Source organism: Parasteatoda tepidariorum, chromosome 9 (assembly GCF_982258835.1).
Source record: "Parasteatoda tepidariorum strain Cologne lab strain chromosome 9, Ptep-v5.0, whole genome shotgun sequence".
Taxonomy (NCBI): Eukaryota; Metazoa; Arthropoda; class Arachnida; order Araneae; family Theridiidae; genus Parasteatoda; species Parasteatoda tepidariorum.
Genome location: NC_141763.1, coordinates 5685843 through 5830021, shown reverse-complemented (window position 1 = coordinate 5830021; position 144179 = coordinate 5685843). Strand labels below are relative to the sequence as shown.

The 144179-nt window shown below is 31.5% G+C and overlaps 3 protein-coding genes and 1 long non-coding RNA gene across 4 annotated transcripts; 1 reads left to right on the top strand and 3 right to left on the bottom strand.

Moving 5' to 3' along the window:
- Positions 1-26814: 26814 nt before the first annotated feature.
- amrt (TM2 domain-containing protein 2 amaretto) lies at positions 26815-47860 on the bottom strand. Its single transcript, XM_043050197.3, has 5 exons — positions 47501-47860; positions 42518-42605; positions 33758-33873; positions 31969-32202; positions 26815-26976 (listed from the first exon to the last, which is right to left on the bottom strand). The coding sequence occupies exons 1-4, from the start codon at positions 47662-47664 to the stop codon at positions 31989-31991; spliced, it is 582 nt and encodes a 193-aa protein (XP_042906131.2). The 5' UTR covers positions 47665-47860; the 3' UTR covers positions 26815-26976; positions 31969-31988.
- A 1296-nt stretch (positions 47861-49156) lies between these two features.
- On the top strand, positions 49157-122177 carry Spg7 (SPG7 matrix AAA peptidase subunit, paraplegin). The gene is made up of 20 exons (XM_087150724.1): positions 49157-49469; positions 54124-54231; positions 61548-61611; positions 62874-62951; positions 65644-65810; positions 68003-68083; positions 71829-72062; positions 74869-75018; positions 79788-79932; positions 83141-83249; positions 88206-88273; positions 95185-95249; positions 99426-99588; positions 100016-100126; positions 102570-102685; positions 105910-105993; positions 110251-110323; positions 112647-112819; positions 118001-118078; positions 121970-122177. The coding sequence occupies exons 1-20, from the start codon at positions 49395-49397 to the stop codon at positions 122108-122110; spliced, it is 2283 nt and encodes a 760-aa protein (XP_087006850.1). The 5' UTR covers positions 49157-49394; the 3' UTR covers positions 122111-122177.
- A 6223-nt stretch (positions 122178-128400) lies between these two features.
- Positions 128401-130973, bottom strand: LOC147803276 (uncharacterized). Its single transcript, XR_015428990.1, has 2 exons — positions 129751-130973; positions 128401-129527 (listed from the first exon to the last, which is right to left on the bottom strand). It is a non-coding gene; the product is annotated as an uncharacterized LOC147803276 (long non-coding RNA).
- A 1487-nt stretch (positions 130974-132460) lies between these two features.
- Positions 132461-135188, bottom strand: LOC107447653 (coiled-coil domain-containing protein 22 homolog). Its single transcript, XM_016062619.5, has one exon. The coding sequence runs from the start codon at positions 134613-134615 to the stop codon at positions 132789-132791; it is 1827 nt and encodes a 608-aa protein (XP_015918105.2). The 5' UTR covers positions 134616-135188; the 3' UTR covers positions 132461-132788.
- Positions 135189-144179: the final 8991 nt, after the last annotated feature.

The following is a 144179-nucleotide window of genomic DNA, read 5'->3' as shown; positions in this document are numbered from 1 at the left end:
TTCTACTTTGGGAAAGAGGGAATATTTGCTGAAAAACGGATAAATTTCGACTCTGGAGCTACGCAAACGACTCACTCCGTAACTCCCTTTAATATTAACTTATAATTTTCAAACTCTTCCAAAAATTAGAGTTTTATATTCCAAACAATTGTATTAAAGGGAATATTTATAGACTAAATATGGAGCACATAATGGGCCAAAACAGATTTTGTTAATTTACCGGAATGAAGCTCTTTAAGCTACATATTCGTGGAAGAAACGTGTGAGCCGTGGTGTGGTCGTTAACGCCACGGGGAGAGAAGTTTGTAGACCCGATGGGCAGAGGTTCGGTGCTGGTCACGCATTAATTTTTTTCATTTTATTTTATTTAACTTTATTTATATTTCATTTTTCAATATTTCATCGTGAATAAAGTGTTCTACATATATAAATAATTTTTCTACTTTGGGAAAGAGGGAATATTAGCTAAAAAACAGATAAATTTCGACTCTGGAGCTACGCAAACGACTCAGTCCGTAACTCCCTTTAATATTAACTTATAATTTTCAAACTCTTCCAAAAATTAGAGTTTTATATTCCAAACAATTGTATTAAAGGGAATATTTATAGACTAAATAGGGAGCACATAATGGGCCAAAACAGATTTTGTTAATTTACCGGAATGAAGCTCTTTAATTACATATTCGTGGAAGAAACGTGTGAGCCGTGGTGTGGTCGTTAACGCCACGGGGAGAGAAGTTTGTAGACCCGATGGGCAGAGGTTCGGTGCTGGTCACGCATTAATTTTTTTCATTTTATTTTATTTAACTTTATTTATATTTCATTTTTCAATATTTCATCGTGAATAAAGTGTTCTACATATATAAATAATTTTTCTACTTTGGGAAAGAGGGAATATTAGCTAAAAAGCAGATAAATTTCGACTCTGGAGCTACGCAAACGACTCAGTCCGTAACTCCCTTTAATATTAACTTATAATTTTTAAACTCTTCCAGAAATTAGAGCTCTATATACCAAACAATTGTATTAAAGGGAATATTTATAGACTAATTAGGGAGCATATAATGGGCCAAAACAGATTTTGTTAATTTACCGGAATGAAGCTCTTTAAGCTTCATATTCGTGGAAGAAACGTGTGTGCCGTGGGGAGGTCGTTAGCACCGCGGGTTAAAGAAGTTTGTAGACCTGATGGTCTGGGGTTCGGAGCTGGTCACGCGTTACTATTTAATTTTTTTTTCCTTTTTATTTTAATTAACTTTTTTTATATTTCATTTTTCGATATTTCAACATGAATAAAGTGTTCCATACATAAAAGTAATTCTTCTACTTTGGGAAAGAGGGAATATTTGCTGAAAAACGGATAAATTTCGACTCTGGAGCTACGCAAACGACTCACTCCGTAACTCCCTTTAATATTAACTTATAATTTTCAAACTCTTCCAAAAATTAGAGTTTTATATTCCAAACAATTGTATTAAAGGGAATATTTATAGACTAAATATGGAGCACATAATGGGCCAAAACAGATTTTGTTAATTTACCGGAATGAAGCTCTTTAATTACATATTCGTGGAAGAAACGTGTGAGCCGTGGTGTGGTCGTTAACGCCACGGGGAGAGAAGTTTGTAGACCCGATGGGCAGAGGTTCGGTGCTGGTCACGCATTAATTTTTTTCATTTTATTTTATTTAACTTTATTTATATTTCATTTTTCAATATTTCATCGTGAATAAAGTGTTCTACATATATAAATAATTTTTATACTTTGGGAAAGAGGGAATATTAGCTAAAAAACAGATAAATTTCGACTCTGGAGCTACACTACGACTCACTCCGTAACTCCCTTTAATATTAACTTATAATTTTCAAACTCTTCCAGAAATTAGAGCTCTATATACCAAACAATTGTATTAAAGGGAATATTTATAGACTAATTAGGGAGCATATAATGGGCCAAAACAGATTTTGTTAATTTACCGGAATGAAGCTCTTTAAGCTACATATTCGTGGAAGAAACGTGTGATCCGTGGGGAGGTTGTTAGCCCCGCGGGTTAAAGAAGTTGGTAGACCCGATGGTATGGGGTTCGGTGCTGGTAACGCGTTACTATTTAATTTTTTTTTCTTTTTATTTTAATTAACTTTTTTTATATTTCATTTTTCGATATTTCAACGTGAATAAAGTGTTCCATGCATAAAAGTAATTCTTCTTCTTTGGGAAAGAGGGAATAATTGCTGAAAAACGGATAAATTTCGACTCTGGAGCTATGCAAACGACTCACTCCGTAACTCCCTTTAATATTAACTTATAATTTTCAAACTCTTCCAAAAATTAGAGTTTTATATTCCAAACAATTGTATTAAAGGGAATATTTATAGACTAAATAGGGAGCAAATAATGGGCCAAAACAGATTTCGTTAATTTACCGGAATGAAGCTCTTTAAGCTACATATTCGTGGAAGAAACGTGTGTGCCGTGGGGAGGTCGTTAGCACCGCGGGTTAAAGAAGTTTGTAGACCCGATGGTCTGGGGTTCGGTGCTGGTCACGCGTTACTATTTAATTTTTTTTTCTTTTTATTTTAATTACCTTTTTTTATATTTCATTTTTCGATATTTCAACATGAATAAAGTGTTCCATACATAAAAGTAATTCTTCTTCTTTGGGAAAGAGGGAATATTTGCTGAAAAACGGATAAATTTCGACTCTGGAGCTTCGCAAACGAGTCACTCCGTAACTCCCTTTAATGTTAACTTATAATTTTCAAACTCTTCCAAAAATTAGAGTTTTATATTCCAAACAATTGTATTAAAGGGAATATTTATAGACTAATTAGGGAGCAGATAATGGGCCAAAACAGATTTTGTTAATTTACCGGAATGAAGCTCTTTAAGCTTCATATTCGTGGAAGAAACGTGTGTGCCGTGGGGAGGTCGTTAGCACCGCGGGTTAAAGAAGTTTGTAGACCTGATGGTCTGGGGTTCGGAGCTGGTCACGCGTTACAATTTAATTTTTTTTTTTCCTTTTTATTTTAATTAACTTTTTTTATATTTCATTTTTCGATATTTCAACATGAATAAAGTGTTCCATACATAAAAGTAATTCTTCTACTTTGGGAAAGAGGGAATATTTGCTGAAAAACGGATAAATTTCGACTCTGGAGCTACGCAAACGACTCACTCCGTAACTCCCTTTAATATTAACTTATAATTTTCAAACTCTTCCAAAAATTAGAGTTTTATATTCCAAACAATTGTATTAAAGGGAATATTTATAGACTAAATATGGAGCACATAATGGGCCAAAACAGATTTTGTTAATTTACCGGAATGAAGCTGTTTAATTACATATTCGTGGAAGAAACGTGTGAGCCGTGGTGTGGTCGTTAACGCCACGGGGAGAGAAGTTTGTAGACCCGATGGGCAGAGGTTCGGTGCTGGTCACGCATTAATTTTTTTCATTTTATTTTATTTAACTTTATTTATATTTCATTTTTCAATATTTCATCGTGAATAAAGTGTTCTACATATATAAATAATTTTTCTACTTTGGGAAAGAGGGAATATTAGCTAAAAAACAGATAAATTTCGACTCTGGAGCTACGCAAACGACTCAGTCCGTAACTCCCTTTAATATTAACTTATAATTTTTAAACTCTTCCAGAAATTAGAGCTCTATATACCAAACAATTGTATTAAAGGGAATATTTATAGACTAATTAGGGAGCATATAATGGACCAAAACAGATTTTGTTAATTAACCGGAATGAAGCTCTTTAAGTATATATTCGTAGACGCAGCGTGTGAGGCTTGGTGTGGTCGTTAACGCCACGGGTTGAAGAAGTTTGTAGACCCGATGGCCTGGGGTTCGGTGCTGATCACGCGTTACTATTTAATTTTTTTTTTTTTTAATTAACTTTTTTTTTATTTCATTTTTCGATATTTCAACGTGAATAAAGTGTTCCATACATAAAAGTAATTCTTCTTCTTTGGGAAAGAGGGAATATTTGCTGAAAAACGGATAAATTTTGACTCTGGAGCTACACTACGACTCACTCCGTAACTCCCTTTAATATTAACTTATAATTTTCAAACTCTTCCAAAAATTAGAGCTCTATATACCAAACAATTGCATTAAAGGGAATATTTATAGACTAATTAGGGAGCATATAATGAGCCAAAACAGATTTTGTTAATTTACCGGAATGAAGCCCTTTAAGCTACATATTCGTGGAAGACACGTGTGATCCGTGGGGAGGTTGTTATCCCCGCGGGTTAAAGAAGTTGGTAGACCCGATGGTATGGGGTTCGGTGCTGGTAACGCGTTACTATTTAATTTTTTTTTTCTTTTTATTTTAATTAACTTTTTTTATATTTCATTTTTCGATATTTCAACGTGAATAAAGTGTTCCATACATAAAAGTAATTCTTCTTCTTTGGGAAAGAGGGAATAATTGCTGAAAAACGGATAAATTTCGACTCTGGAGCTATGCAAACGACTCACTCCGTAACTCCCTTTAATATTAACTTATAATTTTCAAACTCTTCCAAAAATTAGAGTTTTATATTCCAAACAATTGTATTAAAGGGAATATTTATAGACTAAATAGGGAGCACATAATGGGCCAAAACAGATTTTGTTAATTTACCGGAATGAAGCTCTTTAAGCTACATATTCGTGGAAGAAACGTGTTTGCCGAGAGGAGGTCGTTAGCACCACGGGTTAAAGAAGTTTGTAGACCCGATGGTCTGGGGTTCGGTGCTGGTCACGCGTTACAATTTAATTTTTTTTCATTTTATTTTATTTAACTTTTTTTATATTTCATTTTTCAATATTTCATCGTGAATAAAGTGTTCTATATATAAAAATAATTATTCTACTTTGGGAAAGAGGGAATATTTGCTGAAAAACGGATAAATTTCGACTCTGGAGCTACGCAAACGACTCACTCCGTAACTCCCTTTAATATTAACTTATAATTTTCAAACTCTTCCAGAAATTAGAGCTTTATATACCAAACAATTGTATTAAAGGGAATATTTATAGACTAATTAGGGAGCATATAATGGACCAAAACAGATTTTGTTAATTAACCGGAATGAAGCTCTTTAAGTATATATTCGTAGACGCAGCGTGTGAGCCTTGGTGTGGTCGTTAACGCCACGGGTTGAAGAAGTTTGTAGACCCGATGGCCTGGGGTTCGGTGCTGATCACGCGTTACTATTTAATTTTTTTTTTTTAATTAACTTTTTTTTTATTTCATTTTTCGATATTTCAACGTGAATAAAGTGTTCCATACATAAAAGTAATTCTTCTTCTTTGGCAAAGAGGGAATATTTGCTGAAAAACGGATAAATTTTGACTCTGGAGCTACACTACGACTCACTCCGTAACTCCCTTTAATATTAACTTATAATTTTCAAACTCTTCCAGAAATTAGAGCTCTATATACCAAACAATTGTATTAAAGGGAATATTTATAGACTAATTAGGGAGCATATAATGGGCCAAAACAGATTTTGTTAATTTACCGGAATGAAGCTCTTTAAGCTACATATTCGTGGAAGAAACGTGTGATCCGTGGGGAGGTTGTTAGCCCCGCGGGTTAAAAAAGTTGGTAGACCCGATGGTATGGGGTTCGGTGCTGGTAACGCGTTACTATTTAATTTTTTTTTTCTTTTTATTTTAATTAACTTTTTTTATATTTCATTTTTCGATATTTCAACGTGAATAAAGTGTTCCATACATAAAAGTAATTCTTCTTCTTTGGGAAAGAGGGAATAATTGCTGAAAAACGGATAAATTTCGACTCTGGAGCTATGCAAACGACTCACTCCGTAACTCCCTTTAATATTAACTTATAATTTTCAAACTCTTCCAAAAATTAGAGTTTTATATTCCAAACAATTGTATTAAAGGGAATATTTATAGACTAAATAGGGAGCACATAATGGGCCAAAACAGATTTTGTTAATTTACCGGAATGAAGCTCTTTAAGCTACATATTCGTGGAAGAAACGTGTTTGCCGAGGGGAGGTCGTTAGCACCACGGGTTAAAGAAGTTTGTAGACCCGATGGTCTGGGGTTCGGTGCTGGTCACGCGTTACAATTTAATTTTTTTTCATTTTATTTTATTTAACTTTTTTTATATTTCATTTTTCAATATTTCATCGTGAATAAAGTGTTCTATATATAAAAATAATTATTCTACTTTGGGAAAGAGGGAATATTTGCTGAAAAACGGATAAATTTCGACTCTGGAGCTACGCAAACGACTCACTCCGTAACTCCCTTTAATATTAACTTATAATTTTCAAACTCTTCCAGAAATTAGAGCTTTATATACCAAACAATTGTATTAAAGGGAATATTTATAGACTAATTAGGGAGCAGATAATGGGCCAAAACAGATTTTGTTAATTTACCGGAATGAAGCTCTTTAAGCTACATATTCGTGGAAGAAACGTGTGTGCCGTGGGGAGGTCGTTAGCACCGCGGGTTAAAGAAGTTTGTAGACCTGATGGTCTGGGGTTCGGAGCTGGTCACGCGTTACTATTTAATTTTTTTTTTTCCTTTTTATTTTAATTAACTTTTTTTATATTTCATTTTTTAATATTTCATCGTGAATAAAGTGTTCTACATATATAAATAATTTTTCTACTTTGGGAAAGAGGGAATATTAGCTAAAAAACAGATAAATTTCGACTCTGGAGCTACGCAAACGACTCAGTCCGTAACTCCCTTTAATATTAACTTATAATTTTTAAACTCTTCCAGAAATTAGAGCTCTATATACCAAACAATTGTATTAAAGGGAATATTTATAGACTAATTAGGGAGCATATAATGGACCAAAACAGATTTTGTTAATTAACCGGAATGAAGCTCTTTAAGTATATATTCGTAGACGCAGCGTGTGAGCCTTGGTGTGGTCGTTAACGCCACGGGTTGAAGAAGTTTGTAGACCCGATGGCCTGGGGTTAGGTGCTGATCACGCGTTACTATTTAATTTTTTTTTTTTTAATTAACTTTTTTTTTATTTCATTTTTCGATATTTCAACGTGAATAAAGTGTTCCATACATAAAAGTAATTCTTCTTCTTTGGGAAAGAGGGAATATTTGCTGAAAAACGGATAAATTTTGACTCTGGAGCTACACTACGACTCACTCCGTAACTCCCTTTAATATTAACTTATAATTTTCAAACTCTTCCAGAAATTAGAGCTCTATATACCAAACAATTGTATTAAAGGGAATATTTATAGACTAATTAGGGAGCATATAATGGGCCAAAACAGATTTTGTTAATTTACCGGAATGAAGCTCTTTAAGCTACATATTCGTGGAAGAAACGTGTGATCCGTGGGGAGGTTGTTAGCCCCGCGGGTTAAAGAAGTTGGTAGACCCGATGGTATGGGGTTCGGTGCTGGTAACGCGTTACTATTTAATTTTTTTTTCTTTTTATTTTAATTAACTTTTTTTATATTTCATTTTTCGATATTTCAACGTGAATAAAGTGTTCCATACATAAAAGTAATTCTTCTTCTTTGGGAAAGAGGGAATAATTGCTGAAAAACGGATAAATTTCGACTCTGGAGCTATGCAAACGACTCACTCCGTAACTCCCTTTAATATTAACTTATAATTTTCAAACTCTTCCAAAAATTAGAGTTTTATATTCCAAACAATTGTATTAAAGGGAATATTTATAGACTAAATAGGGAGCAGATAATGGGCCAAAACAGATTTTGTTAATTTACCGGAATGAAGCTCTTTAAGCTACATATTCGTGGAAGAAACGTGTGTGCCGTGGGGAGGTCGTTAGCACCGCGGGTTAAAGAAGTTTGTAGACCCGATGGTCTGAGGTTCGGTGCTGGTCACGCGTTACTATTTAATTTTTTTTTCTTTTTATTTTAATTACCTTTTTTTATATTTCATTTTTCGATATTTCAACATGAATAAAGTGTTCCATACATAAAAGTAATTCTTCTTCTTTGGGAAAGAGGGAATATTTGCTGAAAAACGGATAAATTTCGACTCTGGAGCTTCGCAAACGAGTCACTCCGTAACTCCCTTTAATGTTAACTTATAATTTTCAAACTCTTCCAAAAATTAGAGTTTTATATTCCAAACAATTGTATTAAAGGGAATATTTATAGACTAATTAGGGAGCAGATAATGGGCCAAAACAGATTTTGTTAATTTACCGGAATGAAGCTCTTTAAGCTTCATATTCGTGGAAGAAACGTGTGTGCCGTGGGGAGGTCGTTAGCACCGCGGGTTAAAGAAGTTTGTAGACCTGATGGTCTGGGGTTCGGAGCTGGTCACGCGTTACAATTTAATTTTTTTTTTTCCTTTTTATTTTAATTAACTTTTTTTATATTTCATTTTTCGATATTTCAACATGAATAAAGTGTTCCATACATAAAAGTAATTCTTCTACTTTGGGAAAGAGGGAATATTTGCTGAAAAACGGATAAATTTCGACTCTGGAGCTACGCAAACGACTCACTCCGTAACTCCCTTTAATATTAACTTATAATTTTCAAACTCTTCCAAAAATTAGAGTTTTATATTCCAAACAATTGTATTAAAGGGAATATTTATAGACTAAATATGGAGCACATAATGGGCCAAAACAGATTTTGTTAATTTACCGGAATGAAGCTCTTTAAGCTACATATTCGTGGAAGAAACGTGTGAGCCGTGGTGTGGTCGTTAACGCCACGGGGAGAGAAGTTTGTAGACCCGATGGGCAGAGGTTCGGTGCTGGTCACGCATTAATTTTTTTCTTTTTATTTTATTTAACTTTATTTATATTTCATTTTTCAATATTTCATCGTGAATAAAGTGTTCTACATATATAAATAATTTTTCTACTTTGGGAAAGAGGGAATATTAGCTAAAAAACAGATAAATTTCGACTCTGGAGCTACGCAAACGACTCAGTCCGTAACTCCCTTTAATATTAACTTATAATTTTCAAACTCTTCCAAAAATTAGAGTTTTATATTCCAAACAATTGTAAAGGGAATATTTATAGACTAAATAGGGAGCACATAATGGGCCAAAACAGATTTTGTTAATTTACCGGAATGAAGCTCTTTAATTACATATTCGTGGAAGAAACGTGTGAGCCGTGGTGTGGTCGTTAACGCCACGGGGAGAGAAGTTTGTAGACCCGATGGGCAGAGGTTCGGTGCTGGTCACGCATTAATTTTTTTCATTTTATTTTATTTAACTTTATTTATATTTCATTTTTCAATATTTCATCGTGAATAAAGTGTTCTACATATATAAATAATTTTTCTACTTTGGGAAAGAGGGAATATTAGCTAAAAAACAGATAAATTTCGACTCTGGAGCTACGCAAACGACTCAGTCCGTAACTCCCTTTAATATTAACTTATAATTTTTAAACTCTTCCAGAAATTAGAGCTCTATATACCAAACAATTGTATTAAAGGGAATATTTATAGACTAATTAGGGAGCATATAATGGACCAAAACAGATTTTGTTAATTTACCGGAATGAAGCTCTTTAAGCTACATATTCGTGGAAGAAACGTGTGATCCGTGGGGAGGTTGTTAGCCCCGCGGGTTAAAGAAGTTGGTAGACCCGATGGTATGGGGTTCGGTGCTGGTAACGCGTTACTATTTAATTTTTTTTTCTTTTTATTTTAATTAACTTTTTTTATATTTCATTTTTCGATATTTCAACGTGAATAAAGTGTTCCATACATAAAAGTAATTCTTCTTCTTTGGGAAAGAGGGAATAATTGCTGAAAAACGGATAAATTTCGACTCTGGAGCTATGCAAACGACTCATTCCGTAACTCCCTTTAATATTAACTTATAATTTTCAAACTCTTCCAAAAATTAGAGTTTTATATTCCAAACAATTGTATTAAAGGGAATATTTATAGACTAAATAGGAAGCACATAATGGGCCAAAACAGATTTTGTTAATTTACCGGAATGAAGCTCTTTAAGCTACATATTCGTGGAAGAAACGTGTTTGCCGAGGGGAGGTCGTTAGCACCACGGGTTAAAGAAGTTTGTAGACCCGATGGTCTGGGGTTCGGTGCTGGTCACGCGTTACAATTTAATTTTTTTTCATTTTATTTTATTTAACTTTTTTTATATTTCATTTTTCAATATTTCATCGTGAATAAAGTGTTCTATATATAAAAATAATTATTCTACTTTGGGAAAGAGGGAATATTTGCTGAAAAACGGATAAATTTCGACTCTGGAGCTACGCAAACGACTCACTCCGTAACTCCCTTTAATATTAACTTATAATTTTCAAACTCTTCCAGAAATTAGAGCTTTATATACCAAACAATTGTATTAAAGGGAATATTTATAGACTAATTAGGGAGCATATAATGGACCAAAACAGATTTTGTTAATTAACCGGAATGAAGCTCTTTAAGTATATATTCGTAGACGCAGCGTGTGAGCCTTGGTGGGGTCGTTAACGCCACGGGTTGAAGAAGTTTGTAGACCCGATGGCCTGGGGTTCGGTGCTGATCACGCGTTACTATTTAATTTTTTTTTTTTTAATTAACTTTTTTTTTATTTCATTTTTCGATATTTCAACGTGAATAAAGTGTTCCATACATAAAAGTAATTCTTCTTCTTTGGCAAAGAGGGAATATTTGCTGAAAAACGGATAAATTTTGACTCTGGAGCTACACTACGACTCACTCCGTAACTCCCTTTAATATTAACTTATAATTTTCAAACTCTTCCAGAAATTAGAGCTCTATATACCAAACAACTGTATTAAAGGGAATATTTATAGACTAATTAGGGAGCATATAATGGGCCAAAACAGATTTTGTTAATTTACCGGAATGAAGCTCTTTAAGCTACATATTCGTGGAAGAAACGTGTGATCCGTGGGGAGGTTGTTAGCCCCGCGGGTTAAAGAAGTTGGTAGACCCGATGGTATGGGGTTCGGTGCTGGTAACGCGTTACTATTTAATTTTTTTTTTCTTTTTATTTTAATTAACTTTTTTTATATTTCATTTTTCGATATTTCAACGTGAATAAAGTGTTCCATACATAAAAGTAATTCTTCTTCTTTGGGAAAGAGGGAATAATTGCTGAAAAACGGATAAATTTCGACTCTGGAGCTATGCAAACGACTCACTCCGTAACTCCCTTTAATATTAACTTATAATTTTCAAACTCTTCCAAAAATTAGAGTTTTATATTCCAAACAATTGTATTAAAGGGAATATTTATAGACTAAATAGGGAGCACATAATGGGCCAAAACAGATTTTGTTAATTTACCGGAATGAAGCTCTTTAAGCTACATATTCGTGGAAGAAACGTGTTTGCCGAGGGGAGGTCGTTAGCACCACGGGTTAAAGAAGTTTGTAGACCCGATGGTCTGGGGTTCGGTGCTGGTCACGCGTTACAATTTAATTTTTTTTCATTTTATTTTATTTAACTTTTTTTATATTTCATTTTTCAATATTTCATCGTGAATAAAGTGTTCTATATATAAAAATAATTATTCTACTTTGGGAAAGAGGGAATATTTGCTGAAAAACGGATAAATTTCGACTCTGGAGCTACGCAAACGACTCACTCCGTAACTCCCTTTAATATTAACTTATAATTTTCAAACTCTTCCAGAAATTAGAGCTTTATATACCAAACAATTGTATTAAAGGGAATATTTATAGACTAATTAGGGAGCATATAATGGACCAAAACAGATTTTGTTAATTAACCGGAATGAAGCTCTTTAAGTATATATTCGTAGACGCAGCGTGTGAGCCTTGGTGGGGTCGTTAACGCCACGGGTTGAAGAAGTTTGTAGACCCGATGGCCTGGGGTTCGGTGCTGATCACGCGTTACTATTTAATTTTTTTTTTTTAATTAACTTTTTTTTTATTTCATTTTTCGATATTTCAACGTGAATAAAGTGTTCCATACATAAAAGTAATTCTTCTTCTTTGGCAAAGAGGGAATATTTGCTGAAAAACGGATAAATTTTGACTCTGGAGCTACACTACGACTCACTCCGTAACTCCCTTTAATATTAACTTATAATTTTCAAACTCTTCCAGAAATTAGAGCTCTATATACCAAACAATTGTATTAAAGGGAATATTTATAGACTAATTAGGGAGCATATAATGGGCCAAAACAGATTTTGTTAATTTACCGGAATGAAGCTCTTTAAGCTACATATTCGTGGAAGAAACGTGTGATCCGTGGGGAGGTTGTTAGCCCCGCGGGTTAAAGAAGTTGGTAGACCCGATGGTATGGGGTTCGGTGCTGGTAACGCGTTACTATTTAATTTTTTTTTTCTTTTTATTTTAATTAACTTTTTTTATATTTCATTTTTCGATATTTCAACGTGAATAAAGTGTTCCATACATAAAAGTAATTCTTCTTCTTTGGGAAAGAGGGAATAATTGCTGAAAAACGGATAAATTTCGACTCTGGAGCTATGCAAACGACTCACTCCGTAACTCCCTTTAATATTAACTTATAATTTTCAAACTCTTCCAAAAATTAGAGTTTTATATTCCAAACAATTGTATTAAAGGGAATATTTATAGACTAAATAGGGAGCACATAATGGGCCAAAACAGATTTTGTTAATTTACCGGAATGAAGCTCTTTAAGCTACATATTCGTGGAAGAAACGTGTTTGCCGAGGGGAGGTCGTTAGCACCACGGGTTAAAGAAGTTTGTAGACCCGATGGTCTGGGGTTCGGTGCTGGTCACGCGTTACAATTTAATTTTTTTTCATTTTATTTTATTTAACTTTTTTTATATTTCATTTTTCAATATTTCATCGTGAATAAAGTGTTCTATATATAAAAATAATTATTCTACTTTGGGAAAGAGGGAATATTTGCTGAAAAACGGATAAATTTCGACTCTGGAGCTACGCAAACGACTCACTCCGTAACTCCCTTTAATATTAACTTATAATTTTCAAACTCTTCCAGAAATTAGAGCTTTATATACCAAACAATTGTATTAAAGGGAATATTTATAGACTAATTAGGGAGCAGATAATGGGCCAAAACAGATTTTGTTAATTTACCGGAATGAAGCTCTTTAAGCTACATATTCGTGGAAGAAACGTGTGTGCCGTGGGGAGGTCGTTAGCACCGCGGGTTAAAGAAGTTTGTAGACCTGATGGTCTGGGGTTCGGAGCTGGTCACGCGTTACTATTTAATTTTTTTTTTTCCTTTTTATTTTAATTAACTTTTTTTATATTTCATTTTTCAATATTTCATCGTGAATAAAGTGTTCTACATATATAAATAATTTTTCTACTTTGGGAAAGAGGGAATATTAGCTAAAAAACAGATAAATTTCGACTCTGGAGCTACGCAAACGACTCAGTCCGTAACTCCCTTTAATATTAACTTATAATTTTTAAACTCTTCCAGAAATTAGAGCTCTATATACCAAACAATTGTATTAAAGGGAATATTTATAGACTAATTAGGGAGCATATAATGGACCAAAACAGATTTTGTTAATTAACCGGAATGAAGCTCTTTAAGTATATATTCGTAGACGCAGCGTGTGAGCCTTGGTGTGGTCGTTAACGCCACGGGTTGAAGAAGTTTGTAGACCCGATGGCCTGGGGTTCGGTGCTGATCACGCGTTACTATTTAATTTTTTTTTTTTTTTAATTAACTTTTTTTTTATTTCATTTTTCGATATTTCAACGTGAATAAAGTGTTCCATACATAAAAGTAATTCTTCTTCTTTGGGAAAGAGGGAATATTTGCTGAAAAACGGATAAATTTTGACTCTGGAGCTACACTACGACTCACTCCGTAACTCCCTTTAATATTAACTTATAATTTTCAAACTCTTCCAGAAATTAGAGCTCTATATACCAAACAATTGTATTAAAGGGAATATTTATAGACTAATTAGGGAGCATATAATGGGCCAAAACAGATTTTGTTAATTTACCGGAATGAAGCTCTTTAAGCTACATATTCGTGGAAGAAACGTGTGATCCGTGGGGAGGTTGTTAGCCCCGCGGGTTAAAGAAGTTGGTAGACCCGATGGTATGGGGTTCGGTGCTGGTAACGCGTTACTATTTAATTTTTTTTTTCTTTTTATTTTAATTAACTTTTTTTATATTTCATTTTTCGATATTTCAACGTGAATAAAGTGTTCCATACATAAAAGTAATTCTTCTTCTTTGGGAAAGAGGGAATAATTGCTGAAAAACGGATAAATTTCGACTCTGGAGCTATGCAAACGACTCACTCCGTAACTCCCTTTAATATTAACTTATAATTTTCAAACTCTTCCAAAAATTAGAGTTTTATATTCCAAACAATTGTATTAAAGGGAATATTTATAGACTAAATAGGGAGCACATAATGGGCCAAAACAGATTTTGTTAATTTACCGGAATGAAGCTCTTTAAGCTACATATTCGTGGAAGAAACGTGTTTGCCGAGGGGAGGTCGTTAGCACCACGGGTTAAAGAAGTTTGTAGACCCGATGGTCTGGGGTTCGGTGCTGGTCACGCGTTACAATTTAATTTTTTTTCATTTTATTTTATTTAACTTTTTTTATATTTCATTTTTCAATATTTCATCGTGAATAAAGTGTTCTATATATAAAAATAATTATTCTACTTTGGGAAAGAGGGAATATTTGCTGAAAAACGGATAAATTTCGACTCTGGAGCTACGCAAACGACTCACTCCGTAACTCCCTTTAATATTAACTTATAATTTTCAAACTCTTCCAGAAATTAGAGCTTTATATACCAAACAATTGTATTAAAGGGAATATTTATAGACTAATTAGGGAGCAGATAATGGGCCAAAACAGATTTTGTTAATTTACCGGAATGAAGCTCTTTAAGCTACATATTCGTGGAAGAAACGTGTGTGCCGTGGGGAGGTCGTTAGCACCGCGGGTTAAAGAAGTTTGTAGACCCGATGGTCTGGGGTTCGGTGCTGGTCACGCGTTACTATTTAATTTTTTTTTCTTTTTATTTTAATTACCTTTTTTTATATTTCATTTTTCGATATTTCAACATGAATAAAGTGTTCCATACATAAAAGTAATTCTTCTTCTTTGGGAAAGAGGGAATATTTGCTGAAAAACGGATAAATTTCGACTCTGGAGCTTCGCAAACGAGTCACTCCGTAACTCCCTTTAATATTAACTTATAATTTTCAAACTCTTCCAAAAATTAGAGTTTTATATTCCAAACAATTGTATTAAAGGGAATATTTATAGACTAATTAGGGAGCAGATAATGGGCCAAAACAGATTTTGTTAATTTACCGGAATGAAGCTCTTTAAGCTACATATTCGTGGAAGAAACGTGTGTGCCGTGGGGAGGTCGTTAGCACCGCGGGTTAAAGAAGTTTGTAGACCTGATGGTCTGGGGTTCGGAGCTGGTCACGCGTTACTATTTAATTTTTTTTTTCTTTTTATTTTAATTAACTTTTTTTATATTTCATTTTTCGATATTTCAACATGAATAAAGTGTTCCATACATAAAAGTAATTCTTCTTCTTTGGGAAAGAGGGAATATTTGCAGAAAAACGGATAAATTTCGACTCTGGAGCTTCGCAAACGAGTCACTCCGTAACTCCCTTTAATATTAACTTATAATTTTCAAACTCTTCCAAAAATTAGAGTTTTATATTCCAAACAATTGTATTAAAGGGAATATTTATAGACTAATTAGGGAGCAGATAATGGGCCAAAACAGATTTTGTTAATTTACCGGAATGAAGCTCTTTAAGCTACATATTCGTGGAAGAAACGTGTTTGCCGTGGGGAGGTCGTTAGCACCACGGGTTAAAGAAGTTTGTAGACCCGATGGTCTGGGGTTCGGTGCTGGTCACGCGTTACTATTTAATTTTTCTTTCTTTTTATTTTAATTAACTTATTTAATATTTCATTTTTCAATATTTCATCGTGAATAAAGTGTTCTATATATAAAAATAATTATTCTACTTTGGGAAAGAGGGAATATTTGCTGAAAAACGGATAAATTTCGACTCTGGAGCTACGCAAACGACTCACTCCGTAACTCCCTTTAATATTAACTTATAATTTTCAAACTCTTCCAAAAATTAGAGTTTTATATTCCAAACAATTGTATTAAAGGGAATATTTATAGACTAAATAGGGAGCACATAATGGGCCAAAACAGATTTTGTTAATTTACCGGAATGAAGCTCTTTAATTACATATTCGTGGAAGAAACGTGTGAGCCGTGGTGTGGTCGTTAACGCCACGGGGAGAGAAGTTTGTAGACCCGATGGGCAGAGGTTCGGTGCTGGTCACGCATTAATTTTTAAATTTTATTTTATTTAACTTTATTTATATTTCATTTTTCAATATTTCATCGTGAATAAAGTGTTCTACATATATAAATAATTTTTCTACTTTGGGAAAGAGGGAATATTAGCTAAAAAACAGATAAATTTCGACTCTGGAGCTACGCAAACGACTCAGTCCGTAACTCCCTTTAATATTAACTTATAATTTTTAAACTCTTCCAGAAATTAGAGCTCTATATACCAAACAATTGTATTAAAGGGAATATTTATAGACTAATTAGGGAGCATATAATGGACCAAAACAGATTTTGTTAATTAACCGGAATGAAGCTCTTTAAGTATATATTCGTAGACGCAGCGTGTGAGCCTTGGTGTGGTCGTTAACGCCACGGGTTGAAGAAGTTTGTAGACCCGATGGTCTGGGGTTCGGTGCTGATCACGCGTTACTATTTAATTTTTTTTTTTTTTTAAATTAACTTTTTTTTTATTTCATTTTTCGATATTTCAACGTGAATAAAGTGTTCCATACATAAAAGTAATTCTTCTTCTTTGGGAAAGAGGGAATATTTGCTGAAAAACGGATAAATTTTGACTCTGGAGCTACACTACGACTCACTCCGTAACTCCCTTTAATATTAACTTATAATTTTCAAACTCTTCCAGAAATTAGAGCTCTATATACCAAACAATTGTATTAAAGGGAATATTTATAGACTAATTAGGGAGCATATAATGGGCCAAAACAGATTTTGTTAATTTACCGGAATGAAGCTCTTTAAGCTACATATTCGTGGAAGAAACGTGTGTGCCGTGGGGAGGTTGTTAGCCCCGCGGGTTAAAGAAGTTTGTAGACCCGATGGTATGGGGTTCGGTGCTGGTAACGCGTTACTATTTAATTTTTTTTTCTTTTTATTTTAATTAACTTTTTTTATATTTCATTTTTCGATATTTCAACGTGAATAAAGTGTTCCATACATAAAAGTAATTCTTCTTCTTTGGGAAAGAGGGAATATTTGCTGAAAAACGGATAAATTTCGACTCTGGAGCTATGCAAACGACTCACTCCGTAACTCCCTTTAATATTAACTTATAATTTTCAAACTCTTCCAAAAATTAGAGTTTTATATTCCGAACAATTGTATTAAAGGGAATATTTATAGACTAAATAGGGAGCACATAATGGGCCAAAACAGATTTTGTTAATTTACCGGAATGAAGCTCTTTAAGCTACATATTCGTGGAAGAAACGTGTTTGCCGAGAGGAGGTCGTTAGCACCACGGGTTAAAGAAGTTTGTAGACCCGATGGTCTGGGGTTCGGTGCTGGTCACGCGTTACAATTTAATTTTTTTTCATTTTATTTTATTTAACTTTTTATATATTTCATTTTTCAATATTTCATCGTGAATAAAGTGTTCTATATATAAAAATAATTATTCTACTTTGGGAAAGAGGGAATATTTGCTGAAAAACGGATAAATTTCGACTCTGGAGCTACGCAAACGACTCACTCCGTAACTCCCTTTAATACTAACTTATAATTTTCAAACTCTTCCAGAAATTAGAGCTTTATATACCAAACAATTGTATTAAAGGGAATATTTATAGACTAATTAGGGAGCAGATAATGGGCCAAAACAGATTTTGTTAATTTACCTGAATGAAGCTCTTTAAGCTACATATTCGTGGAAGAAACGTGTGTGCCGTGGGGAGGTCGTTAGCACCGCGGGTTAAAGAAGTTTGTAGACCCGATGGCCTGGGGTTCGGTGCTGGTCACGCGTTACTATTTAATTTTTTTTTTCTTTTTATTTTAATTAACTTTTTTTATTTTTCATTTTTCGATATTTCAACGTGAACAAAGTGTTCCATACATAAAAGTAATTCTTCTTCTTCGGAAAAAAGGGAATATTTGCTGAAAAACGGATAAATTTAGACAATGGAGCTACGCAAAGGACTCACTCCGTAACTCCCTTTAATATTAACTTATAATTTTCAAACTCTTCCTGAAATTAGAGCTTTATATACCAAACAATTGTATTAAAGGGAATATTTATAGACTAATTAGGGAGCATATAATGGGCCAAAACAGATTTTGTTAATTTACCGGAATGAAGCTCTTTAAGCTACATATTCGTGGAAGAAACGTGTGTGCCGTGGGGAGGTCGTTAGCACCGTGGGTTAAAGAAGTTTGTAGACCCGATGGTCTGGGGTTCGGTGCTGGTCACGCGTTACTATTTAATTTTTCTTTCTTTTTATTTTAATTAACTTTTTTTATATTTCATTTTTCGATATTTCAACGTGAATAAAGTGTTCCATACATAAAAGTAATTCTTCTTCTTTGGGAAAGAGGGAATATTTGCTGAAAAACGGATAAATTTCGACTCTGGAGCTACGCAAACGACTCACTCCGTAACTCCCTTTAATATTAACTTATAATTTTCAAACTCTTCCAAAAATTAGAGTTTTATATTCCAAACAATTTTATTAAAGGGAATATTTATAGACTAAATAGGGAGCACATAATGGGCCAAAAGAGATTTTGTTAATTTACCGGAATGAAGCTCTTTAAGCTACATATTCGTGGAAGAAACGTGTGTCCCGTGGAGAGGTCGTTAGCACCGCGGGGTAAAGAAGTTTGTAGACCCGATGGTCTGGGGTTCGGTGCTGGTCACGCGTTACAATTTAATTTTCTTTCATTTTATTTTATTTAACTTTTTTTATATTTCATTTTTCAATATTTCATCGTGAATAAAGTGTTCTATATATAAAAATAATTATTCTACTTTATGAAAGAGGGAATATTAGCTAAAAAACAGATAAATTTCGACTCTGGAGCTACGCAAACGACTCACTCCGTAACTCCCTTTAATATTAACTTATAATTTTCAAACTCTTCCAGAAATTAGAGCTTTATATACCAAACAATTGTATTAAAGCGAATATTTATAGACTAATTAGGGAGCAGATAATGGGCCAAAACAGATTTTGTTAATTTACCGGAATGAAGCTCTTTAAGCTACATATTCGTGGAAGAAACGTCTGTGCCGTGGGCAGGTCATTAGCACCACGGGTTAAAGAAGTTTGTAGACCCGATGGTCTGGGGTTAGGTGCTGGTAACGCGTTACTATTTAATTTATTTTTCCTTTTATTTTAATTAACTTTTTTTATATTTCATTTTTCGATATTTCAACGTGAATAAAGTGTTCCATACATAAAAGTAATTCTTCTTCTTTGGGAAAGAGGGAATATTAGCTAAAAAACGGATAAATTTCCACTCTGGAGCTACGCAAACGACTCACTCCGTAACTCCCTTTAATATTAACTTATAATTTTCAAACCCTGGCAGTAATTAGATTTTTATATACCAAACTATCGTATTAAAGGGAATTTTTATAGACTAATTAGGGGGCACATAATGGGCCAAAATAGATTTTGTTATTAACCGGAATGAAGTTCTTTAAGCTATGTATTCGTGGAAGCAGCGTATGAGCCGTGGTGTGAGCGTTAACGCCACGGGTAAAGAAGTTTATAGACCCGATGGTCAGGGGTTCGGTGCTGGTCACGCATTAATTGTAATTTTTTTTTCTTCTTTTTATTTATTTAACTTTTTTTATATTTCATTTTTCGTTGCTTCAACGTGAATAAAGTGTTCTATATATATAAAAATAATTATTCTTCTTTGGGAAAGTGGGAATATTAGCTAAAAAATGGCTAAATTTCGTCTCTTGAGCTACGCAAACGACTCACTCCGTAACTCCCTTTAATATTAACTTATAATTTTCAAACTCTGCCAGAAATTAGAGTTTTATATACCAAACAATCCCATTAAAGTTAATTTTTATAGACTAATTAGGAAGCACATAATGGGCCAAAATAGATTTTGTTAATTAACCAGAATGAAGTTCTTTAAGCTATATATTCGTGGAAGCAACGTGTGCGCCGTGGTGTGGTCGTTAGCGCCACGGGTAAAGAAGTTCGTAGACCTGATAGTCAGGGGTTCGGTGCTGGTCTCGCAGTAATTTGTAATTTTTTTTTCTGTTTATTTTATTTTATTTTTGAAGTTATACTTCTTATGCGACTTCCTACAAGTTTGCTTTAAACGTTTAACGCTACTTTTTTATTATCCTGGAAATCACGTGGTTGGATTTTGTTTTCCCTCACTCATTTCCATATTGTTTTGGTTCTCACTAGCGTAAAAATAATAAAAGTCATAAAAGTATTGTTTTTCTTTAAATATTTTTTTAGTTTGTTTTGATACAAATATAATTTAATAGGGTAGTATTTTTTATTTTGTAATTTAGTGGATAACAATTGTAAAAAATGGGTGAAAACAATCCCACGGGCAATGCGACGGATTTATGGTTATGTCAAGGTACGTCTCTTGTGATTATCAATTGATTGTTAAGTTTTCTCTTCTGAAATTACATTATGACGCATTCACATACATTATTAATACGAATACATTTTCCAGGGCGAGACGATGAGGCAACCACAAGCAATTCCACTGGTTCAAGATGTCCACGAGGGAAAAATGCTCAATATTACCTTAATTACGGAGCACAGAAGCGAGCGGAGTATTGAAAAGAGTCGTTGAATAGAACTAGTGATCCTTCTACGGCTGCTGATTCTTCTACAATTAACAACGCATTTTGCGAAATTTAACTTCTTCCGCGTGGAGGGACTCCACGCACTATTTTTTTTTCAAGGCAAGAAAAGCTTGAGTGTTCCTCCACTGCTTAGTTTACCCTACAAGATGTTGAGAAATTAGTGATGTTGTGAAAGATGCTTAAAAGTGTTGACTACGTATTTTTATTAATGTTTATAAAATATATATTCAAGAAATTGATAAATATTTTATTCAAAATTTATTCTTACGTATGTATATTATTGAAATTGTATCAGTTATTGAGAAAAAAAAGCTAAAAACTCAAAAATAATCACATTAAAGAAGCACAATCTGTTGTATAATCATATTCTCTCAGAAGCATGCTTTTATAAAACTCGACATTAGCTGAATAAAATGTTTTTTATTCAATAAAATGTTTTATTCAAATTGCTTTACTAAATTGCAAATAGATTTTTAGACGACTAAAAATGAAACATCGTATTTTATGTTTTTAAAAAAATAAAAATAAGAAGATTAGCAAACGATTATTAGCGAAAAAAATATGATTGAAATTTTACACTACGCGCGCGAAGTGAAGTTCCTCGCAAGTTTATCACATTTTAATATTAATCGCCCCATTTAATTAATTTTTTATTGTCGCCAAATTATTTTTTTAAAATAATTAATTAAAAAATTTTTCAGCTTCTAATAAATTAAAACAGTTGAAACTTTAGGTTTTTCAATTGAAAAATATGTATATTAATATGGTATAAAAAAATTCATACCTTATAATTCAAAATTTTTTCATCCTCAATTTAATTAAATAATAAAAAATAATTAACAATTATTAAAAATTATTTTTTTCATGAAATTATCTTTGGATAAATGAGTTTTATGACTGGGTGAAATTTTCTTTGAATTGCTTTATTAGTTTTAAAAATATGACTAAAAACGTAAAAAGTGAAATTAATAATTTAAGGGGTACGAACTTTGGATCACTCTCCGGACTAAACTATGGGGACCATATTTCCCAGAATGCGGCTACCCCCTATATTTTGAAGGTTAAGAATCCAAATATGTGAAAAAAATTATATGTTTATTCAGAGAAAGCACGTTTTTGTGTCTGATTTCGTAACTTAATTAATAGTTAGCACCAATTAATTAGCATATTTGAGGTCACCCCCAGGAACCATTAAGATTGACACTTAGTTCGTGAAAATCCGATCATTAGAACGAAAGTTATTCAGGGTGATACCTTTTTTTTTTTTTTTTGCTGACTGTACATCAAAATTTATTAATAATAATTTTTGTTTTGTATTTTTCAATTGAAACAATGAGATTGCAATATTTTTAAAACTGGTATCTAACTTTATAGACTATCACTAAATTTTTTCTCGATTTGATATGAAGCGCCCCCCCTTGAAAAATGTAAGGTACTTTTGAGGTTCATGTGAGGTTGTTTTGAGGTGTCAAGTTTTCACAATGGGCTAATGGCCCTGGTCGGGGAATCGCCCCTGAGGATGACCCGACACATGCCATCACAATTTTGATCCTCAGAAGAGGGAATGGCTTCCCCCTTCCCTTGGCAGCCCGACTACCTGCACATGAAGTTGAGAATTTTGAAGGTAGAGCAGTTTAACTTTCACCAATACCGCGCACCCTCAGTTCATACGCAAGCCGAACAAAGTGGTCACCTACCCGCTCACTGACCGCCGCGACCAGTGATGCTTGGCGTCGGTATTTTACTGGAAACCGTGTCTTTATGATCCCACGACTGTGAGATTCGATTTACTGTGAATTGAATCCCGCTCCAAGTCCGCCACGGATTTTTAGTAGTAAAAAAAAAAAATAAATAAATAAATAAAATAAAAATGATATTATATTCCAGTTTCCATAATAATTATTCTGTTATACTTTTAATTACTGGCATAATTAAAACACAGAAGGTTTTATTCAAATCTCTAAAGTGAAAATATATCAGCCAACTTTTGGTCTTCCCAGAAATGCTCTTTTTCAAGTGGTAATATAAAAATTCAATAGCATGCAAAAATATTTTTATAATTTGCCGTTGTTTAAACACACTGTTAATCTGTCTTATTTTATAACCGTCGTTGAACAGCCGACCCAATTTTTTTATGGGTTTACGACTACTAATGTTCAACTCCGTAGCCTTGTCATTTTGAACCCAATCCAGAAGACAAGAGAACTCCTGGATCGAGTATTGGGAGAAATTCGCCTTCGTGGAGGACTTTTTGATGGAGCTAACCCGCATTTGCGTTACATGGAGAGGAAAACCACGAGAACCTCCCACGGTTAGCCAGACGGCAAGGGGACTCTAACCCATGATCCGTCTTAGGATATTTCACGTCAGCACTGCGGTCGGTGCAAGCCGGACTGGGATTCGAACCCGGTTCGCCTCATTGGCAGGCGAACGCTCTATCCCGTGAGCCATCGCGGCTCACTGTTAATCTATTATTATGACCACTACAACCATTCTAAATGAAATATATAAATATAAGAATGAGATAGAAAAGCAAATGCTTTTCTGTATTTTTAAATGCCTGTATAAAATCTTCTGGAAAAACCGGAAAAAATCGGCAGCTATGTAGCATGATTACTGTTTGAAGTTCATAACGTATCTAACACATGGCTTCTGCAAATTTGATTCAAAGCTTTATTTTCGAATTTTCGTAGTGAAATAAGATTTCAATTTCGCACAATTTCAATAAAAATAATTTTAACATGGAAAGTCATTACGATTAACCATATCTGTTAATTTTTATTCTTTTTGTTCTTTCACTATGTTGCATAGATCAATCTATTATTATAGAATTAAAATTGTTCTCCGACAAGATTTATAAAATAATCAGACATTTTCAAAATTCACATCAATTCAATCATATATTCAATCTCAATTCAAACAATATTTAACTTTTTTTAAGACTTACTTATAATAGATAAGTTATTGTAACTTAATTCAAGTCTGAATTCAATTGAAGTATTATCAGCTATAAATTGAAGGCAGAATTTATTAGCAAAAAGTTTATAAAAAAGCACGATGTTCTAAGCGAAGTTTATGAGTATGTGCTCGAAAGCATGAACATTTAATGCAGTAGTAGTAGTAGTAGTTAATTTACGCCACACTAGAGCTGCACAATGGGCTATTGGCGACGGTCTGGGAAACATCCCTGAGGATGATCCGAAGACAAGCCATCACAATTTTGATCTGCAGAGGGGGTGGCACCCCTGCTTCGGTAGCCCAACGACCTGTACGCGAAGTCGAGCACTTTACGATAGAACAGTTTAACGAGGACCAATACCGCACACTCTCGGTCCCTACGCAGGCTGATCCAAGTGATCAACCACCCGCAGCCAGCGATGCTTGACTTCGGTGATCTGCTGGGAACCGTGTCTTAACAATCAGTTCACTGCGGGACGAAACATTTAATGCAAAATTAGTTTTAGAATTTCTGGAAGGCTGCATTTAAAGAGCAGTGTAATTTATCAATTTTATTTGAATTTATAAGGGGATCGTTCGAATATTACAAAGACAAAGCTGAGAGGGATTTGAGATTATTTTGCCGACAAGGGTGAAGAGTATGAGCAATGCTTACGCATAACATTAAAATCACATTTTCAAAACTTCTTTAATTGAAAAAAAAATTTCACTTAGTAAACTTTATTTCAAATTTAAAGTTTAGAAATAAAGAATTTGACTGAATTTCTTTTCTTTTCCAGAGGTATCAACCACTGAAAGTAAACACAAGATCCCTAAAGAATATTAACACGTTGAGCGCCGCGTCTGCCATCGGTGGCTGACGCGACGAAAAAGATGACGTAGCTGCTAGATTGTGCGAGCAGTGAGATTAAGTTCATTTTATAAACTATCATTTTTTTTTATTTCCAATGGCAGGCCAATTTAAAAGAACAAAAAGAATAAAATAACAAGAAAAACAAGGCAAAAAGAGATAAATAGAGTAGAATGCATGACATGCTTAGCCCATACTGGCCCTAGCCTCCCAGTAGTGGAGATGAGCGCAAGACAGACGGAAATATGGGGCAGGTTCATGCACTCCCCAAGGCGTCAGAGCTTGCACTTAGGACAGTCAAAAATGTTTATACTAAAATGGTGTTTGGCCAGACAGTCATGGCCCGTTACAAGTCTAAAGAGAGCAACTGCCTTAAACCTGGGCTGATTTGGGATAGTTAAAATATGGTTGAACCAGGTTTTGTGTAGATTGCTTTTGCGGAAATTCTCTGAGAGCATGTTCCGGATTCGCAATTTAAATGAGTGCAGAGAAATGAAGCAACGAGATGCTTGGGCAATAGTTGTTCCTTTCTTGGCCAAGAAATCAGATTTTTCGTTACCCCAAATCCCGCAAAGTCCCGGGATCCACTGGAGGACGATTTGCTTGCCTTTTAGTGTCTTTCAGACAATCAATGCATTTCTAACTGGAGATGGATTGGGGAATCAGTGGAGAGTTAATATCAAGAAGTGCTGCCTTAGAGTCAGATAAGATGGCGGCTCTAGAAAATTGGTCAGTACGACACTGAAGTTGTTTTAAGGCAATTAGAATAGCCTCGATTTCACCGTCGTAGGCAGATGCATAGCAGCCAACAGAAGCGTAGGCAGCAGGGAACAGGTGACGAAATACTCCAGCACTCACCCGTTGATCCACTCGGGAGCCATCTGTAAAGATTCTCAACCAGGATATAGCTCATTCATAGTTGCGTAAGAGATTCCTTTAAGGAGATCACAAGCAAAATCTGATTTTAGGACTCTGAGAGCAAGGTCTGTGACCACATTGAGAGTCCAGTGGGCTACAAGGAGTGGGAAGAATTCCAGGCTCAATAATTATAAATTATCATTTAGGTTTAAATTTCGAAGTCGGTACATTGTTAACAAGGTAAAAATTGTTTTATTACGATTCTTTTTCTCAAATGACGATTCTTCTTTTAAACATGCAAATAATAAATCAGGCAACAAATATGAGAAATATTAGTTACAGAAGATAGTTTCAAGACACAATGATCATGTTTTGAGTAGAGCTTGACAAAGGTAGGGGCAGTTACCCTGCGCCCCCACATCAGAGGAGCCCTCAAATCGAATACAAAGTTTAGTTTACGTTTCTTTCTTTGATGAACTTTTTTTTTAAACAAAATGTCTGCACAGTGTAAAATCCATCGGTTTTAAGTTAGCTTCTTCATTAATTTATCGTAAGAACACGATCTATATTTCGTAAATCCATGGCTTTCTGTGGCTGAATTCAGCAAAATTTTTGCAATGACGATGGACAAATTTGACCAATCAAATGCCTGCACTTTTACATATCGCAAAATGCGATATTTTTACAAAGATACAGGCTTTTGATTGGCTTAATTGAGACATCGTAATTGCGAAAATTTAGCTGAATTCCACCCTAATGTCAGCAAGGATATGGATTTTTCGCAGCTAGATGACAAAGGTAACAATCAAAAAACTGCATTCCGCGTGATGGACATAGAATCAAAAAATGAACAACGATATTTCATCTGAAAATCGGAGGGGGCGGGACTTTATAGCTATTTTAGGTTCTAGTCAATTTTCTTGTTATTTATAATGAGGTGAGAAATTTAAATACCTCCATAAAGTTTGATTCTTTATTGCTGAAGTAGTAAAGCAGAGAGGGCCCTCAAAGAAGTTTTTGCCCCGGGGCCCCAATTAGGGTAAGTCGGGCCCTGGTTGTAAGCCAAATGCCTTCAAAATACAACGGAAACAGTAACCCGGAAGTAGAAAACACCATCCATCCGAATGATGCTTAATAAAGCTTATGAATCAAAACAGTTAAGACAAATAAGAAAACAAAAATTGATTTTCATGAAAAAAATAAAAAACCAACTCCATGCCATAATACAATATACACAAATTTATTCATTTTATACATAAAATATATTTTAAAACGACACATATATTACATAAGTCTTTACAACAACTTCCAATGAAGAATCCATTCCTTGGTCAATAAATAATCCAAGTTTCTCAGCTCTCGATGAAATAACATTAAAAAAGAAAACTGAAATGAAAATAATTAGAAAACTAAATTGCTGGTTAATTTGAGATTTTAATTTAAAAATGTAAAAAAATTAAATAATTTGTTAAACTTTTGAATTTCAAAAGTTGATATTCACTTCTTCAATTACATATATGCTTTTTAAAAATAAAAATACACCTACAATATTGATTAAAATATATATATATATATATATATATATATATATATATATATATATATATATATATATATATATATATATATATATATATATATATATATATATATATATATATATATATAATATTTTTAAAAAACATGTTTTTGTAGTACAGAATAATAATTAAAAAATTGAAAAACGAAAAGCGTGGGGCGCATGAAATACATAACAGTAATATTATATTAGTGTGTGTATGTGTGCTCATGAGAATATGTATATCTGTAATTGTAATTGTATCTGTAATTGTAATTGCATCTGTAATTGTAATTGTATCTGTAATTGTAATTGCATCTGTAATTGTAATTGTATCTGTAATTGTATCTGAATGTGTATGTGGAATATGTTTATGTATGTGTATGAGTAAGAAAATGTGTATATGTACTGTTACATATTTCATGCGCCCCACGTTTTTCGTTTTTCAAATTTTTATTTTTTAATTATTATTCTCTACTACAAAAACATGGTTTTTAAAAATATTATTTTTTATTTAGATTTTTTTTGCACTCACTTCCAAAATCTCAATTTTTTCACTCACTATACACAAAACTTTTCAACTGACATGTGACACTCATTTGAAATAATTAAATCGACAACAAAAGACTATCGCAAAAATACTAATTTTTCTTTAAGTTTATTTTACTTTGTATTTCTTTTTTCTCTTCATCTTCATGCATTGTCATCCAATTCTGAACTATGTGCCAAATTTGAAGTCTGTAGCTAGTCGGGAAAATAGTTTAAAATCGGTTACAAAATCCCCCCCCCCCCAGCACAGACATACACGGAGCGAAGTTAATATAAACGTGGTAAAAATAAATAAAATTTAAATATTTAAAAAACGACAACAATAAAATGGCCTTTTTAGAAGGGAGCTTTACAGTTTTCAACTGACCTAAAACTTATTTTTTGCAGTTTTTTATTGTATAAAGAAAATTTTCTTTCATGTGTAATGCTTTTATTAAATGCCAATGACAAGAGTGTAGTGGTTTCAATTATTTAACGAGCGATTTTACAATTTCAATCCCTCTGGTCAATATCAATTTTCACCACTGAAATCCACTATTCAAGTTATATTTACCATTCAATTAATTCACAAATATAATGTTGTTACTAAAAATGCTATTTTGTGAACAATGACTTATAAGTAACACAGGGTGAGTAGCCAAATCTTTCAATAAAAAATAAGCACCTTTTAAGTAATTTTTAAACACTGAAGAAATATTTTTAAGCACTATATTCATTAACAAAATGCAAAATAATTTTTAAAGACTTTACATGATCATGATAAAATAACTAGTTTCTGACAAAGAACTCTTTTCTCGATTGTATTAGCCATTATAAAAAGATGAAGAGGTTTTTTGGTTTGATATCAGAAGGTGAAAAAAGATGCCTGAATTTGAGAATATCTTGCAAAATGCAGCAGAGTTGCACATGAGAGTGCAAGAATCTCACCAAACCCAGCTCAGTAAACTTCCCAGCATTTAATCAAATATGTAAAATGATTGGCGCTTTCATACGCTATGGACCGACGGGAAGCAGAAATAGATTGTGATAGAATGAATTGTGAAAAGATTGATTAGAACAATGTGAAAAGCACGCCTTTGCATAATGTGTGGTGATAATCGACACGGTTAAGAAAGAAATCTGATTTTCGAAAAGGGAAAATTGAGCACTTTTAAAAACAGCCAATAAAAAAAGCCCCTTTAAGCACTTTTTAAAAACGCTATGTACCATAAAACAGAACACAAGTAAATACTAAAAGTAACGCCAAATAAAAAAAAATTATTTATATATATTTCAAACAACCAAAAATACATAATTAATGCTTTAATTATTAATTTTCACAAGTTCTTTTAAATAATTTAAGTTAAATTTGAGAAACAATTACACCTAAGTTTAGCTTTGGTCTCTAAACTTAGAGAGTTTCATAATTTATTTCGGATTATTCAAAATGTAAGAAATTGATTTAAAAAAAAAAGACTTCAGTTCATTCAATGTAAAATATGAAATTATTAACACTTTTAATCTTCTTCATTAGCACCAGGCATCAGACATTTTTAGATTTAAAAAAAAAACTATGGATATACTGAGAATTCTGTCAATGTATAATTATTTTAACTGTAACTCTTTCTTCTAATTTTTGTTTCTTTTTTTTGGGGGGAGGGGGGGGGAGGGTTGGCAAATTTCCAAGTGGAAGAAATCTAAGAAACTCTCTTGCAAAATGAAATATAAAATATTAAGGTTTTTTTAAACAATTTGTAACTGCAATCTAATGTAAGTGGCAACAAAAATGTGACAATTTCAAAAGAACATTTTTTTTAGGAATATCTTAGGAAATTAAAGTGACTGTAAATTTTCAATATTTTATGTAAATGAGTATAGTAAACCCCGATTTTATAATTATATAAAGAACAGTTAAAATTACATAATCAAATATTAAATTAACAAATCACTTACTAAACATAAACACTGTAATAAACACTCATTAAATTCCCGATACAAATTTTTAAAATTCTGTATAAAAGTAAGAAGAAGAAAAATAAAAATACTTTTTTAAAAAAAATTTTTTATAGATGGGAAAAAATTTAAATTTTCTGATACTATATTAAATTACAGTCGGACCTCCATTTAACGAAGTCGCTAAATCCCAATAACAATTTTGTTATATGGAAAATTCGTTAAACAGAAAATCACTTTTTGAAATACCTCAACAAAACAAAACATGTTTTAAAATCGTAAACACTAGACATAATTAAAATAACAATCGATACACCCTTATCTAGTATCTACTATTTATTTTATAAATCTTAACCATAAAAGAAATCTGCATGAAAAGCAAGAATAGAGCAAACCATTATCCAGTGTTACACTATCCTGCTACATTAATTTTCAACTGAAAAAAGCTAAATCTATGTACAAAATTATTGCTGCTTTTATTATAAAAGTAATTTTAAACATACATTATCATATGCTTTCTTAAGTTTAATTGCTACTGGTAAAATCCGTTAATTTTGTCTGAGTTTTTCGTTTGAAATACAAGTAAAAAGGGAAAGGGATTTTACTACTTTCTCTAAAAGTTAATTGACTTCGAAAATCAATTCAAGGCCATTTCCCCCATAAATTGCGTTAACAATTTTGAAATGTTCTGAAGTATTTTAGAAAATAAGGAAAGTGAATCTCAAAGAAAAGTTCGTTAAATAGAAAATTCACTTCGCTATTTGGAAGTTACTTTACGAAGAAATTTCCAAAATGTACTTGGTTCCTCGAAAAAAATCGCAAAATAGAGAAATTCGCAAAATGGAAGTTCGTTAAATAGAGGTTTGACTGTAATTTGTTGAAATTTACTCTTATAATATTTATAACTAAACAATTCTATTAGTCATTTTTAATTTCTTCTATTTTGTCCAATTACTTTCTTTTATATGAAACCCTGATTTTATTATTTATACCCTAAATAGTATACATTTTTTTTGTGATTTTGGTTTTGTTTAACTCTTTATGAAGAAGTAAACGAGCTTCATAATTTTTTAAATCTCGATGGGAAGCGATTTTCAACTACTTATAATTTCAGAAAATTACAAATAGTACATTACAAACAGTAAATCATCAAAATAGTCATCTCCACATAAAAAAGAAATTATCTTAAATTTCAACACTGGGAAGCTTGTTTGTTTATTTGATCATTTAAAGTTTATGTGTGTAGTAGTTATAAACACAGACGTCAATTCTTCACAGTAGGTAAAAATTTGGAAAATTTCCACCTATTACCTTCCCATAAAAAACCTGGTCTTAAAAATTAAATTTATTTTAGGTAAAGATATATAAATATCTACACACACAGTCGGACTTCTATTTAACGAACTTTCATTTTGCAAATTTCTCTACTTTGCGAATTTTTTCAAGGAACCAAGAACATTTTGGAAATTTCTTCGTAAAATAACTTCCAAATAGGGAAGTGAATTTTCTATTTAATGAACTTTTCTTTGAGATCCACTTTCCCTATTTTCCAAAATATTTCAAACTTGTTAACGCATTTTATGGGGGAAATGACCTTGAATTAATCTTCGAAGTCACCGCTTTATGCAATGCTTTAGTGCTTCCTCTAAAAGTTATTTTAGAGAAAGCAGTAAAATCCCTTTTTATTTGCATTTCAAATTAAAACCTCAGTCCAAATTAACAGATTTTATCAGTAGCAATTAAACTTTAGAGGGCATGCGATGTATGTCTAAAATTACTTTTATGATAAATGCCCTATAATTTTAGACATAAATTTAGCTTTTTTTGGTTAAAAATGTGTGTAGCATGATAGTGCAACACTAGATAATGTTTTGCTCTATTGCTTTCCATACAGAAAATACTTTTATGGTTAAGATTTATAAAATAAATTGTAGATACTAGTTTACAAGATAAAAGTGCATCAATTGCTATTTTAATAATTTCTGGTGTTTATGAATTTAAAACCTGTTTCGCGTTATTCAAATATTTTAAAAGGTGATTTTTTACTTAACGAATCTTCCATAAAACGAACTTATTATCGGGATTTAGCAACTTTGTTAAATAGAGGTTCGACTGTATATATATATATATATATATATATATATATATATATATATATATATATATATATATTACTCTAGAAGTTTTCCTCACTTTGATAAAAATTAATAGAAACTGGCTCTGCATTTGTCCCAGACATATTTTACACTGAAAAAAATTTAGAAGAAACAAAAAACTTTAAAAAAAAAGTTTTGTTTTTTTTCTTTTTAAAGAAGTGAGGTGATTGATTTTTTTTTTACCTGAACAACTGGGGGGGGGCTCAGGCATAAGGAACCCAATTGCTGCCATCCTCAGGAGTGAGATTTCCCGTGACTAGAAGGACTATGTCCACTATCCACCAGATGCCCACCCCTCCCAGAGTGAGCAGTTTGCCCACAGCTGTTCCAGTGTGTCCAAGGCAGAATCTGTCCATCCCCAGGAATCCAAGAAGCACAGAGTACAAGAGGGTGGTCAGAAAGTAATGGCCAGAATACCTTTAAAAAAAAAGAAGACATTACTGGAATGCAGAGTGACCTATGAGAATCCAAGTAAATAATTTAAACGTAGCAAATAACTGTGTGAGAACCTGAAAAAAGGGAAAAAACTCTCTTAGCTGATTAAGCCATAGATGTTTTTTTATTTTTTCTAGAAACTGTTACAGCAGATATAATAAAAACGCTTAAATAAAACTTTTAAAAATCAGTCATACTTGGGAAAAATATCATTTTATTTAAAAGAAATAATAAATTATTTAATTTCTGTATTATTGATTTAAAATAAAAGACAATTCAGATATTGTAATAAAAGGTAATTTTATTTACTGAAGGTAGTCTTATATTTTATAGTGTTATTTACTGTTTTCTACTCTATATAAAAAGCATATAACTCAATTATATATCAATTATTATCAATAATGTTCCTAGTTGTACTATTCTCATATTGACCTTTTAATTAAATTTACAATATTTCATTTTAATTGAATATTTCTTTAAAATAAAATAATCTTGTGATTTGCTTAAAAATACATCATGTAATTTGTGTTAAATGGTTTTTTAGTGATGAGTTTTGTCAATATAAAAATTAATTTAAGTATAAGAAAAAGAAACTACAAACATTTATCCCTACTTTTTATATTTTAGTTCAATAAATAACATTTTATTCATCGATATATTTATATAAAATAATAAGGGAGATAAATTTTAGGAATGCTAAATCTCTCAACCATTATTCTATACTTATACTAATTAGGAGTAAAAGATCTTTAATACAGATATAATTTATTTCAATAATTATTTATTTTCATGATTTTTGTTAAATGCATTTTCACGTTATATGTCCTAATCAAACTAAAGTTTATAACTTTAATTTATTAACAAAAAAAAAATTTACATTGAAAACAATTAATGATGCACATTTAATTAACAAATATATTTAATTAATATTCCTTTTTCATTTCGGTAAGAATTATTAAAATTCAGATTAGGAATATAATGATAAAACTAATTATATATCCTATTATTTAACCTAAGGAATAAAATATCTAAATCCTTGCTTAGAGTAATTCAATGAGTTAAGCATTTAATTTTTAATGGAGAACAAAACATAGTTTTTTTTTTTCTCAGAGCAGTTTTTCCCACAGAGAAAAAAACTTCAAGCATTATTCTATACTTATACTAATTAGGAGTTAAAGATCTTTAATGCAAATATAATTTATTTCAATAATTATTTATTTTCATGATTTTGTAACATGCGTTTTCACTTCATACGTCCTAATCAGACTAAAGTTTATAACTTTTAATTTATTAAAAACATTATTTTAAATTGAAAACAATCAATGATACATATTTAATTAACAAAAATATTTAATTAATATTCTTTTTTCATTTCTGTAAGAATTATTAAAATTCAAATTAGGAATGTAATGATAAAATAAATTATATATCTTATTATTTAACCTAAGGAATAAAATATATAAATCTTTGCTTTAATTCTTTCTCAAACTCGAAACAAAATGAAAAGGGAAAAAAAATTCTAAAAAGTTATCCATACTTGATGCATGGAAATCCTTCTTTTAAGAAAGTTCTGTCCCCATAGCACTCGATTCCCGACAGAACGGTGCAATTCGCAGCAGTAAACTGAACATCTTCATACTTCTGTCCTCCATACTAGAAACAAAAAAAATGAGTTTTTAAAAAAACAAAATTAAATAAATAAATAAAAAACTACCTAGAACAGGGCGCATATCCAAATTATTCAACAAAAAATAAGCACCTTTTAAGCACTCAAAAAATATTTTTAAGCAACTTAAAAAAATATAATTAGGCAGGGGTGGAAAGTTTTCGACAATTGACGGTTTTATCTTGTTTTAACCGTCATGTAAAAAAAAACCTCTTCGCAATGTTTTTGACAATTGTCAAAAATCATGAAATTTTTAATCTTGTAAAACGAATGGCGTTTTCATACACTACGGAATGACAATACGCCAAAATAGATTGGGGTTGAATTACTTATGAAAACGTTGAATAGAACAATGTGAACTGTGTCTTTTTGTATAATTCGAAGCGAAAATCAACATAGTAAAAGAAAAATCTCGTTTTGAAAAAGGGAAAATTAAGCACTTTTTAAAAACACCTAATGAACACCTAATTTAAAAAACGAAAATAAGCACCTTTAAGCACTTTTTAAAAACGCTGCACACCCTGTATAAATGATCTGAATTTTGACAATATAGAAAATTGATCATTTCGCCAAAATAAAGCAATATAAAGATTCTGAAATAGAAGTGAAAAGAGTTATTATTCAGCTATTACTGAAGAATATTCTTCAATAATTTAACACTAAACATAGCATAACCATTCGAATGACTGTTTAAGAACTTTTGCATCGAAAATGCGCTTATCATTTTTGCACATTTGACTTTTTATTACAATTATATACAGTTAATGTTCTATTATTATTTTTCTTTTTATGTATTTTCTTTATTTCGAATATTACTTGTCGTACTATACCTATTTCTACCACAACCGGTCATTTGATTGGGAGAACAAGTTAATGCTTTATTAGATTATCGGATCAGAATTTATGATGTAATGCGCATTCAACCGTTGTAGTCGATCAGTTGCACATTCCTGCAAAGACTGTTGTACAGTTAGTTCCATCAGAATAACTGTGAATTCAAATTTTCAACAAAGTACCCAAAATTTTAGATTTGCATTTTTATGTCAGAAAAAGTGACAAAAACTAATGTTTCGGTGAATAGCTTATATTTAATTTTGATAGCTTTACTTCATTTCCAACTAACTGTTAGTTTTTATCCAGTAAAATGTCGAAACAATTGAGACAGCACAAGTTCTTAGAAGAAATAATATTAATTATAAGAATAACTATAAGAATTAAAGAAATAATAATAATTAGAAGAAATATGTTTACGGAAAATGTACAATGGAATACCCCTATAAAATGTAAAAAATGTGTTGAGCAATGCACTAAAAATTTTTATTCTTTGTGTTTTTAATGCATAAAGATTGGCAATACACAATTTTGTTTAGTTATAATAGTTTTTTTAGTTTATTTCCTTCATAACATCCATATTCCATACATTTAATCAAAAAACATAAAGTCTAGTCATTGCAATATCTGGCAATGGTAGAAATAGGTATATATAAAGTGTTGGTATGCTTAGTGTTAATGAAATCTGTTAAACAAAGGTCAAAGACCAGAGAAGTTTTCGCAGGAGAGTGTCAATTCCGAGTTTCACATAAAATTATCTTGTCATCCATCGACACCCTTACATGCCAAAAATGAAAGCCAAAAAGGGTTCCAGAAATGAAAAGTGATTAGAATAGGCAAATGAATGAGCAGAGTAACTCAACATTAAATGATTTTATTGAAATACAGTTGAAATTTGAACCATTAAGGTTGCGTCTCAATGCATGAAAATAAGACTATTAGATTAAAAGTTATTCAGAGTACACAATTTTTTCTGCACTTTACAAATAGGTTTAATGTTAAATTTCAATTGGTCCCTTTTGGGCAAATGCATATTCAGGGTATCTGCTACATGTAGATTTTCAAATTCATGATTTTCCATGATTAATTTCAAAAATGTTTCATGACTTAACGAAGTTACTAATTTCTCCGAGAAAAACACAACAATACATTTAAAAAAGCATTATAATGACATTCATTGAAATGACAAGTATAAACAAAACTGTTATACTCTGCATCTTCATATTTATAGATTTTAAATTTAAAAAATAGAGTAAAGAAAGAGCTGAAGCAATAAAATAGCTGGAAAAAAATACAAAAGCAAATAATTATAAATTTTTTCTGCAGAATTAGATTCTAAAGATACTTTTTTTGTTCATTGGAAAGAAAGGAAATACTCTTGATTTTTCTGTTCTCATTTCTGAATATAAAAAAAAATTTGACAATGACTGGCTTGCTTCAGCTAGAATTTTAAATTGATAAAATAAAAATAAATAAATAAATAAAATAATTCTGAAATCACAGAAGTTTGAAAGATAATTTGTTCTAGAAAGGTTTTTCTCTCATCTTTTGAAAGAACACCATAATTTTTAAAGAACATGATAAAAACATTTTATATTGTAATAAAATAGGACTGTGAGTGGGGATTTTGTTACAAATTCAAATATTTGGAAAACCAAAAAATTGGAGGGGGTAATTCCATTTTAAAAATAAAATTTTTTGGTGACCTAAATCCATGACTTTACATGATTTTTTTTAAAAAAAATAGTTAAAATCATGACAAAATTTTGTTTAATACCAAAATTGTGACTTTCCATCATTTTTCATGACTTTCCAGGTGCGCGGATACCCTGTATATTGCCGGTTACTGGTTCAAAGAACCCAAAACTTTTTTTAGGTATCATTTTTAACGTTGTTTAGTATCCTTAAAAAATATTGTTTGTGCGCATTAAATTTTTTGGTATGGCCAATTAATAACGAAATAAAAGAATTGTTGCTAAAAACTTTTGTATCCTAAATATGCTAAGAAATTTTTCTAGAGAAAATGAGGGTCTCCCTTTCTAAACTTTACAGAGAGTCAAAATTCGCACATTATTACGTATAAACATACAAAAATTATCTTAAGCACTATTGTAAATTTATTCTAACAGACCTTTATTTTTTACGAAACATTTTTTTTTCTCCTGTGAAACTTTTTCCTGTATGACCTAGTCGAAAATGTTCTCATAATGAAAATAACTTCTAGTGCTAGTACTGTTAAATGCATGTTTTTATTAAATTCAAATCGAAATGTAACTATGGACAATGATTTTTATGGAACTTTAAAATTGGATGCAATTTCAAGCTCACAATTTAACAACGGCAAAATTATCTTTTTTATATGGGGAAAAATATATAGATGATTTGATGTCATAAATAATTTTTATTTGAAGTCACAATTTTTGAAAATATTTTTGTACTTTACCATATTTTTGGGTTGAGTTTTTAATATAATTTTTTATTTTCACAAATTATGCCTAAATTTTTACAAAATAGGTACCTCACAAAAAAACCCAGACAGACACCTGAATATATATATTATAATGTATAAATTATATATTAATACATTTTGTACAGAACAAGGGGCCATCTGATGCACAAATAGTTAATTTGTAGTTCTTCAACAAACACTAGAATGATTCGCAATGAGTAATTGGGGTGGCAAAAGATTCAAGCACTGAGGACAAAATTATCACAAACATAGTAAAGAAAAGACACCTAAAGTTTCACTTATTGTAGAATAATTGTAAGTGTTATTGCTTTGCTTCTACCCTCTACGCGTTCACATGAATACTATTCTTTAGTATTCTCTTTAGTATTCTCTTTTCCTTTCAGGGGTCTGTCGAGACATTTTGTGAAAGGTTCGTTTTTGTAAAATTGTGAAAAAATGACTCATAATTTGTGAACATAAAATAAACGTTAAGTCACATTCTTTCAACCAGGGTCCGCTTTTGTGAATGTGTGCAAATAGGGTACGTTATTGCAAATAAACTTTTTCAAGGAGTTTTTAAATTGTTAAGACATACAAGATTATGCGCAACACTGTAAAATTATTATTAAAAAAATTAATTTTAAAAAATAAACAGCAATTGAAGCTACTTAATTAGTGATGCAACATACAAATATTTGGCATTTAGCCTATACTGCTGAACGCAGAATATTCATTTTGGACGAATAAAGAAAAGAGCGTCTGCCGAAGGCAAAATTTAGTTCGTTTACATCTGTCTTTCTTTCCCCTTCCTGGGAAGGGTTTATTCGATTAACAAAACAATAATGAAGATAAACAAATTTGTGAAGGGTTCAATTAAAAGATAAATTATTTTGTGAAGGGTCCGTTTTTATGAAAAGATATTTTGTGAAGGGTCCGTTAACGGACCCAAATTTCTTCTAAACAGACTCCTGCTTTGTAACTACATAGTAAGTATTTAGTCTTCTTTTTACAGTGCAAAAGATAAATGCCATGACAAAAAAGTGACATTGAAATTAAGACATTTTCTTCTTTTATTTAAACTTAGTATTCATGAAACGTAGGATTTCTTTACGAAAAAAATTCTTCTGCAATTTTTACTGAAGGAAAAGTCAGTAATTCCGCTGCACCTGGAGTTTAGGTGCGGTCCCATAATTAGAGCAATATACTTTTCTCAGGTCGTAATTCATTTGCCCGTTTTTTAGAATACACAAATAAAAATAACGATTCAAAAAAAAATCTTTTTTGGACTTTATATTAGTTGAAATCAAAGTTACGTGGCTAGAATGTCATACATTAAGTATTCATGATTATTTACATGACAATAATTGTTCTGCAACAATACTATCTTGCCCAGGATTATAACAAATATAATCGCTTATTGTTAGCATATACAGGTGATTTTGTTCTTTCAGATCCAATAACAAAATTATAATTCAGTAGGAACGAAGCAGTTTAGTAAACTAAGCTACAATATTATTTGATGAAAACTGTTGCACTTTTCTTCAAAGCGGTGGACCCTAATTTCTTTTCTACAATTCATCTTCATTATGCTTGCAGTTCTACAAAATCAAAAACGAAAAAATCTATGTTTTTCTTATAGAGGTCAAAATGATCCCTTCTGGCTGTTTTAGGTAATTCCCTAATTATTTATTTTACTAATCAACAGAAGGAAATGAAATTTTGATAGAGCGCACTTAAATATAATTTACAGGGTATCTGCTACATTTTAGATTTTCTAATTCATGACTTTTCATGATTTTCCATGACTAATTCCAAGAATTTTTCATGACTTGACGAAGTAACTAATTTCTCCCGACAAAAACGCAACAATAAATTTAAAAAAGCATTATAATAACATTCATTGAAATGATAGGTATAACCAAAACTCCTCTCTTGATTAGGAATCATATCAGTATCTGAAACACAAATTACTACATTTTACTTTATTTTGTTTTATAACCGTCATTGAGCAGCCAGGTTCACGACGCAGGGTATCTGCCACATTTTAGATTTTCAAATTCGTGACTTTTCATGTCTAATTCCAAGAACTTTTCATGACTTAAAGAAGTTACCATTTTTTCCGACAAAAACCCAACAATAAATTTAAAAATGCATCATAATAACATTCATTGAAATGATAAGTATAACCAAAACTGTTATATTCTGCATCTTCATATTTATTGATTTTAAATTTAAAAAACAGAGTAAAGAAATAGTTGAAGCAAATAATAACAGAGCAAATAATTTTTTTTCTTTTTTTCTGCAGAATTATATTCTATAGATACATCCCAAGTGCCCGCCATAAAAAAAATAAAAGAAATATTTCATAAATATTTTTCTTGTTCATCAAAAAGGGAAGAAATACTCCTGATTTTTCTGTTCTCATTTTGGAATTAAAAAAATTTGCCAATGACTGGCTTGCTTCAGCTAGAATTTTAAATTGATAAAACAAAAAAAAGATGAATAATAATTCGGAAATCACATAAGTTTAAAGATACTTCGCTCCAGAAATAATGTTTCTTCTTTCATTTTTCGAAAGAACAGCATAATTTTTAAAGAAAATTATAAAAACCTTTATATTTTAATGAAATATGACTGTGAGTGGGGATTTTGTTACAAATTCAGATATTCAGAACACCATAAAATTGGGGAAGGATTCCATTTTAAAAATAAAATTTTTCGCCGACCAAAATCCATGACTTTCCATGATTTTTAAAAAAAAATAGTCAAATTAATGACAAATTTTGTTCAATACCGAAATTCATGACTTTCCAGGTGCACGGATACCCTGAATTTAGGAAAAGTAAAAATATATGAGCTTTGAAACTCACATGTATCTTCAAAAATAACATAAGAAATGGCAAGAAACAATCAAATTTACCTCAACTAGTGTTGATCATACAAATATCAGTATTATGCTTTCCTTGTTGTATTTATTTTAAAATTCATCTGAGTACTATTAAATTAGAAAGATGTTTCGTAAGTCAGTTTATTTTTTTTTTCTTTCTTATACCACACTAAATGAGATGAAAAGATGTTTTAAGAAATTGATTGAAGGAACATATATATTAATTATTATATGTTATATATAACAGTTGGGCTGAAAAGTTCGTAGGCTGACACATAGATGGGGCTACTATTATTTAATACATATGATTTTTAGTTAGTTCTAACCTCTGAAAGACACGTGTTTAAATTTGACAGCTGTCGGACTATTAGTTTGTGAGATATAGTATTTTTAGTGATGCAACTTCTGTTAGTTTAAAAACAATGGATAAAAAGGAATTTTGTATGTTTTTAAAGCATTGCTTTTTAGCGAAAAAAAAATACTCTTGAAGCCAAGGCTTGGCTTGGGAAACATTATTCGGACTCTGTACCAGGAAAATCAACCATTGAGAAGTGGTTTGCTAAGTTTAAACGAGGCGAAATGAGCACCGACGACGATGCACACAGTAGTCGCCCCAAAGAGGCTGTTACCGACGAAAACATCAAACAAGTCCACAAATTAATTTTAGATTACTGCAAAGTGAAGTTGATCAAAATATCCGAGACTCTAAAGATATCAAAGGAACGTGTTGAACATATTGTGAATGAATATTTGGGTATGCGAAAGCTCTAGGCAAAGTGGGCGCCGCACGAGCTCCCAATTGGACAAAAACAACAACAAATTGATGAGTCTGAGCTGTGTTTGAAGCTGTTTAATCGCAATAAACCCGAATTTAGGCAACAATACGGGACAATGGGTGAAACATGGCTCCATAATTTCACACCGGAGTCCAACCAACCGTCAGCCAAGTGACCTTCACGAGACGAACCAACTCCAAAGCATGGAAAGGCGCAACAGTCAGCTGGCAAAGTTATGCTATCAGTATTTTTGTTATCAGTATATTAATTATTATCTTATGTATATAAATATAATCTTCTTTAACAGCACTACAGCATAGTGCAGGTCGAGGCTTTCTTAGCCTGCCTTCTCCAGACATTTCGACTTGTTGCTAGATTTCTACATCATTCCCAACACTTTTACGCCCTTCTCAATTATATATATACATATATATTTCTAAAAAAATTATCTAATGCAAATAAATCGAATATATATATACATATACTAACTGTATATAATAAATATAATTGTTATTCAGGGGTCTGTTTAGAAGAAATTTGGGTCTGTTAACGGACCCTTCACAAAATATGTTAACTTAAAAACGGACCCTTTACAAAATAATTTATCTTTTAATTGAACCCTTCACAAATTTGTTTATCTTCATTATTGTTTTGTTAATCGAATAAACCCTTGCCAGGAAGGGGGGGGGAGAAAGACAGATGTAAACAAACTAGTTTTGTTTTTGGCAGACGCTTCTTCCTTTATTTGTCCGAAATTAATATTCTGCGTTCAGCAGTATAGGCTAAATACCAAATACTTGTTTTTTTTTATCTCTAATTTAGTAGCAGCAATTGCTGTTTATTTTTTTAAATTTTATTTTTTTTATTGTAATTTTACAGTGTTGAACAAAATCTTGTATGTCTTTACAATTTCAGGGGTGATTGTGAGCCCAAGTCAAAATTCCGGAAAATTTCTTGAGTAAAAAAAAGTTTAAATCGAAAAAATAGAAAAAAATTTAAACAAGGTTTTTTCCTTTTTCTCAATATTTCTAAGTTTACTTAAAATATATTTAAAATTTTACTCATACCTATACCATTTACACATACCCATGTCGACCTGGAGAAGTAATTGAAATTTACAAATATGTCTTTGTTTCTTGAGTTTATGATTATAAGAACTATTTACTAATAAAAAATGAATATTAATCTTGAATATAAGCTTACAAAGTATCTGGCTCTCTCTTACAAATAAAATAAACTGTGTTTTTAAGCTCCACCTTTGAAAATTTGATTTCTGGAAACTTTTGTGATCAATGATTTTTTGAAACGTCTGAACCTTCGATCTCAGGAAACTTCCGGATCATGGTTAGCTAAAAATCCGGAAATACGGATTTTTTCAGGAGCACAATCAGCCCTGCAATTTAAAAACTCATTGAAAAAGTTTCTCGTAGTAACAGGACACTATTTGCACAAATTCACAAAAGCAGGAACCTGGTTGAAAGAATGTGACTTAACGTGTATTTTAAATTTACAAATTACTAGTAATTTGTTTTCACAATTTTATAAAAACGGACCTTTCACAAAATGTCTGGACAGACCCCTGTTATTAGATATATATATTTGAAAAAAAAAATCAATAACTGCTGTAGAATACATTTTGTAGCATAACTTTCAATCAATATGGTAGTACAATACTTCTGAAAACATACTTTTGTGCAACCGTACCCGAGTTCCTCCCTGGCAGTTTCGTTTCCCTTCAAATCAATCGGATCAGAACACACAAGAAACTCAATACCTCTGAAAGAAAAACATTATAATTACTATACATACATGCATTTTTTTTTAAAATTTATAAGTATTTTAAAAAAAAAATTTATAATTTTTTTTGCCCCTTGTTTTCTATATATTCCATATATATATAAGTTCAAAATGTAGAGAAAACTAGGGAAAAATTACAGAACAATGAAAAAAGGGGGAAAAAAAGAAAAATAATAATCCTTGTGGCAGAATTTTTTCGAGCAATCTGTAACAAAACTCTTAATCACTATTATCTTTCTGCAAGATACTTTTAATAACAAACATATATGTTACTTGTTACAAATCTAAAATAACAAAAGCGCTGCGTTTACAAGAAAAAAAAACCTATTTTTTTAATAAAACACGTAATAATCTTTTTTTCTAATATTTTGTGGGGGGGCACACAAATTCTTTCCTTCTTCGCATTTTGTAAATAATTATTACAATAAATAATACAATTAAAAATCATGAAATCCATTGCTGTAATTGTCGAAAAAAAGATCGACGACGAAATCACGCTCCTGAAATGCGCGTTTAGTTTCGAGATTACGTTGTTGTTATAAATAATATTGCATTAAAAATATTGGATTCAAAAACTATGGAAAAATTAATAGCAATAACTGCCAAAAGTTCAATGGACTTAAAAAGTAAATATTCAAATGCACGATTCGAATTATATTGGGATATTTAAAATCCACGTGAAAATCAATATCAATAACTGCCGAAAATACAATCGTTACATCAATTAACGATTCTATAATCGAAAATTGAGCATGTCAAAAAGTGATTATCTAAACGCATGATTAAAATATTATGTGTCAATATCTGTAGGAAAGAAATACTTTTTTTCCCTTTTCAAAAGAAAAATCTTTCTGCAAGAACTCTGTAACGTTCTGCGACAATGTCATCGTGTCGCTGCGATTCTGCCACGGGGATAATAAGTAACAAAACACTGGAAAAAAAGGACAAAACATTTTCAAAAATCCGGAAAATGAAAGATATAATCTTTTCATCAGCTCACACGATTATATCCGTAAAAAAAGAGCGCTTTCTAATATTGCATCAATATAGCCTAAGCAAAATATATCAATACAATAGTGAGAAGAGCACTCAAAAAATTTCACAAAAAAATTACAACAAATAAAATAGAACACAGTAAGTAAAAATATATCACGTAAAAACAGAAAATAAAATATAAAGAAAAAACAGAATAGAACATGAAATGAAATCCATAAAGTGAGCAGCGAATTCAAATGAACTTACATGAACGGGAAATTTTTCAAGAATGATTTAAAATATTTTTGTAACGAGATTGCCAGATTGCAAAAAAAATGAAAACAAAAGCGTAAATTGAGCTAAAAGCGTAGAAAATTGTTTTTCTAATTTTCTTCATGCTTTTTTGTTTTTATTTATTATGCTATATATATATATACATACACCGAAGAGCCATTACATAGAAGCCCATAATCCTCATAGAACAATCCCTGACGTCTGTAAGCTACTTGAACATAGTTGCAGACCAGGTTCACCCATTCAGGGCAACAGTTTTTCCTGCGGGGGATGGTGCTTACCAACAGGATAATGCACCATGTTATAAGGGTCGAATAGTCATGGATTGGTTCGAGGAACATTCCAGTGACTTTCAAGTCCTGTCTTGGCCCCCAAACTCACCTGACTTTAATCCAATAGAGCATTTGTGGTCCTACTTGGAAAACCAAATTTGTGCTGACACGCTACCCCCTTGCAATGTGAGGAAATTGCAGGACCAGTTGGTTAGCGCTTGGTACCAGATACCTCAGACTACCTATCAGCACCTTGTGGAATCAATGCCAAAGTGCTAGCAGTTTTGAGGGCTAAAGGTGGTCCTACATGTTATTAGCAGGGTGCTCATAATGTAATGGCTCTTCGGTGTATACATATATATATAAGTTCGAATAAAAAAAAAACTGTAAAAAAATACTTCACCTAAAATACATTTGGCCAAATATTCAGCAAAAAAGCCAAATATCAAATAGTAGCTGAACATTGGTTAAATCCCTAGTTTTATTATTTCTCCTAGTTTTACTCTTCAAAATTTGCCAGCTTAGTGGACTCAAAAAATTTGAGAACCAACAAGCTTGACATTATGACATGGAAGTTTTAGCCTATAGACCTATGGGTTCAGTTTCCACACCACAAAGCTTTTGGAACCCGCTCTAGAATTCTTGTGGTTAATCAATCGTTTAAGGGTTGATACTTCATTAGTTATTCTTTAATAATAGCAAGATTTAAAATTTTCTTTTTCAAAAATTCACAATAAAAAAGTTAGCTCTTACAAAATACAGTAGAGAACCAATTATCCGGGATGCTCGGGACCATCGCTATCCCGGATGTCTGAATTTCCCGGTTTTCTGGATCAACCAAAAAGTGTCGTTAATCGATGTTTTATCGAACCCGGATTACAAGGAAAAAGTGTAATGCATAAAGTAAGAGAAAAAAGAAAGGCACTCCTAACTTTAAAAAGAAAAAAAAATGGTAGAAAAATATCATTTAAAAGAATAAAAAAATTTGCAAGTTTAGACAAGAAAAACAAGATTAAAAAATATAAAATTCTCGTATTTATTTTCTAAAAATAATTATAATTCCTAAATTAACTAATATAAACAAAACCAATGGTTAAATAACGCAATATATTTCATACCTAATTATACGGGGGAAACAATAAAATAAAAGGAAAACTTATTAATCTAAATAAAAACACTTGAAAATTATCGAACCGAAACGATAGTTAAAAAAGGCTCTAGCATAAATATTGAAACCCGGAACAAGGCAAGATCAACGGAATTTTAAAAAAAAAACCTAATGATAAAATTTATGAATAAAAAGAATTAATTTATTGAGTGCGAAATTTATCGTGAAAAGAAAAAAAAAATCAAATGTAGTGGAATCAGAAAAACAAAACTGCAATCTGCTTCATAAAATAATCCTATGTTTAAATTAAAAAACAATTCTCCTTTTTTTTTTTTTTTTTTTTGATAAAAACACGATATTTAATTACAGCAGATGTGATTCCACACCAATGAAAACTTGCAATTGATACCGCACTTACAAAGAATGAGAATTTATTCAAAAGAAAAAGATTTTATTTTTATTAGTCGATGTCAAATAAATATATTTTTCTCTTTTATTTTTCTGTTCACTGATATGCATGCAATGCATTTTCCCCACCCCCCTCGTAAATCAAGCAGAAAACGAAATCAGCATGCCACACACTTGAGTTTGATTGACGGCCTAAAGGAAAAAATAAAACATTCCTCCCTTCCCTGCCTTCAAGGTCACAGAGGAAATGACGTTTCTCTGGGTAAACGGGGAAAAAAATTCTCCCCTTCCTTACATTTTCCTCTACTCAACTGGATGAGTTCATTTCCGTTTTTTTTCATAATCGTTCTAGTTTAAAATGGCGGGAAAACTGATCAAAATTTTTCCCGGTTTTCTGGTTTCCCGGTTATCTGGATACCGGATAAATGGTTCTCTACTGTAATAAATTAAAATTCAAGTGTTTTACAAATTTAAGAAGCCTTCCCACTGAAAGTTTCTTCATGTTGCTATGTTGGTCTACTTCCAAGGTTGGCAAGTTTCAGCCGAGGTGGTTAAAATCACTGGTAGAAACCAGTTAAAACTGGTATGGCAGAAACTCTTTTCTGCACATAAAAGTAAGTACTGAGATTGACATACAACGGATAATTCATAGAAAAAACAATTAAATGTTAAACAAAGTTCAATTTATTTACAAAATTATCACCATTCAAAATCAAATATTACATTACACTCTGCATTAATCTATAACAAAAGACAAGTTTTGATGCAGTTTCTAAACCTAAACAATTTCTCAATTTGCTATGCACAAACGAGAAATTTGAGAAGATTCTCTCAAGTCCAGCAAAACTAACAGGCATTGCCATCAAGGAACAAGCAAGATTTGGGAAACTTTCATCTATTGCATATTTTTTAAAACTGGACCGCTATGTAGCAGCTGGGGTAGTTGTCAAAACTTGACTGGAAAAATAAGTTTCAGGAAATGGGGCCGATTTGTTTAATTTGCTTTGTGGGGTCGATTTGTTATAAATATTTGATATACTGCACTCTTTATATTTAATGTAAACAAAATAATATATATTTACAAACAATGAATTAAAAAGTTTGTTACAGTTATATGGAGTTACATTTTTCAGTTTACTTAAACAAAATGTCATTAACCAATTACTAGAACTAAAATAGAAGTTTTTTTAGTTTCTGCCAGTTTTTACCGGTTATAACCAGTTTCTGCCACTGGCATGGCAAAAACCTGTTTCTGCTGGCAAAAAGCCAACCCCGTCTACTTCAAATGCACCAATCAAATTCTCAATTTCTAAATGTGTAATTTAGATTATAAATTTTATTTTGATAAACGAATGACAAAAAAACAACGAATGACAAATTCTTTTTTTAAAAAAATAATAAGAACATCCCCACTCTTCTCTGAAGATGAAATCAGATTAAACTTAGTATGTCTTTGAACAGCAACGTCAGAACAGTTTAGAGCAAAATTTGAATCCCCCCCCCCCTGGAGATACTTCTGAATTGTGGCTTCTGAATTCCCGAGGCAGAATTTTTTCGAGCTTTCAGCGATATATCTTTCTAATACTAACATCTTTCTGCAAGATACTTTTAAAATAATAAATATACATATAGATCAGTGATTCTCACTCATGCTTCGAGTATTCGAAGTGTGAATGCAGTTAAGTCATAAATGCACATTTTAATATTTCGAGTGTAAATAACATGATCTGTTTTAAAGAAAACATTGTGGCAAGTAGAAGTAATAAAATGCACTTTGACTATTAAATTTCAAGAGGTAAAATGATTAACAATCCTACAAAGTGTAACATGGAACTAATGGTGAATAAGGAAGCAATCCTTGATGCATTTCTGCGCATTCATCCCTTGAACATTGATTCATTTTCGGTATCACATCACAGCCGCATGCATAAATCTTTGTTAAAAGAATTACAGTGAAAACAAATTTATCATGACCTATCATTTTTTAAATACAACCTATTCTGTTACATACAACTAGCTTCGATAAAAAATACATTATTAAATTTCAGAAACAACTTTTAATAATCCTAAATGTTCACATCGATAAAATCATAAGAATAAATTATATTCGTTCTTTTAAAATAGCCTAGTTTATCAGAATGGAGTAAAATAAACAAATCTTTGGTCCAAGCTAGTAACCTTAAAAATTAGTTTGTGAGTAACATTAGCTTATAGCTTGCAAAAAAATATGGGTCACTGCAGAGGACGCTGTATTTTTATCTCATGGAGTCAATTCATCACAAGATGTCGCTGTCACAAGCCTATTATAGTTTGTCTTCAAGAACTTCTATTGTTTATAAAAATTGGACTTGCTTTAGACAGTTTTTAGGTAATGGAAAGAAGCAACAACTTGATCTGAATGAACCAAGATGAATGTAAACTACACAAAAACATTAGTTTTATATAAAATTATTTCGAAATACATTAAATTTTAATTCAATCCCCCCGTTCCAAAAATCCAATCATTAAATTTTAATCAATTCTGTCCCGCAGTGGACTGATCGTTAAGACACGGTTCCCAGCAGATCACCGAAGTCAAGCATCACTAGCTGCGATCAGTGTGCGGATGGGTGACCACTTGGATCACTCTGTGTAGGGACCGAGGGTGTGCGGTATTGGTCCTCGTTAAACTGTGCTACCGTAAAGTGCTCGACTTCGCGCGCAGGTCGTCGAGCTACCGAAGCGGGGGTGCCATCCCCTCCGCAGAGGATCAAAATTGTGATGGCATGTCTTCGGATCATCCTCCGGGATGTTTCCCAGACCGTCGCCAATAGCCCATTGTGCAGCTCTAGTGCGACGTAAATTAACGACAACAACAACAAAAATAATGTCTAAAAATAAAATCGACACTCAAATTGCAATGTTAAGAGCTAGATGAAAAAATTTCAATTGCTTTTAGCAAGATTCAGTAAAACTTGCTTTTGGATGGATGCAAGACTCATAGGGAATTTTTTCTTCTTTTTTTAATCATGCGCACTTTTATTTTTTGGTGTTTCTTCTACTTTTTGTGAAAATGTTAAAATAGATTGGTAAATTGGTAAACTCCGTCCTTGTCTCCAGTTTTAAGCCTTTGAGACTTAGTTTTATGCAGTTCGGTTAAACACAAAAATGCGCAAATTAAATTAAATGCTAAAACGTTTCCGCGATTGAAAAATTTCATTGTTTGAACAAATTAAATTTTTGGTGCAACAGATTGCGTTTGCAAATCCTCCACGGATGTGATGCAAAGGGTCGTGTGGACCTGCGTGGGTCACTTGAGTGCAGTATGAATTTCTATGGATCTCACTCACCGTGAACCTTGTCGTTTTGTGTTACTGTTTTTTTTTTTTTTTTTTTTCTTCTTCTTTTTTCCTTGAAAGGATCTGGGTACTTAGGTATTTTTTCGAACTACTACTTTATACGGTTAACCACGGTAGAATGAGAATGGTTCTTACGAACAGAAATGAGCAGGCAAAACCTTATTAACCATGTCTGAATGACGCAAAGCCCTAGAGCACAAAGTCATTTCTATATTTTGATAGTGCTTCTTTAAAAAGTGGCTTGATATTCATTATGATAATTCTCTTGCCATTACGAATTAATTTCTAACTGGAAGATGTTATAAAATTAAAGAAAATATTCAGCAGAAAATGCACTCAAAGAGTTAAAGTGATTTTTCCACACTAGATAACTATGACGTTATCAAGATATTTGAGTATTTCAAATAGTCTCTCTTTAAAATTATCTGAACATCGTAAATTTTCGTTGGTAATTACTATGCATAAACTTTTGACTAATTGCATGAACTCAAGTGTTATTTTATTGAATCCCAATTCAGAATTTCGTAATTATTCTAACTTGCATTCATATATTATTCTTGTAGACAAATTCCATTGGTTGTTACTTTTTAGATATTGCTCTTTAACTATCGTTTTCGAGGGTATATATCGTTATCCATCGTATAACTACAATTTCCAAGGTGACAAATGGATTATAAACTTGGAAATTTAAGTTAACAAAAACATGTGGATGCATTTGCATTAATTTCTGGGACATTTTTCATTGCATGTATTTTTTTTTAACATTCCGTGAAAGGAAAATACTACAAATCAAAATTAAATCGTTACTGCCAGGTAGCAGTTCTGTTACCACTCTGCATAAATTAAGAAAATAAAAGTATAACATAAAATTTCTCAAAATATAAAAACTCACCTAAAAGCTGAAGAGGATTCCATTTTTACAATCCATCATGTAAAAATCCAATTGATGATATTTTGGGAAAATTATAAAAGATTTACTACATACATTCTTTTAATTTTTACCAGCTTTTGAAACTAGTTGACATATTATCTGCAGCGCTTACAATTTTTTTTATTTATTTATTTAAATTTAAGTATTGTATTGTTTCAAAGATAAATTTTTTATCAGTTTAGACTGAGAGGTAATTCCTGTATTAACCCTTTTGTGACGGGAAGCGCAAACTTGCGCTTATCGCTGAGGCCGGCAGTCTCTCTCGAAAGTTTCTGTTCACGGCCGGAGGGTTTTTTTGCTGTTAAGCCTAAATCCATGAAATACCGAAATATCAACGCATGGTTTAATAATATGCTGCAGAATATTTAAATTGCAAATGCTATATATATATTTCTATAAATACTTTATTTAATTAAGTTATTTCTTGTTTAAATTTATATTTTACACATTTTATTTTCATTATGTACTTACCATTTAATAACTTTCACCATTATATATCTGAAAACTAAATTATATGACCTAAAATTCTTTTATGTATGAAAAATTTGAAGACACTGACATTGCACTAAAAACTGAACCACAAATCGAAATACCCAATGCTGCAAGGGGAAAAAAACCTCCCCTGCTTACTGTACACAAATACCACGTGCGAATTTAAAGAGCCGTCATAAAACATTTCTTTCTCCTCCATTCCTTCTCCCTAAAAACTATGTGTATGTGAGGCATACTATTCTCATTTTGAGTAGGTCAAATCTACATGTATCTAAAACCATATGCAGGGGTCTGTCCAGACATTTTGTGAAAGGTTCGTTTTCGTAAAATTGTGAAAAAATGACTTGTCATTTGTGAATATAAAATAAACGATAAGTCACATTCTTGCAACCAGGGTCCTGCTTTGGTGAATGTATGCAAATTGGATCCGTTATTGCAAAAAAAACTTTTTCAATGAGTTTTTAAATTGTTGAAAATAAAATTAATAATTAAAAAAATAAAATAATGATTAAAAAAATTAAATTTTTAAAAAATAAACAGCAATGGCAGCTACTAAATTAGCGATGCGACATACAAATATTTGGTATTTAGCCTATACTGCTGAGCGTAGAATATTCATTTCGGACGAATAAAGGAAGAAGCGTCTGCCGAAAACGCAATTTAGTTCGTTTACATCTGTCTTTCTTCCCCTTTTGGGAAGGGTTTATTTGATTAACAAAATGATAATGAAGATAAAGAAATTTGTGAAGGGTCCGATTAAAAGATAAAGATGTAAGGTGAATACCCCATTGCATTGATGAAAATATAATATACAACAACTTCTTGACATTTGATAGTAAGAGTTTCAATTTATTTTCTTTTGTCCCTTTTTGAGGAAAAAGATTACAACAAGCAAAATACATTTTCTCTGAAAAATGGCAGCTGGTCATCATATACAAGGTATCCGCGCACCTGGAAAGTCATGAGAAATTGTGGAAAGTCATGAATTTCAGTATTGAACAAAATTTGTCATGAAATGTCATGATTTTAACTATTTTTTAAAAAAAATCATAGAAAGGCATGGATTTAGATTGCCGAAAAATCTAATTTTTAGAGTGGAATCCCCTCCCCCAATTTTATCTTGTTCCGAATATCTGAATTCCTAACAAAATCCCCACTCACAGTCATATTTGATTAAAATATAAAATGTTTTTATCGTGTTATTTAAATAGTATGGTGTTCTTTCAAAAATTGAAAGAAAAAACATGATTTCTAGAGCGAATTATCTTTTAAACTTCTGTGATTTCGGAATTTTTGTTATTTATTTTTTATTATTTTATCAATTTAAAATTCTGGCTGAAGCAAGCCAGTCATTGGTGAATTATTTTTATTCTGAATTGAAAACAGGAAAATCAGGACTCCAGAAAAAAAGGGAAAAAAATTATTTGCTTTTGTATTTTTTCCAGCTATTTTGTTGTTTCAACTCTTTCTTTTCTAGATTTAAAATCTATAAATATGAAGATGCGTAGTATATCAGTTTTGGTATCAGATGCGTTGTATACCTATCATTTCAATTAATGTTATTATAATGCTTTTTTAAATTTATTGTTGTGTTTTTGTCGGAGAAAATAGTAACTTCGTTAAGTTGTGAAAAATTATTGGAATTAGTCATGGAAAATCATGAAAAGTCATGAATTTGAAAATCTAAAATTAAGCAGATACCCTGCATCTAACTATGAACTAACCACACTTAAAAATTTATTGTTAGAAAATTTATGTCTTAAATGAAATTTTTTGTTAACATGACGACAAACTGAGTTAGAGGGGGGAAAATAATATATAAAATTATACTTGTGTGTAAGCACTTTGAAAAATTACTGTAATTTTAAAAAAATCAGAAAAATCTTGTTTATTCCAATGAAAAATATGTATTAAAAAGATTCTAACAGTTTTATAATTCTTTTTTCATCGAATATAAATTTCAAAAAATATCTATATCAATTAACAATATTTATCTAGTTGAAGGTAAATCATACCTGATAAGTATGTACAGATCAACTATAGAAATATTCTATTTTAAAGTATTATATAATATTATAGGACTAACTAACAAATACAAATTGTACTTCTTTCTTTCTTTTTTTTTTAATTAATGCAAAAATGGATGATAAAAATATGCAAATGATGTACATTTTGTATGCATTTCCTTTGTGTTGCGTTTGTATATACTGTCAAAATCTATTTAGTTTATGTAATATCGGGTCATTAAGTATGAAACGTCCGATTTGAGGCTGAAAGTTTGGTTTATTATATCTCGGGTAAGAAATAATATAATTGATCAAACTATGCACCTAAACTATCAATACAACATTGCCATTTTAACGATAGCTTACTAATATCGCTAGCGAAAAAAATTTGGAGAGCAGTTGGTGATGAAATCCCGAAATGCATTTTACACCGCATGTTGGGAATTAAATATTTTTCCTTGCAAAAAATTGTCCAAAGCTGGGAAAAAATGGTAATCAGTTGGCACGAGATCTGAGGAGTACGGTGGGTGACAAAAGGTTTCCAGACCCAGTTCCTGTAGTTTAACTAACGTGGATCTTGCAATGTGTGGTCGAGCATTGTCCTGCAGGAGGGTTGGTCTGTCCCTGTTGATCAATCTCGGCTGCTTGATTTGCAGCTGCCTCATCATTTCTTATAACTGTTCACAGTAGAGGTCCCCTGTTATCGATTGCCCAGGTTTCATAAAACTATAGTGTTTAACACCCGCGCTGTACCACCAAACAGACACCATTAGTTTTTTTTTTGGCGTATACTCCGCATTTGGGCGTGTTTTGGCACTTCATCTTTGTCCAACCATTGTGCCGAACGCTTGTGATTATCAAAAAGTATCCACTTTTCATCGCACGTGTCTATCCGGTGCAAAAATGGATCGCCTTTTAGTCTTGATGCCAAAGAACAGCAAGCCTCAAAATGGTTCCGTTGATGACGCTCGCTCAACTCATGCGAAACCCACTTATCCAGCTTTTTTACTTTTCCGATTGCTTTCACATGACTTAATATTGTTGGGATGGTAACTTCAAACCTTGATGCTAGTTCATGCGTCGTTTGAGATGGATTTGCTTCCACTACAGCTTTCAGTTGGTTGTCATCCACCTTGCTTTCAGGCCGCCAGCGTGGTTCATTTTGAAGATCAAAATCTCCAGATTGAAATTTTATGAACCATCGACGTACTGTAAGTTCGTTAGCTACATCCTTGCCAAACACTTTGTTGACATTTCGGCTTGTCTGCGCTGCATTTGTTCCATGACAGAACTCATATTCGAAAATAACTCTCATTTTTGTCTTATCAATGGCTTACAATATTTAACCTCCAGGGGACAATGCGATAGACTATTAAAAACTAAAAAGTGCACCTGAAAACCAGATGGCGTACCTTCTCAATGCAAAAATAAAAAATAAAGGACAATCCAAATGAAATATTGGAGACATCTGGTATCAAACTTGAAGCTTTAGGTAATCGGACATTTCATACTTAATGACCCAATATTTATTAGAGTTCTTGCAGAAAGGTCATAAAAAGATTTAATAACTTTAAAATGTTCTGATTTAAATAAAAAAGAACTCTGATTTTCATTAAATTATCTACATTTAGTATGAAAAATGTAACTTAATCAATTTTTTTTTATTAATTTAGCACCATTGGAGGATTTTTTCTCGACAGTATGCTATTTCGAACTCTAGAAAATCTGAATTGCTATGTGGTCTGAAGCCATTGTTTTGCAGGACATTCAGCTCATGTTTAGTAAGTATTGGTAATTTGTTCATGAAAGCTTGGATGTAGTGTTATACTAATTTAGTAACATTTGCATAATTATCTTGAAATTTGAATTGGAGAAACCTTCTAATCTATTTAAACCTTATTTTTAGATCCTAATAATTAAATAGTAAGGTAGTTAAGGCAAATAAGAACTTTATGGCTTTATTTTAGCCAACGTGTATTAATACTTCAGAGCTTCGTGTTATGCTTCTAGGGAAGAAAAGTTTAATAAAAAATTCAAGAGTCACAATTTTAGGTACTTAATGGTTACTGTGACCGCTTCTATCTCTCTCTCTCTTTCCCTGTGTATATATATATTAGCATATCGACGTATTAACTTAACATAAATTTTAGCCTCATTTTCTACCTTTCCCGCTCAAGACTGTTGGAAATATGATCAATGATCGCTGCAGAATGGCAGAATTTATGCTCGTTATTTATCTCACAGCACGAGTCATCACGTGCACAGGCTGCATGGAATGCGCATGCGCCGACAACAAAATTTTGCAACACAGCCAGGTGTAAAAAGAGATAAAAAGTCAAATTTTGTAAACCTTTTTTCATACTTTGCCTGGGACCTACTAATGACTTAAATATATTTTGCATAAATACCTTGTTTAAGAATTCTCTTGTGTGTATTTATTAATATTGATTACGGTTGCAACATTGATATTTTTTTTTAAAGAATTAGATGAAACTCAGTGGCTGCATTAGTTGTACACATATTTTGCTCATATTTATTATGATGCGGAAAAATGTTGCTTTATTAAAAAAATAAAACTTTGTTGAGAATGAAAGATAATGTAATCTGTATTCACTAAGAATAGAATTTCATTTTTGGAGACTATGTTTTTGTTGAAATCATTATTTTAGAAATCATAAATTTTTTTAAAATTACTTTTTCCTCCTTTAATTAAATCAAGATGAATTATTAAATATTGTGTAGAATAACTAAGTAATTACTAGATTTTTTTTAATATGATGTCATTTTTTTTAATACATAACTGATGTCATAGACAATTTTTTATTTTTATAATTGTGATCATTCATTGTACTTTTTCATTTCAAAGATATTTTTTATAAATTTTTTTTTCTTATCTTAAATCTAATTTTCTGCTTTAAATACAGTAGGGAACCGATTATCCGGAACGATCAGGACCATCGCTATTCCGGATAACTGATTTTTCCGGTTTTCTGAATCGCTACAAAAAGCCGTTTTTTTTATTGTTAAACCCAACTAAAAAAAAAAAATATTTAGAAATAATCTTAAAAAGAAGAAAAAACGATGAAGTAATACACTAATGATTATTTCCAAAATGATGGTAAGGTAAACATCTTTCAAAATAGAAAGAAAAATCCTAAAATCTTATGAGGAAAAAAACATTTTTTTAAAAAATGGCAGGTAAATTTATAGAATTTCGTTCCGGTTTTTTGATTTTCCGGTTTTCTGATTTCCGGATAACGGGTTCTGTACTGTATTAGCAGAAATACAAATAAAAATTTAAAACTAGAAATACAGTAGAGAACCAATTATCCGGGATGCTCGGGACCATCGCTATCCCGGATGTCTGAATTTCCCGGTTTTCTGGAACGACCAAAAAGTGTCGTTAATCGATGTTTTATCACACCTGAATTGCAAGGAAAAAGTGTAACACATTTTAAAGTAAGAGAAAAAAGAAAAGCACTCCTAATTTTAAAAAGAAAAAAAAATGGTAGAAAAATAACATTTAAAAGAATAAAAAAAATTTGCAAATTTAGACAAGAAAAACAAGTTGGAAAGATACGAAATTCTCATATTTATTTTTTAAAAATAATTACAATTCCTAAATTAACTAATATAAACAAAACCAATGATTAAATAATGCAATATATTTCATACCTAATTATACGGGGGGAGGGGGGACGATAAATTAAAAGGAAAACTTATTAGTCTAAATAAAAACAACACTTGAAAATTATCAAAACGATAGGTAAAAAAGGCACTAGCATAAATATTAAAACCCGGAACAAGGCAAGATTAATAAGATTAATGGAGTTTTTTTTATTAAAAGAACCCAATGATAAAGTTAATGAATAAAAAGAATTAATTTATTGAGTGCAAAATTTATCATGAAAAGAAAAAAAATCAAACGTAGTGGAATCAGAAAAGCAAAACTGCAATCTGCTTTATAAAATAATCGTATGTTTAAATTAATAAACAATTCTCATTTTACTTTTTTTTATAAAAACACGATTTTTAACGTAAGCAGAAGTGATTCCACATCAAGAAAAACTTGCAAATGATACCACACTTCCAAAGAAAAAGAATTTATTCAAAAGAAAAATATTTTATTTTTATTAATCGATGTCAAGATAAATATATTTTTCTCTTTCATCTACTGTTCACTGATATGCATGTGCAATGCATTTTCACATGCACTGATATGCCTTGTGCAATGCACAAAGAGAAAACTAAATCAGCATGCCACTCCTTTGAGTTTGATTGACGACCTAAAGGAGAAAATAAAACGTTTGTCCCTTCCCTGCCTCTTCTCGATCTAAAGATCTTCAAGGTCACGGAAAAACGGGGGTGAATTCTCCCCTTCCTCACATTTTCCTCTACTCAACTTCAAGGATGAGTCCAATTTCCGCTTTGTTTCATAATCGTTCTAGTTTATAATGGCGGGAAAACCGAGCGAAATGTTTCCCGGTTTTCTGGTTTCCCGGTTATCTGGATACCGGATAAATGGTTCTCTACTGTAGTTGTTATTTTATTGTCATTAAAAGAAAAGTTATATGGAAAGGGAGAAAAAAATTATTCAAGTCTACATTATTTAAATAAAAGTGATTTATAAAATGACGTTACTCGAGATAAACACCAGAAACGTAGTTAGAATTTAGACATATTTTCGAAACTGAGAAATATACTTCTAGTGATTTTGTTCGATTATTACAAATGAAATTTATAATATCACGTAAACAGTTTAATGCTTTCTTCTTTATTATTTGCTTTGTTAATTGATTATTTTTAATATACATTTATAATACGATGAACTCTCGCTACTACGATATCCGATACAACAATAACTCCCTCTATTACAATAATGTTTCGTGGTCCCGACGAACTTGCATATGAATTAATGTTATCCACCTCTCAATATTCTCTGAAGCAATAAACCCACCTGTAAAACGAAAAAAAATTTTCTTCAAATTTCAACCTTTTTTTTTAAAAAAAAAAGATAACGGCAGGCACTGAACTTTCGTTCTTCACCTTAGAAGATGCCGGAAATGTTGCTCATTTATTTTTATCCAGTGGGCACCTGTGAACCAAAGTCACGAAGGCAAGCAACATTACCCACGCCACACTGCCACAAATACCCGTTCATAGGGTGGGCCGCATTCATACATTCACACATCAAAAGACAACAGAGAGAGAGAAACCTTCATGCCCAGAGCGAGATTCGAACCCGCTGCCATTGGCTTCACAGTCAGGCACGCTAACCACTCGGCCACCTGGCCGGCCAAATTTCATCCCTATTTTCTCCATTTTTATTGGTTTCCAAATAATGTAAAAAATCTTATTTTATTATATTTTGCCTTTTTTTTTCTTCTTTTTTTTCTTGGTCTTTTCTGAGAAGAAAAGACTCACTGCTGATTATGTACTTATCTTATTTCTTTTAACCACAGTGAATGTCTGTTGTATTCAGACTTCAATAACCCATCCTTGATGTACATAGACCACCCCCAAGACATTCCATTCTTAGAATTGCTTCCCTTTTCTCTTAGGAAGTCACAGATGTAACATTCCTATCTGATTTTATATTTAACCATAATTACCACTCTGCAAATTATATTTTTATATAATCTAATGTATATAATTCTCTTACGTGGCTCCCAAATTTTGGCTGTATTTCTTTTCCGCCCATGGCAACGTTTGCTTTGTTTTGTTTATGTTACTATTTCTCTTACACGGCCACAAAAAAAGCCTCATTACAACTCCCCGAATGGCAACGCTAGAAAATCGACCAACGATTGCCGCTAAAAATGTCACATGCCAAATCTAGCTGAGGTGGCTCAACATATAGCGCTTTTAAAAATGGAAACTGAAATAACCAGAGAGCATCAGCTGCGGCAATCTCATACTATTAAGCTGGGCAGAAGTGAGTAGTCTTTGTCGATGGATCTCTATTTTAGTATTTTGTCTAAAGCACTTTTTTTCACGAATTTATATATTACAAATTTATTTGATGATTTTTGATTTATATCGCGAATTATACCATAGCACATTTCTAATAGGTTTAAGGAATTACCTGTTATTTATTTGAATTCAAATTTATTTTCATGACTTAGTATTTACTAAAAAGATGTAATTTTTTTTAAAAAAAAAAAACAAGTTTTTATATGGATTTGAATGATTGTTTTGAATTCTTAGAATTTTAAGTTAGTAGCGAGCAAAGCGAGCTTGGTTTGCAAAGCAAACCATATAAGATTGCATAGCAATTTTCGGGGGTTGGCGAGCAGGGGGCGCAGTTCACTAGTATATAAATAGATTTATAGTTTATACATATATAACATTAAAATGTAGGAGAAAACTTATTGTGTCCCCTAAGTATGTAGTTCTTCGATATGATAATTAATCCCTGTACAACAATATATTTATTTGGTCCCCAAAGTATTTTAGCGAGGTTTTACTGTACATATAATATATAATAATACTAATATGTATTTCCAATTAAATCATGATCAAAAGTATTATACCTGATTTCTTCATTTAGAATGCATATTAGCTATGACTAATTAATACCAACAAAAAGCAGTTATTACTGTGAGTTTACTGTAAATCCAATGGTGTGATTAGTAGGCATTAACAACTCACAGTCATGGCTATAATTGAGAACAATACTTGTAAAACTTATGGTAATACATTTTAATCAATGCCAATCGGCATGTGTAGGGGTCAAGGAACTGGCCTTGCATCAGAAAGGTTCTAGGTTCAAATCCCGGGCAACGCATGGATGTTCTTTCCTTTCCTGTACTATCTGTCCTTACTGTGGCAATGTTGACCCACCTAATATGGTGCCCCTGAAAAAATGGCCAACAAATCTGCCCTTCAGATGCCTGTATGACAAAAGGTCATTCTCCAGCTGGGCATTGGAAAAAAAAAATATTTTAATCAAAAACCAGTTTTTTTTTTTAGTCTCATAAAAAATACATATAATTATTAGAATTAATGATAGAAAAGAGAATGCTCCTCTGAGCACTATGCACCTACATATGCATATATTTTCATCTCAAAGATATTTTTCTTTTATCAAACATTTTTTAATTTTATATCTGCTTTGCTTTATTGGAAATATATAACTTCAACTATTTTGGCAATTAGACATATTTTTCAAATAACTGCCATGTAAATTATTGGGCAGTTTGTGTTTAGGTTTTACTATGATAATGCCTCATTTTATTAACTGTTTTAGATTAAATAATTTTAACTACTCAAAATCTGGTCTTAATTGATTATGAGGATAGTATTTTTACAATTAATATCTGTCACATGAAGTATAGTAAGAAAGGAGGAAAGTATACTCAGACTTAAAGGATGTATGTATTATTAAATCTAAGAAACATAATGTAATAAAATTTAACCTGTAGTACCTGTAATTTGTAAAATTGTTATTATTTTCGAATATAACTTTTATAAAAAAAATATTTAAAAAAATCCGAAACACTATTTATTATGAGATGCAAAGAATTTGGTAAATACTTACCTCATTACTTACATCCTGCTATTATCTAGCAAATGTTTTTTTGGAGTGCAGCTAAGAAAGAAGGAACAATAGAAGGAAATACTCTATATTAAAATAAAGAAGAAACCCACTGAGCTATTTTGCATCTTATAATTATATCCTTCAAGACAATTTACTCACAGATGTCAACAATTGTGCGTCATAGTTCATTTAAGTTCTATGTCAGGTGTTCATCAGGAGTGATGACAAAACTACGCTCGTAAGGCAATTTTTCCCAATGGAAGAAGCCAGTTACTTACTCAACTTTTCACCTACTTGTACAATAATTTATGTGAGGTGCTTGGTAGGTAGTTAGACAATTCAGTAGGTAGTAAGACAATTTTTCCCAATGGAAGAAGCCAGTTACTTATTCAACTTTTCACCTACTTGTACAATAATTTATGTGAGGTGCTCGGTAGGTAGTTAGACAATTCAGTAGGTAGTAAGACAATTTTTCCCAATGGAAGAAGCCAGTTACTTATTCAACTTTTCACCTACTTGTACAATAATTTATGTGAGATGCTCGGTAGGTAGTTAGACAATTCAGTAGGTAGTAAGACAATTTTTCCCAATGGAAGAAGCCAGTTACTTATTCAACTTTTCACCTACTTGTACAATAATTTATGTGAGGTGCTCGGTAGGTAGTTAGACAATTCAGTAGGTAGTAAGACAATTTTTCCCAATGGAAGAAGCCAGTTACTTATTCAACTTTTCACCTACTTGTACAATAATTTATGTGAGATGCTCGGTAGGTAGTTAGACAATTCAGTAGGTAGTAAGACAATTTTTCCCAATGGAAGAAGCCAGTTACTTATTCAACTTTTCACCTACTTGTACAATAATTTATGTGAGGTGCTCGGTAGGTAGTTAGACAATTCAGTAGGTAGTAAGACAATTTTTCCCAATGGAAGAAGTCAGTTACTTATTCAACTTTTCACCTACTTGTACAATAATTTATGTGAGATGATCAGTAGTTAGTAATTGGTTAATTGGTGGTTGGGGACAAATCTCGATGTCTAAAGGCCGAGACTTGAACAGAATACTCGCTCTCCCTTTGTTTTTTTAAAAGCTAATATCATGTAAGATTCTTCCAGAAGGGTTTCGGTAATGTGTAGCCATTACTATGTTCTGTTAACTTTTTCATCTAAATTATTCACGATTCATAATTTTCGAATAAATTTTTATTTCTGCAAGAGCTTTCTGCAAGAGTTAGTTACTGTGTAAATTACTCTGCGGTTTATTGACTGTTGGGAAAAAGTTCCATATCCAACAACTAAGACTATAGAGGCGCGATCCATAGCTTCTGCAGTTTGAAAATACGTGTATACGTTTTTGAAACATTAAATTTGAAAATAATCTTAAAATGTGCCACCCCAATGTTTATCAAAGGCTATATAAGGAGAAAAAAATTATTAGTTTGCTATTGCAATATATATATTTTTATTTCAGAAAATATCCAACCATTGAGTCAAAAAATATTTTGTTTGTGTGCTACTACTATGGATACTTTTAACTAATCCAATTTATTTTACATTTTAGAGAATAGTGTCCAGTAATGGATTTCATTCAAGGTTACACCTACAAAATGATCTGATGAATCATGGTAAATGTTTTTTTCTAATTGAACAAAATTTTTATACCAAAGTTTGTTACTGATGTGATAATTTTATTGGTTTCTTTTTTCCTGGAAATTTTATATTGTACTGTTACCCTTCAAACTTTGGTTAGGCTGTGATTGCTAAATTAAACTTTGGTAACAGTTACCCAGGTTCAAAAATAGACAAATAACCAAGGAATTACAGGAAACACTTAACATTTAAAACTAATTTTATTACAACTCTAAATTTTCAACAAACATAACTCCAATCATTTCCAAATGCTAACATGGGCATAAACATCTCCAAATTATACACTATTTCAAGTTCCAAATTTTTCTACACAAGATTAACCTTTTCAATGTAATGCAATTTTAAAATTCCAAGGCATAACATTCCATTAATCCAAATCAAAAAAAGACAATGAAGAAATAAAATGCAATCTCATTCTAAATCTACTAAAATCACTTAAAATTTAGATTATGATATCTCTATAACCTGTAATTAAGCTTAAATATCAATGGCTCTTCTTCAAATATGTTTCTAAAAACACAGTAGAAACAGTTTAAAATTTAGGGTAAATTATTCCTCTAAAATGGTATCCTAATCAAAATTAAAGTTTTATGAGTACTAAATGCATTTACTGATCACCTTCTGGAACGCCCACCGGAATTGCAGCTAAACTCGTGGACAACTAATGGAAAAAGTTTTATTTGAATATCTTAAAAAGTTTCAGGCAATTTTTTGAGTAGTTTTTGTACTTTTTAAGAGAAGGCTCAAAACAATCAGGGGTTTTCCACAAATTATATTTTGTTTCATAAAACAGAATTTAATAACCAACAGGGTTGCCACTCCACAGGGAGAACCTGGAAAATACAGGGAATTTTTAGTTCTTCTTTACAAACTGGGAAAATAAAGGGAATTTTGTTCCTTATTTACATCTTGTAAAAAATGGTGACCACTCAAAGCACAATCTATGGGATATTTCAGTTATACTAAACTACGAGGGTTGTAAATTAATTAGTGGCAACTTTACCTTGAAGCTCACAGAAGGGCGGACATGCGCTAATAGGATATGGGAGCGGTGGCGCTGTTGTTGATGTGTAGAGTGCAAAAAACAGTCGATCTGCTTAGAAGGGTAGTTGTTGGGTGGCGTTAAAGTGAGGAGTTTCTACAAAATCTACTAACCATTTTTCACAAATAATAAATCTTCCATTATAATTTCATATTTTAAATAATCTTGCATGATTCAGGCTTACATTCATTATAGGTGTTTTTGGAAGAACATTCAGAACATCTGCTGCTTGTTCTAATTCTGAGGATCCGAAGAAGAAAGGAGATGAAGAAGGTAAGTGCATTGAAAATACCCTAATACAACAGTTCATAATATAGCTGATGATGAACTTGTTGCTATAAGCAGATACACATATTTAATGTTAAAATAGCAGAGGGGAATTTATATTCATAAGCCCATCTTTTGTTTTGAACAACTGCACTATCAGACCAAAAGTATCCAGACACCCAATGGTATGGACTTCAGAGTGTACTGAGGTACATATTAACAGGATGTTGGTTCCTCTTTTGCATCAATGACACACATCTGAAAAGACTTTCAACCAGTTTTTAAATAGGAATTGACTTCCATCACGGCTTGCAGTGAGGATGGCTACGTAATTTGCTCTCTAATTCATCCCAAAAGGTGTTCTATCGAATCGCTGAGAAGGCCAGTCCAGTTTTTGAAAACCTATTTCGTCAAACCACGTCTCTGCAAGGCCACGATGTGTGAATGGAGCAGTTATCCTGCTGGAAGAAAAATGGGCCGAAATATTGCCATAGAGTTGGGAGTGCAGCACTATCCACATGCATCTCCAAGTTCATGTTTCCAACCACAGGAACTAACCAGCATAACCACGAGAAACACCCCAACACCATTATGCTTCCATAACCATAACAACCTGATACTATTGGCCGGATAGTGTATTTTGATTTTAAATACATATCTACCCTAGCAGCAAAATAGCTTGGGCCGTCATTGGACCAATATTCACGAATCTTGGCTCAATAAGGGTTCAAAGGGCCAATATTTTTCCGATATGGGCCCTGTATGGAATTGTCCGATTCACCCGATATTTTACTGCCACTTTGAAACCAATATCAGCCCTATATGGAATTGTCCGATTCACCCAATATTTTACTGCCACTTTAAAACCAATATCAACCTTATATGGAATTGTCCGATTCACCCGATATTTTACTGCCACTTTAAAACCAATATCAACCTTATATGGAATTGTCCGATTCACCCAATATTTTACTGCCACTTTAAAGCCAATATCAGCCCTGTATGAAATTGTCCGATTCACCCAATATTTTATAATCATTATTCAGCCAATACAAGTCCTATATAGGCCAATATTGAATCTGCATAGGACTAATATTAGAAAATCTAGACATCCCAATGTGGGTTTCTCGGAGCACGTTCATATGGGACCCATATCGAGCCAATTTTGAGGCCAACTGGGGCCAAGGTAAAATTTTTGCTGGGATAGAGTGGAGTGAATTTTCTAGCTGACAGGCTACCAAATCCTAACAACTTTTTGTCAGAAGGAAATGAAGTGCATTACCTTTTGATGACATTGATTACAGTGAATGTTGATTTTAGTTGTAATTTGTCAAGAAGAAAGTAATAGGGGGTCAACTAAAGGCACATTCTTTTGAGATGTTTTTTTCTTTCTTTTTTTTAAGAATAGCAAAAGAATCTTTTAACATGTTCTCCTACTAATATTTCACATACTGAGAGATTTGGTTTTCATTTTTCTTCTTTTGCAATTTTCTCTCGAGTATAATTGTTTTGTGTTATTTTAAACTTGATATAAGTGTCATTTTCAAAATTTGATGTCCAAAATTGAAAAAAAAAATTTTTTTTAGACAAAGTGTAATTTTAAAAAATAATTTAATATATTTACTACTTTTTTTGCATAATTGTAATTTTTTGTGCAGCTATTATTTTTTTTCCTTTGAGTAATTTTAGGTGATGCTTATCATGTCTGTCTTAACATGTTGGGTAGCGTTTTTAAAAAGTGCTTAAAGGAGCTTATTTCCGTTTTTTAAAAGCCCTTCAAGGTGTTTTTTTATTGAGTGTTTTTAAAAAGTGCTTAATTTACCCTTTTCGAAAAAAGGAATTAATTTTCTTACCATGTCGTTTTTCGGCACGTATTACGCAAAAGCGTGGTTTTCGCATTGTTCTATCGAACGCTCTTACAATTAATTTAATCAATGCATTTCGGCGTACAGTCGAACCATAGCGTATGAAAGCGCCAATCATTTTACAGGTTTGATAAAATACATGCGAGTCCGCGTATGCATGTACTGAGCTGGGTTCGGTGAGATTCTTGCACTGTCATGTGCAACTCTGCTACATTTTACAAGATATTCTCAATTTCAGGCTTCATTTTCAACCCCTGAAATCGAACCGAAAAATCTCTCGATTTTTTTATAATGGCTAATATAATAAAGGAAAGAGTTCTTTGTCAGAAACTAGTTATTTTATCATAATCATATATAAAATCTTTGAAAATTGTTTTGCATTTTGTTTATTTTTGATTTTGCTATACACCCTGAGCAATTTTACTAGTTTTACAAATTTTATGTAACTTTAATATAATTAATAGTATGTGAATTAGTTTATTTAAAAAAAATGCAAATAATGATTTGTCTGTAATTTATATAGGGTAAGGGGCATATCATTTTAATGAGCAGAAAGTCAGAAACCTTAAACGTTGAAATCCTATTTTATTTTAATTAAAACCTCTTAAACGCAGTTGAATATACATAGATATTTACCGCCAATTATGGCAAAATAGTAAGAAACAATCACTACTTAAAAGCTTCATCCACCAAATATAATTGTTAAAAGCAAGTTATAGTTGTATTTCAATTTTCTATCTACATTTTTTAACTTGATATATTTATTCATCCAATAACTTTTCAATAAATTTTTAACTTCACAATTCAGACATTTTTTTTCTCTCCATTTTCAGAAGAAGAATCTAAAACGTCGATGCTTGCAAAAGGTGTGCTTTGGATGATGACTGCCTACATATTTATTACTGTCATGTCTTTAATATTTCCAAGCAGTAACCAGCCAGAAGTATTGAGATATGTTTCTTGGCATGAGTTTGTTCACCACATATTAGCAAGGGGTGAAGTATGTTCCTTTCTAATTTTATCTCTGTATTATGATTTATTGATTATAGAGCAGTTCGATACTCTGATATAACTCATTGAATTGACGACTTGCATGACTCCTTTTCATTATTTTATTGAATATAACACGGATCGGAAGTTCAATATTCTGCTGTAGCTCATTGAATTGACGACTTGTATGACTCCTTTTCATTATTTTATTGGTTATAAAGCAGATTGTAAGTTCAATACTCTGCTATAACTCATTGAATTGACAACTTGCATGACTCCTTTTCATTATTTTATTGATTATAAAGTAGATTGTAAGTTCAATACTCTGCTATAACTCATTGAATTGACAACTTGCATGACTCCTTTTCATTATTTTATTGATTATAAAGTAGATTGTAAGGTCAATACTCTGCTATAACTCATTGAGTTGACGACTTGCATGACTCCTTTTCATTATTTTATTGATTATAAAGCAGATTGTAAGTTCAATATTCTGCTACAGTGTTTTCATCATAGAAAAAAAATGGGTGAGGATTTCTCACCCTTTCTCAAAAACAGGGGGAGATTTCAAAAAGTTAAGCGAGATTTCTAAAAACTAAAAAAACACAAAAACTCTTGAAAAAAAAAACATTTCTTTAATTATAATACATTTTTAACGTCTTCTATTTTTTAAAGCATTGAATATTTTTGGTGCATCATCATAGAAGATTTTGCTTTTACAAGGTATTTGTCCATCTTACATAAGTGCATAAAAAATTTTAACGTCTTACATGAAGAAACCTTACCTACGGTAAACATGTTGTTGCAGAGAATGTGTTCTGAAAGGGGTTCTGTGGTTGTGTTCTGTTGTTCGAAAAGGTTCTGAACTATACTGGTAAATAGGAAAGCTAGATAATGGGGCAGATGTTGAAAATAATGAAAGATCCAGGAAGAAAAGTGAAACGGATTTTATTCTAAATGTCGTAATTCGAAGCTTTTTCCAAAATACGAGAAATTCGCAAATTTTGAAATTTATTTATAGAATGCGCGAATTTCTCGCGGTAATAATTTTTTAATGCGAGAAAAGAAAAAAATATGCGAGATTCTCGCGCTGTAGTAAAAACACTGACTAATGAGAACTTCTGTTAAAGAATAAGTATGGTTATTACTTGTCATAACACTTATGTGAAACAGTATAGAAAAATAATTCAATGCACAAAATAACATCTGTTGTCTATCCTTTCACAAAACAGTTCACTTTTGGAACCTATTTTGTTAAGTCGATGTGTGGTTTTGCATATGACCTTGGTCAGATAATGTGGTTAGCATTAAACTGGTACCCCTCTCTCTGAGCTTCCACACAAAAAGCTTTCAGCCACAATCGATTTAACTGAACTCACCACCCCCAGATCCCTACCAGTAGAGTGATCGACGCCTTTACTGATTGCACTGTGCCTGAACTAAAAGTTATTGACTGTACTGTCTTAGCACAGTTATTACATTATTTGTATAATGTATTACGTTGCATTATTTGGCTGGTCAGATGGCCGAGCAGTTAGCGTTCCTGACTGTTGTTGTAGTTCATTTACATCGCACAATGGGCTATTGCCGACGGTCTGGGAAACATCCCTGAAGATGATCCGAAGACACGTCATCACAATTTCGATCCTCTGCAGAGGGGATGGCACCCCCGCTTCAGTAGCCCAACGACCTGCAGGCGAAGTCGAGCACTTAACGGTAGAACAGTTTAACGAGGACCCATACCGCACATCCTCGGTCCCTACGCAGACTGATCCAAGTGGTCACCCACCCGCACATTGACCACAGCCAGTGATGCTTGACTTCGGTGATCTGCTGGGAACCGTGTCTTGACAATCAGTCCACTGCAGGACGCGTGTCTGACTGCGAAACCAATGGCTGCTTGTTCAAATAACACTACTCTGGGCATGGATGCTTCTCTGTATGTGTTGTCCACCCTATGAACGGGTATCTGTAGCAGTGTGGAGTGGATAATGTTGCTCACCTCCATGACTTAGGTTCACAGGTGCCCACCGAGTAGCGTTGAATGAGCAAAACTTCCGCCATCTTCCCGGGTGAAGGACGTGAAAGTTCAGTACCTTCCATTAGAAGAAGAAAAAAAATTACATTAATTGTATTATTGTATTTGTGTTATGTTGGTTAAAGTAATGTGATTGTGCTCACATTTTATTATTTCTTGAATAGGTAGAAGAAGTGGTGGTGAATCCAGAAATGGATTTAGTTACAATCTATGTTCATGATGGAGCTATTATTAAGGGCAGGAAGGTATATCATTTATTTACTCATATCAATATATAAATATCAGGGGTCTGTCCAGGGCGAATTTACCACAAAATGCAGTAGAGCGCCGATTATCCGAACTGCTCGGGATCGAACGTAGTTCGGATAATTGGAAAGTTGTTTAAAATCTAGTTTAAATTTTTATTATTTATGCACTAACTTCCCTTCACACTTTTTCCAAGCTTAGGACTGGCAGTACTATCTGAAATAACTGGCGTGTTTAAAAGTTTTTTTTCCTTCCATTTTTAAATATTTTTATTTATTTATTTTTTTTAAATGTTTTTTTTATTTTGAATTTTTTTTATCATATTTCAGCTTTTTATAATTTTTTGTGTATTACTGATTTTACCACATTTTTCTTTATTTTTCCATTGCAAAGGATATCAAGCAAAGATTTTTGTTTCAAAGAAGATGCTCTTTTTTGAGCAGCCATATCCCTTATTCTTTTTAAATAAATCAACTAAATTGGATCAACATCATTTTGACATTTTAGCCAATTCATTGCAGTATCTAATGAATTGCATGCTTCTATATGAGAAGGTCCACTATCTTGTACTTGAACACCTACTTCTTCCTCTTTGTCTGTGGAGTTAGATTAGATTGGAAGATAATTTTCCGTTGAAGAGGGCTAAAGGGGTATGTAGGTTTAACTGTATAACAATACATGTATGTATGGCTACAGTAAGAAAACTGCTAAAAAAGGTTGTAAATTAAATATGGTCTTCAGATATAGTGGATATTATTTATTCTTTTAAATTTAGAAAAATTTTTGCTAAGTTAAATATTGTAACTTTAAAAAAAGAAGAAAAAAAACGAATTCGGACGTAGTTCGAATAATTGGATGTTCGGGTAATCGGCGCTTTACTGTACTTTAAAAAAAGCAAGTTCCAAGATTCTCCGCCTCCTAAACGTTTGTTTTTGTATCCCCATAGAAAACTATAAATCCCAGAATTTTTTTAAATTAAACAACGAGGTTCTGTCTCTATAAACTATACAGGAAGTCAAAATTCAAACATTATTCTAAACATTTGAACATTATCTTTAGCATTATTGTAAATTTATTCAAACATACCTTTATTTTTTTATTATTAATTTTTTCTTTATTTTTTTATTAAAGTTTTTTTTATTAATTTTTATTCAAAAATGTTCTCAAAATGAAAATAACTTTTAGTTCTAGTACTGTTAAATGCAAGTTAAAAATTTAACTATGGACAGTGGATTTTTAAATTTTAAGCAAAATTATATATTTAATATAGCAAAATTATTTTTTAATATATGGGGAAAAATATATATGGAAATTTACCAGTCATAAATTATTTTATTTGTTGTGACAATTTTTGAAAATAATTTCTTATTTTACCATATTTTGGTGTTGATTTTTTAATGTAACTTTTAATATTCACTAATTATGTCTAAATTTTCACAAAATAGGTACCTCTCGAATAAACCTAGACAGACCCCTGTTTTGATTTAAACAATGCTCTGCTAACTCTTTTGGAAAAATGTGGTAAAATCAGTAATTGACAAAAAAAAAATTATAAAAAGCTGAAATATAATTAAAAAAAAAAAATTTCAAAATGAAAAAAAAAATTTAAAAAAATAAAAAAAAAATATTTAAGAATTGAAAAAAAAAACTTTTAAACAGGCCAGAGCTATTTTAGATAGTACTGCCAGTACCTGGAGAAAGTGAGAAAGGAAGTTAGTGCATAAATAATAATAATTTAAGCTAGATTTTAAACAACTTTTCATTTTCCGAAACCATGTTCGGTCCCGAGCAGTTTGGATAATCAGCGCTCTACTGTAGTTAAATTTTTTAATTATGTTTAAGTTCCTAAGAAAACTTTAAGCTTCATTAACTAATTTTTTTTTAAATTTACATCACCGTTAATAATAAATTGATTTGCGATTGCTAATACTTTTACTTCCCAAATCAATCTACTGTCATGCCCTTCCAGCACATGGAAAATTATGCCACTCCAACTAATTGTTTTACCACATTGCTGGTTTTCCCTTACAAATATTTTACAAAATTTTACTCCATGGGAAAAAACCTGGAAATTACAGGGAATTTAAAAATCACCTGAAATAATGGGAAAAATGGGAGGAATTTTTCTTCTTTCTTTTTTTGTTCTTCATGAACTCGGAAAATGATTGGTTCCTTATTTTCGTCTTTTAAAAAAGGGTGACCACTCAAAACGTAATGTATGAAATATAGAAAAGAATTCAAAATATTAATAAAATTAAAAAATATTAAATAAAATTAAGACTATTTCAAAACAGAAAAAGCGCAAAAATTGCTGCTAAAACCAGATTTGAAAATGACAATATAGAAAAGAATTCAAAATATTAGTCCAAAAAATTAATAAAATTAAAAATAATAAAATATCTAAATGGAAAAAATGAGCTTAGCAGCAGAGAAACCAAGAGGAATTGAATTAAACAAATGAGACAATGAAGAAAAATTTATAAAAACATTGAAAAAAAATATGACAAAGCTGACCAGCTTTGAATTGTCATAAAATGCAAAACTTTTTCTATCAAGAAAGCAAGACAAAAGTCAAAAATTCGCTTTCTCTGACTTTTGTCTTTCTTTCTTGATAAAAAAAGTTTTGCATTTTATGACAATTCAAAGCTGGACGTCAGCTTTGATTGTCATATTTTTTTCAATTTTTTTTTTACTATTTTTTTTTTCGTTGTCTCATTTGTAATGTATGAAATACTTAAGGATGACTATAGCATTTCATTTACTCTAGCATTATTTAAGTATGTTCAACTGTTCTGTACTTCTGATCTGTTCCTTACGTTCCTTGTTGCTGGAAAAACTTACGAGGAAGTAAGTTTTTCCAGCAACTAATAAATATATATAGCTCACACTGTGGAACACAGTAATTGCTGTGTTTCCACTTATTATAGTGTGTATAATATGTACCGGTAAAACACAGGGAAATTTTTCTTCTAGATTTGAGTAGCAACTCAGTGTCATTAAAAAGGAAATATTTGCGTTCTATTATGTGTATAAATACGACTAATTATTTTTTAAATTTATTGAAAATATTTATCTTGAATCGAAAGATGTTTTTAAATTTGGGGAGGGGAGAAATGTCCCCATCAGCTTTTACTGTATTTTATCCTTGGTGTGTAGCGCTTTTAAATAGTGCTTATTTTCAAATTTCGCTTTTTAAAAGCCCTTAAATGTGCTTTTTTGTTAGGTATTTTTAAAAAGTACTTAATTTTCGGTTTTCGAAAATGAGATTTTTCTTTACCGTGCCGATTTTTGCCACGTATTAGGCAAAAACGTGCTTTTAACATTGTTCTATTCAACGGGTTCGCAATTAATCGAACCCTAATCCATTTCAGCCTACTGTCGGTCCATAGCGTATGAAAACGCTAATCATTTTACATGTTTGATGAAATTCTTGTGAGTCTGCATTTTTGTCCACTGAGCTGAGTACAGTGAGATTCTAGCACTCTCATATGCAACCCTGCTTCATTTTACAAGATATTCTCAATTTCAGGCTTCATTTTCCACCCTCTGATATCAAAACGAATAATCTCTCTATCTTTTATGTTGGCTAATACAATCAAGAAAAGAGTTCTCTGTCAGAAACTAGTTATTTTATTATGATCATGTAAAGTCATTGAAAATTATTTTGCATTTTGTTAATGTACATAGTGCTTAAAAGGTGCACCCTGTTATCCAATGAAATGGTCTAATTATTCTATGTTTTAGGCAGAACACAAAACTTACCACATGAAAATTGCAGACATTGAAAAATTTGAAGAAAAGCTGAGGGATGTGGAGAAGCAACTGAATCTTCATGGCGGACATTCTGTTCCAGTTGTTTATGAAAGAAGTAAGGAGAGTGCTTGGATACTTCTGCTCTCACTGATTGCTGTTTCACTCATGATTATGCTACTCTTCAAGAATGTTCAGATAAAAACTCCTCAGACCATGGATTTTTTTGTAAGTCTTAACATTAGTTGGAAACAAATCATTGAAATAAATGGAATTTAGTCTTTTTTCGTGTTTTGATTAAATTAAGTAATATTTTTAAATTAAGTAAAAGTAATATTTCTTAAATTAATTAACATCTTTAACCGCTTCCCTTGTTATCCCGAGTTAACTCGCGTATGTATATATTTTATTTTATAACCGTCGTTGCACGGCCGACCCAATTTTATTTGTTCAGGACTACTAGTGTTGAACTCTGTAGCCTTGTCATTTTGAACCCAATCCAGAAGACAAGGGAACTCCTGGATTGAGTATTGGGAGAAATTTGCCTTCATGGAAGACTTTTTGATGGAGCTAACCCGGATTTGCGTTACACGGAGAGGAAGACCACAAGAACCTCCAACGGTTAGCCTCACGGCAAGGGGACTCAAACCCACAATCCGTCTGCCACTAAGGATATTTCACGTCAGCACTGGGGTCAGTGCAAGCCTGATGCGGAATTCGTATCGACTGGGATTCGAACCCGGTTCGCCTCATTGGAAGGAGAACGCTCTATCCCCTGAGCCATTGCGGCTCAGGTATTGCAAATATTTATATATTGCAAATATATAAGTATATTGCAAATATATTGCAGTATATATTGCAAATATTTATTATTCCGAGTAAACGTAGGCATAGCAGAATTTGTCAATACGTTTTGATTTATCACGTTTTTATTCTGCCAGAAGCAAAACAAAAAATAATGATAATCTACTGTGATTGGAAGTTTGCCAATTTCTGTTTGTGAGTTTTACTGTTTGTGGGATTGCAGACGTGTTTTGTACAATTGTATATATACGATGGTGGATGAATTTTCATAGGAAAAAGGGTAAAAAAAATGACATTCGCGAGCGAAAGTGAAAGCAATGCAGATGATTTTTCAGATTATGAAGATGTGAACCTATACAAAGACTCATATTTAACTTTTTTTCATTTGAACCGAGATAATTTGGGATGGTGAACTGATGGTAAATTAAATATTTCTTACAGGTAAAAAAATTAACATTTCAACTTAGAACTTGTGTATTATGTTTTGTTTTAGTTCCTTGTATTTATTAATGAAATAAAAAAATATGTTGATTTTTAGCATTTTTTTTTTCTTCAGAAAAATTGGTAAGGGAACCGAGTGAATTTAATCTTTTTCCTGTTTTGATTAAATTAAGTAAAAGTAATATTTTTTAAATAAGTAATAATAATATAAAATAAAGTTAAAATAAAGTTTTTTTGTGCTTGATTAAATAAAGTACTATTTTAGCCTTTCACAAACTGTATTTTTAATTTTTATCCCGTGTTTAATCACTTCAGCTTACGAAAGGGAAATTGGCTCCAGGTGTGGCATTCAAATGGTAATTTAATGCATTAAAAGTTTAAATTTGTTACTAGGCTACTATTTTTCTTAAGAAATTAAATTTTTTAAATATATAATTATTTTGCTTAATATATTGACTGCCAATCTTACGTCCGTGTGGGATACTACTTCAGTAATACTCGTAGCTAGGCGTAAACATGTTCAGCAAAATATTTTATGAAGAATAAAATCTGATTTTTTATTTACGCGATCTAAGAATTTTGCATGATGATTTACGCGAATGAAAAATTTAATATCCCAATTTGTATTTTCGTAGTTTCAATCTCCAATATCTCGTTTCATGTTCACGTATTATTCACGTAGTTTGTATTTTCATACTCCAATATCTTGTTTCATGTTCACGTATTTTTAAAAATCCATATACTGCAATTCTTGTAAGAAGTAAGTTTTTTATGAAAATATTTTAATGAAAAATTCAATATCCCAATTTGTATTTTCATAGTTTCAAACTCCAATATCTTGTTTCATGTTCACGTATTTTTAAAAATCCATGTACCGCAATTCTTGTAAGAAGTAAGTTTTTTCTTAATTACTTACTATAAAGTTTTGATATTCTTCATTAGTAGATGATTTAATTATAAATGTTCAAAAAATGATGATAAATATGAAACATGTATGGTGCATAAATTGTTATCCTGATATAATACCTGCCAACTCTTCCAGAAGTTTTACGGATTTTCCTCCTTTTTTCCGTTGCTTGATTAGTGTTTTGTTTTTTACTAAAATGAGCAAACGTTATTTACAATCATTTAAGGAATCATACTTTAGTGATTTTCCTGACATTTTACGATCGCGAGATGGTGATAAATACGCATTTTGTAGCGTTTGCTCATGCAACTTTATGATTTGTCACGGCGGAAAAAAATGATATTGAAAAAGGCTAAACGTACCACTTCATCAATAGTCTAATTTTAGATTAAATCCACGACGTAAAAGCTTATTTTGTCATTTGTACCAATTATTATAACAAGGTTTCTTTCTTTTTTTTTTTTCTTTTTCTTTTTTTTTTTTTGATTATCTTGCTTAACCAAGTTAGCATCTGTTTTTCATGTTTACTCTTTTTTTTTTAAAGTTTAATATTGAAATTGTTTTTAAATTTCATACATTGCTACATAATTTTATTGCAATACTTTTGACTTAATTAACCTTTTCTGAAATTATTAAAGCAATTAGTTCTTTAATTTTATTATAGTGTCCATGATATCAATAATATATATATTAAAAAGTAAGTTTTAGTTAACTTCCTGATGGATGCAACATGTCTTAGTTATCCATGCTTAATTAAAATGTTTTGAAGCGTTCTTGGAAGTGTGAATTTTTTCTTTAATTTTAAAAATATGGTTGGAGTCCTGTGTTAACCTATTTATAAATAATAATTTATAAATTACAATTGTGCCTTCTTATTTTCAGTCTCAACTTGGAAGAGCAAAATTTACAATTGTTGATTCATTGACTGGATCAGGCAAAGGAGTCCACTTCAAAGATGTGGCGGGTTTAAAAGAAGCAAAGATTGAAATAATGGAATTTGTAGATTACTTAAAACACCCTGAGAAGTACAAGGTATTTCATTTAATTGTTTTGCTGTCCTCCCTCTTACATTTCTATATCCATATCCAAGTAATTTTGTAACTCCAAAAGACAAAATTAACTTCCAAATCTAGTGGCAAACAAAGGACAAATCAGCTTTCATTTAAAACTTTTTCTTTGAATCTAACAGATTTATATTGAGTACGTTTTAAATTAGGAAGGCATTGGCCCACATTGGGCTGTCTGGCCAACTATGATGATGATGAGTTTTAAATTAAGTTACATAAAAATAACTTTTTTTTAAAAGAAAGGAAAACTACCTTCAAGAAAATTATTAGTCAAATTTTTATTGTATCCAGGATTCCTCTACCTCCTGTTCGCTCTGCAATTTTGTGACTCATTCATCTGTTTTTTTTTTTTTTTTCTATCTTAAAAGTCAAAAAAAATTTTGTTTAGAAATGATATAATTATTATAATTTCATGTCAGGGCATTTTGTTAATATGTTCAGGGTATCTGCGCACCTGGAAAGTCATGATTTTAACTTTTTTCAAATTTTTTAAATCAATGAAAATCATGGATTTAGGTCGCCGAAAAATCTAATTTTTAAAATGGAATTTGCCCCCTTCCCCCAATTTCATGGTGTTCCGAATATCTGAATTTGTAACAAAATCCCCACTTGCAGTCATATTTGATTAAAATATAAAATGTTTTTATTGTGTTCTTTAAAAATTATGGTGTTTTTTCAAAAAAATGAAGAAGAAAAAAACGTCATTTCTGGAGCGAATTATCTTTTAAACCTCTGTAATTTCAGAATTTTTGCTATTATTTATTTTTTTATTTTATCAATTTAAAATTCTAGCTGAAGCAAGGCAGTCATTGGTAGATTTTTTTCATTCCGAAATGAGAACAGAAGTATTTATTTCCTTTCTGATAAACAAGAAAAGTATCTTTAGAATATAATTCTTTAGGAAAAAAGAAAAGAAAAAAATATTTGCTTTTGTATTTTTTGAGCTATTTTATTGCTTCCACTCTTTCATTACTTAATTTAAAATCTATAAATATGAAGATGCTGATTATAACATTTTTGGTTATACTTATCCTTTCAATTAATTATTATAATGCTTTTTAAAATTTATTGTTCTGTTTTTTTTTTTCGGAGAAAATAGTAACTTCATTAAATCATAAAAAATTCTGGTAATTAGTCATGAATTTGAAAATCTGAAATGTAGCAGATATCCTGTATGTTAATCTTAATAAAATGAATAATTACTCAGGTTTGAAAAATAATCAAATTTGGTAGGAAAAAAATATTTACATTTTGGGAAACATAATGTGTGACACATTAAGAAATAATAAATGAGAAGTAAATTTTAGTTCATAACAATATATATAGCTGTAACCTTATATGACAGTTTTTTTTTATATATATATTTGGAGTTTTTATATTTTTAGAAATAGAGTGAACTCTCACTTATGCCCCAGTGTAAGGGGCCAAGAGAAAAAAGCGCACAAGTGAAAAACTTCAAAATTCTAAAACGCAATGTAAATTGCAGTGACAATATGTATAAATATGTTTCTAAAGATAAAATGTTAATATTTATACTGTTTTGGTATTTACTATAACTATACGAAGAAAAAATTTAACGTACCTTAAGATAATTTATTTTCTTACAAAATAATTTTAATGCATGTTTGTATTTGTTTTTGGTGACGTATTTCAAGAACAGTTTTTTCTGGTTCATATAAATGTGATAAGGGGGAGTTTCAGAAGCAAAATTAAGTTGTAAATAGTCACGAATAGTGTCTAAAGCTTCTAATACTGCTGTGTGATTTGGAGGAACTTTATCATCCTCCATGTTCTGATCGTCCACAAGTTTTTAGTTCTTCACAAAAAATTTGAGTTTTATGGGAGGGGGTGAAACATCACATGATAAATTTCTAAGAAAAGTACTTGACGTCATAATATGCTGCACAATAAATTGTCCGATTACTACTGACACTTAACAGACTACCACCTGTTCTTTACTCATGATGTCCATCTGACTGCAAGTAAGTGATAGCGGCCATTTCATCTTTCGTATTCCAGGTGTCTTTTTTTTTTCTGGAAAACAGCTTGGGAGTAAAACTAATTTCTGTACAGGAGGAATGGTCCTTTTCTAAAAGATGAATGGGCTTTCATTGTTGTTGGTGTAACAGATAAGGCACCCTATTCAAAATTCTAGAAAGAATGTCTTTCCAGAAACAGCGAAAATGAAAAGGTCACATGGGGAAGAAAATTCAATATCATCTAACAACATATATTTCTTTTAATCTGTAACAAGGATTACTTATTTGCTTCATTTTTAATTTAAAACATTTTTTTAAAAAGAAAAAAATATTTAAAGGATAAAAAAATTTAAATGTTAGCCTAAAATTTCGGCGCAAAACCTGGAAATAACAGGGAATTTAAAAATCACCAAAATTAATAGGCAAAATGCAGGGAATTTTGATTTTTTCTTTACAAACTGGGAAAAATACAGGGAATTTTGTTTCTTATTCCCTTCTTTTAAAAAATTTCGACCAGTCAAAGTGTAATCTATGGGATATTTAACCATGATATTTCAGCTAGACTAAACTGTTTCATTTACTATAGCATTATAAGAATGTTCAGCTGTTCCTTTTTCTTCTTCTTGTAAGCCCCAATATAGCTCACACAAGAACACAGTGATTGCGTGTTTCCTCTCTATATATTTTTAATATAATATATGCCGGGAAAACGCAGGGAATTATTTTTTCCAGGTTTGTTTAGCAATCCTGGTTTTACTTTATGTTAGTTGATGTATCCAGGGTATCCGTACACCTGGTAAGTCATGGAAAATCATGAATTTCGGTATTGAACAAAATTTTTCATGAAATGTCATGATTTTAACTAATTTTTTAAAAAAAGATCATGGAAAGTCAGGGATTTAGGTCCCGAAAAGTCAAATTTTTAAAATGAAATTTACCCCCCCCCCCATTTTATGGTGATCCGAATATCTGAATTTGTAACAAAATCCCCACTCACTGTCCGTGATTTCAGAATTTGCATTATTATTTATTTATTTTAATTTTATCAATTTTAAATTCTAGCTGAAGACAGCCAGTCATTCGCGAATTTATTATTTTTTTTATTCCGAAATGAGAACAGAAAAAATCAGTAGTATTTCTTTCCTTTCCGATGAACAAGAAAAGTATCTTTAGAATATAATTCTGCAGAAAAAAGATTATTTATTCTTTCATATTCTTTTCAGCTATTTTATTGCTTTAACTCTTTCTTTACTCTGTTTTTTTTAATTTAAAATCTATAAATATAAAGATGCAGAATATAGCAGTTTTGGTTATAAGCATCATTTTAATTAATGTTATTATAATGCTTTTTTTAAATTGTTGTGTTTTTGTCGGAGAAAATAGTAACTAAACGTTAAGTCATGAAAAGTTCTTGGAATTAGTCATGAGTAGTCATGGATTTGAAGATCTGAAATGTAGCAGATGCCCTGTGTATCTCAACAAACCCTGATATTAAGAGTGGCTGTTTAGAAACACAATATTTTTCATCCAATTTAAACTTTTTTGAACCCTTTATCAGAGATGATTGTGGATTCGGATTTCCGGATTTTTCACTAGCTGTGATCCGGAAGTTTCCGGAAATCCAAGGTCCAGAAGTTTCAAGAAATCATCGATCACATTTATGAATAAAAATTCTTGTATATTTTATTTAAAAATATTAGAATTTATACGTGCTTTGCGTCTCTTTCATTTGTAAATATTTTTTATGGTAGAATAATAAATGTGGTTAGAGATAAAAGTAAACTTATACATAATTATTCATTTGAATTATGCTGTATATAATTTATTTAGAGTTTCATGTTTTGAAAATATGAATGATTTAAATTTTCAAACCTTTCGCGACGGGAAGCGCAAACGCGAGCTTATCGCTGAGGCCGGCAGACTCTCTCGCGAGTGTCTGTCCAGGACCGGAAGGTTTTTTGTTGTTAAGCCTGAATCCATGAAATTACCGAAATATCAACGTGTTGTTTAATAATGTTCTGTAGAGTATTTAAACGTCATGTGCTTTATATATATTTCTATAGATACTTTATTTACGTAAGTTATTTCTTGTTTAAATATATATTTTACACATTTTATTTTCATTATGTACTTACCATTAACTTTTAACATTATATATTTGGAAACTAAATATATGACTTAGAATTCTTTTTCTGTATGAAAAATTTGAAAACACTAACATTGCAATAAAAACTGGACCGCAAATCGAAATACTTAACGCTGTAGCGGGGGAAAAAAAACTCCCTTGCTTACTGTAAACAAATCCCTATGTGCAAATTTAAAGAGCTGTCATAAAACATTTCTTTCTCCTCCATTCCTTCCCCCCTAAAAACCACATGTATGTAAGTCGTACTACTCTCATTTTGAGTAGGAGGTCAAATCTACATGTACCTGAAATCATATGGACATACAATGCCATCTTCTGGCAGAAATGTTATTTTAAAACGTTCCACGACACTGGCACAAATGAGTGACGGTCGGGGGTGAATGAGGAAATGCTCTGGCACAATGGTATGTTGGCTGGGAAGTGAGTGCGTTTCTTGCTGGCACATATATGTGACAATCGGTGCGAAAGGGTTAAAGACATTATTTTTTTGAAATGCGTTATTAATGATTTTACTCAAGAAATTTTCAGGATTTTTGAGTTGGGCTCACAATCACCACTGCTTTATGCTCATATTCTATACTGCTAATTTATTTCTTATGTTCTTTTAAGAGTTTGGGTGCAAAAATACCAAAAGGAGTTCTTTTATTGGGCCCTCCTGGATGTGGAAAAACTATGCTCGCGAAAGCAGTCGCTACTGAAGCTAAAGTACCATTTTTAGCTATGGCTGGTTCTGAATTCATTGAAATGATTGGAGGTAAGTAGTTTTATTTTATTTATAAATTAAATGAAAGTCTTTCAACTGAATAAAAATATTTTTTATTTTATAACCGTCATTGAACAAACGACCCAATCTTTGGGTTCACGACTATTAATGTTCAACTCCTTAGCCTTGTAAATTTTGAACCCAATCCAGAAGACGAGGGAACTCCTGGATCAAGTATTGGAAGAATTTGCCTTCATGGAGGACTGTTTGATGAAACTAACCCGCATTTGCGTTACATAGAGAGGAAGACCACGAGAACCTCCCACTGTTAGCCTGACGGCAAGGGGACTCTAACTCATGATCCACCTCAGCATGTCACGTCAGCATTGTGGTCAGTGCAGGCTGGAAGTGGAATTTGTATTGAACAGCCATCGCTGGGATTGAACCCTGGTTCACCTCATTGGAAGGCTAACACTCTATCCCCTGAGCCATCCCGGTTCTAATAAAAACGGTTTTTGAACTCATAGTTTTAAATATTATTTTGGAATAATTATTTTTTAATTCCACTCTTATGCATATTACGTAAAAAAATGGAACACCCTAAGTAACTTTTTATCAGATTTTCATGTATTAAGACATAATTTTAATGGTTTGAAGAACTAAGCTTGGAGATGCTATCACTTGATGTCTTGTGAATGTATCTAGATCAGTGGTTCTTAACCTTTTTAAGCCGCGACCCAAATTTGAGAAATATGTTCATGTCGCGACCCAAAAAAAAGTCAAAATTTTTTCATTGCTTTATTTTAGATCGTATTTTTAAAAAATCTTCAATCCTGCGATGATGATTTTTTTAACTTACAAATTTTTTATTTATTTTTTTAATAATAAAGATAAGCAAAAGTACTTTTCGATCCAAGGAAAATTTAATTAATAATCAAGTGCTTTTATTAATTTTTATTGACCAAATTAAAATATATTTATAACTCTTTGAAAATAATTGACATTTTAACTTATTCCTAAAAAAAAAAAAAGAAATATGAATACATATGTTAAGTCTTTTAAATTTTAAATGCAAGTCATACAGTTTTAATGAGAACCTTGTGCTTGAATACATTTTGAAAGATCTTGAAACCTCGGTTGAATGCTTGTCAAGGAGCACCTTATATCTATTTCAGGATTGAACTTGTTCCGGTAATTGTTTGTGATTACACACAGAGCCGAAAAACCAGCCTCACACATATATGTTGTTGAAAAGGACAATAATACTTTTAGGGCTTCTTTAACAATTATTGGCTTTTCGGTTTTTAACTTTAACCAGAAAGCACATAAAGATTCAGTGTTTTTGCAGAAATTGTATCGAAGTGCTTGGTCACTTTGTATTTCTATTAATTGTTCTTGAAATTTATTAATATTAAAAAATACCTCATGCAAATCACTTACATCAAAATTAAACGGCATTCGAACCCAATTATATTTGAAAACATCGTCTGCAGGGAAATACCGATCAAAGTCTGCTATTAGTTTTTCTAAATGATTAATAATAATTTTCTGTATTTCAAAATCTGTGATATCAATATTATTGTCCTCAACAAGTAAATTAAGAGTCGGGAATGAAGCAAGTTTCTTTACTTCAACCTTATTTCTCCATAATTTGAGTTTATTTTTAAAACATGTAATTTTTTCAGTTAATTCAATAATAGTATGATTACGTCCTTGCATGGACGTATTTAGATTATTTATTTCAAATAAAATATCTGACAAATAAGCAACTTGAGTAATCCACTTCAACTCGGAGAATTTAGATGCTAATGGGTGTTTCTTTTCTCTCAAAAATAATTCGACTTCTGTCCGTAATGATAATACTCTTTGAACAACTTGCCCCGGGACAGCCATCTAACTTCAGAATAATATAATAAATGTTCGTATTCAGCACCAGATTCGAAACACAGTTCGCGGAAAATTCTACAGTTAAGAGCATATATCGGGTGATAATTTTTTTGAAGCAAGATCTTGTCTATGTAACAAACAATGAATCGATATAATTTGTGGATTCATTTGTTTTGCTCTTGTCGAAAATCCCTTTTGAGATGTTGTCATGGCAGCTGCACCGTCGGTGCAAATACTGAAACACTGATTCCAATTTAATCCTTCTTCTTTAAAAAACGAATCGACCATAAAAAAATATCTTCACCTCTAGTTGTTGTTGACATTGGTTTGCAAAATAAAATGTCCTCCTGTATATCTGTTAAACCTGGATACCGCACATAAACCATGAGTTGAGCATCTTTACTTACATCTGTCGTTTCATCCAGTTGAATACTAAATAAACCAGCAATTTTTATAGCAGAAATAAGTTGATTCTTAATATCAAATGACATATCATTAATTCGTTAACGAATTGTATCATTTGATAATGGTATCTTTTGTAATTTCTTTGAACTTTCATCTCCGTATTTGATACGTGCCATGTCAATGGCAGCATGTTTTATAAGTTTTTCACCAATATTATGGGGTTTCTTTTGTCTTGCAATATGCCAAGCCACATGAAAAGAACCAAGTGTAGCTTGTTTGGCAGAATTTATTAAACCACTACTACTTGGTGCATCCAAACGCTGTCTTTTTAAATGGGCTTCTTTTCTTTCGAAAAAAGTACAATCTTTTCCCTCAAAGGCAAAATTTTTATGTTTTGCATCAAAATGTCTTTTAAGTTTGTTCGGTTTCATCGATTCATTACTTAATATTTCACTGCACAACACGCATTGCGGCTTGTTCACTCCTCGATCATAAATGCAAGTAAAACCTAATTCTAAAAATGCTTCCTTGTATTCACGTTTTGCCATTATTAGGGTGATTACAATTTTACAATACGCACTGCAGCTTGATCACTCTACCAAGTATCTTTTATACTAAGTATCTTTTATTCTTATATTAATTTTGCACCTTGATATGCTAAACTAATTTTGAGTCATGTGTCTTTTTTAATTATTATGAACGAGGATTAAGGGTATAGAGTTACCCAGGTACCTCATTAAGCCTAGGCTGAGTAAGCCACAATGACTTCTTCTAGAAGGTGTTGGTATTACTTATTATTTGGTGTATTACTAACTTTTTTGGTTCGACTCAGCACGACCCAAGAAATATGCTTCGCGACCCAATTTTGGGTCGCGACCCATAGGTTAAGAATCACTGATCTAGATTAACAAAAGAGCATTTTTAAAATAATGTTCTATTATATGTTTTTTTGTTTGTTTTATTTCAGGTTTGGGAGCTGCAAGAGTAAGAGATTTATTTAAAGAAGGACGTAAAAGAGCACCTTGCATTATTTATATTGATGAAATAGATGCTATTGGACGAAAAAGAAGTGGAAGGTATGTAATCTTAGGGTGGTTTTTATTAACAAGAGAGAAGATTTCTTTGAATTTTTCACACCTCCGAGAAATGTGCCATTTGGTATTAGACATATATATATATATATATATATATATATAAATAGAGAGAGAGAGGATCTGTCCAGACATTTTGTGAAAAGTCCGGTTTTTGTAAAATTATGAAAAAACTACTCATAATTTGTGAATATAAAATATGTGTTAAGTAGCATTTTTTCAACTAGGTTCCTGCTTCTGTGAATTTGTGCAAATGGGGTCCCGCCCTCTGAATTGATGCTGAAAGCGTATAAATAAAGTGCTGTAGCGGGACGTTGAAAATAGTCTATGATTATTTGTTAGTGGCAAACGTTTAGTGAGACCTGAGTATGCCTCCACGACGGAAGAATAAGAAATTCAAGCAACTTACGGAGTTTGAACGAGGGAGGATAATCGGCCTTCGAGAAGGAGGATTTTCCTATCGCGCAATAGCAGCTCGTATGCAGCGGAACAGTTCCACAGTGATGCGAGTTTGGAAGCAGTGGACCGACGAGCACCGAACAACTCGAAAAACAGGCACTGGACGACAGAAGGTGACGTCAGAGCGCGATGATCGGCACCTGCTCCGCATGGCGGTGAATGATCGCACAGCTTCCTCCAGGCAGCTGGCAGCACATTGGTCTACTGCTACAGGTGTACAATTGTCGGCTTCGTCAATTCGTCGTCGTCTGCTGCGCCGTGGATTGCGTGCAAGGGTGCCATTATACAGGATTCCCCTCACGGCGGATCATCGACGGCTGCGTCGGCAGTGGGCTCTTGAGCACAGAGACTGGCGAGCTGATTGGCACCAAGTTGTCTTTTCAGATGAATCACGCTTCAATTTGTGGACCCATGATGGCCGTGTTCGTGTTAGACGTTATGCCGGTCAACGCTGCCTTCCTGAGTGTATTATTGAACGATATAGTGGTCGAACACCCGGAGTTATGGTCTGGGGTGCGATTTCGTATCATGGACGATCCAATTTGATACGAATTGAGGGTAATCTCAATAGCAACAGATACGTCCGTGAAGTGCTACAGCCCGAAGTCGTTCCTTTCCTTCAAGGCATCCCTGGAGCTATCTTTCAGCAGGATATGTTGCGCGGACTGTTGTACATGTTGCGCGGACTGTTAGAGACTTCTGTTCAGCACAACGCATGCAACTTCTTCCTTGGCCTGCTTATTCGCCGGATATGTCGCCTATTGAGCACGTGTGGGATATGGTTGGTCGGCGTCTCACTCGTGATCCGCGTCCTGCAGTTTCCAAAGACGAACTTTGGTTGCGCATACAAGCGATATGGAATTCTCTTCCTCAAGCAGATATTCAACATCTGTTTGACTCCATGCCACGTCGTATAGCAGCACTTATTGCAGCGCGTGGTGGCTGCACCAAATACTGATTTCGGACGCTTAATTTGTTTCTTTTGTTTTGAAAATTTCATCATTTATTTGTATCAGTACAAGTCGTTTCTGCATTAAATTTCATTTGATTCTGATGATTCTTTCATGGTGTTGCATTTTCTACAAACAGCAGTTTAGATTTCATTTTATGCTTTATTCTGCTTTTTCTTCACATTTTATTTTTCTGTTTTTACCCGATATTTTTACTTAATGTATTCTATTTCATTTGTTGTAATTTTTGTGTAATTCTTTTTTTTAGTGCTCCTCACGCTATTGTATTGATCTGTTTTGCTTTGGCTATATTGATACAATATTAGAAAGCAGTCCTTTTTGTGAATATAATTATGTGAGGTGATAAAAAGATCATATCTTTTATTTTCCAGATTTTTTTAATTATTTTTTTCTACTTTATTTTACGAAGAAATTTTTTTCTTACTTAATACGAAAATAGACACAAAGCCATGTAGAACATGAACAGTGGCCGGAAAAACATTATTTTTGTAGTTTACTACATTTACAACTACTTTGTTACATATACTACTTTGTTATATATATATATGTAACATAAAAAGCTTTAATTAATCTTTTTATATTATTCCTTTTCTGTAAATCCATTTCTTCATTTATTATTCAAAACGAAATGCTTTCTCAAACTTTTAAATTCACATCCTGTCCTTTAATCTATTTTTTGCTCAATTATGCATTAATTAAAAGTAAGACATTTTCCCCTTTGCCCTTTGTGGGAATCGTGCGACCTATTAAATAAACCAATTACAATTACTAAGATTTTCCTTATTCTCTAAAATGAAACATTTTACGGATTTACTTTGCAAGATAACTAACTTATATTGATACTAACTTATATTTCCCTAACTATAATGAGGAGCACAACATTTCGTAACCGCTTTTTTGATAAACGTTATCTGTCTAATAATTAATAAATAAATTTTGTATTCTCCTTCCCTGCCTAAGTCCTGTTTTAATCCTTCCACTCGGCAACGACATTATATATATATATATATATATATATATATATATATATATATATATATATATATATATATATATATATACACAGCAAAATAAATAAATACTAAAAAACACAAAGAAAATTAAGAAAAACAATAAGTTTCATTTATTGCGCATAAGCTGCAAGTAAATAGAACTCATAAGATAAGTTCAAAATGAAGATAAAACAAGGGAAAATTACAAACATATGAAGAAAGAGAAAAAAAGAAAAATTATATTAAAAAAAAAACAACTGGGGGCGGAAATAATAATAAAAAAAATTCGGAAAATAAAAAATATAATCTTTTCATCAGCCCACACGATTATATCTGCAAAAAAGAGTGCTTTCTAATACTGTATCAATACAGCCAAAGCAAAATATATCAATACAATAGTGTGAGGAGCACTCAAAAAATTTTTACAAAAATTATAACAAATAAAATAGTACTCAATAAGTAAAAATAACACGTAAGAACAGAAAATAAAATATAAAGAAAAAACAGAAAGAAACATAATCTATAAAGCGAGCAGTGAATTCAAATGAACTTACATGTACGGGAAATTTTTCAAGAATGATTTAAAATATTTTCGTAACAAGATTGCCAGATTGCAAAGTATGAAAACAAAAGCGCAAATTGAGCGTAACTAGAGGAGTTTTGTTTTAAAATGCGTTCGTACTGCATTACTGAAGTGCGTTTGATTTGTTAGTTACCAAGGATGGGCCTGAAAATGGATGTCCGCAAGGTAATATAATTTAAAGAAGTTGACTATAAATAATTTTAGAAAATAAATATTTAAGAAAAAAATAGAAAAGGGAAAAAAACACGCATAGCCTGTTTTGCACATAATATTGGACACAGATTTGCCCGAAATAGATTTGCTCATGGAAAAATTACATAAATTAACAAAGGAATTTTTTAGTAAATAATTTTGACCACGAATTTGCCCGAAATGGATTTGCACATGGAAAAATTATACAAATTAAGTGGTCAAAAAACTGAATCCATTGATAAAAAGGTATTTTGTGTCTGATTTCGTAATTTAAAATATCATCTACACTTATTAATTAGCATATATATATATGTATTTAATTTTTGCATATTTCGTTATAACGTTTCGTTATTTAAAATTTTTACACACAGTAATAAAATTCATTTATCCAAAGATCACTGTATGCAAAAAAAAGATTATAGTAAATATTTATTATTCTATTTAAGAATGGTACAAAAAAATTTGAGTTGTAAGATATGGAATTTTTTTAATCATTTTAAAGAGCGTAATATTACATGGCAAAATACAAAATTTTAGCCAAATCAGTCGAATAGTTCCCGAGAAATCAAATTTTAAGTATCTGACTTTTTTTGAAATGGAGTGAAAATGAATGAAAATAGTCGGAATAGTAAGTGGAATATTGTCGACCGATTTTGCTCAAATTTTGTATTTTGCTACATAACATTACATTCTTTAAAATGATGCAAAAAAAAAATCTTGATTTTTTTTACTGTTCCTAAATAAATTAATAAGTCTTTGCTAAAAGTTGTTTTTTGCATGGAATTATCTTTGAAAAAACCTAATTCATAATTGTGTGTAGAAAATTTTAAATTTGCTTGCAAAATTCTCAAGACATAGTGACGAACCATGCAAGAGGTAAAATTAGTATTAAGATGTTCAAACTCTGGAGCTCGATCCTAACCAAAATATTGGGTCCATATTTTCCAGATTGCAACTGCCCCCTCTATTTTGGGGGCCACAAATCCGTATCTATCGAAACAAAAAAAGGTGTGTTTATTCTGCTAAAGTATGTTTTTGTGTCTGATTTCGTAACTTAAAATATCCTCCGCACTTATCAATTGGCATATTTGAGATCACCTCTCGAGACATTAAGATTGAGTCCTAAAATCTGAAAATCCAATCATCATATCAAAAGTTATTCAGGTTGGTCCCTTTTTTTTTCTTTTTTTTTTAGCACACTGTACATACATTGTACTTTTTCAGGGTTGCCACTTAACAGGGAAAATCTGGAAAATACAGGGAATTTCGTTTCTTATTTCCTTCTTTTAAAAAATGGTGACCACTCAAAGTGTGATCTATGGGATATTTAACCCACTGACAGTTCTGCACGTAAAAAGTCACATTTTAACATGTAGTCTTCTCTGCATAGCAAAACCAGTTTATCCATGCTAATGGATAGGGGAATAGTGTATAGAAGAGAAACATTCTCCTAATTTTGCTCATTTCCTTAACCGCCAATGGGTTAACCATGATATTTCAGCTATACTAAACTATTTCATTTACTATAGCATTATTTAAGTATGTTCAGCTGTTTTTCCAGCAATTAAAACTAATAAGTATAGTTAGCCCAATATACCTTACACAAGAGCACAGTAATTGTTGTTTCCTTTTAATATATTGTGTATGATATGTACAGGGAAAACACAGGGAATTCCAGATTTAAGTGGCAACCCTGTTATTGCTTTTATTTCAATAATATCCTTCAATTTGTTTTTCTTTTTAGTTCTGGGAGTGAAGGTATAACAGGGGAAGGAGAGCAAACTCTCAATCAACTTCTAGTTGAATTAGATGGTAAGTTTTCTTTTTTTTTTAATTTTTTTAAAATCAAGTTTAGATATTGTTCTTTGTTGGAATAAGTTCATGTTTAGATTAAAGATTCCCTCAAGTAGAGAGGAGGTCAAGATCATTCATTTAGATTAAAAATTGTTTTTCGGTTATAAATTTTTTTACTTCGAATAATTACTAACACAGTAGGACCTCGAAAATCCGGACTTCTGAAATCCGGAAATCTCTAAAATCAGGCTCATACGCCAGTTGGTCAGAAAAAAATTATAAAAAAAGAAGAAGAAAAACTCTTGAAATAAAAATTTTAATGCAAGAGTGCAAAACCGCAACTCTTCTCCAACAATGAAAAGGTAGGGGTGGGCAGTGAAGGAAAACTCATACCTGATATAAAAATTCCAGTCATTCTTATCAGCTCTGTATAGATAACAAAGAATATAAAGGGGAATTCCCTCCTCCTGAAGAGGAATCCCCTCAGGAGAAGGAATTCTTCTACTACCTTGTTTTTCCCCCCTTGTGAGGAAGGAAAACTGGTTCTTTTTTAACCTTGAAGCTTAGGAGGCGGGGATAAGTTCTTTCATCCCCCAACAAAAAAAGGATTAGTATCAGCTGGTACAGTCTAATCTAGAAGCATCTGTTTCAGTTATAAGTTAAAATTCAGCTCACGTTTTAAACCTATATTTTTAGTTTTAATTGCTAATAATATGTTATCTAAACGATCAATTACGGGGAACAATGACGAAAGTTTGATTTTTAATGTCTCTTATTTATTATTCAAAATGTATATTTATGTTAAAATTGACGTCAAAGGTCTACACACGCATGTTTAATCGCGAAAAATTCGAAACTTCGATAATCCAATCAATTTAAGTAAGGTATCTAAAATCCGGAAATCCGGACCTTCCAAACCCCCCAGCAGTCTGGATTTTTGAGGTTGCACTGTAATAATTATGTGTCACCTTCTCTGATTCATGAAATTAAAAAAATCTCAGTTAAATATAATTTTCTTCTATAAAAAATAACCAAAATGTTAGCTAAAATAATATAAAAAATGTCCAAATTTTTAAACGTTTACTTCTATTTCAATAAAGAGTTTCTAAATTATGAATCTAGTATTAAATACTAGTAGTATTTTTTAAAAATATAAAAGAACACTAAATACATATTATTCATATAAATATGGCAACATATGGAAGAAAAATTCTGTTAATTAATAATTTACATGTTATATTTGAATCATGCATTTGGATATATCATTTTTTGGCTCACTCAAATTATGCCAATAGTATTGTAAATCGATGTAATGTTTCGATTATGTTTTCGGCAGTTATTGATATTGATTTTCGCATGGTTTTTAAATATCTGGATATATTTAAAACAATATGGAAAATTAGAATCGTGCATTTGAGTATTTACTTTTTAAGGCAATGATTCTATCAAATTTTCGGCAGTTATTGCGATTGATTTCTCCATAGCTTTTAAATCCGATAGTTTTTTATACGATATTATTTATTACAACAATCTAATCTCGAACCGAAACAAGCATTTGAGGAGTTCAATCTTTTTTTTGTTTGGCAATTGCTACTACGGATTCCATGATTTTTTTATTATTTTTTATGGAGATGATTATTTACAAAATGTGAAGAATAAATAATTTATAATTTGTGCCCCCAACAAACAAAATGCGAGAATATCACCCATAATATAAGAATAAAAAATTAATTACATATTCAATTGAAAATTTTATATATATATATATATATATCGCTGTGTTTGCAATATATATATATGCAGTGAAACCTCCTGTTATGGACACTCCTGCAAAACAGACACCTCTCAGTACGGACATATTTTTAATTCCCCTGGAATCCCCTATGAATAAACCATTATGTGCATTCTCCGCAAAGCGGACACTCCCATGGCCGGACAGTCATTTTGGCCCTGAAATGTTAATTTCTATCTCTTCAAACCTGACACTACTTTTTCTAAATTTGAGAAGAAAAAAAAAATAAATTCTGCGTTAAAATGCAAGAGAAACATTTCCAACTTTTCGCTATTTTTAAAACATGTAATTTTTTTGCCTTATCCGTAACTAAAAATATTGTTAAGCTATTTCAACACAGCTGGGGTAAAAAAAAGAACAGAAATATAATCTTTGATGTGTTCATATAAATGAAACGCTTGTTCAAACACTTGATAGCTGATCAATTGCGAATAATCAACTCCATAAGTTCTCCTGACTTAACTGTGAATCGTGGGAGGTTTATTTTCGAGAAGGTATTAACCATGTTCCATATCAACTGATAGGTAGGTGCAAGGGGATGTAAACCTAATAATTGAAGCCGACTGAGAACTGAAAGCTCCTATTCGATGTCATTATGTCTGAGTTGAGTATCTATGCTAATCTGTAGCTACATCCAGAATTATGTATTCAAACTTCTTTATAATATCGCCTTTCTTAAAATTTAAATAAATATCCTTGTAGATAGTTATTGTAAATGATTTAATTATTTCTACATCTTTCAAAATATTCTGAAAACAATTAACAGTGTTAAACAAGGTACAGACATTTACCTTGTTTAACACAAGGTAAATGTCTGTGCAAACATTTATATAATTTGCACAATGAATTAGTAGTTACTAGGATTACAAATACTTGGTTTACATTGTACAATAATAAAAGAAATACCAGGTTACTTATAGTAACCTTTTATGAAATAATTTAAATGACAAAGGTCAAGTTATATGGAATGTCAATTTATCCGAAGGCAGGGTTTGAAAAAACCCGGGGATTTTTGAAAAAACCCAACCCGCCTGGGTTTTATTGAAAAAACCCGGGGAAAATTGGGTTTTATTTGAAAAAACCCGGGGAAAATTGGGTTTTTTCATTTAGTGCTCATAAATTTTACTGTTAAAATATTTTTATTTATTAAATAGTGTTGTATAAGTAAACACTAAAATTTCATCTGACTTTTACCTGTAATAAAATTAAACTGGAATAAATATTTAATGGTCTTCCATGTTTTTATAATACGATTAATAGAAAGTGAAATTAAAATTATGTATAATTATAAAGAGTATCAGTTACTTGTCCCTTTTTTCAAATATTTAGATAAATATATGCATTTTTACTTTATAGTTTCAAAAAACAAATTAATCTTAAAATTATAAAAAAGCATATATAAAAAGTTATAGCTTATTTTTTTAAAATTAGATAATAAAACTTTAAATTTGTTTATTGTTGTTTAATGTATCACTTAATAAATTTTTTTTGTTTGCTTTCAATATTTTTAAACACGATTAAAAGAAACAAAATAAATTGTATTCAAATGAAATCTTAAAAATAATATTTAAAAAATCTTAAAAGTAATATTTTAATTTTTAACTGTTTTTTAATTGTGATAAACTTTCTCCAAATAGTTAAAAATTGTCAGCAGATGTTAAGAGTTAACTTTAAAAAAAAGGTCCATTTTTTCCTTTATTATTATTATCATACAACAGATTCAAAGTGTCTACATTTCTCTCTTAGATGGCAATACACTTTTAAGAGTTTTGTAGCTTTATCTATTCCTAATCTATTTCGAAGTTTACTCTGCACCAAACCGAAAGTTGAAAAGTGTCTTTCGATAGAGACAGAGGATGCTGGTGCTGAGTGCAAACAAGAAAGAATTGACAGAAATTTTGTGGAAGCTAGGAATTTTATTTATTTATTTACTTTTTTTTTTTTTTTTTTGCCATAATTTTCCACTATTTTTTGATGAAAACTGTTGAATAACATTGTCAAGCATCATTGATTTTGGAAAGTATTCAGGATCGGAAATTTTGAATGCCATAACACATGGCAGAAATTCTGGATGATGCTTAGAAAGACAGTTTTCTGCTAATTGGTCCTGTTCATCATTTAAAAATTGTCCCCTTGTTTCGGGATCCAGGATGCATATGCTAATAAATGATGTGGCTGAACAGCCTGATCTTTTAACAAAATGTTTATGGGATTCTAATTCATCACACGATAGTAAGTTAATTCATATTTCAACAGGTTCTGAAATTGAAATGTTTTCTGGTTGAAGCTTTTTTAAAGCTTCAGAAACAATTGATATCTGTTTTTCCCAATTGATAGTTTATTGGTAAAGCCCAACATTATTTAATTTTTTTGACATATAAAATTTTTAAAGAACAATCTCTTCATATTTATGGTAATTATTGGCAAAAGTTTTTACGCGCTCACAATATGAATTCCACCTAGTATCATTTGGTCATCAAGCAGTTTTTTTTCATTTGCCCATCCATGTGCTTGATGCACATTTCTAAAATATTTGTTAACTTCAACGATATGTCCAATGATAGTATTAGGAGATACTTCTTTCTGAACCAAATTTTAAAAAAAAAAAACAATTTGTGAAAAAAACCACCAAGTGGGTTTTTTCAAAGTGGGCCCACTTGGGGAACCCTGGTTATATGTATTTTATATTAAGTTTAAATAACGCATTATCACTAACACATATTTGAATCTTCTTTATTTATAAGTGCATTACGTTTCATAATTTTTTAACTCAAGAATTATAAAATATAAATGCAGTAATATAAAAGGAACAAGTTTATTAATCTTTTTGTTTTCACACACATTTATTTACTATATTTATTAAACATGTGGATATTACCTATTATAAAATTATAATCTGTAAATATTTATAATCAGTAAAAACTAAAATTTCATCTGACTTGAGTTAAATAAAAAACAGAAATAAATATTTAATGGTCTTACATGTTTCTATAATAAGATTAATAGAAAGTGAAATTAAAACTACGTATAATTATAAAGAGTATCAGTTACTTGTCCCATTTGTTTTCAAATAATTAACCCTAGGAAAAGGATTTCATTTTTAGATAAATAATTTTAAAAAGTTCTCTTATAAAAAGTTTTAGCTTTTTTTTTTTTTTTTTTTAAAGCCAGAAAATAAAACTGTTTAAATTTGTTAATGTATCACTTGGCAAAAAAAGAAAAAAATTGTTTCTTTTAAATTTTTTTTTAATATATTATATTACCTGTATGTATTATGTTACCTGTTTATTAATATATAAAGCATGCAACTATATTTGAAAAATTGATCTTTTCAGACTATATTATTTAAATTTTTATTTGATTTAATATCATTAAAATATTACTTTTTTGAAAAAACCCTCTTGAAGTTTTCAATAGCACCTACTATAAAAATTATATGAATATTTGAGTTTCTTTTACTTTACTAATATTAAAAACTTAATCATATAAATCATGCAACTCTATTTGACAAATTTATGCTGCACAATAAATTATATAAAAATAAATGTGAAACAATAAGTTTTGGTTAAAAAAAAAAAATGTTTTTTTTTGAAAAAACCCACTTATCGTTCCAAGTGGGTTTTTTCAAGGTGGGCCCACCCAATAAAACCCGGGCGGGTTTTTTCAAAGTGGGCCCACTTGGCGAACCCTGTCCGAAGGTACTGCGTTTTTTAAATGAATCAAATATGACGTTTACCAGTTCCACAATGAAGCCAATGATTTACAGAGGTTTCTGCACAGAAATCTCAAAGGGGTTTTCCATTTAGGTTGATGTTCATAATTGCGTGTAACGCTTCTTGTTTAAAATCAGTATACGTAATGTGTTTTTTTGTAAGTTCATTGCTGAAAATCCCCTTACAACCGCTGCAGTACTCCCAGACAGAGAAAACATAAATTCCACCATGCACAGTATGTTGCTGTATTGTGGGTCATTTCGCTTCATAGATCTTTATAAATATCTTGGGTTCGGAAGGCTGAAGTTTTCTGGTGTTTAACGATGTTATGTATCTTAAATTTTAATGACACCCATTCTTTAGAAAAATTTTCATTATCTAATCTTTCAAAAATCAAAAAAGCAAATTAAATGTTCAAGTAACATCTGCATGTTTTGATTGCCAAAAGATATCAAAAGCTGTTTTTCAGATGGCCAGTCAGTGAAACCAAATGCACATGTACATAGACCCTTTTCTTTAGTTTACCAATTACGTGAGCATGCGCATTTGGTCTGACAAAGGAATTAACGGGATTTCTAGAATAGAGGGTCATTTTAGAAGTGAGGCGCTAGACTCTTGTAAGATAACAAAAATTGAAAATGTATCAAACATTAACGGGAAAGTGGCCGTCCGCACGGACATCAGATTCGAGAAATTCGTTGTCCACGGGGAATTTTTGACCGCCGCGGACGGGCGGTTTTTCGAGCCCTGCTGTATATATATATATATATTGTAAACACAGCGCTTTTGTTACTTTAACCTTTCCTTCTCGCTCCCGTGAAAATGACGGGGTGAGATTTCGCCCGCTATTTCTCGCTCCCGTGATATTGACGGGCTGGAGTGTTCAGTAGTAACGCGTTAATAAGAATAAAACTAATTAATTTTTTTTGCCCGAAAAAAATTTTATTTCTCATTTTACACACCAGATGGCAGTACCAGGATATTTTTAAGGTAATTGTAGATAGTTAGGTTATTTTAAACTAGTTGCAGCACTAATCAAATACGTAATACAAATACAAAAGATAAAAAAATAAGCACTTTTATGACCGTTTTCTTGAAAATTAACTGATCCTTAAGGGGTTAAATTAGTAAGTAGCATATATGTTTGTTATTATTTAAAGTATCTTGCAGAAAAATAGTACTAGAGAGTTTTGTCACAGATAGCTCGAAAAAATTCGGCCACAGGGAATAAATCATTCTTGTAATGTTTCTCAAAATGTTGAAGAATGCATAGCAAATATTGGTTAATAAGTAGAGAAAGATAAACTTTTCATACATTTTATGACATGCATCTTGGGTCATAATGACCTGACTCTGTAGGTCTTTATATATATATATTTTTTTCTATTTTAAAACTTTCAAAATTGTTAATATTCTATTTCTAGGTATGGCTACGAAAGAAGGTGTTATAATGTTGGCATCTACTAACAGGGCTGATGTTCTTGACAAAGTAAAGGCATTTTTAATTACTCTGAAATAGCTTTCTGCTCTTGTGTTTTTTACTACCACGTCAGGGGTCTGTCCAGGCCGAATTTACTACCGTTTAGCGGTACCTTCACAAATTCAATTTTAGAAAAAACGGTAGTTTCACAAAATACTTTTTCTTAAAATTTTATTTCTGTATACTTTAAGAAACGATAAATCCATAATTTTGTGTTGAGTTTTTAATATAATTTTTTATTTTTCTCAAATTATGTCTAAATTTTCACAAAATAGGCCTAGGCAGACCCCTGCACGTTTATATCAACTTGCCTTCGTGTATATCTGTTCAAGTGGAATTTTATAATCGATTTTAAGCTAACTTCAGGATATCCGTGTGCCTGGAAAGTCATGAATTTTGATATTGAACACAATTTGTCATGAAATGTCATGATTTTAACTATTTTTTTAAAGAAAATCATGGAAAGTCATGGATTTAGGTCGCTGAAAAATCTAATTTTTAAAATGGAATCTAAAAATACCTCCCTCCTCCATTTCATGGTGTTCTGAATATCTGAATTTGTAATAAAATCCCAACTCACAGTCATATTTTATTAAAATATATAATGTTTTTATCATGTTCTTTAAAAGTTATGGTGTTCTTTCAAAAAATGAAAGAAAAAACATCATTTCTAGAGCGAATTTTCTTTTAAATTTCTGTGATTTCAGAATTTCTGTTATTATTTTTTTATTTTATCAATTTAAAATTCTAGCTGAAGCAAGCCAGTCATTAGTGAATTTTTTTCTTTCATTTCGGGTGAACAAGAAAAGTATCTTTAGAATATATTTCTGCAGAAAAAAAATTTTTTGCTTTTGTATTTTTTTTCCAGCTATTTTATTGCTTCAACTCTTTCTTTACTCTGTTTTTTTTAAATTTAAAATCTTTAAATATGAATATGCAAAGTATAGCAGTTCTGGTTATACCTATCATTTCAATTTATGTTGTTACAATGCGTTTTTGAATTTCTTGTTGCGTTTTTGTCGGAAAGGATAGTAACTTCATTAAGTCATGAAAAATTCTAGGAATTAGTCATGAATTTAAAAATCTAAAATGTAGCAGATATCCTGTAACTTCCCGACTAGCTACATACTTCAAATTTGGCACATAGTTCAGAATTGGATGACACTGCATGAAAATGAAGAGAAAAAAGACATACAAAGTAAAATAAAATTAAAGAAAAATTAATATTTTCACAATTGTCTTTTATTCGATTAACAAAGCAATAATGATGATAAACAAATTTGTGAAGGGTTCGATTAAAAGATAAATTATTTTGTGAAGGGTCCGTTTTTAAGTTATAATATTTTGTGAAGGGTCCGTTTTTATGAAAAGATATTTTGTGAAGGGTCCGTTAATGAACCCAAATTTCTTCTAAACAGACCCCTGATAACAGTACATATACACATTTTCTTACTAATACACATGCACAACCACATTCAGAAACAATTACAGATATACATACACATACTCTCATGTGCACACATACTGTTACTGTTATGTATTTCATGCGCTCCACGTTTTTCGTTTATCAATTTTTTGTTTTTTAATTTTGTTTTTTAATTATGATTCTCCACTACAAACAGACTCTTCTAAACAGACCCCTGATAACAGTACATATACACATTTTCTTACTAATACACATGCACAACCACATTCAGATACAATTACAGATACAGTAAAACTTGTGTAAGTTGACCACTTGTGGTGCATTGTTTTAGTGGTCAACTTAGACAAGTGGTCAACTTATAGAGGGGGTGGGTCATTGTTCACTTTTTCGTTTCCCATATCATGTTGCTATATATTTAAATTTTTTTTTTTTTACTTGACTTAAAAATTTTATTCAGAAAATATGCAATTGAATACCTTAAGAAATGTTCTTAAACCAGAATGAACTTCAATTTGATACAGATAATTCTAATATTTAACTAATTTTTAAAAAAAAAAAATTATTTCGTTAGTTATGCATGTAAAGAGTTTAATAAGTATAATTTCTTAAAATATCAGAACACGAAAGCGTGTAGTTTGAAAACTTTAACAAAATAAAATTATTTGAACACTTTAAAATTGATTTACTACACTTGAAGATCAAAGACCATAAATAAAGGATCAAAGCATATTTCAAAGCATTCACTTATTCAAATGCTCACTATTGCAATTAGAAGAGCAACTTTTCAACTAACACACCTGTTTTCAATGAACGGATGAAAGAAATGGTCAAAAGCTGACCCCTTACAGTTTCCCCTGAGGGTCAACTCACAAAAGGGTTTTGATTAGCTTTTTACACTATTTCACCAAACAAGTGAAATTTTAACATACATTGCAAAAATGACATAACATACATTGCATTTTTTTCTGGTCAAATTATGAGGGTTTTAGAATAGAATTTCATAATAATCCTAAGCAAAATTGACTTATTTCAGTGGTCAACATACAAGATAGGCAGGTGGTCAAGCTACAAAGGTTTTGCTTCTTTATATTATATAGGAGAAATTCCGTTCTTGATAATTGAGGTCAACTTATGCAGGTGCCCAACTTACAAGGGTGGTCAACTTGGCAGGTTTCACTGTATACATACACATACTCTCATGTGCACACATACTGTTACTGTTATGTATTTCATGCGCTCCACGTTTTTCGTTTATCAAATTTTTGTTTTTTAATTATGATTCTCCACTACAAAATCGTTGTTTTTAAAAATATTATTTTTATTTTGATTTTTTTCCCATCTGAAATTGCACTAGTTTACTTATATCTGCCAGCTGGCAGAGTGCTTAGTGGGCCTGACTGCAAAACCAATTTACTGTGGCTTCGAATCCCGTTCAGGGTATGGTTGTTTCTCTCTGTGTGTTATCCTCTGATGTGTGAATGTGGCCCACCCTAAGAATAGGTATTTGTGGCAGTGTAGTGTGGGTAATGTTGCTTGCCTACGTGACTTAAGTTCACAGGTGCCCACTGGGTAATGTTCCAGCAAAATTAAATTCCTAGTGCCCTTTAGCATCCAAATAGAGTCTTGGTGCTGCCATCTAGTGTGGCAGAAACTAGACATCCAAATTAACATGACCAACGGTATCTCACCCATTGTGGTGGTCCTGAAAGAGTGGATAACACCTCTGGAGAATGCACTAGGTCTGCTCATCGACAAGACCGATTGTGCAGCTCATTGGAAATTTAAAAAAATGTTAGTTGTGTAATGTTATTGTTAACTAAGAAGTATTAAATACAAATAAGCATTAATACAGCAAATGCAAAGCATTATTTTAACTATGTGGTACCATTAGGATTAAGTATTACTGGCAAATATATACCCTTCAATGTGTTAATTTCAAGTCATATTTATGTAGTCATTAATGTTAGCTGTTATCGATATAGCCTGCCGGGATAGCCTGGTCAGTAGGGCACTGGGCCCATGTCCGAGAGTTCGTGGGTTCAAACCCCACCGGCCGAAGATTCCACTTGTAGTAAAGTGACTGATGCATGTTAAATCTGTCGAGTCGCAAAAGTCCCCTGTGCTCCCATAACAAATCAATACCTCTGGGGGTACTGGATTGGAGATCGATCGTTCTCTGATTCAGGTCAAAATTACGATGAAGGAATGGGTCCGTCCTATAAAAGGGTGTGTCGTATGGGTGTGGCAGAAGTCGAATTCTTGCCATAGGTGGCGTCACTGGAAAACAAGAACAGTTTTAGAGCGCTGAAATTAGCGATTTTACTAAATTTATATAAAATTAATATTGTTATTTATACATTAATATAAATTTATTATATATTTTTGAACTTCACACTCAATAAACATTTTTTGACATTTACGTAAGTAACTGCAGAACTCTCTTACCTTCATTAAGCAAAATATCTGTACTATAAGTTTTTGAATGAGAACTTACCAGATTTGTTGTTGAGAGACTTTGCTTTGTTCAGTATATCAACAGTAGTTAAAAACTAGTAGTAAGTGACTGCAGAACTCCCTTACCTTCATTATACAAAATGTTTGTACTGTAAGTTTTTGAACGAGAACTTACCAGATTTGTTGTTGAGAGACTCTGCTTTGTTCAGTATATCAACAGTAGTTTAAAACTGTTAATATTCATTTAATATTGTTTATATTATATATTGTTTATAATATTAATCTAATAAAGGAGTCTCTTTTAGGCTTTATTGCGACCTGGCCGTTTTGATAGGCACATTCTGATTGATTTGCCAACTCTGATAGAAAGGCAGGAAATATTTCAGCAACACCTGAAATCTATTACTTTGGAATCAACTCCTGACTCTTACTCTGAGAGATTAGCTAAACTAACTCCCCGATTTAGTGGTAATTTTGGTTTTTCTTTTAATTCATTTCATTCTATGAACTTATTCTTTTATTTGGTTTCCAGTTTTTATTAAGTAAGATCAAAATTTATTTCGCTTGCTCAAAAAATCCTGATTGCAGTAAGAGGAAAGAGTTTTTATTTATTTGTATAGTTTTGTAATTTAAATTGATAGAAATTAACACTTGAAACAATATCTTCAAGGGTTTTTTTTTTATCTGTCTTTATACAGTTAATATTTTTAGAAACTTTATTCAAAACTTCTGTAGATTCAAACAAATTGAAACTTTTATATATTTTTGTTAAATCTAAAATTTTATTTATTTTACTATTTGACCTCTTTTTGTTGTTGAAATATTTAAGATTATAAAATAATAGAAAAAATATTTTTTGCATAAGATTCATAACCTAAAGATCTAAATTTTTCAGGTGCTGACATTGCCAATGTATGCAATGAAGCAGCTCTGTATGCTGCACGCAACAAAAAGAAAAAAGTTTCTTCTACTGATTTAGAATATGCTGTTGAAAGAGTTGTTGGCGGTAATTATAGACATAATTTCTTCAGTTTTATTTTAGTTTTCCGTTTGAAAATCCCATTCATTAAGAGTTCATTCTATAATTTAATTTAGGTTTTCATAGTTTTCAATAAATTATTATTACAATAAATTATATTGCGTAAAAGTATGTATTCGGAATATGTTAGGAATGCTCTTCAGTTGTTTTCCTTTGACATTTTCATAACTTGTTTATGTAAGAAAATTTTTTTATTATTGAAACTTTCTTCTGCCGATCCCTTGAAGAACTTCTGATTATGAAAAGTTTCCTAAAAGAATTTCATATAGAGCTTCAGAATTGAAGAGTATTCCAAAATAGGAAAGTTTTTTTTTTCTTCTCTGAACAGCCCAGTACCGAAAGTACATTGCTTGGAAACATATTCAATGTCATTCACATAATACAGGGTAATTCAAAATGAATATAGCGATTACAAACAGCTGTAACTATTTTTATTTTATCCAACGTTGAACAGCCGACAAAATTTTGAGTTTATGACTATTAGTGTTCAACTCCATAGCCATGTAATTTTGAACCAATTCCAGAAGACAAGGAAACTCCTTGATCATTACCCAGGGTGCGTAGCATTTTTAAAAAGTATTTAAAGGTGCTTATCTTCGATTTTTAAAAGCCCTTAAAGGTGCTTTTTTCATTGGCTGTTTTTAAAAAAGTGCTTAATTTTCCCTTTTTGAAAATTAGATTTTTTTTCTTTACTGTGTCAATTTTTACTACGAATTATGCAAAAAAGCACAGTTTACATTGATCCATTCAGCATTTTCTCAATTAATTCTGAAGACTTAACACAATAATTTAAGCATGGCGGTCACAAGAAATAAATCAACATACCTGAGTAAAGGCTGAAACTGGACTAAATATTTTATTATAGATAAGAGGTTATATTAATGACAACGCTGCTGCCATCTATGTCAGCATTTGTGATGCCATCTTTGTACAACAATATAAACTAACTCATTCAACAAATTCAACCCCAATCTATTTTGGCGTATTGTCAGTTCGTAGCATATGAAAACGCCATTCATTTTACGTGATTCAAAATTTTATGATTTTTGACAATTGTCAAAAACAATGCCATAATGTTTTTTTCTTTGACATGACGGTTAAAACAAGATAAAACCGTCAATTGTCAAAAACTTTAAAATCCTGTCTAATTATGATATAAAGTGCTTACAAATATGTTTTGAGTGCTTAAAAGGTGCTTATTTTTTGTTGAATAATTTGGCTATGCACCCTGTTACCTCCAGAGGTATTGATTTGTTCTGGAAACATGGAGGACTTTGAGACTCGACTGATTTAGCGTGCATCAATGATCATTTATTACACGGGGAGTCTTCGGAGAGTGGGGATCAAACCCTTGGAACTCTTGGGCACAGGCTCAGTGCCCTACCTACGAAGCTATTCCAGTTCTAAGCTATAACTGAAACTGAACTTAGCGGCGCGACAGCCCATAGAGGGCCATGGCCTACTGTGCCCATCTCAGTTTTCTTGACCTTGGGCTCTGGGGTGCAGAAGCAGATGTTCCGGTTAGGTGGTCAGCCGAACGCGAAACCCCCAGTGTTCCCAAGCATGCTTGGTACTCATTTATCGACCCTTTGAAGGGATGAAAGGCTGAGTCAACCCTGCCCGGCCCAAGGATCGAACCCAGGACCTGTGGCGCGGGAGCGACATGTGCTACCACTCAGCCACCGTCGTTTAGCTATAACTATTTCATGAAAAAATAATTATCGATAACATTGAAATAGAATGTAGATAGAACTTCTAAATTTCTTTACGTAAGTGAAGCGGAATGCTACGCATGCACAGAGTTCATTAGTGAAAATGGCGAGTCCCATGCAGAAACCATTCTGCATATTAGAATTTAACAATTTTCATTCTGTTATCAAAGTACAGAGAAGATTTTGTCAGTGTTACAATCGATAACCTGAAAATGGGATCAACATATGAAGATGGCATAGAATGTTTGCGTAGGAAAACAATTGAAAAACTCAAAGAACACATTGGTAATGCGTTTGCATCGGCGACTGCACAAATGCTTCAGAATGGAATCTACTGCCGCCTAGATGTTGTCCGTGCAACGGAGAGAAGTCACATAAAAAATCTGTGCATGTCATACAAAATTTTGAAGTTCCTTCTACATTCTGTGTGAATTTTATCGATGAATTATTTTTTCATTAAATGGTTATAGGCATCTGTATTCATTTTGAATGACCCTGTATTTTCAGGAGATCAGTCCTTGTCTTTGATTTAGCACAGGGTTTCCACAGTCCTTAAAAACTGCGTGATTTTTATTTTGGAAAATAAGGGCCCTTATAAGTCTTAAATTTTTTTAAGAAAACAAAGTGCTTAATTTTTGCTTTAGTAAAGAGAGTGGGAGCCCTTTAGCTGTAATCTATAGTTTTGAATCAAATTGCAGGTACAGAGAAAAGAAGTAAAGTGATTTCTCCTCAAGAGAAGAAAATCATTGCTTTTCATGAATGTGGGCACGCATTAGTTGGATGGCTTATGAAATATACAGATGCACTCATGAAAGTAAGTTCATTTTTCTTCATTTATGTTGTTGTTGTTTCTAATGCCACAAGGTCAACCTGCTTGGTGAATTTAAGGCAGAGTGTGCGTTTCTTGTTTTTCAGTGGCGCCATCTATGGCCAAGAATTAGACTTCTGCCACACCCGTTTATAGGGCGGACACATTCATACATCCACAGATCGTAATTTGACCTGAAAATTACAGAACGATCGATCACCAATCCAGTACCCCCAGAGGTATTGATTTGTTATAGGAACATGGAGGACTTTTGCGACTTGAAAGATTTAACGTGCATCAGTCACTTTACTACGCGAGGAGTCTTCGGCCGGCGGGATTCAAACTGTCGGACGTGGGCCCAGCGTTTTGCCCACCAGGCTATCCCTAGCCACTCTTCATTTATTAATTATTTGTCTGCTAAACACTGTGCATTCAGCGATAACCAGCGACGAACCCTATGTTTTCCCCATGCAAACCATCCGTGTAGGCTATGGACACAAAAGACGTGAAGAACAGTGCCTGACAAAGGCGAGGACAGTTGCCCTGGGCCCCACATCAGAGGCGGCCCCAAAATCGAATAAAAAGTTTATTTTAGATTTCCTTCTTTAATGAATTTTTTTTAAATCAAAATATCAGTACGGGGAAAAATCTGTCAGTTTTCTATTAGCTTCTTCTAGCTAATCCATTGTATGAACACAAAAAATCTATATTTCGTAAATCCGTTGCTTTCTAGGGAGGAATTCAGCTCGCAATTATGAAAGACAAATTTGGCCAATCAAAAGCTGTATTTTTACATATCTCAAAATGCAATGTGTTTACAAAAATATAGACTTCTGATTGGCTTGATTCAACCATCATAATTGCTAAAATTCAGCTGTATTCCTCCCTAATGTCAGCCAGGATAGGAATTTTTTGCAGCTAGATGTCAAAGTTAACAATCTGAAAATAACAGTCCGAAATCTGCATTTGGCATGATGGACATAGAATTGCCAGAAAATCAATAAAATGCACAGAACAATATTTCGTCTGACCATTAGAAGGAGGACTTAATAGCTATTTTAGGTTCTAGTCAATTTTTTTTTACCTATGCATAATGAGGTGAAAATTTAAATACCTTCATAAAGTTTGGTTCTTCATTATTGAAGCAGTGGGGACCTCTACAAAGAAGATTTTGCCCGGGCCCCAATTAGGCTATGTCGGGACCTGGTGAAGAAGGCTTTGGCTGTTTACTTCTGTATCGAGTGTATTTGATGAATTAGTGTCAAAAATCTCATGACTTTGTTGCTTAGAAACGAAAAAAAAATTGGTTTAATTGATCAGCTTCTCAATATCCAAATACATGCAATTTATAACAAATGAGAGCATTTTAATACTTAATTATTGTTGACTACAATATAAAACAGAAACACAAAATATTTGGATGGGGAAATAGTTTTTGGAATATGTAATGTATTATTATGCGGCTAATTCTCTATATGACGAAGTGGCTGTCATCTAATGATGAATTTTCCAGAATGTCATCCTTTCCATTTTTAGACTTTTAGCTTCCATATTTTTTAACGAAAAAAAGAGTCAATTTAATGGAATTTCTTTCAAACCAATTCTCTCTGACATGTGCCCACCCGTTTCAGGAACCACTGGTGTAATTCATTCTAGAGATAATGCATATCTTATAACCGTCATAGAACAGGCGACCCAATTTTGGGTCTACGACTACTAATATTCAACTCTGAAGTCTTGTAATTTTGAACCCAATCCAGAAGACAAGGGAACTCCTGGATCAAGTATTGGGAGAAATTTGCCTTCGTGAAGCATTTTTTAATGAAACTAACCCGCTTTTGTGTTGCATGGAGAAGAAACCTCAAGAACCTCCCACGGTTAGCCTGGCGGCTAGGGGACTCTAACCCATGATTCATCTACCACTGAGAATATTTCACATCAGCACTGCAATCAGTGCAAGCGGGATGTGAAATTCCTTTCTACCAGCCATCGCTGGGAATCCGGTTCACCTCATTAGAAAGGGAATGCTCTACCCGAGTCATCTCGGCTCGATAATGCGTATCATCAGAATTATTATTTCAAACATTCCGTTATAAAGTTAACTTAAAAAAATGTTTGTATCGAGATTATTTTTAATAAAAGTCAATTTTTTCCTTATGTATTCCACTATAATTAAACTTTTTAAATTTAATCTGAATATATCGACTCTAATACTTTGACATTAATGTCCTGTTTTTGATATTCTGTAGAAATATACAATTATCGGTTATAGAAACCGCATGTTGTCGGCTGCTTTTCCGAGCATTCAGCAACACAAAAGTCGGTTCCTATGACCAATATTGCATAAATTTTGATACTGTAATATAGTGTCAAAAAATATCAATATTTTACTATGAATCGTGATATTTTACCAACTATTTTATATTATTTTTACAGTAATCAATGTTTCCCCTTTACCTTCTAAAAATGTATCAACTCTCATAGTAATATCATATTCAATAATTATCATCATGGTTAATATTTGCGATAATGTCTTTTAGATATGCTATTAATGGATGGTGTTTTCTACACTAGGGAACGCTGCAAGCTCGATACCGCCTAAATTTCCGGTTTACTGTTTCCGTTGTATTTTAATGCCATTTCGCATCATTTTGTTTTGAGATTCTTGCAAACATGGTATTTGATTACTTATTACTTATGTTTACAATGCTAAAAGTGTTAACACTAACGTAAAATGGTGCACAGCTTGCTACAAGAGCAAACAGTAATAAACAAATGGAAAGAGGCCAAATCAGGACAGCCAAAAAGCGAGTTATTCAAAATCTAGCAACCATGTCACCTTTTTTAACAATATATAAATAACTGAAACAAATTTTTACTTTAAACTCACCAGAATTATTTAATAACATTAATATCTTATGAAATATGGCAGATTTGAACTCAGAAATTATCTAATTTACTTCTTTTGATGAAAACAAAATTATCCGTTTGAAAATATCGCTTCGCAGAATAACATGTAGTAAGCAGCTGCAAACTTTTTAACCGAAACTAGAGCAGGTATCGAGCTCAAGATTGTTATTATTTACATTTATATTGAATACACCATCCATAATGATAGTAATATTATCATATTTGAACTTTCTTATCAATTGTATTTGCTATGTATCAATCAATTTGTATTGGCATATATTTTTACTGTGTGGACACTTATATTTTACTTTCATTTGAAGGTATCCATTGTTCCGAGAACTACAAACGTTCTAGGTTTTGCTCAATACCTTCCTTCAGATCAAAAGCTGTATTCATCGGAAGAAGTAAGTTTAACATGTTTTAAATGCAAAATATATTAGTTGTTGTTGCCAAATTTTAATTCTTTGGACAGAAGTAATAAAATAAAATAAAACTTTTTTTTTCAGAAGAAAGAAAAGAGGAATAACTTTTTATTTTATTTTTGACATCTAAAACAAAATGAAGAAAGTAGCATGATTAACTTTCAAAAGGTGTTACAAAAAATGTTGGTTGTCATAAAATATGCCCAACATTTTCCATTTTAGGTTTAATACAATAAAATTACTTTTTTTCCTTTTCAATCAGCATGAAAAAACATAGTTTTTGAAATGTTTATTAGTTTATTTTTAGTTTTGTTCTTAAAAGTGGTCAAAATATACATAATTTGCTTAATTTATATAAATTTGTCTATGTTCTACCTAGTGACAAATCAGTATAAATTTTTTCAAATGCTTTTAATGATTCTGTGCAGTCAAGCAGCTTTCCCAATAATTCTGTTTAGAAAAAAAGTTATTTAAATAAGGCAGTTTGATTTTTGATTTTCAAATAAAAATACTCAACTTATAAAACATGTTTATATGTGTCCAAATTGTTGCAGTCATTGGCTTATAACAGTTATAAACCTGTTGCTTCAAAACTTGAACTTATAGTAAGACCTTCATTACTCTACTGTGACCATAGCTTTGCCTGCTACAGTGTTGCAAGAATGAATGCACATTACATCTTCATCTGTCATCATCAATGGCTCGACAGGCCAGGGTGGGCCTTTGCCTTCTCAAGAAGTTTTTTTACTGCGTGTTTTCCAGTTTTTAGTTTTTTAAGACCAAAAGATCTTTTTCTAGGCCATCTATATATTGTTATCAATCAGCTAATGCTATCACAATCAAATTTTAATTTGAAAGCAAATTTATTTATTTATTTTTTTCAGCTAAAGAGTAGAAATTTCCAGGAATTTTGTTTTGTCTGTAAAGAAGCAACTCCGTTTTAGAATATGAGTAAAAATACGGGGGCAATAAAATCAATAATAGCTGGCATGTTATTAGAAATAATCAGTGTATGAGTTTAAATGCTGTCATGCCACCAATATAAGATTTAGTTTCGTGACAGTATTTATACTCATACACAGGGCTGATTGTGCTCCGGAAAAAATCTGGATTTTTCGCTAACCGTGATCTGGAAGTTACGAGAGATCGAAGGTTCAAACGTTTAAAAAAATCTTTGATCACAAAAGTTTCCGGAAATCAAATTTTCAAAGGTGGAACTTAAAAACTCTGTTTATTTTATTTGTTTGTAAGGGAGAGCCAGATACTTTATAAGCTTATATTCAAGATTAATATTCATTTTTTATCAGTAAATAGTTATTATAATAAACTCAAGAAAAAAAGACATATTTGTAAATTTCAATTACTTCTCCAGGTCATCATAGATATGTGTAAATGGTATAGGTATGGGTAAAATTTTAAATATATTTTAAATAAACTAAGAAATATTGATAAAAAGGAAAAATCTTGTTTAAATTTTTTTCTAATTTTTCGATTTAAACATTTTTTTTTACTCAAGAAATTTTACGGAATTTTGACTTGGGCTCACTATCACCCCTGCATACATTTGCTTATGAGATATTAGTAACTCTGTCCCAAGCAGTTAAAGTAAAATACAGCTTACTATTTACATATTGAATGAAATAAACTTTAGCAAGTGAGCCTGATGCTGCATAATATAATACAGGGGTGGCCAAGCTCCTTAATAGTCGAGCCATTTTTCAAAATTTGAAATTCTTTGCGAGCCGCAAATAAATACGTATTTAAAAGGTATGCAAAAAAGGTATTAAAATTTTTTTTACATTTATTATATTTATTGAAAACATATAAGTAAAAGTACAAAATATGTGTATTGAATTTAAATATTAAAAATTAAACAGATTTATTTTACTTCTCTTGGTAATTCTTTAAAAATTGGTGAATAATTGGTGACAGCACTTCTCAGTATTTCCTTGAGATGCTGGTTAGTTAATACTGATCGGTGTTTGGATTTCACGAATTTCAAAGGAATTGGAATAAAATGATTCACATAAGTACGTTGTTCCGAATATTGAAATAATTCGACCAACAGCCTTTTTTAATTCAGGATACTTCGATTCTGGTACAAATTTCCAAAATTCAGGAATCGACGTCGACTTATATTTTAATTGTAGAGCTTGATCTTCTTGCCACTTTATTAATTCTAATTCTACAGATGCTTTTTGTGTCATAATTATATTGGAAATGGAAAACTCACCTTGAATTGAACAACGCTGCACTTAGTTTTTCATATTTGTTCTCAGTAATTTAAAAGACATTTTGAAACACATACGGAACGATAATAATTTTTTTAAATATAATAGCACAAAAATGAAAAGGGAACTCGGATATATTTATTGAAAGCCTCAAATAATTCTTCAAAGAGCCGCGTGTGGCTCGCGAGCCCCAGGTTGGCCACCCCTTATATAATATATGCATATTGAGTATGTATAGATCTGAAAATATTTTTTTTAAATTGAATTTTAATATTTTATTTTCAAGTTCTTGTTCTTAAATACTTCTCACCACTTCCTTTGCTATGCGGTCGGCAGCAGTTTACTGCAACATGTTTGCCCTAAATATTAAAATTGTACAAAATTGTTATAACAAAGGCCTGTTATCAATGTATTGTATGCTCACTATAAGCATTTTGCAACACGAGGATTCTTTTGTCAAATTCAAAATGATGCATCGAATTTATTTAAATTGTCTTTTAAATTAACATTGCAGCATAGAATAAATAAATTAAAAAATAAGTAAATAAATTTCCTACTGAAATCAATGAATTAAATCAAAAGGTGAATAAATTGTGATTTGTATACTAATATTTTTTCCCTGAATCAATTCTATAATTTTCTGTGTTCTTTTCCAACTTCTTCTCCTGCACGACAGCCCCTTACAAGCCTTGGCTGCCTCAACCACACGTAGCCTCCAATGCTTCCTGTCCATGGCGACTTTTTTCCAGTTATTTATCTTTAATACTTTTAGATCTTTAGCAGTGTCACCCAGCCATCTAGTTGGAGGTCTTCCTCTAGCCCGAGATCCCGAAGGATTTTTAAAGGTGGCGATTCGGACTGCATTATTTTCTGGACCTCTCCAGATATGGCCAAGCCATCTTAATCTATTGCTTCGGATGACCTGCACTATCTGTGGCTGTCCATAGAGTCTATATAATTCAAAGTTGTATCTGATTCGCCAACAACCTTTCTCCTGTACTGGGCCAAAAATATTTCTAAGGATTTTCCTTTCAAAAACACCAAGAGTACACTGAGTGTCTACGTTTAGTGTCCATGTTTCACTTGCATAGAGCAATACAGGTAGAATAAGAATCATAAATTGTAATTTTAGTTTTTTGACTGATTAGGCTTGATCTTAATTGCTTTCTTAGTCCAAAGAAACGCTTGCCATTTTAATTCTGTTGTCTACTTCTGTTTTTATGCTGTTTTGATCATTGATTATTGTTCCAAGGTATTTGAAGTTCTTTTCCAACAGTTCAATGAAATATGAACTCAAAGAAGTTCAAATGTGGTAAATTAATTTTTGTGATAAATTATAATTTAAATAATTGTTCATCTTCACAGCACATTCAACTCTTTTTATTCAGATAGCATAACTGTGGATTTTTTTTCACTTCTACATCCAAAGACTTTTTTAAAAAAATGTCTTAGCATTTACAGGGTGTGTAGTGTTTTTAAATGGTGCTTATTTTTTATTTGCATTTTTTAAAAGCCTTTAAATGTGCTTTTTTTATTTGGGGTTTGTGAAAAGTGCTTAATTTTCTCTATTTTAGAAAGAGTTTTTTCTTTGTCGTGTCGATTTTCGTTATAAATTTTTAAAAAAATTCTTGATTTTTCTCAATTTTCTCTGCAGTTTTTATCAGTAGCTAGTTATTTTATCATGATTATGTAAAGTTTTTGAATTTTATAAATAAGATAAAAACTTTATAAATAAGAACTTATAAATTAAGAACTATAAACGATAGAAAAAATAATATTTATTATTACGCAGATCCTTATTATGATCTTTTTAGGAAAGTAATTAAATATATTTTTTTAATTTCTTGAAAATAACTTAAGAGGTGCTTTTTTTGTTGAAAATTCTGGCTACGCAGCCTGATTTAAAATTACAGGAGGAGGTATATAAGAATGTTTTTTTCTCTTTGAAAAAAATATGTATAAATGATACACAAAAGTCTAATAAAATATTTGTCTTTTTTGTTTACAGTTATTTGAGAGAATGTGTATGGCATTGGGAGGAAGAGCAGCTGAAGCATTAGTCTTCAATCAAATTAGTACTGGTAAGTTTTTGCTTTAATTGTGAACATGCATTTTTCTTGGCCTCCATTATCAAGTTGGAAAGAAATCAAAGTACTCAATTTACAAAGCATTTGTCAGATTCAAATTATTGGGTATCTGATAATAAGTGAGACACAATTCGTTTATGATGCATAGCATTACATTCTTCAAGTAGTTTGATTGAATTACAATACTATAAATTCAAGTGAAAAATAAAAAGATTGAACTATACATTATTTAGTGAGACTCAATTCTTTTAAGATGCTGCTTAACATAACATTCTTCAGGTAGTTTGATTGAATTTTAAACAAACAATACTATAAATTCAAGTGAAAAATAAAAAGAGTAAACTTTACACTGTTATATAAACAGACAGGGTGGCCATAAATTAGGAAGAGCAGGGAAATTTTCTGCAAAAATTAGAGAAATCACAGAAAATTCATCTGAAATGCTAAAAAAAATCAGTAAAATCAATTTACTTGTATGTTAATGACAAGTATAAGTTCTTTGTAATACATTTTAAGACTATGACATGACTGAAAAATTAATAAAAATATATCCACTGGTTACAAAAATTAGGGAAATTCAGTCTGGAAAGTCTTTTTTTTTTTATTCTGAGTGTTTGTGGGCACCCCAAGAAAGCTCCACATAAAAATAAAAGTACAGTGCCCGCCGCTAATAAAATCACCGGATAATAAAATCAGCCGCTTTATAAAATCAAATCGGCAAGAACCGAATCGTTACAATATTAATACATGTTAAAAACATCCTTTAATAAAATCAATGCCGCCGCTTTTTAAAATCAAAATTTTGACTACATAATAAATCAAAGGTGCAATATTTCAGCTTTTTTGTTCTTATTTATAAAATTTTATTTTTCGAAGTTTAAAGATTTTTTTAGAAGAAGCAACAGTTACTCACAAACCTGTGAAACTGGTGTGGTTAGCACTTTTCTGCGATATACATAGTGTAAGAGTTAAGGAAAAATGTGGGTGGTAAGCGGCGAGTTCATAGAAATCAATTTATCAATGTCAATTCCTTGACTTGAATGAAGTTTGGAGAAACCTATCTCACTCAACAGGGGTCGAATTCCTATCTTACTTTTTATTGAATGAACCATAGAAGGGAGAGAAGTTTCTTTTGTTATCTATCTTAACAGAGAACATGAATAGATTTCCAAAAACTGTCTGTGTGCATGTTCCATATTATTTCAGCCGTTTGAGTAAATTATAGTTAGAGCGCATATCATTTTTAAGTTTGTTTGGTGTTAAATTTTATCAGCATGCCGAAAAGGATGGATTTGAGTCTTAAAGATAAATTCGAAGTGTTGCAAAACTATGATAAGTTTCCTAAATGTAGTCAACGTGAAGTTTCAATGGAGATGGGGCTCATAACTGTTTCGAAGAAATGATCAGCAATAAAGAAAATGAAATGTACGAGAATTTTTCACGTTACGTATTTATTGACGATAACCTGCAAACATCAGGAGAAAAATCTGATTCTGAAATTGTTACAGACATCAAAAATTGCAAAGTTATTTCCCATCAAGGAATGAAGGAATCAGACTCAGAAGATGAAATAAACTCATCAGTGCCATCTTCAATGGAAGTCAGTAAAGCACTTAATGTATTGCGGAAAGCTTTAGAACAAAAAGGAAGAATATCGAAAACTATAAAAACTTCTATAAACTCTCAAATGATGTTGAAAAGTTAATTTTAAATACTGCAACTCAAGCAACCATTGATCGGTTGTTTGCAAACCTTTTGTAAATTTAATCTTTTGTAGGGTTTTACTTTATTAAAATAATTAAATTTGTTAAAATAAATCATTAATGTGGTCATTATTTCAGCTTTTAAAGTGTGTGCATTTAGAATGTATCGTAAAAAAGTTTTCTTTTTTCAAATGTTGAATCGCCTCTTAATAAAATCAGCCGGTTAATAAAATCAAAAGAGCATAAAACGAAAGTGATTTTAATAAACGGCGGGCACTGTACACAGAAATATGCCACTTCAAACAGAAATATTATAGTTTTGGTTCTATAATATACAGCATTCCTCAGTGCAAGAACGCAGAATGAAAAAGAAGATGATTTGAGAATCAAAGTTTTAATTAATTTGGAATGAAATATATCTGAGAACAGAAAAAAAAGAATGCAAAGATATATTAAAATTTCAAGAAAGTGTTTCCAAAAAAAAAAAAAATATGGTATTGTTATTGTGCCCCTTTGGATATTCCTTACCCTACATTTCATATTGTAATAAATTATTAATGTTTTACTCTCTGTTGAAATAACCAAACCACTATTGACCGACCATTTATTTGTAGGGGCCAAAGATGACCTTCAGAAAGTGACAAAGATGGCATACTCTCAAATAAGGCAGTATGGTATGGATGAAATAATTGGTCCCCTCTCATTTCCTTCCGAGGAAGAAACTGGTGAAAGCAATTTTGTTGGTAAAAAACCTTACAGTAAAAGATTGGCTCGTACCATCGACGAAGTGAGCACACATTTATATCACTATTTTGACCTTTTTACTTAAAGCTCTTAATTTATGACTGATTTCAATGACAATTAGAGTAACTAGAATTTTTAGACTAAAAAAATCTGTTTTATATATATATATATATATATATACTAGGGGGCTCAGCCCTCTGTTCGCTACCACTCACCAACCCCCATGATTGCTTCACAATAATTGTCTTTTCTTGGCAGAAAACAGTTTTTCTACTAAAGTTAAAATTATTCCCTTAACATGTATATGCTAAAAGGAATTATGTTTGCTTATGCTTGTGCCTCTACTTCCCACGTCCAAATAATAGGTACTATCTATTACAGGGTTCCTACACGGTCAGGAAAACCTGCAAAAGTCAGGCTATTCTAAAATTAAGCTAAAAAGTCAGGATTTTTTTTTACATATTCATAAAGTCAGGATTTATCTTACATATTCATATAGTTAGGAAAATTAAAAAAAAAAACTATAGTTCATTCAAAGACTGACAGGCAAAAATAAAGTTTCAAGGAAAAATTCTGTCATTCAAAATATGTAATTTCCTCATAATAACATTCCTCTTTCGCTGGTAGAACTTGTCCTGTTAGCAATTTTCCTCCTGTTTATCCAATGATAAGGAATTTTTGATAGGGTTGCTAGGTTTATTGCTCTTTGTGTGAATAACTGGTTTACAGACAATAGTAGCTGAAACAACAGCAGAAAAATCAAAAAAGGAATTTTTACTGTTTTGTGATGCTGCCAAAAAAAAGAAGAGCAAAAAAGTTTCTTAGAGTTTCATCCACAGCAAAAGTGATTTTAAAAAAAATTTCGAAATATTTGCACAGAGAAAAAAAATTTTAAAATTTGTGGGAGGTTATAAAAATTTTTCTTATCCTCTCTCATGGTAATGCAACAGTCGAAGGGGGGTTTTCAATCAATAAAAGCTTATTGGTTGAAAACCTCAATGAAGACTCTATTATTTCACAAAGGCGCATGTATGATTATGTTTCATTTATAAATAAATGGAATAAAAAACATAGACATTAATGAAAAAATGCTAGATGCTGTAAAAGGATCTATAACAAGATGGAGACATGCATTAGAAGCCAAAAAAGAAAAAAGAAAGAATAAAAAAGCTGAAATTTCTGGAAAACGAATAAAGGAAAAGGTTGATGATTTGAAATTAAGAAAATCTAAATTGACGAAAACTGCTGCAACAGAACTGGATGTTCTTGATTCAGAAATTGTCAAACAACAAAATATGTTGAGAAATATTGTATAACATAGGAGCCCCTGAGTTTCTCCGGAAGCTTGCAGTTATTACAGAAATAAATTTAAAAATACTGAGAAAAAAAAGATCTTTCTGATTTTATTTTTCTCACAGGTTCATATCTGCCAACTTTTAATCCTTTGGAGGAAGATTTTCCCCAGTGGTAGTAAAATGGAATTTAAATTACATTTTTAGGCAGAAACATACGCTGTATTTTAAAACAGCTTATCCAGACTACCATGACAGTATTAAATATTATTATGTGTACGTATTTTTAAAAAAAAAAATAGTGGTGGTTAAAAAGATTATAAATTAAGTTTATAAATGCAAGGAATATATAGAAAGCATACATTTTACTACCACTTTAAATATAGAAATAAAATTTTACGCCGAATGCGTAAAAGTTGGCAGGTATGCAAGTTGCATAATTTTTCTATCTGAATTTTTATTTGTATATAATTACCTTTTCTTGACTTTTCCCCTTTATATATCAATATTATCTTTTAAAAGAAAAGTCAGTTTTAAGTGAAATTGTGATTTTTAAAAATTAAGTATGTTTTAAGAGTAAATATTATTTGAGGATACTGTTACATATCTCGCAGATTTGATTAACCCTCTATATCCTGACGACACTCATGCATTTGGTTCCACTTAACATTAAATAAAATAATATTTCCTTAATCCAACAGATTTTCTTGATCTTTTTATTTAAATAGTTTTCGTATCTAACTACAAAAACACACTAAAAGTTTAATCTAATCATGATAATTAAAAATATGTTTCACAAGTTTTCTGAAAATATAATATAATTGGGATATAAAGTGCTATTATGCAATTCCACTTTAATATATAAGTGTTTATCCTATTCAATCTATGATACTTATGACTAAGTAGCATATTATTACTAATTGAAACTGCAATGTTAAAAGTTTTGTTGGAGTGGGAAACGGCGGGTCAGGAATTTTATTGTAAAAGATCAGGAAAAACCTGCAAAAGTCAGGATATTGTTTTCTCAAAATAGTGTAGGAACCCTGTATTAGTATTAAAAACATTTAGATCTCTTGGTGAACAGATGTGATTTTTCGAAGTAATCGTTTTTTAAAGTAGCATTTACGTTCTTATAACATTATATTGCACAAACAAGAGTTCACAACCATATTTTCACTAATAATAGCAGTCCTGGAAAATAAGTTTAAATTAGGGATACAAAAATATTTAAAGGAAAACAATACCTTTGCGACTTTTGTTAATTTTATGCCGATGACAACCATAGCAATATCAAAATGAATGAGGAAAAACTGGATCCTACCTCGTGATTTTTAGGCCAATGAAAATGCACAGACAACAATAGAAAACTGTGACACCGTATTTATACATATTCAAAATAAAATAAAAGTCGCCACTCAGCTTTAGCTGGTAAGTTTAGTCATAACATTTAGCAAGCAACATTATTAAAAACTATTGCTTTTTCACACATATGCATTCTCAATTTTAATTGGCTGTTTTGTGTGTTACTAACCGCAAGTCTTCTGTGCTTGGCTATTTGTTATTTCATTCTCTTCTTATATTATATAAATATATATTTATAAAATGAATTTTCTGACTGAAAATCTTTATTCATTTCTTTGAATATTTAATTTATTTTGATAGACAAAAATCCCCCCCCCCATATTTTGATTCCCCCCCCCCCAGAGGGCCAGAAATTTGAATCCATTGAAAAAAGCATGTTTATTCAGAGAAAGTGCGTTTTTGTGTCTGATTTTGTAACTTAATATATAATCTGCTATAATTAATTAGCATAATTTAAAGTTACCCAGTAAGGAGTTTTACTTACTTAGGATCAATTATTACTATTGACAACAGAATGACTCCTGAAAATAAAAAACAGACTCTATCTGTCAAATAGGCTGAGAAGATTTATTAAATCTAGGTTTCTTTTTAGAAAAAAACAAAGCTCTTACTCTACATTCTCAGGCCAGTTTTGACATACGTATCAGAGACTTGGACAATCACAAAACTGGAGGGAAATTGTATCGCAATACTCGAGAGAAATATTTTGCGGAGCATACTTGGTGGTCTAAATGAAAACAATAACAAACGAGAGAAGGAGAAGAGTTTAGATTAACTTTTTACTCAATTTCATTAAACAGGAGAAATTTTAACATACATTGCAAAATGACAGAAAATTTTCTGAATTTTTTTTTTCTGGTCAACTTATGAGGGTTTTAGAATAGAATTTCTTAATACTCCTCAACAAAATTGACTTATTTCAGTGGTCAACATACAAGATAGACAGGTGGTCAAGTTACAAAGGTTTTGCTTCTTTATATTATATAGGAAAAATTCCGTTCTTGATAATTGAAGTCAACTTATGCAGGTGTCCAACTTACAAGGGTGGTCAACTTGACAGGTTTCACTGTAGTAATAAAAAATTAAATTTTAAAAAATAAACAGCAATTGCTGCTACTAAATTTGAGATAAAACATACAAATATTTGGTATTTAGCCTATACTGCTGAAAGCACAATATTAATTTCGGATGAATAAAGGAAGAAGCTTCTGCCGCAGACAAAACTTAGTTCGTTTACATCTGTCTTCCCCCTTCCTGGGAAGGGTTTATTTGAAATACAATAATGAAGGTAAACAAATTTGTGAAGGGTTCGATTAAAAGATAAATTATTTTGTGAAGGATCTGTTTTTAAGTAAAAATATTTTGTTAAGGTTCTATTTTTATGAAAAGATATTTTGTGATTCTAAACAGACCCCTGTTCTGAGTACCAAATTAAATTGTTGTTTTTCTTTTATGCAATTGTTTAATAATTTGTAATTGAAAGTGCTTGATTGTTCAAATGTAATTCTTTTTCTTGTTTTTAAACTCTTTGTTTTGTGTATCAATAGATAGCATAATTATGAATGTGAATATCCATATATGAGTAAAGAGGTTGAGAATTCATGTTTTAAAGTGGCACCTTGTTTTATTAAAAAAGGGGGTTTCTTGCAGAATCTTTTTAAATGCAAAGAAATGACATGTCTTATGATATGTGAGTTTATTTTTCAAATTGCAGCATAAAACTCAGATTTCTATTTCGATATTTATCTTCAAACGATATTAGCAAAGGACTGAAAACTCACTCAGGAATGCAAATGCATACAAAAAGAAAAGAAATTAATAGAAGCAAATGAGAAATTTAAATAAGAAAGGTTATTACACTTTCTGCCAAAGGAAAAGAGGAAGGCCGGTCAAAAGATGGTTTGGCTAGGTGGAAAAAGACCTCTAAAAGTCCAAAGCTGGAAACAAAGAGCTAGAAACAGGCGACTTTGGAGGAAAATTGTTAGTGAGGCCATGGTCCAACATGGACTGTAATGCCAGGGAGTTAGTTAATACGTATTTGATACTTTTTATGCAATTTGCTTTATAATTGCTTAATAATATATAAATAGGAAAAGATTTGTAACTTTTGAAGCTCCATTATTCATTGAACAACAAAAGTGAATACCTTATCCTTTAAATATAAATAAATATCCTTTTAATACTCATAAGTTATGTTTTCGCATAAGGATAAATAATGCAATATTAAAAATAATAATAAATTTTTTTAATAAATTAAAAACTTGTCTTCATTTTGTTTCTTGTTCAAAAATTAACCTTTTATTTTTCACATTATTTTTTTTTAAATTGTGATATACTTTGAACAAAAGGGTTTTGGACAATTTTAGGCAAAGGGGTTTTGGACAGTTTAAGACAGGACGGTTTAAACCATGGATTAATCCATTCTGTCCTAAACCTTGCCAACTCTGTTTGAAACAGATAATTTTAATTTGTAAAAAAGAGAAAGAGTTTATATTTTATATTGTTTAGCATATAAAACCTTTTATAAATGTTCAAATAATGATTTGTTTTTTTTTTTTTGAATTATATAGCAAGCTAGAAGTTTAGTTGCTAGAGCATACAGGAAGACTGAGAGCGTCCTGCTTGAAAATCGGGAAAAATTAAACTTGGTAAGGTTCTGTAATTATAATAACTTTTTTTTTACTTTAAAAAAATTCTGAAATATTCTAGTTTTTGAATTTGATGTTACAAAAGAATCTCTCTAAATCATTATCTGACGCTTGATAATGCATGTCGTCTGATTCAAGGAGATTTCTTTCTTAGATTTCAACAATAGTCAAATAAATTCACTAGATTACTTGGTGTATTATGTTTCATGTTTCTGTTTTGCAAGTATTGTAATGATACAACTAGTGTTAAAAATTAGTAATAGCATACTTTACTTTTTCGTGACGTTTCTTCATAATTGATTGTTAGATAATTTTAAACCCTGATCAGTGATTCCGCTGAATTTTGGTCCTTTTTTCCTAATGTGTGTCGCATTTAAAATTTCGGATTTAAGAAGTACAACTGACATACAAGGGATTTAAGAATTACTGTTGGTGATTCTCATCAAAATAATTTATGAATCACACATAGCGATTCTAGAACTCACTTTTTTGACAGTTCTGATTTAGCCTCTTTTTACTTCTTTATAACTGTTTATTCTTGGCACCATCATGCGTTAGTGTTAGCATATTGTTAGAGCAGCGAGACTAAGTTCATTTTATTAATGATCATTTTGGTTTAAATTTTCTAGTTGGTATATTATTTTACAGCCATTTTTTTTTTCAAGTGACAATTCTTACGTCTTGAAATGACAGATCTTCAAATGACGAGTCTTATAATGATTCTTTTTTTCAAGTGACAATTCTTACGTCTTGAAATGACAGATCTTCAAATGACAAGTTTTATAATGATTCTTTTTTTAAACACAAATCGGGTAACAAACACATGTATACAAGAAATACTATTCAAGAGAGTCTCAAAACACAATGATCGCATTGTAAGCCAAATAGCTTCAAAATACACCAGAAACAGCAACCTGGAAGTATAAGCAGTAAAGAGCCTGCTGTAGCACCCTAGTGTAGAAAACATTTATCCATTACTAAGTAGGTCCTTGGAAGTCCTTGAATTTTTTTTAATTTGAAAATTGAGTGGGAACCCTGAGCTTGAGATATTCACAAAGGACAAGATTTAAAATAAATATAAAAAAAACACTACAATCATGTGACCCATGTAGTAAATGTTGACTGGTGTACGTTAAATCTATTGGGTCACAATGTCCTCCATGTTCCCATAGCACATCATACATTTGGGGGTACAGAATAGGAGATTGATTCTTTTCTGGTTCAGGTTAAAATTACAATCTGGGGGTAAATGCTCTATGAACTATGTGTGGCTGAAATCATATTCTGGGCCATAGATATCTCCACCGATAAACAAGAAACGCACCCTCTGCTTTAAATTCGCTTGGTTTTGGGGAGTATTGTAGCATAACTACCACTACAAAAATTAAACATCAATTCACTGGTATATAAGACATGCTAACTTGATTTAATCACGAGGTACCTTTTAATAGATGAAGGTTGGCATGGTCGATAACTCTGCCCCATCATTATTATTGTGAGCATAACAATAATAATGATTATTCAATTACGACAAGCTGGCCTGGAAGGGGGAAACTGAGCAGAAGAGTTCATATGTGAAGAAAGTTATAAGTGTACAAAATATGATCACATTTCTTCTGGTGACAATTCCAAACTGGGATACCATTTCAATTCTTTGGTTCACTCTCCTTTTACGCTTTGATTTTCTTTACCTCTTTCTTCTGATTTGCTGTAATCTACTAGTGCACTGCAACTCTCACTTAGCACATGCTAACTCATGAGGGTAGTCGTACGTATTTCGATGGAAAAAATTTAAAACAAATAATCTTATCATATTTAACCTGCTAATATTTAATATTTGTTTTTTTTTAAAAACTAAAACAGAACAAGGAAAACCTGGAAAATACAGGAAATTTAAAAATCACTTAAAATAACAGGAAAAATACACAGAATTTTGATTTTTTTTTCTTTACAAACAGGGAAAATACTGGGAATTTTGTTTCATATTTTTGTCTTTTAAAAAATGGTGACCACTCAAAACGTAATCTATGGGATATTTAACCATGATATTCCAACTATACTAAACTATTTCTTTTACTATAGCATTATTTAAGTATGCAAAGCTGTTTTTGCCAGCAATTAAAACTATTAAATATAGTTAGCTCTATATAGATCTCTCAAGAGCAGAGTAATTATTGTTTCCTCTTAATACACTGGTCAACAAAATTAAGAGATGGAAGACATTTTCCCAAATATCTCAAAAAAATACTGAATATAAATAAATGAAATTTGGTATGGATATAGCTTATTCCATGATAATAAAGTATGCAAAACAAAAATGAAAGTGCCATTCACTGGCAAGACCTATTGCCAATAAATCCAATGTAGTCTGAACTTAAGGATAAAAGTGAGACTTGTACAATGTGTGTTGCCTTAGTATGGTGTATGGTCACCCCTGACAGACAGCATGCACAATGAATATGCATGCTGTTAATAAGGGAGTTAAGGAGGACTTGTGGAAGACCCTCCCATTCTTCCACCAGAGCAATTTCTAAGTCCAGAATGGTTCGGGGGGTGGAGGTTGGCGCATCGCAATAGCTCTCCCAAGAGCATCCCAAGCATGTTCAATAGGATTCAGGTCAGGAGATTTGGCTGGCCTATGCATTCGTTGAATATCCTCACTTTCCAGATACTCATCAACCATGAGAGCCCTATGTGGTCGTGCATTGTCGTCCATAAAAATGAACTCAGGGCCAACAGCGCCCCTGAAAAGATGCACATAGGGCTCTAGGACCTCCTGCCTGTACCTCTGGGCATTCACGGAACCATTGTCAAACACATGGACCAGTGTACGGGCATGATCCCTGCCCAAACCATGAATCCTCCACCAGCATAATGGTCCCTTTCGATAAGGTTCCCTACATATCAATAACCGTCCAGAAATAGCGTCATAGAAATGTGCGAAAATGCTTTCCATCTCTTAATTTTGTCCACCAGTGTATATTGTGTATAATATGTATAGGGAAAACACAGTGAATTTTTTTTCCAGATTTGGGTGGCAACCCTGTATGAGTTGTCATATTTTTTATTACTCTCTTGTTATAAACTGTATCATTTTCATAAGCGCCTTCCCTCCCCTCTGACAGTGTGCGTACAGACTCCTTACACTCCTTGGAAATAAAAAAAGTCTCCAAGAAGTACTTGGAACTACTTAGATTTCCAAATTAGTCCTTAGATTATTGCGTTGCATAGATGAACTTACAAAGTCTGCTGAAGAATTTGCTGTCCAAGCGGGAAAACGAAATGATATGACTTAGCCGTCAAAATCGTTTAAAAAAAACTTGAATTGCAAGAGTTAGAAAGAAAAAAAATAACAGCAAATAACTTTAATTTTACATGTTACAAGCAAACTTAATTAATAATTTACTGTGATTTTTTTGTGTACATAAAATGCCTTAGATTTTCTTATGTATTCAAATTTAAAAATATAAGATTGGTAGGTTTTTATGTTAATCTTTAACATCTGCACTTTAAACAAGATTTATTAAAATATTTGAGGCTGGAAAATGTGTTTATGTGTAAAAATGCTAACTTAATTTATTTTTCTTAAAGAAGTTTGACCAAGTCCAAATTTATTTCAAAAGGGCTAGAAAAAAATATGCAAAATATACACTCTTGCAAGTTCCTTATAATAAGTGCTTTTTAATTTTAAAAAAAAACTGTCAAGTTATCTTTTACGCAAAGTACTATTTAAATTTTTGATAAATCCTTAAAATTTTGGACTCTTTGGCTTTCTTCTTCTGATCTTTGTATGAACCCTGCTCTGAGTGTCACATCACTTATGAACAGGTCGTTATTTATTCTATGTTGAAAATTAATTGTATGCATTACTTACATTTTTTTTTTTTACAGCTAGCTGAAGAGCTGCTAAAAAAGGAAGTATTGAACTATGCAGACATAGAAAAACTAATCGGTCCCCCTGCATACGGCAAAAAAACACTGATTGAAGCCATTGATTTCGGCCCCCCTGAAGAGCCGAAAAAGCAGCCTTGACTTACAAAACATGAAAATGTCCATAGAAACTGTTTTTTTTGTAAATAAAGTTATTTGTTAATAGAAATCATTGCTTTAGAGGAATGCTTTTGTAAATCAGTTTTTGCAAACAATAGTGTTTTTTTACTTCCAATGTGTTTTTAAAACATGTTATATAATTTAAAATATGTCACACCAAGGGCGCTGGCAGAGTAATATAAAAGGAGGTGCAACCCTCTAACAAACTACCCCCCCCCTCCTCCAAAAAAAATTTTCTGTTATTGCATTTTGTTTTGTTATTACATATACTTTCACCTGTTAATTTTTTTCAAGATACATTTCTTCATTGTTAACAAGATATTTAAAAAAAAGTATGAATTTCTTGTACTTGCAAATTTTGCCACTAGAAACTGTACTGATGGCACTGGCATAGCTACTGACTTTGAAAGACAAATAACTACAAACAGTAGTTTCATATACTAACGTGTTTGTGCACGCTTAACATTGGTATTTATTGTGTTGATGAAGTTTTACAGTTGTGAGAAGTCAGTTTGTGTTATACACATTTGTTAAACTAAATAACTAATAGAAAATATAATATTATTTATATTTTATTAAATGAAATTTAAAAATATAGCTTTATGTATCTGCCAAGTTTGTGCATGCTCAGTGTGTATAAGAAAAGAATCAAAGTTGACTCAGAATTCATTGAAAAAGTTATAAACAGATTTGGACAGCAAACAAGACGATTACAATTCTTGTTTGATTAAACAATTTTTAATTATGGAGCAATTATTTAATTATTTGTTTTTGAATAAAAATATTTAAAAAAAAATTTTTTATAACAAAATTGTTTTTCTGTATCGCTTTGATTAAAAAAAAAAAAAGCCAGGGAGGTGCAAGTGCACCCTCTTACACCCCACTGCCGGTGCCCTTGTGTCACACTAAGATTAATGAAGCATCATTTTTGTTTCAAAATAATTTTTTTATTATTTTGGTATAGAAATAACTTAGTGTTAGATCTTTTCATGCTTTCAGCTTTAAAATAACCCTTGTACTAGATTTATAAAAAATCTTACATATCTGTAAAGTTAATGAAATCATGTCAGTGTTGATAAAGTGAAATCAATATTTTGACACTTGCTTTGCTTACAATAATAGGTATATATTACAAATATTTTAAGCAGAATATTTTAAAACAATTCGAGATAAATTTTTTATGAACTCGTCAAATGAGACAAAATTAACGATCGCCACCAATAGCAGGACATCTAAATCTATCATATAGGGATTAAAAAATGGCTGCTTGATCAACACTTTTTTTAATAAATATTGAGTTATAAGTATTTTATAATACTTATAAAATAACTTTATTTCATTTTATAACCTTAGTTTTTTGCCAGCTTTTCAGGGAAACAGTTTTGAAAATATCATCTCTGGAAAGTAAGCAATTTCAAACTTTTAACATTGTAATTGACTGCACAATTCAAATTTTGAACCAAGAATCAAATATTTACCAGTAAAACTAAATGTTATCAACAGATAGTTGGTTCTTAAAAGAACTTTCTTATAAATTAAAATGCGGTTTAAAAGGTTAAAATGAAATCAAGAAAATTAGCGTTAATGGAGCAATTATAACACATTGCTGTTAGCGATTGTAAGAAAATGTGCAATTGGTTGGCTTGGCGGAGAAAAAATTTATTCAACTATTTCATTCGATAGGAGTATGAAAGCTTTCAGAAAAGCGCAAAATAAAATAACGAACTCGAATGAGAAATAGCCATGGACTAAAGACAGAAGAAAAATCCCAACTTTTATAAACAGGAGCAAATATCTTAACCCCTTTTCTACCACATTCTTTGTCATTCATAGTCTCCAAAAAGGTTTCAGCCATTCATTTAGCAATCATAAAAGAGTTTCAGGTGACATTTTTATCTAGACTAACAGGGTTATAATAGAGCAAGTTTTGATGCTAAGTATTATTTAAGTTGGTGATATTTTAAACTATTTAGCGATAAATTTTAATCTAAAACAAAGTGGGTAAAATAAGTGATAAGATAATAATAAAATTTTTAAAAAAGCTTTGAAAAATATTCTTTTTTTCCCGATCTTTATCCAAATTTCTTTGAGTTTTCATGAATAAAAAAATTCTCTAATAATTTAAGGTTTTCCAGGCAAGTTGTGTAAACACTTCTTGAATTGTTCGAAAAGAAAAACAATTGTGACTCTTCTACAAATTCGTGACACTCATAAGATGGTTATCTTAAAATTGTTTTTATGACGTTTGGCTATTTCATCCACAATTCATTTATTGTACTATTTATGTTTGTTTTCTTGAGGCTATGTTGGGTACCTTTGAGAGAAAGGTCTTGAGATGTATTTTGGGAGGAATTAAAAGAAAATGGTGTGTGGCTAAGAAGATCAAATCTAGAGCTTTATCACTCATATAATGAACCTGACATTATTAACTTTATTATACGACAAAGAATATAATGGGTAAAGACCGTACCACAAAAAGAATTTTCAATGCCAGACCAGTTGGCACATGAAAAAGAGGCAGGTCGAATTTGAGATGGATAGATGACCTAGAGCAGGGATGGCGAACCAATGGCACGCGTGCCATTTATGGCACGCGACACAATATTTTGGGCACTCCACTGATCACAATTGTTACACTATGAATTGTTATTACACAAATGTTATTACGCTATCAAGCATATGTAACAATTAAATTAAAATTCACAAAAAACAAACAAAATAATAAACAATTATTAATAAAAAAATTAATACTAAAAAACAATTAATAACCGTAAAAAACAAGTTAGCAATAAATAACGAGCAAAGAAAATCAACAATTCTGCTTAAACTAACATCTTACAACCTAATATAAGTTATTGGTCATCTAATCTGCAACAACAGAAGTCACACTGATGTTACTTTAAGTTGAATTACGTGTATAACAAACTGAGACATTGCAAAATGCTTCTTTCCAATGTAAGTAAAGAGTTTTGAGTTGATAGTATATAGTATTACTATTTTCCCAATAATCACGAAGTCAAAATTATTTGACGGCACGTCTATGACCTCACTAAGCAATTTTTTAGAGAAAATGGCACGTTGGTGTATAAAGGTTGCCCACCCCTGACCTAGAGTAAGACCTTTTGGTCTTAAAAATACTTGCAGGAAAAAGGTTCTTCTTCATTGGCTTGACAGCCCAGGATGGGCCATTGCCTTCCGCAGAGTTGAACTCCAGGCTCTTCTACACTTGGCCATAGACATCCAATTTGTGACTTTTAGAATATTTAAATCACTTTCGAGGCAGTCTAGGTCTTCCTCTTTTTCGAGTGCCTAATGGTCTGGCAGAGAAGATCTTTTTTGTAACGCGGTTATTATCCATTCTTGATAGGTGTCCCGCCCATTTGATTCTCTGAATTGCAATATATTTGACTACGTCAGGTTCTTTAAATAGTATGTAAAGTTCGGAGTTAGTGCTTCTTTTCCAGATATTGTTACATTTAAGGCCACCAAATATGCTTCGTAAAATTTTTCTTTCTAACACAGAAATAATGTGCTTTACTTTTTCTGTCATTGTACAAGTCTCAGCAGAGTAAGTAAGAATGGGTCTTATCAAACTTTTGCATATCAGAATCTTTGTTTTTCTGCTGATGAAGCTAGATTTCAGATACTTTTTAAGGCCGAAAAAACATCGATTAGCTGCTGTGACTCTACTACGGATCTCTGTCGTTAAGCGACTATTGACTTCAGATCTCAAATATTTAAAATTGTTCACGGTTTCAAATTTATAATCCCTAATTACAAGATAATGGCTGGTATAATTGGTACAGGTCATATACTTAGTTTTGTCCTGGTTGCTTACAAGATGCAGGCTGCGGCCTCTAGTGAAGTTTTAGCCTCTTTTAGTGCCTCAGGGGTTCGTGCGACAATATCAATGTCGTCAGGGAATGTAAAAATTTGGACGAATTTATTAAAGATTGTTCCGCGGGTATTTATATTCGAGTCTTTCACAATCTTTTGCAAAGCAATATTGAAAAGCAGACAAGCCAGAGCATCCCCTTGTCTAAGTCCATTAGAAACAACAATAGGATCGGTAAGATCATTCTGAACTCTGAGTTTTGTGGAAAAAACTTCTTGAGAAGGCCAAGGCCCACCCGGGGCTGTTCAGCCATTGATGATGATGTTTGTTTTCTTTCACTATAGCCAGTAATTCAGTTCTTAACATCCTTTCCCCAACAATATTTTTAGCTTTAAGCCAGTCTCTAATTTATTGTTTTCTCAAATGGTATGGTAAATTATTCATAACTATAACAGCGTCTTGTTCAAGTTGAGAAGAATGTCAGTGAGCAGGATAAAACAAGTCTTTATGGTAATCTTTATTTTTCGGCTAAACATTGAGTTGCTTTTCATTATTGTTGGGAGAAATAAAATAACGGAGATTTTTTTTGTTTTTCATGATTGTTGGGAGAAATAAAATAACGGGAGATTTTACTAGCGACATTTTTTAGGCTACAAGTAAAGCCTTGAAACATCATGTAAGTCAAAAAGAGAAATTCAAAATTGGAAATAATATAAGCACTTACAAAGTAAAAAATATGTATGTAAATCTTAATCCAAAGAAGATTTTTTTTAAACCAATTTTTATAATCACTTAAACTATTTTATTTTACAACCGCTGTAGAACAGACGACCAAATTTAGGGATAAGAACTATTACTGTTCACGGGGTTCCCACACAATTTCAGAAAAAAAATTCCCCGACTTTTCCAGGTAAATTTCAATGAAAATCCATACCTTATTTTATCTATACTACAAAATTTTTTATTAGAAAATTTGGATTTTTTTATTTGCTATGCCAAGTATTAGATTTTTGTGTAAAATATATATCATTATATGAGGAAGGAAGCATTTTAGTTTGTCTAAAATGTGAAATTTTTACAATAAATAATTGTAATAGATGTTAGAATTATTGAACTCTAATCTCAATAACTGAGTAGTGTTACTGACAATTTAAAGACTGTTTTTTTCCAGGTTTTTGTAAGAAAATTGCAACTTTCCCTGATTTTAGGAGTTGAAATAAAATTTCCTGACAATTCCAGGTTTTCCCTATTCTCCCTGACTCGTGGGAACCCTGTGTTCAACTCTGTAGCTTGTAATTTTGAACCCAATTCAGAAAACAAGGGAACTCCTGGATCAAGTATTGGGAGAAACCCGCATTTGCGGAAACGTCAGCACTGTGGTCGCCGCACGCCGGATGCGGAATTCTTTTCGACCGACCATCTCTAGGATTCGAACCTGGTTCACCTCATTGGAAGGCTAACGCTCTACATCCTGAGCCATCATGGCTCAGTTAAGACTCTTTTGTAGCTCTGTGCTTCATGTAAATTTCAATCCTTTTCTAACCGTTCCAAGCAAAATATATTTATTGTATTCCATATCCGGCGCTTTCCATTTTAGGTTTACGGCTATCAATGTTCCAACTCGTAACCTTTGAATCCAACCCACAGGGCATCGAAACTATCCGCATAAAGCATTTTATTTTATAACCGTAGTTGAACAACGGACCTAATTTAGGATTTATGGTTACTAATGTTCAACTCCGTAACCTTGTCATTTTAAACCCAAACCCAGAAGACAAGGCACCACAACTCTACTTAAACTATTTTATTTTATAAGCTTCGTCAAACAGCCGAAACAATTCTGAGTTTACGACTATCAATGTTCAACTCCGTATCCTTGTAATTTTGATCGCAATCCTGAAGACTCCCGGATCAGTATCCCCTGATTTGTTACGAGAACTTTGTGACCTCGACAGATTTATCAGGCATCAGTCGCCATTTACTACACGGGAAGTCGGCGGCGAACCCACGACCTGTGGACATGGGCCCAGTGCCTTACCAACCAGGCTATCCCGGCCCTACTGAAACTATTAACACTCAACATACTGCAGTACTGGTAATAGCACTATTGAAGAATAAAGTATGAGAAGTATTTTTGGCCATCAGCAGATATTTTACTGCCGAAATTTTATTTTTCTTAAATTTCTTCAAATACGGAGAAATTTCAGAATATACGGGTAAACAAGAGATAGTAGTAAAATACAGGAGTCTTCGTTAAAAAGCAGGAGACTTGGAACAAACAAATCACAATAAAGAAGGTAACAAATATTTGTCACCTGTTTAGCCAACCATACGATTCCGTCGCCAAGTAATATTTTTTTATCATCTAATCAATCTTTCCGTTGAATGAACTATGGTGAATTTATTAACAAGTGTTAAAAAAAAAAAATAACATAAATATTAGAACTATCTTTAATTTACAAATATCATATTAAATTAATGATGAAAACAAATATAACAAACATGTACAGATATTTTTTTTTCTTTTCAAACAAATCAAAATTTATGCTTGAAAAGTTAAATTGATTACTATAATTTCTACAAATATTAGCAATAAATCAGGACCTGCACTGAGGACTTCCAATTATTAGTCAGTTAATTAGACAAATATCAAAAGTCAGGGGTCTGTTTAGAAGAAATTTGGGTCCGTCATCGGATCCCTCACAAAATATCTTTTCATAAAAACGGACCCTTCGCAAAATTAGTTTTCTTTTAATCGGACCCCTCACAAATTTGTTTATCTTCATTATTATTTTGGTAATTGAATAAACTCTTCCCAGGACAGAAAACAAGAAAGATGGATGTAAACGAATTAAGTTTTGTCTTCGGCAGACGATTCTTCCATTATTCGTACGAAATGAATATTCTGCGTTCAGCAGTATAGGCTAAATACCAAATATTTGTACGCTTTATCTCAAATTTAGAAGCAGCAATTGCTGTTTATTTTTGAAAATTTAATTTTTTTATTATGATTTTACAGTGCTGAGCATAATCTCGTATCTCTTTACAATTTAAAAACTCCTTGAAATTTTTTTTGCAATAACCGGACCCTATTTGCACAAATTCATAAAAGCAGGACCCTGGTTGAAAGATTGTCACTTAACGTTTATTTTATATTCACAAATTACAAGTCATTTTTTCACAATTTTACAAAAACGGACCTTTCACAAAATGTCTGGACAGACCCCAAATTTCAAAAATCTTAGCCAAAGGCAAATCTTAACAGTTTTTTAATGATTAATCTTTCCAATTTAAAACTTCAAATAACAATTTTAACTATTTTATAAAAAGCAAATTTAAATCAAGGGTCATTTTATGGTTGGGGAGGAGTAAATGAGCAATGAAAAATGTAGATGTTATTTATTGCCGTTCAGGTAAATAGGTTGTGATAACTTCTTGACTAGAGCAGTATTATAAGAATAAACATAAAACAAAATTTTTTTCTTAGATTTGGACTATCTTTTAACATTTGAAATTAAACATTTCATTTTTTAGTTCTTAAAGAATTTTAATGGTTTTACTTTACTTTTTTTTTTACTGTTGCAATCATAATCATTCAGAAAACAAAAGATGGAGGTGTTATTTAAATAATTTAATTCTACTCTGTGAGTAAAGAGCAGTATTATAAGAATAAATATAAAACAACAACAACAAAAAATTTTTTTCTTAGATTTGGACTATCTTTTAACATTTGAAATTAAACATTTCATTTTTTAGTTCTTAAAGAATTTTAATGGTTTTACATTACTTTTTTTTTTACTGTTGCAATCATAATCATTCAGAAAACAAAAGATGGAGGTGCTATTTAAATAATTTAATTCTATTCTGTGAGTAAAGAATCTGCTCACAGAGATTTTTTACCAAAATTTAGGAGGGGGCTCTATAAAGGGGAGAGTGGTAATCTATAAAGATAAAAATTAAATTTTCTTATTTTAGCAACCATTTTAGTTTTCAAATTTTATTATGAGTTTATTTTAATAAACACATTTTTTTTTGTTGCAAAAATGGTTGGATGATAATAGGCATCTTGCGACTACTTAACCTGTTTTATTGTAAATGGTAGGGAAAAATTACGTTTCGCGATATCGAGTGATTGGATATCGAACGTGCTAATCTGCACTTTATCGTAGTTTGCTTCATGCTTACATAATCTCTCTTGCTGCCTACATTACCTATGCAATGTATCTAAAGGAAAGAACTACAATCGAATAAAAACGACCGGATTTGTCAGAAACAATTCATTTTTACCCCTATTTTCAGGATTGAGAGGAATATTTTTTTTTTCGGAAGAAAAACTGTTTGCCCAAACTGTTGCTAAAACACAATTTTTTTTTAATTGAAATTAAAGATTTTATTGCATTTGGCGAGGCGGTGAATGCTTAGCATGGGCCCTGTTTGATAGAAAATAAGTATACTATGCAATTGCATCAGTAAATATAATTGTTTAACTAACATAGACAACCTTTTTGGAAAAGAGCTGCAGGAATATATTTTAACCTTTCTGGGGGGGGGAGAAAGTGCAATAAGAACAATATTAAATTTTGCTATAAGCTAAGGGACAAAATACAGAAAAACGTAAGCATAAATAATCCTTGAAAATTAAAAAAACATTTAAAGTTTTGCAATCTTTATCTTTTTCTTTTAAAAAAAATTAATTTTAGCAGGTTTTCAACTCTTTCATGTAAAACAAGCATTTAATGCATAAATAAATTACATTTTAATTATTTAATAAAGTTTTAAACTATTAATGTTTTAAACATATTTTGGTTGGAAAATCTTAAAAAAAGAAAATTGGAATGTCAAGATATTAAAATATATTTGATATTTTTCAGTTAGAATTGTTAGTAAATTTGCAAAATATTTTAGCTCTGCGTCAAAAATTCAAAAACTATTACAAGGTGCGTAGCCAGATTTTTCAACAAAAAAATAAGCACATTCTAAGTACTTTTTAAGCACTCAAAAATTTTTTTTAACTACTTTCCAAATAAAATCATAGTAGGGATCTGTGTGGTAATAAAAATTATTATTGTTTAAAGTTCTTAATTTATAAACATAAAATCAATCAAATTCAAAAATATTTGCAAAAAATTTACGTAATCATGATAAAATAACTAGTTTCTGATAAATATTGCAGAGAAAATTGTGAAAATCATGCATTTTTTGTAATTTAGAATGACAATCGATATGAAACAAAAAGTACCGTTAAGGGCTTTTAAAGTAGGTAAATCAAAAATAAGTCCCTTAAAGCACTTTTTAAAAAAGTTACGCACCCTGTATTGTACATATTTATTGTTTCGCATATTGATAAAGATTTTCGCCACCTGCGGAAATAGATCAAATTTCAAAAAATAGTCATTAATTCAGTTAGTCACACCTGACTAACTGAAAAATACCAATCTTTTAATAAGTACCTACATTTCGGCATTAAAAAAAATTTAAGTACAGTACAGAACCCGTTATCCGGAAATCAGAAAACCGGAACAAAATTCGATACATTTTCCCGCCATTTTAAAAAAAAAAAAATTTTTTTTCCTCATAAGATTTTAGGATTTTTCTTTCTTTTCTGAAAGATGTTTACCTTACCATCATTTTGGAAATAATCATTAGTGTATTACTCCATCGTTTTTTCTTCTTTTTAAGATTATTTCCAAAAAAAAAATTTTTTTAGTTGGGTTTAACAATAAAAAAAAAAACGGCTTTTTGTGGCGATTCAGAAAACCGGAAAAATCAGTTATCCGGAATAGTGATGGTCCCGATCGTTCCGGATAATCGACTCCCTACTGTATTTATTGAAATTGTTATTTTTTTAAAAAAAAAATTATCTTTTTTATTTTACTATTGATCTAGATCAGTGATTCTCAACCACTGTGCCGCGGCACTTTAGTGTGCTGCCAAATTCTTAAAATGTGCCGCCAAATATTAGAAATGATACAATAAAAATTATAATGCTTTTTTTTATTACGAGTAAAGTTTAAATTAAAGAAAATTGTACATATATATATATATACTTTTTATAATTTTTCCACGCTTCAATCGCGTGAACATCTTTGTCGGCGATTGTCTTGTCTCTGACAATCTTAAAATAAGAATTAATTGTCTTTGACACACAATTTTAAAAAGTGTTAAAATAAGTAGGAAATTTGATGACTATTAAAATAATTAACAAAGGCTACAACAAGTTAAATATTAACGTTCCAACGGAAATAAAGGCTAATCATTAAAGTAAGCTAAGTAGTTATAAAAGCAAATTAACAAAGGATAACTCACAAAAAATAAGCTAACAATTAATAATTAGCAAAAATAATAATTCACAAAAAAATAATAAAAAGTGTAAAAAAAACTAAAAGTTAATAACTATAGAAAACAAGCAAACAATTAATAACTAGCAAAAAAAGTAACTGTTACTAACTAATAAAAATTAGTCAGAAAGAAATAATTAATCCCTTAATAAACGTGCATTTGCAGTACATATTATTTTATTTCACATTCAAAATTATTATCACAGACTATTTAACACAGTGTATTATAGGTAAGTAAACAACTTTTAAACTATTTTTTTTTTTTCATTATGTACCGTCAAATTTCGAAATTGTTAAAAGTGTGCCGCCACATAAAAAAAGGTTGAGAATCACTGATCTAGATATTCCCAATTAATTTTTTATTGAAAAGCAGATGGCGACACATTTTTCCTTTTATAGACTAAGTCTTGGTCGTAGGTTGTGCATCTCAAATTCAAGAAATTCTAACTAACAAAAGCAATTGAAAAAAATTCCTAAAACAACAAAGTTATTTAAGTTGAGCAAGAAGTGTAGCATTTTCCCTTTGCATTTGTTTATAATCAGAAGTAATCCTCTCAAGAGTATCTGCAATTTTCTTTTGATTCTCTTGCTCAATTTGGTCTTCTAATTCTCTGATTTCTCTACTAATGGCACCCGTATCTTCCACTATCAAAATTAACGAACTACAATTTTCGTGTAGAGAAGCCAAGTATTTGTAAGCTCGACGAATGGCCTCGTCTTTTTTCGCATCCTTAAAAATGAGCTCGTCCGTCACGGTGAAAGTCCGCTCCAGTTTCCCAGACAATTTGTTTATCTCTTTCTGGACATTTCTCGTGTCGAAGAGCACTTTATCGATTTCTGCTTTTTGCTTCTTGATGTTGGCAACGATTTCCATAATTCTTTTAGTGTACGCGGAGCGGTTGACGTCTTTGGTGAGTTTCTCGTAAGCGGTCATCAGATGTTTGAACGTGTCTTCCTTCTGCCTCGCCTCTCCTCCGATTTTGCGGATTTTCTCCCTCATCGATTTTATTTCTTCCAATTTGCGCTGTGTTTCGTTCAGGCGGCGTGAAGACAACTCTTTCAACTCCCTGTACTGCTCGATGAGTGGAACCCTGTGCTGCTCCCACTGTTTGGCGAGCGCCACGAGCTTTTGGGAACTGGCGTCAATAAGATCCTGAAGTTTATCTATATTGGTTTCAGCTTGAGGTAACAGAGACAGGGTGCATTTTTTAACTCTGAGCTGTTCCTTTAGCTCATCCAGATTCATCTGATCTTTCTTGATTAACTGAATCGAACTGTCCGATAAAGTTTCATAGGATTTATTCTCCGACAGCAGGTCTTCCAATTTTATGGTAAGTTCGTCCACTTTTTCTTGCATTTCCTCCGCTTCACGCTTCAGTCGATCGTCTTCCTCCAAATCGTCTCTTTCCGAGGGCGGTTCACCGGCCGGCACGCCGACGCCTTTCTTCTCTGGAGTGAATTGCAGTTGGAGTGAGTGCGTGAATCTGGAACCACCTTGAACTGCCTCAGTAGTGAAGTCGCTCAGATAGGCTGTCGGCGTCTCCTTCATTTGCTGAACGGCGTTCACTAAATACTCATTAACCATCTTTTTTACTTTCGTCTTTTTATTTAAGACAGAGGTTAATTCATCCTGATCCAATTCATCGACATATTGTTTAATGTAATCGTGAGTGTTAAATTCCAGTATAGAAGGTTGCAGCAACAATCTGGAATTCACTTGATTTGGTGACAATTGTAAATAGTTTTTGATGTAATTATTTTTGGCACTATTATTTAACTGGAGATGATTGAAAGGATAACTTATATGTCTAGTCTTGAATTTTAATTTAGAAAACAAGGGAATTTTCTGAAAAAATTTACCTCCACTCTTAATTTTAAGCTTGCAGTAATTAGGTAACCACGGATCGTTCAAACTCTTAGTGAGACAGACACCGGTTTCCTTAATTATTAAGGCTGTCTTATCTAATGGTTCGTCCAAGGCCTTTTCACTTTCTTTAGGTAAATTTTCGAAGAGAAATAAAAAGATTCTTCGTAAATCAGACTCGTTGGAGTACAAAAAAGTCTGATAGCCTATTTCACCTTTATAGCCCAGCTCCGTACAGATAGATGCAAGAGTAGAACCCAAACGATATCGAGCTGACATATTCTGAGGAACATGGTTCGGCAATTCCAATGAAGGGTTGATCAATTTCAAACACCGAATAACACTTTCAATAGCAATCGAGGTATTGAATTCCGCAAGACTACTTATTTCGCCAAGATCACTTCCGATTTGGCGGAGTGTATGTAGAACAATTTCATCCACTTCTTCCATTTTAATAATAATTGCTGGTGAGATTGGTATTCGAATATCTTAAATTAATCTTTTAAAAAAAACATACATGAATATCACATTATGACATATCAGCATTTAAGAAATTCAACGTCTTTAAAGATGCTGAACTGAAAACGATGTAGTGTTTACGAAAACAAAAAAGGAGGAGTTGTAGTTTCACGAACTTTAATGATAAAGATGAGTGGAAGTGAAAGTAGGTTTTTGCCAACAGTAACGAAAACAGCGACGTCATGTGATAAAATACTGTGGGAAACATGTATCAGTTGCGTGCTTTGAATCCGATGTTAAAATAGTGTTGTTATTCACGTTAAAATCGAATATTTAAAAAATAAAGTATTATACAGTACTTGCAGGCTCCAGAATGCAGAATTTCTGCAAATGGAATTCTGGCTCCTGCAAATATTGCACTAACTGGAAATATTTTAATGCGTTTCAGTCTTTCTGATGTGAAACATGAAACATGATCGAGAATAGATCTTGAAAATGTGCCTTCATTCAATTATGATATCTGTATGTTAATATACTTAGGTGGGATTTATTTTCTACTTCTTTCGATAAGTAATCAAAAGTTACGATTATTGCGCCGTCATTATTTTTGGCAAATGGAACATGCTCATTTTTTTTTATAAACGTTACTGCAGACACTGCAGAGTAATCGTAAATTATGCTTCTTCAAAGATGTCATAATACAGTACTGTGTAGTTGTGTTCACCATGGAATCTAGGTCAATGATATAATCATGGGCAAAATAGCAAAAAGTAAGTGATCTGTGCTTTAAAGTGAAACAATAGTTTCTCCATTACCGATTTCTTGAAACAATCTACTGTCCGTTGTAAAAATTGAAAGTTAAGTTTATTAGTGGAGCAAAAACATTATATGTCGCATGTTATGTCTCTAGCAAGAATTAAAAATTTGATCTTTCTATTTTTCTTTATTTAATTAGGGAAGTTCAATAAATGTTTAAATAAAATTCACATATGGATATTTAATAATATACTGAGTTACTAATAAAACATCTGACATTGTTCAAGGAACTTCAGTAATCATCCATATAGTGTGCCGTGGCTGATCCAGAAATTTTTCCTGAGGGGGGGGGGGGTCATAGACTGAGATCCCCCCTCAATAAATTTTTTTTATAAAAAAAAAACATTTTTTTAAATATTTTTTTTAAAAACAAAAACTTGGGTTTTTAATGCTAGTGTTCTCATTTATTTTTTTTCATACATAAATAATTCAAGTATTCAAAATCTTTAAATAATATATGTAATGCGTTTTTTAGAAACTTCGGCAAATTTGTCAATGATTCTTTCATCATCTAAATCAATTTCTCGGTGAATGTTTAACAATGCGAGTCCATTTAATCGTTTTTGATTTTGAGTTGCTCTTAAGTCAAGTTTTGAGACGTCGAAGAGTTGAAAAGGAACGTTCTGCTGTTCTTGCACTAACTGGCAGAGTTATTAATGTTTACAATGAAGCTATAACGAATCTCGTTTTAATCTTTTGGATTATGATTCTTGAAACAGTGAAGACCATAATTAGATGGGGGGGAAATAGATTTTTCCGACCTACCTAGTTGTATATGACCCCTTAAATAAGTCTTAAAATATTTTATTTCTTTTGTAAACTATTAAAAAAAAAAATATTACTTTTATTTACTTTTTTCAATTTTGGGGGGTCATGACCCCTATGACCCCCCCCCCCTGGATCCGCCACTGATAGTGTGGTTGATAGATTTATTGCTAATGAAATCACTGTTACAATATCTCAGATAGCAAAATAAGGTTTATTTCCAGTAAGCAAAAACTTTTTAATGTAAACCTAAAAAGGTTTGTAATGAGGTTTACGTGTAAACCTTCTATTCTTAAAACGAGATCCGTGACAATCTGCTCTATTCTACGCACATTACCCTCATCCAAAACCTTGGAAAGAAACCTTCCATACAAAAACCTTAGGTCGAGGTTGACTTGGGGTTTTTAAGCGTGAAAAAAACCTTTATTAAAGCCTGTCTCAAGGTGTAAATAATCTTAAATCTAGGTCAATATAAGCTTTCTTTTCGCAAAGTCTTGTATGCTCAGCAAAAAGCAAGGTTGTCGTAAGGTTTACATGCTTTCTGGGTATTCTAGTGGATCAAAATTAAGTCGGAAAGCTAATATAATGCCAAAAATTGTTTAGGTTAATGGCAGATCTATCGTATTTTTGTTACATGAGTATTAATCAAAATCTATAATTAAATTAAATCTCTTGTTTCGTTTCATTCACAGTCAGATATTCACTAAGTAATTTAGCAACTATATATAAATTTAGAATTTTCAAATGTAATCTAATCTGCCAATTCGCAATCTCATAGTATTAAATATACTTTCGTGCTTGAACATTAAGTCGTAAAGTCTTTTTTTTTGTTTTTGTTGTTTATTTATAGCTTGGATATTACAGCTTGACACACAATGCAATTATCAAAGAAAAGAAAAAATTCTTCTATAATAGAATTTAACTTCTGTTTTCATTTATTTACATATTTTAACTATACATACTATTCATTATTGTAAAATAATGTGCAAAAGTACTTGTAATTTATAAGTATAATTTAGTGATTCAAATGATACGAGGCAAGTTAATAATTACTGAGTAACCTACATTTAAAGGATTATACTCTCGATTTAGATTTCAATCATTGAATTCTTTTGATTACATATTATAAAGTTTTGTTTACATATTTTGTTTATATATTTGAAGAGGTCATTTAGCGGACACTATAAAGATATTTTTAAATATTTTTTTGGTCTGAGAAAGAACTTTGAATTACTTTATACTTCTCAGGTAGCAGAGCGTTTAGCGTACCTGACTGTGAAGTCAACGACTGCGGGAGCGAATCCCGCTCAGAGCATGGTTGTTTCTCTCTGTGTGTTGTGTGAATGTGGCACACTCTATAAACAGGTATCAGTGGCAGTTTGGCGTGGGTAATGTTGCTCGCCTGTATAGCTTCCGTCACAAGATGCTCGCCAGACATCGCCAAATGAGTATGTATATATTGCAAATCTATATATATATTTCTCTTACACAGCGACAAAAAAAGCCTCATTACAACTCCCCGAATGGCAACGCTAGAAAATCGACCCATGATTGCCGCTAAATATGTCACATGCCAAATCTAGCTGAGGTGGCTCAACATATAGCGCTTTTAAAAACGGAAACTTAAATAACCAGAGAGAGCATTCTCACCAAATGTGATCTCTTCCGAAATTCACCCTATCAGCTGCGACAATCTCATACTATTAAGCTAGTCAGAGGTGAGCAGTCTTTGTCGATAGATCTCCATTTTAGTATTTCGTCGAAAGCGCTTTATTACAATTTTTAATAGACTTAATTATAGCCAAATTTTTAACCTTTTTAAAGAGATATCAGTTTTAGAAATTTTATCTTAAGATTTTATACTGCAGCACATTTCTAATAGGTTTAACGAATTACATGTCATTTATTTGAATTCAAATTTATTTTAATGACTTAGTATTTACTAGAAAGATGTAATTTAAAAAAAGTTGTTATATGGATTTGAATGATTGTTTTGAATTCTTAGAATTTTGTGCATTTGCAATGTACCTAAGTTAGTGGTGAGTGAAGCGAGCTTGGTTTGCGACTCAAACCATATAAGATTGCGTATCAATTTTCGGGGATTGGCGAGCGTTAGCGATCAGGGGGCGCAGCCCACTAGTATTTATTATTCCTAGTAAACTCGGGCATAGCAGAATTCTTCAATACGTTTTGCTTTATCACGTTTTTATTCGGCCGGAAGCAAAAAAAATAATTAATTGCGGCGATCGAAATGGTGACATAGAGCAGAACTCTCCACCTATAACAATACATCGTATGCTTTTCCCCATTAGCGTGTGGAGAGTCATAGAGGAAGGAAGTACGTTAGTTTCTCTCTTGATTTTCATATAGATTAAAAACTTTTAAGTTGGAAAGCTATATGGGACTGAAAACTACATTAAACATAGCTCTAACGAAAAGCATCATGGATATTCTAAAAAACATTATTTTTTAAATAAAAAGGGAAAATACCATAGTGCATTCCCATACAACTGAAAAGGAAGAGGAGAGGAAAGGGAGAAGGGCCAAAGACGTGAAACCAGTCTCTTCCCAGATGGCGTATTCGAGCGTTGCGGTCACCAATAATAATCTGCTGTGAGTGGAAGCCCACTTTTGTTTGGGAGTTTTGCTATTTGTGGGACTGCAGACGTGTTTTGTACAATTGTATAAACGAGGGTGGATGAATTTACGTAGAAAAAAAAGAGTAAAAAAATAGCCCTCGCGAGCGAAAGTAATGCAGATGATTTTTAACATATGTAACATATACAAACATATACAAAGACACATATTTGACTTTTTTTCATTTGCCCGAGATAATTTGGAATAGTAAACTGATAGTAAATTAAATATTTTTTAAGCATAAAAAAATTAAAATTTCAACCTAGAACTTATGTTTTGTTTTAGTCCCGGGTATTTATTAATAAAATAAAAAAATACTAGTGGGCTGCTCCCCCTGCTCGCTGCCGCTCTCCAACCCCCGAAAATTGCTACGCAATCTTACATGGTTTGCTTCGCAAACCAAGCTCGCTTCGCTCACTACTAACTTAGGTACATTGCAAATGCACAAAATTCTAAGAATTCAAAAATCATTCAAATCCATATAACAACTTTTTTTAAATTACATCTTTTTAGTAAATACTAAGTCATTAAAATAAATTTGAATTCAAATAAATGACATGTTACTCGTTCAACCAATTAGAAATGTGCTGTAGTATAAAATCTTAAAGCGTAACACCACGACCAGGGCCGGATTAGCCTATAGGCGCACTAGGCACGTGCCTAGGGCCTACGAAAAACTTGGGAGAAAAAAATTTTTTGACAAAAATAATTCAGCTTTGAAAACAACAAGTGTATTTTGCATAAAATTATGAAGATACAAATAAAAATATAATATTTTTCGGTAATAAATTATTTTGCAGAATCTTATGATCTAATATATTACTTTTTTGCGATTTTTGGCAGATAAAGTTCGATAAACAAATTTGTAAATTGAAATCCATATTAATAAAAATGTAAAAAAAAAAAATATGCAAGAAAATTTTTGCATATATTTTGAAAAGAGGGGAGGAGTAGGGGAAGGCCCAAAAACGGCTATGCCTAGGGCCTACGAAAGGTATAATCCGGCTCTGACCACCACTGAGACTCATTTTTCAATGAATAACTAATAACGATAATAAAACAAATAAATTCGTGATATAAATCAAAAATCGTCAAATAAATTCGTAATATATAAATTCGTGAAAAAAAGCGCTCTCGACAAAATACTAAAATAGAGATCTATCGACAAAGACTACTCACTTCTGCCTAGCTTAATAGTACGAGATTGCCGCAGCTGATAATGCTCTCTCTGGTTATTTCAGTTTCCGTTTTCAAAAGCTCGATATGTTGAGCCACCTCAGTTAGATTTGGAATGTGACATATTTAGCGGCAATCATGGGTCGATTTTCCAGCGTTGCCATTCCGGGAGTAGTAATAAGACTTTTTTTGTCGCCGTGTAAGAGAAATAGATGCATAAATGTTGATATTTTGCATTTTTTTTCTTCAAAAAAATTGGTAAGGGAAGCGGTTAATATACTAATAGTGTTCACAATGTAACGCATTATTCATATTTAAATTTCAACGAAACAAATAACAAATGAATTCGGAAAAAACTTGCGCAAGTATGCTATGATGCAACCCAAAAAGTATCAAACGGTGATATTTTACACAAATATATATAGTAAAATAATGGATAACGTTCAAAACTTGGCTAATCTTACTCTTTATTTATGTTTTAGTATTAATTTTCTTCAATTTGTTTTAGATCCAGTTAATATTTGTAAATTATAGGAATGTCTTACGAATGGTAAAATTACGCTTACATTTAATCACAAATAACAATAATAAAACTTCCTAGAATATTAAGCCTATCCACGCATCGCCTCATAACATAAGCGGAGGAATACACCGGAAGTTTTCTAACTTTCTTCCCAACTTTAGGAAACTTGTTATTGTTCAGTTCCCATACTATACAAGAAAGCCATTCCGTAAACCTTATTCACATACTGAAGAGACTGACACTCTAGTTTATGGTTTGGTTGATGGTAATATGATTGATCATCACCATAAGCGTTAAAATTAGGAAATTCGAAGTCAATATTACTACATGGCCCTATACCTCACCTCAATATTGACCCATAATATTCAGACTAGACTACGTATTATATTGCCGGGTACTTGTGTACCCTGCCAATGGAAATAATTATAGGCCTAATAGGGGGCCGACAAAGTTGCCCTATAGGTTACTATGTATGTATATACTATGTTACCGTTAAAGTATGAAATCCGTTATTTTATAGAATACCTAGTTATTCCATGAAATAACTGAGTGTGTCCGTTAAAGTGTAAAACTCTCTTGTATTTTATGATTTAACTAGTTATTTCATAGAATAATGATCTTCAGTCCGTTAAAGTGTAAAATACCGGTCGGTTGCTACAGCTCAAAGTTTAGGTACTGGTCAGGGATTTAAAAAATGTTCGTGTAAAACCCAGTGTGTCAACAAAAAATGCTTTTGCTTTAGAAATAATGTTCTTTGTAATTCCAAGTGTCATTTTAGTAATCCTTGTTGTAACAAGTGATTTTATTGTACGTTTCCATAAATACCATTTATACGCTGCATAAATTAAATAAATTAGCTCCTTTTTCATTTTAATTGTCTTTCATTAGTTTATTTATAGAATACCTAGTTATTTTATTTTAGATAAATTGTTTATTTTACACTTTAACTGTCTCTCATTAGTTAATTTATAGAATACCTAGTTATTTCTTAGAATAACTATTTAAAGTGTCAAATTAGTAGCATATTACACACTTTAACGGACACGATCAGTTATTTCATGGAATAACTAGGTATTCTATGAAATAACTGCGTTATATACTTTAACTGTAACATATATACAATAACGTTAAAATGAAGAAATTCTATGTCAATATTCTGTATTTCAACATGGCCCTATATCTCACCTTAATATAGACCCATAATATTCAAACTTGACCAGGAATCGGGTAATTCGGTGAAACGACCCTGATACGCCCCTTTCTGTGTACATTATTTTAATTATTGTGACAGCTAAATTATAAATAAATAAAAAAATAACACTTTGGTAATTATACATTCACTTTAATAATTACAACTTTAATATGAACAGTTTGGCACATTTTTATTTTTTGCCAAAGCAATACTGAATGTTGTACATAAAGACACTTCTTTTACAACTAATTTATACAAGTGTTTCTCAACCTATTTCAAATAATGAATATTTTTGAAGAAAAAAAAAAGTAGTAACTAAACATCAGTGAATAAGTAGTACATGTCAATAAAAATAAATTTTAACATTCATCACAAGTTTTGGAAACTTGAATGGAAATTTCCATAAAATGAATCCAATTATGACAGAATACATAAGTTAGTTTTGTTTTCAATACAGTATTTTAAAACTTCATTTGCACTCAGGTCATTTAGAATAAAATACCACAGTTTATGAAAAATGAGATAAGGAAAGTAATATTTACTGAAGCAAAAAAATGAAAGCAACAAACATAAATGAAGGCATATGAATGTACATTGTACTTTATTCAAGTACAATGTACATTCATTTGCCATCATTTATGTACTTCATTCACGTTTTCCTTTTTTTAAGTTTACGTAGCATTATAACCTAAAAAGTATATCCTACCTTCCTTTTGGATAATATATAGGTTATTAAGATAATTGATATAATCACGATGTAATAAATATTACATTTACTTAAGAAATGTTTTGTTTATTAAACGATAATTACATTTAAGTGAAATTATGATATATTAAGCATTTAAATTCATGTACAGAAGGTTCCGTAAAATCCGCTTAAATTTATAATTTTTGTATCTATAATATTATATAATTTAAACTATATATTATTTTATATAATTTACAATTTTGTATAAATTTGTATATTTTGTATCTAATTATATATTATACATTTTCGTATGTAATAGTCCTCCTTAAAAATGAAAGACAATCAAGTATTGGAGGGAATCATATATTCAAGAGAAGAAAAAATTACTGAAATTGCCTCCTGTACTCATGCTTTCATTCAAACTAGATTGAGAAACGCTAATATATATATATATATATATATATATATATATATATATATATATATATATATATATATATATATATATATATATATATACTGGTGGACAAAATTAAGAGAATGAAAAGCATTTTCGCACATGCAAGATACCGCACACCGCTCCATGTGTTTGACAATGGTTCCGTGAATGCCCAGAGGTACAGGCAGGAGGTCCTAGTGCGTCTTTTCAGGGGCGCTGTTGGCCCTGAGTTCATTTTTATGGACGACAATGCGTGACCACATAGGGCTCTCATGGTTGATGAGTATCTGGAAAGCGACGATATTCAGCGAATAGATTGGCCAGCCAAATCCCCTGACCTGAATCCTATTGAGCATGCTTGGGATGCTCTTGGGAGAGCTATTGCGATGCGCCAACCTCCCCCCAGAACCATTCTAAAGTTAAAAATTACTCTGGTGGAAGAATGGGTGAGTCTTCCACAAGTCCTCCTTAACTCCCTTATTAACAGCATGCATACTCATTGTGCATGCTGTCTGTCTGTCAGGGGTGACCATATACCATACTAGAGGCAACACACACTGTACAACCCTCACTTTTATTGTCATCTTTTATCCTTAAGTTCAGACTACATTGGATTTATTGGAAATAGGTCTTGCTAGTGAATGGCACTTTCATTTTCGTTTTGCATACTTTATTATCATGGAATAAGCTATATCCACACCAAATTTCATTTATTTATATTCAGTGTTTTTTGAGATATTTGGGAAAATGTCTTCCATCTCTTAATTTTGTCCACCAGATATATATATATACAATATATATATATATATATATATATATATATATATATATATATATATATATATATATATATATATATATATATATATATATATATATATATATATATATATATATATATATACAATATATATATATATATATATATATATATATATATATATATATATATATATATATATATATATATATATATATATATATAAACACATATACACACAAAACTATACAAATCACAAGAATGTCTTTGTTTAATATTGTCACTTAAGTTGCTAGCAAAAGTCCAAAATAAGTTCTTCAAATGTGTTCGTTGTTATTTAGAGAATTATTAAAACAATTTTACACACTCGCCATTTTGGAAAAAACTAATTTATAGCTTAATTAATAAATAGTTTACTACAAAATTTGTATGAACTGTTCACAAAAATATAGATATCTTTCAGGTTTTTTCAGTGTGGTCTTGTAACAAGTGAATTCAACAAAATTCGGACAATTCTTTGATATTCATATACAAATTAAAAGTTTTTCTCCATTTAACA

Coding starts and splice junctions, on each gene's coding strand:
- amrt (XM_043050197.3), bottom strand. CDS start 47,664: ATGATAGGTCATGATAAATTTGTTTTCACTGTAATTCTTTTAACAAAG. Junction 42,606..47,500: donor TTAGTTCCATGTTACACTTT/GTAGGATTGTTA, acceptor TTTTTCTTTCAG/AGGTATTGAGTTTCTTGTGT. Junction 33,874..42,517: donor TCGGGTACGGTTGCACAAAA/GTATGTTTTCAG, acceptor TTTTGTTTCTAG/TATGGAGGACAGAAGTATGA.
- Spg7 (XM_087150724.1), top strand. CDS start 49,395: ATGACGTTATCAAGATATTTGAGTATTTCAAATAGTCTCTCTTTAAAA. Junction 65,811..68,002: donor ACATATTAGCAAGGGGTGAA/GTATGTTCCTTT, acceptor TTTCTTGAATAG/GTAGAAGAAGTGGTGGTGAA. Junction 105,994..110,250: donor AGCTGTATTCATCGGAAGAA/GTAAGTTTAACA, acceptor TTTTGTTTACAG/TTATTTGAGAGAATGTGTAT.
- LOC107447653 (XM_016062619.5), bottom strand. CDS start 134,615: ATGGAAGAAGTGGATGAAATTGTTCTACATACACTCCGCCAAATCGGA.